This window comes from Carassius carassius, chromosome 41 (assembly GCF_963082965.1).
Source record: "Carassius carassius chromosome 41, fCarCar2.1, whole genome shotgun sequence".
Lineage (NCBI taxonomy): Eukaryota > Metazoa > Chordata > Actinopteri > Cypriniformes > Cyprinidae > Carassius > Carassius carassius.
Window position 1 is genome coordinate 2,041,017 of NC_081795.1, and position 109,159 is coordinate 2,150,175.

The 109,159-nt window shown below is 36.6% G+C and overlaps 5 protein-coding genes across 9 annotated transcripts in view; 3 read left to right on the top strand and 2 right to left on the bottom strand.

The window, feature by feature from the left end:
- Positions 1-13,844: 13,844 nt before the first annotated feature.
- LOC132123393 (alpha-actinin-4) lies at positions 13,845-53,668 on the bottom strand. 5 transcript variants are annotated; one of them, XM_059533982.1, is made up of 22 exons: positions 53,338-53,668; positions 29,245-29,359; positions 28,943-29,062; positions 28,469-28,555; positions 28,252-28,339; positions 27,800-27,878; positions 27,190-27,271; positions 25,107-25,192; positions 22,425-22,517; positions 22,058-22,288; positions 21,751-21,898; positions 21,359-21,509; positions 21,130-21,238; positions 20,907-21,047; positions 20,555-20,737; positions 20,308-20,442; positions 20,026-20,205; positions 19,739-19,885; positions 18,644-18,724; positions 18,166-18,231; positions 16,124-16,282; positions 13,845-16,034 (listed from the first exon to the last, which is right to left on the bottom strand). In XM_059533982.1, exons 1-22 carry the CDS (start codon positions 53,467-53,469, stop codon positions 15,876-15,878), a joined length of 2,772 nt encoding a protein of 923 aa, XP_059389965.1. In that variant the 5' UTR covers positions 53,470-53,668; the 3' UTR covers positions 13,845-15,875. The 5 variants fall into 5 exon arrangements, with proteins under 5 accessions (XP_059389965.1, XP_059389963.1, XP_059389964.1 ...); XM_059533980.1 differs by lacking the exons at positions 18,644-18,724; positions 25,107-25,192 and adding an exon at positions 24,690-24,775; XM_059533981.1 differs by lacking the exon at positions 18,644-18,724.
- Positions 53,669-55,134: 1,466 nt separating this feature from the next.
- zgc:85932 (uncharacterized protein LOC405875 homolog) lies at positions 55,135-69,952 on the bottom strand. The gene is made up of 20 exons (XM_059533983.1): positions 69,329-69,952; positions 67,942-68,011; positions 66,680-66,798; positions 66,476-66,609; positions 65,808-65,979; positions 64,954-65,025; positions 64,196-64,287; positions 63,462-63,536; positions 63,218-63,354; positions 62,963-63,108; positions 61,714-61,913; positions 59,710-59,752; positions 59,521-59,595; positions 59,324-59,384; positions 59,006-59,070; positions 58,449-58,517; positions 57,519-57,597; positions 57,176-57,292; positions 55,613-55,671; positions 55,135-55,293 (listed from the first exon to the last, which is right to left on the bottom strand). Exons 1-20 carry the CDS (start codon positions 69,515-69,517, stop codon positions 55,267-55,269), a joined length of 2,001 nt encoding a protein of 666 aa, XP_059389966.1. The 5' UTR covers positions 69,518-69,952; the 3' UTR covers positions 55,135-55,266.
- Positions 69,953-80,337: 10,385 nt separating this feature from the next.
- prss16 (serine protease 16) lies at positions 80,338-91,800 on the top strand. The gene is made up of 9 exons (XM_059533984.1): positions 80,338-80,570; positions 81,799-81,980; positions 82,167-82,399; positions 84,608-84,743; positions 87,873-87,987; positions 89,425-89,626; positions 90,934-91,024; positions 91,149-91,348; positions 91,419-91,800. Exons 1-9 carry the CDS (start codon positions 80,343-80,345, stop codon positions 91,526-91,528), a joined length of 1,497 nt encoding a protein of 498 aa, XP_059389967.1. The 5' UTR covers positions 80,338-80,342; the 3' UTR covers positions 91,529-91,800.
- A 4,373-nt stretch (positions 91,801-96,173) lies between these two features.
- serpine2 (serpin peptidase inhibitor, clade E (nexin, plasminogen activator inhibitor type 1), member 2) lies at positions 96,174-101,180 on the top strand. The gene is made up of 8 exons (XM_059533985.1): positions 96,174-96,454; positions 96,643-96,870; positions 97,215-97,412; positions 98,007-98,205; positions 99,194-99,291; positions 100,643-100,729; positions 100,850-100,933; positions 101,034-101,180. Exons 1-8 carry the CDS (start codon positions 96,196-96,198, stop codon positions 101,069-101,071), a joined length of 1,191 nt encoding a protein of 396 aa, XP_059389968.1. The 5' UTR covers positions 96,174-96,195; the 3' UTR covers positions 101,072-101,180.
- Positions 101,181-102,557: 1,377 nt separating this feature from the next.
- The window catches only part of wdfy1 (WD repeat and FYVE domain containing 1), a 13,359-nt gene continuing 6,757 nt past the window's right edge, over positions 102,558-109,159 (top strand). The window contains exons 1-4 of the mRNA XM_059533987.1: positions 102,558-102,751; positions 105,390-105,457; positions 107,171-107,244; positions 108,187-108,241. Of these exons, the coding sequence (XP_059389970.1) occupies positions 102,615-102,751; positions 105,390-105,457; positions 107,171-107,244; positions 108,187-108,241 (334 nt within the window). The 5' untranslated portion in view covers positions 102,558-102,614. The remainder of the gene's footprint in view (positions 102,752-105,389; positions 105,458-107,170; positions 107,245-108,186; positions 108,242-109,159) is intronic.

Consider the following 109,159-nt stretch of genomic DNA (forward strand, 5'->3'; position numbering starts at 1 on the left):
ACTAAATAATATAAAATACAGATAGTTTAAAAAAATTACATTTCCTTTCACTGCTGTTTAATGGTACTCAGTTAATAAAATAAGTGTTACCATTGATATATTTTATGGAAATTGTCTCACGTGTTTACTGTGAATTAATATATATATATATATATATATATATATATATATATATATATATATATATATATATATATAATTCTGTGTGTGTGTGTGTGTGTGTGTATTCATCAACAGAGAATGGTTGAGTACATTACATAGCTACATATACCTAGACCTACCAGATCTACAATTACAACATGCAATGTTCATGCAATTTAAGTTGTGTGTGTGTTTATGTGTGAGTTTATGAGTGAGACGGATGGAAAGAGATAGAGAGAGAGCTGTGAAAAAATAAAACATTCACCCTATGGGACAGTCATGTGACCAAGAGTATATCCTGATTAAAAAAAGAAAGAGGCAAATCCATGCCACTGGAGTTGAGTCCTGCACCCTCTGGGTTCTGGGGTGTGAAAGAAATGTGGGGGGTTGAAGTGTTACCATGGAAACTCCATGTTCTTTCAATAGTGATTCCTGTTTTTTGCACATTCAGTACTAGATCCTTTCCGTTTGATTCTCTTAGCACACATTCATATCCGTACATACAAAAAAAATCACGTTACGGAAACTGAGTGATAAATTCAGCATGAATTCAAGATCTTCACCTTGAACTTACATGTTCCTGGTCTTATTGTGGAAAAAAATCACCACAGAACGTTATTCCACAGAGGACAATTGCTTATAGTCTAAAGTTTAACTCCAGACCCCTTTCATTTTTCAAACTTCTACTCACTTGACATACTGAAACGCTTTTCAGCATCCAAACAAATCCTGACGGATAAAGTCCAATCCCAGCTTATACATTTTATTGCATATCGTGTCACTCAGGAATACATCACATTATAGAGGTAAGATGGGTTGTGAATGCTGTTTCGTGTTGATTCTTACTATACTGGCTTAGAGTAACAAGGGAAGGGAGAGAGAAAGTTAACTATTATGTAAAGGCAATTATTCAAAAATAGAGACTTCCTTTTCAATGTTGAAAAATTAATACCTTATCAAGCATAACGTTATGGATTTTTAGGTTTTCAGTTCAAATCTCTCAGGTTTTGAATACCGTAGTAAATGCTGAGTCCAGTCCATTATAAGCTCAGCACTGCGCTGCTCCTGGATTTCAGTTGTCCTATAATCAGAGGATATGCTTGAACTCATTATGCTTTAGATCTCAGATTGCTCTATTTAATGAAGAGGTTTCCAGCACCTCATCAGACATTCCCTGGAGAAACTATAAAGCACAGACAAATAACTAAACATCCTAAATCCTTCATAAAATTACAAACATCTATCTATCATGCATTTTTAATGCATGATTTATTTTTTAAACAAAATAAAACGTTATATTACACAAATAATATGATGCAAAACATTTGAAATCAGTCATAACATTACAAAAATGTACCATGTTACCCATAGCAATAAATAAGCAAATAAATTAATAAATAAGAAATCTTGAATTTTTTTTTTTTTACAGGAGAATCACTTATCTATTATGCATGTACAGTATAATGTATTATTTATATTCAAAACAATATAAATTATTAAATTACTTTAAACACCATTTGAATATTAAAGATTCTAATTCTGTCATAAAATCACAAATACTCTGTTAAGCATTGTTTTTACCGTTTAACAAAATAAAGAACTTCCATCATAAAGCATTCATTCATTCATTTTCTAAGTGCATACAGTAAACTCTACAGTATTTTGAAACTGTGCATACCCTGGTAAATGTGTGGAAGGGTCTCCAGTAAATGTCCCAATTAGGCCAAATGATCTAAAAACAAATCTTTAAATCTTCAACTGACTGTCAGTGTAGAACGCACTAGATGAAAACAGAAAACATGCATACATTATTGATGTAAAATACCTGTCTGTCTGTCATTCACAGTCTCTGTTGATATCATGATGGTCAGCTGGTGATGAAGGACAGGTGTGCGGAGTCATCAGCAGCTGTGGGCACATCTGGACCAGCGTCCTCACGAGGGCATCAAACGAGGTGACACCAGGAGGAAACAGGAAGGATGCCAGAGCACTTCCTCTAGAGTCCTTCCATCACGCAGCTGTGCATCTCATAAAGGCCATATGTTGTAGACGTCTCATCCTCCCTCTCTCTCTCTCTTTCTTTATTCTGATTGTAAATCCTCCCGCTCTGTGGACTCCATCTGATAACGAGTCTTTGGTTTTTTTCAGGCTTTATTTTATTAGTGGCAGAGGTCCTCTGAGATGCTCGTTTGATATTTCATCTTTCCTTCATGGCCTGGAAAACACTATTACATGCCCCTGGCTCCATACTGGCGTCTGCACAGCTCTGGCACAGACAGACTTTATGGATTTGAAAAAAGCTTTAATTGACTACATTGCATTAATTTATGTCTCGGTGACATCAGCGATTCCTGCGTGATTTAACTGTTCAGACAAATGGATGAATTCACATAATAGTGCCATGCTGACAATCATAAATACTGTACTACACTTCCAGTATGCTCATAAAAGCAATCAAGCCATTATTTTACCTGTTAGTCACAGGATCAGATGAACTGCACAAACTTATTGAGGATTTTGAGCTTTTTACAGGTTTATATCCTTCACTTAAATGAGTGGAAATATAAATAGAAATGATTTAGAGGGTTTTTTTTTTTTGGTTTTTGCAAGCTGGTCTATGATTATGATAATGCGGGATTCCCAAACTAGGATCATTTCTTATATATATATATATATATATATATATATATATACACTAGAAATGTATTATGATTACTTTACTTTGAAATTGTTTATTAATTGTAATTTTACATTTTTGTGATTTAATTAATTATCAGTTTTTTAGCAACTCAAAACCACTAAGTTCAGGAAAACCTTTCACACCGATAAATGTCTCATAACCATAAAAATGACTGAATTTGGTCTTTTTATGCAGCTGAACTCTTATATGGTTATTTTCAAAAGTTTGGCTATGTGAGACTTGTCCGCCAACACAATTATAAACCACACAAATGTGCATTTTATTTGAATGAACTATAACAAAAAGCGATATAGTGCAGATTGACTGATACGCACATGAATCAGAGATGATAAACAATCATTCGCAGACTGAGGAGAAGTGGACGGAAGGAAAGAGGAGTGTGTAAATGAAGAGTTAATGAACTGGGAGGCAAAGCACTGCAGACAGACGGAGAAATAAAATGGCAAATCCACACTCGAATAATCAGAGGAATCCAGTTTAAACCCTCACTGGATCTACAGGAGCAGAAAGAAAGGATGACAGAAAGACGCACATTTCTTTGACCTTTTGTGTCTTATTTGCTCCTGCGGTCCAGCTGAGGTGATGTTCTGGACCTAGCTGTGTTTCTGTCTTTAGTAATGTCAGGAGAAAACCTCTCTCATAAGTCATCTGTTCAGATCATGCGTGTGTGATTAGATTTAGAAAACAGAAAAGAGAAATCATAACGTTCATTTTTTGAATTTATCAATCTCTTCGGTGAAACAAGACAGCGCAAGTGTAGTACTTGAATGAATACATTTGAGTCAGAACGACCAATAGCTGGCAATTGTGTGTTTGGAGGTATGTACAAATGCAAGTACTTTTATGGACATTAATGCTTTGTGTCTTTATGGATGGCAGTGATTACAGTAATGATTCTCATTATATTTTCTAAATTAATGAGATGACTGGTGGTCTTCATAATCTTGTAGCAGGGTTGGATACAATAGATCAAGACCAAGAACACAACCAGAATATCAATATACACCTGTGTTGGATGAATTTTATATATATATATATATATATATATATATATATATATAAAATATAAAATATATAATTCATCCATCACAGATATATATATATACATATATAATACCGAGCCAAAGATGATCTATTATTGAACATCTCGAATAAATAAAGACTTCAAGTTCATCTGTAAAGCACATAAAGCTATCGTTTGACTTTATAAACTTCTATTCCATGCATGATTCGTATGGATCTGTTAACTGAATGCAAAGTGCGAGTTCTAGGAGAATGTTTGTGTCGTGATGAGATGTAGCTACAGCTGCTGCACGCAGTTTTTTTTTGTTGTTGTTGTTTCAACGGAGGATCAGTTGCCCTATTGGTAAAAAAAAAAAAACTGTTTACTTAAATATTAAATTAATAAATGACATCAAAACAGGGACGGATGCGTTATGATGTGGTGGGCTGCTGTGGGCCAGAAAATCCAGGGCCACTTTTTGGTCCCAGTCCGCCCCTGCCTGTCAGCCAATTCCAACTGAAAAAGAGAAAATGCAGAATTTATTGCATCATTAATTTCAGAGGTAATATAGTAAGTATGAGATCGGTTTAGGTCAGTAACCAAGGTTATAGCAGGTCTGAACTACAGTAGTGGCCTATCATTGTTTCTATGTGTTGAAGACGCTCACATTTGAGACCAATCAGCAAATTAATAAAATCATGTAGCTCGTTTTCACACTGAACCTTCTTGTCTGTGTGTGTGTGTGAGAGAGAGAGAGTGCAGTTCATTTACCTTTTATTGCCTGCTGGTCATGCTCTGGTTTGCATATCAGATGAATCATCTTTCCGAGGTGTTGGGTCACAGTTAAATTGAACATCTTGGAACCAATTTATTCCATTAGGAGCTCCGAGTCCAGGACCGGAATACTGACAGCCAATTTCAGCTCCTCTAAAGCGTTGAGCATGAAGGCTGCGACAAAAGATGATAGATTTAGCCAGACAATAGGTATGTGGGTGCGTTTCTGTATTTGAGCGGGTTTATGGAGTAAGATCTCTCAATGCTGCCACGATTTTATGTCTCTCTCGTCCATTGTACCTCGTTCTTTTCATTCATAATTGACTTTGGATTTTTAAGGACTACTAAAGTCCTCTCACAACACAGCGTGAGGTCTCATAAAGAGGCCGTAATTGAGGACGAGCACCGACACGTGTCAACACATCCATTACTGAGCGGAGAAAGTGTTACGACTCTCGTCTAATCCCTTCTATTGTCCATCACCGGCCTTTGTGTGTCCACTTCATTTCCCTTCGTTTGAACAAAAAAAAACACTTGTCTGTACTAAAGAAAAAGTCAAACGCTGTTCAAACTGCCTTTACAAGAAAATGGTTTAAAATGGAGCTGAATAAAAAGAAGTCAGAACAAAAGGCTGAGGAATTAAAAAAATGAAAAATAAATTTGGAAGTAAGTTCCAATTCATTAGCTGCTAGTGAGCTAGAAGAAGTGCAGTGTAAAATTATTCGAGCTACAAACCAGCGTGTTTATAATTATAATAATACATTGAAACATTATGATAACAAATAACAGTTTGAAATACCGAGCAACATATCGGACTGTTTTTCTACAGGTAAAATAACTGGAAGCTAATGACACCAGAAGTTTCGCACAACTTCCAATTTACAAATGGCAGCACTCGCTCTTGAGTTAAAAATATAGTTCTGACTGTACATAACACATGGTTTAACAACTTTACATAGTTATTTTTTGTTCGTTTTTTGCATACCTTACAATTGTTTTACCTGGTTTGGCAAATCATCCTGTTGAAAAGAAATGGTTTCCACTATTGAAACAACTAGAAACAAACGGATCTGCGCTCATCCAGTGTTAAAGAAACTGAAGATTCCACTAAAATACTATTACAAATCATCAACTGTTAGCCATTAAAACCAATACCTAATGGTTTAGCAATGGGTTCAATTTCGTGTGGAATTGGGCTACTTGTAAATTGTTGCCGGGGGTTGAGTTTTCCCCCTGTGGTTTGTCTCTCTTTCTTTGGTTTTTAAGCATAACAATGACTGTGAAATATGTATTTTAGGTATGGGATATTTTTTCGATTGATGTTTAGGCTGGTTTTGCTATAGACCTGGCAACCCTGTCCAGTAGTGTCTTTTGGGCCAAATTCCATTAGGATTTAATGGATTTAACATGGCACCAATTCAAGCAAACCATTTACCAGTAGAGACCAACAGGGACCATTACAATTTCCATTAAAGCCAATACATTTCCAATTATAAATGTGTTTTTTTTTTCAGCAGGGCAGTGACCAGTTCTTTCTCTAAACTGCAAACTGTTGGGGCCAAGGTCAAGCTGATTAGTTATCAGAGCACATGGGAGCAGAAACACAAAAGTTATTGGTTGCTACTGATTCTAGAAACCAACCTGACCTGGTTTTTCCAACAGGAACAGTGCTGCAAATCACTCTATCACACACTTGATTAAATTTAGTCCTTCAACATGCTTATTATCTTGATTTTAACTGGGAGGCTGAATAAGAAGTCGTTATATGATTTATTAATGTCCAATTTCTCCCCGCTGCACACCTACAGGACGAATCTGATAATGTAGAGGTGATAGAGAGATACAAAGAGATGGATTTTGCTAAATAAAGTAGATGGAAATGAGAGTATAGATGATTCTTTAGATCCGTACAAATACAGGTCCTTCTCAAAAAATTTGCATATTGTGATAAAAGTTAATTATTTTCCATAATGTAATGATAAAAATTAAACTTTCATATATTTTAGATTCATTGCACACCAACTGAAATATTTCAGGTCTTTTATTGTTTTAATACTGATGATTTTGGCATACAGCTCATGAAAATCCAAAATTCCTATCTCAAAAAATTAGCATATCATGAAAAGGTTCTCTAAACGAGCTATTAACCTAATCATCTGAATCAACTAATTAACTCTAAACACCTGCAAAAGATTCCTGAGGCTTTTAAAAACTCCCAGCCTGGTTTATTACTCAAAACCGCAATCATGGTTAAGACTGCCGACCTGACTGCTGTCCAGAAGGCCATCATTGACACCCTCAAGCGAGAGGGTAAGACACAGAAAGAAATTTCTGAACAAATAGGCTGTTCCCAGAGTGCTGTATCAAGGCACCTCAGTGGGAAGTCTGTGGGAAGGAAAAGGTGTGGCAAACGCTACACAACGAGAAGAGGTGACCGGACCCTGAGGAATATTGTGGAGAAGGACTGATTCCAGACCTTGGGGGACCTGCGGAAGCAGTGGACTGCGTCTGGAGTAGAAACATCCAGAGCCACCGTGCACAGGCGTGTGCAGGAAATGGGCTACAGGTGCCGCATTCCCCAGGTCAAACCACTTTGGGCTACAGAGAAGCAGCACTGGACTGTTGCTCAGTGGTCCAAAGTACTTTTTTCGGATGAAAGCTAATTTTGCATGTCATTCGGAAATCAAGGTGCCAGAGTCTGGTGGAAGACTGGGGAGAAGGAAATGCCAGAATGCCTGAAGTCCAGTGTCAAGTACCCACAGTCAGTGATGGTCTGGGGTGCCATGTCAGCTGCTGGTGTTGGTCCACTGTGTTTTATCAAGGGCAGGGTCAATGCAGCTAGCTATCAGCAGATTTGGAGCACTTCCATGCTTCCAAAAGCACGACCTGGCACCTGCTCACAGTGCCAAAACCACTGGTAAATGGTTTACTGACCATGGTATTACTGTGCTCAATTGGCCTGCCAACTCTCCTGACCTGAACCCCATAGAGAATCTGTGGGATATTGTGAAGAGAAAGTTGAGAGACGCAAGACCCAACACTCTGGATGAGCTTAAGGCCGCTATCGAAGCATCCTGGGCCTCCATCCAGTGCCACAGGCTGATTGCCTCCATGCCACGACGCATTGAAGCAGTCATTTCTGCAAAAGGATTCCCGACCAAGTATTGAGCGCATAACTGAACATAATTATTTGAAGGTTGACTTTTTTTGTATTAAAAACACTTTTCTTTTATTGGTCGGATGAAATATGCTAATTTTTTTAGATAGGAATTTTGGGTTTTCATGAGCTGTATGCCAAAATCATCAGTATTAAAACAATAAAAGACCTGAAATATTTCAGTTGGTGTGCAATGAATCTAAAATATATGAAAGTTTAATTTTTATCATTAGATTATGGAAAATAATGAACTTTTATCACAATATGCTAATTTTTTGAGAAGGACCTGTACAGATTATTCAACTCTGTTCACTACTTTAAACATGAACACATCCCAATTAAATTGAACTGAATCTACTGTTTTAGTCTGAGACCTAAAAACACTGATATAGGAAGAAGTAAAAACACCATCTCATGAAGATTCATAATCATGCCAACAGTGAGCTGACAGAATATTTGTACTATTCTCCTGTAACTTATTCTGGCAAAGCACTTTATTGTCAGAAAACGTGACGTTACCAAGAACACGATGTATTTAAGTGACTCGAGAACATGCTCACAACAGAGGAACTGGAAGAGTTTTTTACAGGAACTGAATATTACACAACATCTGAGTTTTGAAACTAAAACAGGGTTTGTGGCGTTTCCTAAAGTCTCTGTAAATCGAGGAGCGAAAACTCTGGAGAGTGTGGACGCCAGACGGAGCCGCAGCAGTTTTAAAGCAGAAACTATGGGGCTCAAGGCAAAATAACCAGCCCAGAAAGTCAGAATCATCTACTGAGAGCAATAATGCTGCCTAAATCTGACATATTCTTTCATGATGCTCTTCAGGCTAGCAATAACAATAATGATAATGATGATGAGATTAGATCGCGCTGCATTCATTTTTACTCTTTCTGCTCCCTTTATGACTTTGTGTTGTTGCAGTTTACAAACTGTAATGTTGACTTGCATTAAATGTTTAGCTTTGCATGTAATGTACACATAGGAACACACTGAGAGTCATTCTGGACAGCAGTGACATGAGCACAAGTTTTCTTCTAAGAGCATCTATATAGTGAATCTGGCCAATGTTCCAGCATTTGCCTTTCCAGAATACCACTGAGAGAAAATCCCATGGAGCATTCTGTGATCGCTTTCCAGATATGAGATACAGAGCAAATCTGGTGCCTGCGACATTGATGCATTGATGCGAGTGTTTAACATACAGAATCATCATGAATCATCTGCTCCTGTGTTTACGGCTCTTCAGATTATATTTCAGAAACAAACGGATCTGCGCTCATCCAGTGTTAAAGAAACTGAAGATTCTCGAAAACCAAACTGGTTTAAATGCAAACAGGAAATGAAGGTGATTGGGAATCTGTTTATAATCCAGGTGGCGGTGATATAGTTTCAATATTTGCTGCCTTTGATGTTTTAAAAGTTATCTTTCTGCTGATAGTACCAGACATTATGTAGGTCATTACAATATACAGTACGTATTCTTTGTTGGCTCTGCTTTTTAAGGATATAAATCTCTTCAGCTTTGGCTGTATGCATAACCTTTAATTTATCTTTTTTGTTGTCCATATCCTCTAGTTTGTAGAAAGTGTGTTCAGCAGTGTTTTGTAGTAATCTGTGAAATGGGTGACTTGTAATATTTCCTAAATATTTCCCATTTAGAAGCAGCATTTTTAAAGCAGAGGCACAACTGCTTTAATCACAGACACCAGAGCTAAAATCTGAAGAAAAAAATAAAATAAAAATTGGTGTTACGATCATTAAACTTCAACATCTGCAATGGTCAGACAAATCTTATAACCCATCCACTGTGGGCAGTTTGGAGAGAAAAGTGTCAGTCTAAATAAATAAAATGGTGATTTATTTACAAACCTTTCTTACATTTATTTGAAGCTTTACTGAAACAATGTTTTCAAAGAACATTCTAGAGTCTTAGTCTTTTGAGATACTATATTAAAGACGGATGGTTGCATGCTAGTCTGTTTTAGCAAGTGATAAAAAGGAAATGCATTGACGTAACCATGCCCTTAGTTGTACTTTGACATAAAACCAGTATCTCGCTTGCTTGCTACCAAGTGTCTCAAGCAAAACCACCTTCAAAACCGTATCATGCATGAAGCAAACTGATAGTCAAAACTAGTCAAAGACAGTCAGAGTCAGTCAGTCAATGCAGAATCACTCAGGTCTGGACTAGAGTTGCACTGCCACCTAGGGCGGTTATTCAGTGTTGCTGGTCAAACCATGTTTAAGATCAGGAGAAACGCATTCAGTCAAGTGTGTGTTATTTATAATAAACTGATAGTATTTATGTAGAGTATGATACAAAACTAAACAAAAGTTTGAACATGGATAGCAAACCTAACCCAACATGTATAAAATGAGTTGGACAAACACACTGGAGTAAACAGAGTGTAATCGGTCACAGCAGTATGATAAACCTTCTTTACACCATTCAGCGATGCTTGGACCACATTATTATGATTCTTCCATTCATGCTCACTCAAAATTAAGGACTTATTGTTGATTTGAGGACCATCTTGAAGGACTGTCAGGTCTGAAGAAACACTTAACTCAAGACAAACACCTTCATTTTGCTTTTATATATATATATATATATATATATATATATATATATATATATATATATATATATATATATATATATATATATATATATATATAAAACACTATGGTACTCTGACGTGTGTGTGTGACCCTGGAGCACAAAACAGTCTTAAGTCGCTGGGGTATATTAGTAGCAATAGCCAAACATTGTATTGGTCAAAATTAGGTTTTTCTTTTATGCCAAAAAGACATTAAGTAAAGATTATGTTCCATGAAGGTATTTTGTAAATTTCCTACCATACATACATCAAAAAATTTTGATAAGTAATATGCATTTCTAATAATTAATTTGAACAACTTTAAAGGTGATTTCCTTAGTATTTAGATTTTTTTGCAAATATTGTCAGATCCCAATAAACCATACATCAATGGAAAGACTAATTATTCAGCTTTCAGATGATTTATAAATCTCAATTTCGAAAAAATCAATGGGTTTTGTGCTCCAGGGTCACACACACACACACACACACACACACACACACACACACACATATATATACATATATCAGATTCAAAAATCGGAGACTTAGCATTATATCGTCAGCATTGCAAATGAAAAACAAATGACCGCTCCAGCGGTCAGAAAGGCTTAACCGTGGTTATTTTTACAGAACCAATAACAAGTCCTTTATTTGAAAGGCAAAGTGTTAGGACTTGCATAAGTGAAAAGGTCAGAGCGGCGGCGAGAGCTGAAACAGATTCAGAAACCCAGAGAGAAGTGATTGAACGCTGCAGTCTGAGACTCAAAAGAGCTGTGGATAGATGAAGGTCAAACTGAAGTCTGAAATGATTTCCAAAGATACTTCATCCTGCACAGTATTTGTGGAGTTTGGCCCTGCATTCTGGGACAAAACACTCTTCTGACCCCTGAATGGCCGCTTCATTGAGCACAGACATCCTCTTGTGTTCACAGATCTTTAAAGAGTCTGCAAGTATTAAACAGCTATATAACTTTTGTATAAAGGCGTTCTGATGTCCAAATTCAAAGCTACATCAGAGATGTAGTTTAGATTTATAATAGCAGGGGCTCCATTATATCCCAAACATATGTGGCAGTGTTTACTGAATCCATGAAAATAAAAGACCAATGATATAAAAGACCAAGAGAGAGCTTGCAAAATGACTTGCACATGTTCAGACGTTTGTGGAAACATCTCCATCTCTGATGAGTGTCTACATGCCATGTTCTAAATACAACACACAAACATTACTGAGAAACCATGAAAACCTTCAATTCTCAGAAAATTATATATATATATATATATATATATATATATATATATATATATATATATATATACATAACGCTGTAAAGCGCAAGTCATGATTTAGATTTAATCAATGTTTCGTCTCATTTTTTTCCCCATAAATCAAGTACATTAATGTCTATAATTTGCCCTATTTATTATTTTCTGTGTATGCCAGACTGCACTTCATGTTTATAAGTACTACAGCTGATGGAAATATGTATTTTTTTTTTTACATATTTATACATATTAACAACGGATCTCAGCTGTAAGAAGATAACATAAATTCTAATATTTCAATGACAGAGGCAAGGTACTAAAGTAACTTAATTTTTTGGACTCTAGGTTACACGTTTCCTTTAAGAGTTACTGATTTGCCAAAATCATCAGGATGGCAACTTTTCAGGTGGTTGAGAGATGTAGTGCCACTTTCCTCACAGGTGTGCATATTCTGAATTTGATGCCAATATTTTTTGTCTTTATAAAATCACCACATTTTTTAAATTTATGTTATATATATATATATATATATATATATATATATATATAGAGAGAGAGAGAGAGAGAGAGAGAGAGAGAGAGAGAGAGAGAGAGAGAGAGAGAGAGATTTATTTCTGTATGATTAAAAACACTTTAATCTGTTCAGATTTATATGCCTTGTGCTCAGGCATTTCACAAGTCCAGGTGGCTTTTCTTTTCTTTTTTTACAGGTTGACAGGTGCATGTTTTGACAGAAATGTATGACACAGAGCAATACTATAATACAAAGAAATTCACAAAACCATTTTTCCTTTGTTATTATGTTAAATATTCAATCTTTGTGACCTTTTAGAGTTACTAATATTTTTATAGTTACTAATAGGCCTACATTAGAGTTACTAATATACAAGTCCTTCATTACACCTTTAGGTAATTTTCTGTAGCAATTAGCATTTATCTGTTAACCTGACTTTTTCAGATTTGTCCTAATCCGCTTTAATCTGTATAAAAAAAATGTAAACTATATTTTACACATGCAAGACTAAATTTATTTTCGACTCCAGTCCTGAGTTCACCTGATTTTAGGAGTACACGATAGGTGAATGTCAATGCCAGCATAATTCCCGCCACAACAGCCCACGCTCTGACGTTCTTCCCGCCTGCGTATGAATTTAAAAACCAGGCGCGCGACTTCACCTCAATAGCTGCCAGGATTCAGAGGTTGAAGACGAGAGGAAAAAGCCCGCGCTAGGTTGTCATAGCAGCCTAACCGTTCGTCCTCTATCCAACGAGTTTTTCGACGACGACAATCAACAGAGGGCGATAAAAACGACCTATTTCGAACAAAATTCTATAATATAACCTTAAACATATTAAAAATGACCTGTCTTCTATAATCATTCTCTCACGTTGTCTGAAGAGCTAAACACAGCCCACTGTACGGACGTAACATTTTTCAACAGGAACTCCTCAGGATGGCCAGGAGGATGGTAAGTTAACTCTACTGGTTGTTGTCATTCTTCACTGGGCTAGACTGTTTTAGAGCTGCTGTTTTTGATGTTTTTAAAAGTTGATATAGCCTAAGTATAACAGCACATAGCAATTTAATAGCAGTTATAGTATCTGGCTAATTTGAGCCTTTTTAAAAAAATGTTTCAGCATTGAGCACCATCCACAGCATGTGAGGTATAGACTAATACAGGTTACCAAAAGGGGATGGAAAAAGCTCTTGAGGAAAACATTAACACTAATACACTAACCCCCGGTTTCACAGACAAGACTTAAGCCTAGTCCTAGACTAAATGTCAAGTCTGAGTTGTTTCAAATGAAAGAAACTTGTACTGATTGATCTTAAAATATATCAATGCCTTTGTTTTGTCTCAAGATGCACACCAGTAATGTTTTTTTCTAAGGCATGTTTATAAAAATTACTTAAATGTCCTAATTGAACTATGGCCTAATCCTGGTTTAGGCTAAGCCGTGTCTATGAAACCAGGCCTAAATGTGTCTGTCACAGGATGGATCATGGTCTAAAAGACAAATTGCTAATCACTATTTTGTCACCAATGTTGTTGACAGAACTTTTATTAAATACATAATGTCATTAATGCATTTATTTATAAACTTTGAATAAAGTCAAAGATTTAAGCTCCAGAGAGACCAAATCAAATGACTGGTTGAAATCCTCAGCAAGCAGGGAACACAGACAAATAATTCAAAGTGGTAATATTTTATAAGGAAACTTTATGTGTGCATGTGAAATTCACTTTTCATCTCGAGACAGAAAGCAGTTTTTGCAAATTTCCAGTACAGCAGATAATGTTTGATATTAAAGAGTACAAAAACAAAACAAAAAAAAAATCAGAATTCCAAATGCTTTTATTCTACTTTGCAGATGTAAGAGCAGGCTTTTGGTCCAAGTCTTCAAATCTTCTGAAGCCCAACCCTTTTCCCTCCCTCTACCCTTAATTTCTTCTCACTTGAATTCAACACTTCCAATTGCAAATCACCCCCGCCGTTCATTACGGAGCATATTGGTATTGGACACACGATTGCATAGATTTGTTAAACAGTAATTTAATGTTAATTAAGACATAATGGAATGTTCATTAAGACTTCAGCTCTTCCAGTCCTTCCCCTCAACCTCCAGAGCTGTACATTGGGTCCCTGCCCCTCCCTACAGAAAGAAAATAAACGAGTGTATAACAAAAGGAAAGGACAAAATGAATGGGAGAGAGAGCAACCTGCAACTACCAGGCACATTTGTACTTATTTCTTACTATATAAAATTCTCTTTTCAACTGTTGATTCAGCAGCTGTGTTGTCATAGGCTCTAGTGGAGGGTCACTACAAGGCTATGCTGCTCACATCGGCACTGAAGCTCTCACACTGACATTCAGTAATATCTGAGAAACAATTAGAGATGGATGGCAGATAGACATTAATTACAGTTAATAAATCCTTAAGGGACATGTCTACTTGAGTCAGGGAGTCAATGAGAGAACGCTGTATGGATGATTGGGGAAGGAAAACAATAAATGGACTAGGTATTTTTGTAGCTTCATTCTTCAACCCCTCAGAAAACAGACCTGTAGCTACCTAAACCTGCCTACAGTACTCCGCAGGGGTGAAACTGCTCATTTTATAATCTTTGCTTATGACCTGAAGCCCAGTGTGACCACTATAGGTAGTCAGACAGTTCTGTGTACTGGAAAATAAGTATGTACAGCGTAGAATCCTGCTAACTCAAAATTGCTGGATAGGAGAGAAATAAAAAGGAAGGAAAAAGCTGAGGTTAGATTTTCAAAGAGTTCCACCGATCCAGCAAAATGGGTTAAGAGGACATGTCACAACTTCCCTATCAAATCACTTGAGTCGTTCTTTCCCTTTTCCTATGATATACAGCCTTGCTATATGCCAAATAACATATTCCAATGCCAAACCAAACCTCCCACCCCACCAACTCTAGCAAGAAAACAATGAAAAAAAGAAAAAAAGAAAAGAAAAGAAAATAGCATGTTAACTGGAAAAGCTTGTGCTCTGCCCGCCGGGGTAGAGGGTGCAGGTTAAGTGTCTAGGCATAGACTGCAGCCAAAGTGGATTCTTTAAGTGCTCTTTAGTTCCATCCCATAACAACCTAGTAGATTTAATTGATAATTAATATTGAACTAATTTAATGAGCCCAATGGCTTAACACTAACTGTCTTTACAGGTAACTGCTGGTGAGAATTCACTAAAAAGCTGAAAAAATATTGAGTTCTTTCATAGTATGCGTGTCATTTTAAGAGGAATCAAAAGAAGATTAAAGAACTTGAGCCGTGGCTACAGTCCAAAGCCACACACCCTCTTCCCTTGACACTGAATCTGCAATATTAAACTTCTCTCTTCTCTTCCATCCTACAACTTTCCTTAAGCTCTCCAAGACTGACATGTTTAACACAGAATTAAAGGGTTATCCCTCAATGCGTGGCAAGCTTCATCAACAGTTATTTGCTCTTCCCAAAATGCCATGATAACCCCCTTCCCCCAAACATCTATCCCCCTCCCCCGCAAGTGTGCTATGAAGTCCTATTTCCAACACTCTTAAATATCTTCCTCTTCCTCAGGAGCACTGATCTCTTTAAGGACTGGATGGTTGAGAGAAAGACAGATGCGGCTCCATCCAAGGCTCTCATCTATCTAGTCTGTGAGAAGATCAGCACTGATGCAGGAGAGAGAATTGCTCTGGAGTTCTGGAGTTAGCCCTTAGAGGTCGCTCTCCCCATAGAGGGCAGTGGAGAAGGACATGTAGTCAAGAGCACCAGGCTTCGCGTCGGGGCCCGTGTATGGTGCCATTCGGGCAATGCAGTACTCTGCCTGGTCAGGAGGAAGCTCACGCCTCAACTCCTCAGCTGTGATAAAGTTCTGAAAAGGAGAATTGATGGGGATAGGTTGAAGTGCCATACAAGAACTCTGAACAATTTAGACAGACATCCTGGCATGAATATTCTTACCTTGTCTCCGGCTAGGATCTTAAATGAGGCGATGACTTGGTCTGCAGTGTCTGTGTCGGTTGTTTCCCTTGACATGTAGTCGATGAAGGCCTGGAAGGTCACTGCTCCACTGTTGTTGGGGTCAACAATGCCCATAATACGAGCAAATTCGGCATCACCCTTAAGAACAGAGGTTATCGGTTAACCCAGATAAACCATGAGGAGAGTCATGAGAATCAAAGTTAAGACACCATATTTGATGCAAATGAAAATGAGGCTGTAAGAAACTGGCATACAGATGGGTCAATGCATTGATTTTAAGACTTGAATGGTCACCTGAATGGTAAACACCAAAGTGCACAGTAGTACAACCCACTGAATGCTAACTAGGGATGGGTCACGATTTTCAAATATTCAATTAGTTGATTTAATAAGTTGTGCGATTTCACAAAAAAAATTCCCCATGTTTTTCGAACACATTCTCACATGCACACTGCAGACATGCTTAGCAAATAACGGTTACAGTAACCTGGGACGATATCAAATAAGAGTTCTGTGTGGACCACAAACAGAGAGAGGCGTGAAAAACAAATAATGCATTCAACGGAGTCACTGAAGGGACATAGTTAGCCGCTTGCTAGCGGTAGCCTGTTACATTAAAGTACATAACATTTCACTTACCACATAAACGGAGTAAAGAGAAATGACTGATAGGACGATGGCGAATTATTTTTTTGTTCCTTAACACCACTGACAAACATGTAATCTTGTAAAATGTGTGCTAAGTAATGCTGCCCTGTAGTATAAACACAGTAAGTGTGATCGCGAATCTCGAAAGTGAATTTCAAAAGCGATTTAAATGCCCCACATATTAACAGCAGCTCCCTAATACCTGTGATTTTTAGGGTGTGATTTTTTTTTTTAAATACCCAGGGGTTTTCAAATTTTATTTTTGCTTGGAATGCCCATCCCTAATGCTAACTTAACATTCTATCCTTCAGCCCCATTGTCATTTGATCCAAATTAATACTGCATCTAAGGTGCTTGACTGTGGTCTTCTACTATCAGGTGGCCAACTGTGGTTCTAGACAGCACAGTCCTGCAGAGATGTGCTTCAACCTTGATAAAAACACTTTCTCTATCCTTCCAGTAACCCTTAGACCTTGATTAGGTGTTTTCATTAGGGATGGAGTGAAACTCTGCAGGACTGTGGCTCTCCAGGACCAAAGTTGGCCACCCCTGGTATATTAAAATTAGGCCTGTCGCAATTATCAATATATGTACATGACCTCAATAATTTTTGGTGACGCAATACATTGCCCATTATATTTACGTAGAAATTAATGTCTTTATGTTTTTGCATTCCACTTTATCGTACGTAACGTGGTAAAGTTGGTGCTAGTTTAAATAAAAAAAAAGCTTCTACCAAAAAAAAAAAGTTTCATCTGCAGATATGGACTTGTTTAGGGATCTGTGCCTTTGTGCATACAAACATCTGACTGTTAAGTGGGCATTGTGTTTTTCATCAATACACTGCACCCTTAAATGTACAGAGAATATAAGGTCCAGGAAAATCTGTGGATGGAAAAATCAAGTTATTTGGATTCTTTCTTTTTTTTACTAGTTACTTTGCACTTTTTGTTAGAAAATGTTTATTTACTATTTATTCAAGTTTAAGGTATCTAATATTTTGATAATTTAAATGATCTAAATATTCTTTAGAATTAAAAGTTTGTTGTCATTTGAAAGTGTGTTGGCCTTTATTATGCAGTATTATGCTTTTATATTATGATTATATTTTCAGTGGCATAAAATGTTCTTAAATCGACAATAATAAATGTTTAAATCGCAACTATTTCTATATATCGCACAACAAAAAGTTATCTTAACAGGCCTAATTAGAATCTTTTCAGTTATAATTTTTTTTTTTTTACTTATAATATAACTAAAAAATATAAAAAGTTACCAATGATATCTGACAAAAATTATTTTTTAGCACCAAGCAAAAGCAGGAGTTCAGGAGAAACTGTGTTGCTGTAGACTAAGAAAGGAGGTAGCAGTACCAGGGTGTTCCCAGTGGAAATGAGTAGTGCTCGGAAATCGTCGCTGTCCATTATCCCCGTGCGCTTCTACAGTTCGCAAAGGGAAGGATGAGAAAAGAAACAGGAAGGATGCATGTAGAAAGCAGAGGATTTGGGGAGATGAAGAGGTTGCACGCAAACAGAAAAGTTTGATAGAGGAATCAGAATGAGTTTGTACAAAAGACAAGTAAGAGAAGGAGGGAAGTTATAGCAAGGACAAGTAAAAAAAGAAAAGAAAAAGGAAGCAGTGAGAAACATAACACATGAAAGCAAAACCTTAGCTGACCTGCAGAGGGCACCTTTTCAAGCAGCAGCACAACAGGTGAGTGAGGGAGTTAGTGAGTGAGTGAGTGATGGAATGAATGAGTGACGCAGGTGCGCACACACACACACGCGCGCGCACACACACACACACACACACACGACAGCCATCTTAACCCTTTCTTCTCTGGGGTCATACCTGCTTGTTGTTTTCTACATCGTAACCCAGACTGATCAAACAAGCCTTGAACTCCTCAGCTTGTAAGACACCACTGTGGTCCTGTGGTAAGCCAATAACGCAAGTGGATGGACCAATCAGAGCATGCAGATTAGGATTGATGATACCGATACACAATGACATAACAGCATGTGTGATATGGAGGCAGTGGCATGACAAAAAAAAAAAGATGAAGACAAAACATTATGGATGTCAGACACATGGGCTGTTGGCTAACAAGTCTAATGAAACATACTTATGACAGTTAGTGACCTGATTTCTTACAAATGTCATACATAACATTCAGCTTATGATATAAGAGAGCCATTATGCAATCACTAGATCAATATCTTTCATTTAAAGTTACTAAATTTCTCCACTTTAACATAAAACCCCCTCATTACTTCACCTCCACTAGACTATATTTACATATTGGCTATAGGTGGCACATTTCAGATCAGAGGTGTTTGAGGTACAGTATATTTAAAGACATTTTTCCTCCCATTCGTGCCAGAGTAAGTGGAGAAAATGGAGCAAATATTAGAGCAAGTCTAACCAAAATGTTAAACTGAGGTCCATATTTATCATGCATTAATCACCCTGAATTTAAACACAGCCATTCACCTTGACATAAGCAACACTGACTACATTTATTATTTATATGGACACATTAATCTTTGCAATGTTGTGTATTTTTAGTGGCTTGCAGCTCAGATCTCTTTACTAACACAGTTACAAACACACAAACCTTATGATTTTTAAAGGACCAGTTCACTCAAAAATTAGCTAAATTTTGTAATTCCAAAATGCAAGACTTTCTTTAAGTGGAAAACAAGATGAACATATTCAATTTTGAAGCACTGTATGCAAAACACCATTGGTTTTTATGGATCTTGTAATCAGTCCTGACATGTCAATGCTTTTTTTGTTAAAAAAAGTTTTTCCATGTTTGAGTGATCTATTCCTCTACAACACGAACCTTGAATGACTTTCATGGTCTTACAAATACTTATTTTTTCAGTTAAATTAAGTGAAGTCCATTTCACACACAGTCAAACATGCAAATGAGTTCCTGACCTTGTCGAAGTGATTGAAGGACGTGCGGTACTCGTGAAGCTGCTCCTGGCTGATGCCCTTGGCATCACGTGTCAGAATCTGGTTCTCAATCTCATTAATGGTGCGGGCAATAGTAGTAAGGAGTTGCTCCCAACCAACACGAAGGTGCTATAGAGGAGTAAAAGGTAATGGAAACACTGTCATGTAACAACACAGCTAAACAAACTTCACACTAGACCTAAACAATACATCTATGGTTCCTGCATAGCTTCAACATGGTTTCAATGTGTGTATTGTCATAGGCATACCTCCATAGTGTAAGCAGTGTATTTGTTGTCAAATATAAGTGCTTCTTGAATGAGCTGATGGTCTCCCTCCAGCTGGTCAATGTTGGGTTTGTATTCAATGATGCTCTGCTCATACTGACGGAGGTGGGTCAGTTGATCTTCCAGCGTTCCATTCATCTCAATTGATATCCGCCCAATTTCCTACAAATATCATGCCGTGGAGACACAGATGAATCATTCTATATTTTTCTTCTTTGGAAAAAGATGCAATCGTCAAGGTACAGACACAAGAGGCAACTATACCTCCATCTTATTTTGGATCCATGGTCCAATCATGTTGGCCTGGTTGGCAAACTGGCGTCTGAGATGGTCATTAGACTGCTGACGTGCGAGTTCTTCCTGAAGAGCCTGATCACGCTGTGGAACCAGTTGCTGCACCTTCAAAAAGACACAAGATAACATCAATACTTGCAAACTCAACTCATTTGTAAACCCACACCCACACACCTAAAGGAAGCAATGTCTCATTCACAATACAAACAGATCTCACCTTCTCCCACTTCTTGTCAATGCTCTGAGGGGTGATGGTGGTGTAAGGATTGTTTCCAGCCAGTTTGATACCATTGTACTGTGCGATTTTCTGAACTTCAGCCTGGATGGCCTGAATAGACTCCCGCTCTTTATTTGCCTCTGGAAGAGTTGATTTGAACTGGTCATGAGCCGTTAGCAGACCCTACAAAAAGAGAAAGAATTGAAAAGTCAGAGAAAGGATTTTTGCATCCAGAATTTTTGTTTTGTTCTGAAATGGAATATCCAGAGATACCAGCAATAAAACAGAGGTCAAACCATTTCAGAGGTCAAGCAAGATGGAAAGATTACGAATACAAAACATTTTGCAGTACCTGGATCTCCTCGATGTTGTGTACAATGAACATGTCCTGAAGGTCCTCCATGGCTCCCTCCATCCAGTTGTTGAACGGTGCTGCTCTCTTGGCGTATTCCAGGTACAACTCATCAATAGACTCCAGCTGTTTCTCTGTTCTCTGTAGTATAGATAAACATGCAGTCAATATGATAAAATGTACAAAAATGCCAGGAAGTGTCTTTCCGAGAAAGAATGTGTACCTCGAGAGATTCTCTCCGATTCTGTGTGAGGGAACCCAGAGCATCCCATTGCTCACAGATCTTTTGACAGCGTGCATTAACACTCGGGGAGTCGTAATAGTCCAGCTCACTATAACACAGACACAAAAGAGTTTGAAGACAGTCTCGACTTCACTTACAGCCAGAATTTTTAATTTCATCAATTAGCCCTCTGTCGTTTGTTGCCTCTATTGTTTTGTAGTTTTCTCACTTGAGCTCCTGTGCAATGGCGGCAATCTGCTCCACTCTATCCTGGTGGGCAGCAAGATCACTTTCGAACGCCTCGTGCTTCTTCAGGAGCGCTTTGATCTCAGACAGAGTTGCAGTCTCATAATCCTTCTGTTTTAGCATTGTCTCCTTACCTACACAATAGATCCAGAATTTGATCTCTGTTTGTTTAAGACTTTAGATCACATGACTATTTCTTAAGATTTCTGCATGGCTGACAAGGCTCTGCATTCGTGAGATTCAAAACACTGATGGAAGAGTCATAAAGGAGCAGTCTGTTAATGTATACCAAGAGCGATTGGTGAATTACTGCAGGTGAATGTGAATAATTGTCAAAAACATCAGTAAGATCAGGTGTAGTTCCTGTATCCATACCATCTGTCCAGCTTTCATGGATGGCTGCTTTCTGACGGAACTTTTCTGCAAGATGGTCAAGTCTCTCTAAACGACGGATCTCATTCAGTAGCCACTCTTCATAGCCTTTCTCTGCCCCTTCCAGTTTATGCCATGCACCATTAATATCCTATAAAGAAAAAAAGAAAGAACTTTTCAGCCAAATATCTTTCAAAATTGAGCCAATGGTTCAATTCAGAGGTTGAGAATGAACAAGTTTCATCATAGTGATAAAGCAAAGACTTAAGTCTTACAAAATTGAATTGTACATGTACTACACGTTTCTTACCGACACCATGCGTCCCTCAGATGGCATAAAGGCTGGTCGGTTGCTCAAACGGAGTTTGGTCTGCAGTGTGTTGAAGTTGATCTCTAGCTGACACTTCTCCTGAACTTTGGGTGGTTTGTGAACACGACGGTAATCGCGGAAATCTTCCAATTTCTGCTGCATTTCTGTCATGGTTTTCTCTGGAGCGCGGTTTTCCAACCACGGGATTGTACGACGAATCCACTCCAGCAGCTATAAAGTGTGCAATAAAGAAATTAATAGAAGATCAACAGAAAACAGTCTCCTTTCAAACATACTGAGACATTTAAACTAAAACACAAGGTAGTTTGTCTAGAAATAGGTCTATTTGAATACCACACAAACTCACATCGCTGGCCAGTTTTTCATAGTCCTCCATCAGGTGCTCATTCTCCTGATTAACTGCCAACACCTTGCAGATACGATTGGCTGCTGTCTCAGCCTATCACAGAAGAGGACAGTTACAATCGTAATATATCACGCATCTTTCTAAATATGACATTTTATCCAATCATTCTAAAAACACTGAACAGCACAATGTTTCCTACACCAATTTATAGTGTATACCATATGTTTAAAGGAACACTCAACTTGTTTTGAAAATAGGCTCATTTTCCAACTCCCCTAGAGTTAAATTTGAGTTTTACCTTTTTCGAATCCATTCAGCCTATCTCTTGGTAGGGCAGTAGCACTTTTAGCTTAGCATAGATAATTGAATCCTATTAGACCATTGGCATCTAAAAATGACCAAAGAGTTTCGATATTTTTCCTATTTAAAACTAGACTCTTCTGTAGTTACATTGTGTAATATTGCAGTGATATTAGAAACTCTTTGGTCATTTTTGAGTGAGATGCTAATCTTCTAATCCGATTCAATGATCTATGTTAAGCTAAGCTAAAAGTGCTACCACCAGACCGGAGATCAGCTGAATGGATTTGAAAATGATAAAGTTCAACTGTTTAACTCTATGGGAGTTGAAAAATGAGCCTATTTTCAAAAAAGTGGAGTGTTCTTTTAAAAGTACAATGACATTGTATACAGAATACACTTCAATTAAGTATGACGACATATCTGTGTTTAGAACTGTAAATGTCAAGATGCTGCTTTAGTTTACACTGGAAAAGAAATTGAACTATCCAGTATTTAGTGGTTTTTGGTGGGTAGAGCAAAAAGAAAAGAAAAGAAAAAAAAACTCACGCAAATGATGTACTGAGCACACAATGAAACAAAACTCCAAGTGTTGTAAGTTAATAATGTGCTATACATACACAATAACATGCGTGAAAACTAGCCAGATGAAATAAAGATTACATTAAACCTCAACATTACATACTTCACTTTTAAGCTCTTTTATACTAATTGACATTTCATGCAAACACCAATTGGTTAGTTTTGAAAACTTGTAGTCTAGCTGCAAAATCCACATGCCATTTGTAAAACCAAATCTGCATTGTCAATTTTTATACCACCATTGGAGGATCTCTTCAGGGTTTCCTACAGCATTAACTACCACTGAAACACAGAAAGTGTTCAAAACGCTTGTGTAAAATGCTAAAGCATATTTAAACAATTCCGATTATAAGCCTGTGGCTTCACTTCAAATGCATAGCACATAGCTAGCATATGCAGCACCAAAACTTCACAGAAAAGTACTGTCCAATGTAAAGCTAAGCTTAACATAAAAAACAAACATAATACATGTGCTTGTGTAGACAGATCACAGAACATCTAAGAATTAAAACAACAACACTAGGGTTTTAAATGTGAGCTATACTGTGAATTGCATTATGATTTTCATATTTACACTCAACACTGTCCTCAACTGTTACAAACTTAATCACTGAGTGCAAATATGAAACATCAAACAATCAAATTCACCTTTTCAGCATTTAAAGAAGATTGTGACAGACCACTACACCCATCGAGGATATTAAATGACTGCAGAACCATTAGAAAATAAGTGCATATATAGAAAAGGGGGAGGGCAATGGTTTGGGTGTAGTGAAGCAGTGGCCATATCTCTCAAGTCACTTTCACACCTGGTTCAGTTGGATTGGTTTTTGGTGCAGGTTACAAATTGGATTACCAAAGTCAGTATCACTTAGCTAAAAATTTTACATTCTCATAATTTTACAATTTATATTTCACCTGGATTCTTTCCTCATTTAAGACTTCGTATTTGACTCAAAGTATAATAGTATTGGAATAAAACAATGGATCATGAAAACAAGGCATCCGTTCATTTGAAATACCCAATCCAGAACAAGTCAGTGCCGTATGGAGTGGGAAAACCCAGACCGAATAAAAAATGATCTGACTTGATGTTTGTGTACGTTATTGGGAGATGAGCAACTACAAGAATTTTGAAATAGCTAACCTAATATGACTATCAATTAAATGTGCTAGAACTGTTGTCTATTATTGTTGTATTAGCATAAACATGCAAAGATTTTGAGTATAAGCTATAGTGCCATTGGGAACATTTACTGTTAGTGCTTTGCTCTTGCAGCACATCTGACTAGAGCAAAGTACAAGAAACCAAAACGAGAGACCAGGTATGAAGGCACATTTAAGAGTTTCAAGACCAACAGTCAGGGGTCAAAGGTTTCTCACCTTCTGAGCACCTGAGAAGGCGTGATAGAAACAGGAGACGTAGGTCATAATAGCCTTCTCATCCGGTCGCAGAGTACCCACGATATCTATAGCAAAGCCAGCAGAAAAAGAGAGAGAGAGAGAGACGGGTGAAGCAAAGCAACCCAAAGCCTGTGTGTGCCCACTGAGAAAGAAGAGGATGGTTATGCATTTTATGGGCTCCCCGTCAAAGGGAAATGGGGTTTGTAGTCCTGTGTTATAACCCTGGCAACCCGCAAAGTGAGAGAAAGAGCCAATCTGCGGTTGAGAAAAGAGTCGTAGGCCAGGGGAGGATGGGTTAAGACACCAGCACCCCTCTTTGGTTATCCCAGTACTGGTGGAAAAAGCCATGCTGAAGAGGAGATGACGAGGTGTCAAAGGTTAGGGGTCATGGGGTACCTTCTGGGCTCCAGAAAAGGCATGGTAGAAACTGGACACATAGGTCATAATGGCTTTCTCATCTGGACGTGCTGTGTTCACAATGTCTGCAGGGAAACAAGAGTTATACATACATGCACATACAGGGAGGCAGACGGGGCTTAAACACACACACACTTGTAACACAGCCATGTGCCAGTTACACACTCATTAACATACACACAAAGACAATGGGCAAACCTCAATTCACTGGGGATGGCCAAGAACATACTTTTCAGGACTACTATGTCACTGACTTGCATCTTGATGCAACAGATCCATTCGCTCTATGCGGTTTACTTATGTATGTGAGCATTAGCATCTACATACATTCATTACTATTAAAACTGGCCCCGTGTCTGAATATGGTCTTCTCTACTATACAGCAGGTCATATGAATAGTACTTATTCTGTACTCAAAACCAAGTACAAATCAGATCTAGAAAATCCATTGGAAACAATATACCATCCAGGCACTTTTAGCATACTATTTTTGACAGTATAATTTGGAACACGCTATTTCTAATGTTACATACTATTTAGGATGTATAGTATGCAAATTGGAATTCACTCCTCTCATTAAAAAGAATCAGTACTACATGCTAAAAGTGCATGGATGGAATACTAAGATTTGGAGCGCACTAATTGTAATGTCACATTATTTAGGTTTGGAAAAATGCAAACTAGGATTAAATTATCCTGTCATCAGAATCAGAATACCATACACTTAGTTATTTTTGATGTACTAAGATTTGGGATGCACTAATTATGACGTCACAAATTATTTAGAATGCATAGTATGCAACTCCTCCTCTCATCAGAGATAATACGGAGGAGATGGAAGGATATAAAACAGGAGCTACGACAGTGAAGGACGAGAGAGGACCAGGCCTGGGTTTTAGTTTGTGTTTGCTTTTTATTTGTGCGCGACAGTCGTCTGTGAGGGGCTGTTGCGCTGTTTTGTATTTCTTTTGTCATTATTAAATATCAGTTGATTGTCCGCCGGTTCCCGCCTCCTCCTTCCCATAGTTATTGAGTTTTTATCATTACAATGTACTATGATTTTGGATGCACCACTGATATCACAAACTACAGAGGTTGCCCATTATGCAAATTAGGGTTACAGAACAGTACACACAGCACTCCGGTGCAGCAGGTTGAACAGAGATCCTGGAGAAGTTACGCTTGAGGGAGAAATAACATAATGCCCAGGGATGTTCCCATGATGACACAATGTTTGTGCAAGACATTAAGGGTGGGTGTTTGCACGGTCTCTGTCAGAGAGCAGGAACAACTCCTGGAAATACAGGGCATGTGCTGACATGCACAAAACACACACACTTTAATAGAGCAACTTATTCACTCTCTCTCCCACACACTCACATCATCACACAGCCAAAAGCAGACAAACTTCATATGCCGACTAGTGTTGCTTTCGTCAATGATAATTATGACTAAATATCGTCGTCAACGAACCTTTATCTCGTGACGAATACGAGACGCAATGTAAATGCTAGTCATGCGATGATGACTATAATTAAATGTATAATGCAATATTGTTGGTGAATAAAAACAAGACTAAATGTGGTTTACAAAATACAAAACAATGCTAAAATGTCTAAGGTAACAATAATGTAACAAGATAACGTTAACCTTGTTAGAAATGGGTTTGGCTAAATAAACATTTTGGTTTCGTCTATACTACTAGGTACTTATACTGTATTGACTGGGTTAAATAGAATTGCATTACTAAAAAGAGACTAAAATACAATTTGCATTGACTAAAACTAGACTAAAATGTCATCAGTTTTCGTCGACTAAAACTAGTTGAAGATAGTCATGGATAATTCTAAATAAAAGGACTAAAATGATCAGATTTTTAGTCTACTAAAACTTGACTAGACTAAAAAAAAAAAGTAAAAAAAGGGACCCAAACTAATAAAAACTAAAATGACAGCTTTACACAAAGACTAGACTAAAACTAAAATGAAAACAGGCTGCCAAAAACAACACTAATGCAGACACAGATAGCGATGGATGCAGAAAACAAGAGAAGACTTCATACCCTCTGCATCCAACATCTTGGGGATGTCAAGGTATCGTTCAGCCACTTCGAAAGCATTATTCAGATTGGTCACTGGGTCGTCCTGTTAACACACAATGAAACCAACAGTCATTTCAGCATCTGAGAGCACCTGCAGAACATCCACAGATTTCCACAAGAATCAAAATATCCAAAGTTCGACAACATCCATCACCCCCTTGCATGTTTGTTTATTAAATTAGTTTGCTAATTTCACTATGCTATTTTGGATGGATAGTATGCAAATTCTTCTCATCCAGGCAGTTTTTGCATTCTATTTTTAACTGTACTAAGATTTGAGATGCACCGTCATGTCACATACAGTTTAATATAGATAGTGAGATTTGGAACTCAATTCTCCTCTCAATAGAAATAGTGCACCAAAAATAGTATGCTAAAAAGCCTGGATGGCATACTAAGATTTGGGGCGCACTTAGTGTAATGTCACATACTATATAGGTTGGATAGTATGCAAATTGGGATTACATTTTTCTTCTCATCAGAAATGGTATACCGTCCAGGCACTTTTAGCATACTATTTTTGATGTACTCGGATTTGGGACGCACCTTTTTTTTTAAATGAGAGACTAACCTTTCTCAGCTTGTCATAATCGATGAGTTCTGGCCTGTGTCTATGGATCAGAGCATTGAAGGCGAGACCATCCTTCCAGCTGTGAGAAAGAGAAGAAGAGATGCTCAGAGGAAACAGGTATTTTATATTTCTCTCCTTTGACCAGCAGAGAGTGCCACTCAAACCACAGCTTATAAATCTTCTCCTATTTCTGCATTCATGTCAGATTTGGACTTGTTAAACTGTAACAGTAAAGGAACTTTGCTTGCAAAGTGATTGTGTAATTGAGATATTTCTGATTCAAGAGCAATTTTTACATCTGTCATCTTTAGCTATCATTGATCATTTGTTTATTCAAACACATCCATAACACCGCTCTATGCAAAACACAGCTATGGGTGAATCAACAAATCAAAACCACAGAAAACACCCAGCCAAATAAAGGTCGTAGGTCAAAGATCAACATTTCAAACCTGATATGGAAGTTCTGAACGTTGACGTTCTTGTAAGGAGCCGTCTTTCTCTGACACCAGAGCAACAGTCCTTCTTTAGCGGAGGTTTCTACAGAGACACACAGCAGAAACAGACATTACTGAACAGCCATTCAGTCTCTTCGGGGTTGTTCTTTAAAGTACGTTTGATTATACTGTGCAGAGCTGTTCCTAAAACAATATGGACGTTAAATTATACCCTCCACTGAGATGTCCTGGATGGCGAAGCGGAGGATGATGGTCCAAATCATTCCCAGAGTCATCTTGGCGTTTCCATCCACGATTTCTACAAAGGCAGGCACACAACACTGTTAGATGTTGAAAGTGAAATGTTTTATCAATTAAAATATAACATAGAATTTGGAAAAATGTTTTATAAGTCAAAATATCTACATATATAAACTAAACTATAACCTATATAATATTTATTAGCATGCATCAGTGTTATTTTAGTATCACAGATATACTACTATAGTTTTTGTATTTTTTTTTTTGTTTTTAATGTAATTTTGTTTTTTTTTGTTTTTTTTACACAAAGCCGGTTTTAGTTTTAATATTTTATTTCAGGATATAAATTTTTTTTTTTGTTAATAAAACGATAATAATAATCCTCTCTCTCTCTCTCTATATATATATATATATATATAAATCAAACACAGGAAAGTGTTTGTACCTTCTGCACCGATGGACACCAGCTTGACTCCTTTGCTGGCGATGAAGTCCAGTGCTTTGTTGACGTTGTTGATCTTGTGGACTCTCATCTTGCCTCTTTCAGGTTTAGGTAACCTCTCCCCTGCACGGAAATATGATGACTTCTCACATGTTTTCCATCGTATCAGCACAAACACCAACTCCACTACATTGTCCTCGGTTGAACATTAGCTCAGCGTCTCTGCAGTGTCTCGCACAGCTTTGGGAAGTTGCAAATTAACTAGAGACTCCTGGATGAATGAATGAGGTTGAAAGCTTACTGACCTGAGATGACCTCTAGGAGCAGCATGAGTTTGAGTCCATCTCTGAAATCCTCCTCAATGTTTTCGATCTGCGTTCCCGCCTTCCGCAGGTGAGAGTTGCACCAGGCCGTGAAAGTCTAGAACAAACAGGAAATGATGTAAAAAAAAAAGTGGAAGCAAAGTCAGGAAAACAGGAAAGGCTGTGTTCTGCTGCATGCAGGAATGCTCAAGATGTTTGCTTAGGAAACACAAGGGCGTGAAAATCAACATCTGATGTGTTTAGAACATAAATTCAAGACCACTCTTGTACAAAACAGTCTGACAAACACTGAAATGTTATATACTTTGCTGATGAAACATGACAAGGTGAGCAGAAAACTAATTCTAGCTAATTTTCCAAATAAAAAAAATAATATATACACAGACACAAAGTAAAATATTAAATAAAGCAAAAAAAAGAAAACATAAAAAAAATCTAAAAATATTAAAATTATAAATTATATTCAAAATGAAAACAAAAAAAGAAATGTAAAATATTAATAAATATTTTAACAGTATATAAATTCTAATAAAATAAGTGCTCTACATTTATTTCCTTTATAACTCTATATTATGAAAAAAGTCCAAAAACAAATAAACAAGTGATTTAGTCATTAGTTAGCCTCTCTAACTGACTAGTCTCAATACCTATGTGATCCTCTGCAGCTCAACATGAACAGACAGAGACAGGCATCAGATCACACTGGGAAAGGGGTTTCTAGGCCTGCAGCCTGAAACACAAAGAGGCCTTTGAGTTTAGTGGATAATGAGCCCCTTCAGCACCCCTGCCCTCGTACGACAGGCACCTACCCGGGACAGGCCCGCCACAAAAACAATTCAGCCTTCACACACAAACAGTACACACAAACCGGACACATCCACACGCTTTAATGAGACCCGAAATACCTCCGCTCACACAGGGGCTCTGTGTGTGTGTGTGTGTGTTTAGGGAAAGCCCTGCCCTGATTAGTTGGGTGTGGGTGACATCATTCCATCCAAATCTGAAGAATTACAGAGGAAGAGCCGCTACACCACACATGCATGCATTTATGAGCCACTTTTGACCAGAGCTATAATGAAACAACACTGATGCAAGCACTTCACAAACACACCACCACATCGCACTTGCATTGCATTTACTTATATATATATTTTTTATAGATAGTAAATGATAGTATAGTAGAAAAATACAATATTAAAAATACATCAGACCTAAAAAGTACACTAGGTTGATGCAAATACTTGGCAAACACATAGCCACGTCACACTTGCATTGCATTTCGCTCATTTCTCCTCTAGTAATGTAATCCGAATAATTTGTAATGAGATTCAGAAATGTAAAAGATAAAACTCTCTCGGATGCCACTCGCTGCTCAAGAACGCATGTGAGATAGAAGCACACGGTTTCTTTCGCGGGCCGGACAGGTCAGACAATCAGCACATTGGAAACCAAGTATTTCTCAAACTAAATTTTACATATTTTCATTGAGAACCGATTCTTTATGCATGCCTTTTAACCAGATGATACAGTCACTGGTGTTTGCATGAGATCAGGATGATCTATACACACAGATGAGCTGATATACCTGTAATTAATGCTTTCTCTGCACTGAAGTGTCACGTCTGTAATACTAGAACTGCTCAAGCAGGGTTCATATCCTAGAGGAAACTTCTGCAGGGATATTGGAAATGGTAATAAGCGGTTTCCTCATTCTCTGCGAGCTCTAATGTGTTTCCGTCTGGGAGATCTCCATCAGATCAGCATCATCTCCCACTCAACGACTGCGGAGCCAACGAACCTTTACACAAACTCAACAAAACCAAACTTTAGCACAAGATCCATTACACTAAAGGAAGTGAACCATGGCTGAATTTGTGACATTTATAAACTGGAAACTGTCGGCTTTAAAACAGACCCAGTATTGTTTCCATCTGGGGTTTTTTTAGCTGTAAAACAGGCCCATCCTGTAGGTGGTGCTATGAAAAAAACGGATCATATAAAACCAAGCGTGAATGACTGAGCACAACAGAGTTATTAAAATCACAGCACACTTCAAAGTTCTCAAGATGACTTTAAATAATTCTAAAACTCATAATCAAGATGTCATCATATTTTAAAATATTTTTAAATCATGCCCTTAACATCGGTCACTTATTTAATAAACAAAACCTGCATTTATGAGGAAAGTGTATTTTCTAGACCTGGGATGGAAATTTAGCGTTAGCTAAATATAAAACTTAAACCATAAAACAAAAAAAGTCAACTTCAGCCTTTTAATCTTGTACAACAAGCACTACAAACTACACAGACATTTAAAAAAAAATGTGAAAGAAAAATTATTATAAATATTTAACAAACTCTAATAGTATAGCAAGGAAAAAAATCATCAACCAAAACTGTGCAATGAGCTTCACATTTGCTCAAAGAAACTTCCCAATCTGAGCTCTGGACCCGGGGCAGAGAGGGACGTCCAGGAGTCGCCCTGGTGGATGATGCCATGTTTATTTGTTGATTTATTTATAGCACTTCCTGTCTTTGTGAGACTCCGAGCAGCGTCTGAAGGGCTCGGGTTTCTAAGTCAGACTGCAGGAGCGTTAACCCTCGCAGCGGCCCGGGACGGATCGATTTCAAACCACAAACGCCAAACAACCAGATCTGCAAATCTGGAATGACTTGAGAAAAGCCGATTTAGTCACTAGACACCTGCACAAATCATTTTTCTATTCACATCTGACACGGATCAAATATCGTCGCACACGTGTGAATCCATTTTTCCACATCTGTTCTCTGGCCCTTCCAAATGTGGTTTTAAATCAGACACATATCCGAAATTTGGACATCAGATCCATGTCTAAACATGTATCCAATTCCCTCTGGAATTCAAAGCCACAGAGAAACATTTACCTACAAAGATAACTTTTAATGTTTTATTATAAAGTAGATAAAGTCTCACAAACTGTCTGTAATTTTTAACTGTCTGGAGTTTTCTACTGTAAAATACAATGTTTTTTTATATTCATAGTAATTTTTATTTTGTTCAAATTTATTTAGCTGTAGTGATAATAATAAAAAGTTATTATTGTTAATAATAACAATAATAGAAACAATTGTTATTCATTATAATACTGTATAACAAAGATACTCATCTTTTCTTTTCAAATATGATTAATATTTTTCGTAAATATTTTGAATAATTTGTACATTTGGTAAATGTAGTAGTAGCAGTAGTAATTAAAATATAATAATAATATTCAATGGAAAAGTGTCTGTATCTGTGAAATAGAAGCGGATTAAAGAACGCTGGAAAAGAGTGTCTGACTCGAATTGAAATCATCGTAATATGGCATGAGAGGGATTTTAAGAGAGAGAGAGAGAGACAGAGAGAGAGACAGAGAGTGAGTGAGTGAGTGAGAGAGTGAGTGAGAGAGTGAGTGTGAGAGTGAGACAGAGAGAGAGAGAGAGAGAGAGAGAGAGAGAGAGACAGAGAGAGAGAGACAGAGAGTGAGTGAGTGAGTGAGTGAGAGAGAGTGAGAGAGTGAGTGAGAGAGAGAGACAGAGACAGAGACAGAGAGAGAGAGACAGAGTGAGTGAGTGAGAGAGAGAGTGAGTGAGTGAGAGAGTGAGTGAGAGAGTGAGTGAGTGAGAGAGTGAGACAGAGAGAGAGAGAGAGAGAGAGACAGAGAGAGAGAGACAGAGAGTGAGTGAGTGAGAGAGAGAGTGAGAGAGTGAGAGAGTGAGTGAGTGTGAGAGTGAGACAGAGAGAGAGAGAGAGAGAGAGAGAGAGACAGAGAGAGAGAGAGAGAGAGAGAGACACAGAGAGAGAGAGAGAGAGACAGAGAGAGAGAGAGAGAGACAGAGAGTGAGTGAGTGAGAGAGAGAGTGAGAGAGTGAGTGAGTGAGAGAGTGAGACAGAGACAGAGAGAGAGAGAGACAGAGACAGAGACAGAGACAGAGAGAGAGAGAGAGAGTTTGTGTTTTTTGAAGGGCGAGAGTGAGAACACAGCTGAAAGTGAAGAAATGTGAGAAAATACAAAGACTTCACCTGAGCAGTGCATCAGTGGAGGATCTAGTTTAGTGTGTCAGGTGTGTGTAAAAGGTAAAACAACAAAAAGGTAAAAACATTGTTTTAATACAAGCTAAACAGACAATATTAAACAAAAATAACTACTAAAACAAAATTACTATACCTTAAATTTTAATTGAAAAACAAACAAACATTAAAACTAATAAAAAATCTTGTTACAAATATTTTTACAGTGGAATTACAATAGTTATTTCATATTTAGTTTTTAATTTTATTTAGCAGGTGAAAAAACTAAATTTTTACATATGAATAAAAAAAATAATCAAACAAAAAAGAAAATTGAATAAATTACTAAAACTAACAAATTACAATGAAACCAGAAAATATCTTAAACTTAAAAATATCAATAAACACTGACATATTACAGTAATGATACTAAATTAATACTGGCTTGAAATTTGTTTGAGGAAATAGAACAATATAAATTCACTAGTAGACTACTAGCTACATTCCATCCATAATCAAAACTAGTTAGTTAACAACTTGATGAATTCACACCTCCATACACATACACACACACACACACACACACGTGTTGCAATCAAAGATGTGCTGCGCTTTATGGTTACAGGATGTGACACAGGAAATATTTCTTCAGCCCATATATGTTCAATAAATGACTCTAAAAATCTGATTAGAACGAGATTAACAACCTTTGAACTAGAAAACGGAAAGAAACTGAACAAGACAAACAAATTCCACAAGTGATCAAAAAGTAATGCCAAAATAGTTTCAGTGATTATGTGCGAGTCATTGAGAGGTAAGCACTCCAGGTGGAATAAAAAGTCCAAACAGCTGATAAAAACATCACAATAATCCACACTACTCCAGTCCATCAGTTAACATCTGGAGAAGACAAAATATGGCTTTTTCTAAGGGTGAGGATGTTTTCTGCGAATTCTCCTTGAGATTTGGCTTATTTTTAGTGCACTACTTGTTCTGCGTGTTTCAGCTTTGGTGGCGTGACTCACATGCATGAATCGGTCTCTTTCTCAAGGCTGCTTTCACTAAGGAAAGTGAGTCGGGTCGGATTAAACGGAGGCCTCACAGGGACACTGGAAATCCAGTCTGCCAACACAGTCATCTGACGCAGAGCCAAAAACACCTGGTGCTACTAGCTAGCATCAGATCAAGATAGCAACAAGTGTCGGCGCTGATAGCCTCCTGGGCAGCACACATATGGATCGCTTTTGCTTTGGGCCTCTTAAGTTTGAGTCCCGGCTCGCAGGCCTTTCCCAATCCCACCCACCCTTTCTCTCTCGCTCTCCCACTTGCTTCCTGTCAAAATCTACACTGTCCTATAGAGAAAAGATAGAAAATAGAAAAAGATTGCAAGAGGTAATTCTGTCACAAAGTACTGAAGGCGCCTATTTCTACCAGCATTACCTCTATAATAGGCTTTCTTAGTGCCCGGAAACATGCTAAAGTAAATGAAGTGGTTTCTCATCAACTACACGCTGATCAGAAACAAAGAAAGACCAGAACCACACCAGGCCATGGCTGAGAATAAAACAGAGTTTGGTAACAGAAGCCCTTGCAGAGACCGCAGCTCTAGTCTGACAGACTTTAGCGATTTTTATAATATGCATTTAGCACAACATATACAAATGTACTGACCAATTGGCAACCTAGACCAAAATTATTTACTGTAGAGTGAAATGCACTGTAACAAACTACAGCAATGAAAAGTCCAGCATGATATGGGGGTTGGGTTCAATGGCAATTTTTAACTTTATACTGGAAGATGTAGACATGGTGTCAAGACGCACCATCACAAGAACACACATTAATGTTTAAGTTGAGATTTTCAATAATTATTTTAACTGCTACTATGTAAAGGGAATACTGCTGTAAAAAAGCACCTTATTTGTTTAAAGTGTTTGCAAATCAAATATTATTGCACTTTTGTTCATACAGCAGTACTTCTAAAATAAAAGTGCGCAATACATTCCTTTTTTTAATCAGGAGGTGAATTTTGAGCATAAGAACGTAAAAAAAAAAAACCGCAGAAAAATCATGCAATTAATTGCGATAATTTTTTTCATCATTGCCCAGCACTAATTAAAAGATGTGTAATCAAAGCTGTACAACTGTAAAATTTCAATACTAATATTAATGGATACAATTAATTAATTCTTATTTTTTGCTCATGTTAAACCATCAAAATAAAAAATAAAAAAAATAAAGTCTGGGAAGATTGTTGGCGCAAGTTGTGTTTTCAAAATTGTGTGATTATCTAATAATATATCTATATAATAATAATAATTCTACTAAAACATTTAAAAATGTCATTTTACAGGACAACTGTAAAAACTACAATACTAACATTCATGGGTAATATTTAATCTTGATTTGTAAGCATTAAACCACCAAACTTTTATTTTGGCTGAAACCGCAGGGATGGAGCACGTCTCAAGCCGGAGAAGATGGTTGTGTTTTCAAATGCATGTTATGTGTGACCTTATCTCAGAGAAGCATTTACCTTGAACCAAGCCGCTTTGAGACACTGAAAACACCAGATCATGAGCTGCTCACGTGTAAATGAAACACTCTGAAACACTCAGTGCTCATGTTTATTTAAATAAATCATAGCCTTTGCAAATTAATAACTGCTCTAAGCCACAGATATGCAGGGACGACTAGGACCTTCGTTGAGTGCAGTAATTCGCTAAAAAGCGGATATCCCAAAGCAAGCGTCCCATCACCGAGGAACATGGAACATTTGAAGCTCTGTGGATCTTCATTCCTCACATTCCCCAGCGGAGAGCGAGCGACAGAAGCCTTCTGAACACCCACTACAGAGAGAGAGAGAGAGAGAGAGAGAGCGAGAGAGACCGTCCAGCTCCTCACAGCCCACACCAGGATGGAATGTGTCTCTTCAGCACTTATATAAACACTCTCTCTCTCTCTCGCTCTCTCTGTCCCTCTCTGGACTAATATTTACTGTGGAATGCACTAAACCAGTTCTGGAGGTCAAAGCACAGAGTCAACGGGTGCAGGTCAAGGTCTGTGGGCATCTAACAACAACTCATCTCACTGGATCAATCATGATTGGATTTTGACTAAAGTTGATAGGGTGTTGTCACTGAATTATGAGTGATTATTAACCAAACTGCTATGTGGTTGCTTAATGACATACAAAAATAAAAATAAAATAATAATTAAAAAAAAAAAGTCCAAGTCTCCATGAGTATGAATAATCCAATAGCTGTGTTTGTAAATTAATAAACGGAAATTGCTTAAAAAAAAAAAAAAAAAAAACTAAACAAAAACCACTAATCAGGCTACTTATTAATTTAAGCATGACTCCTAATGTGTTGTGTCAAAGAACAGCTCAAGCTGAGAAAGTGAGAGAGAGAGAGAGAGAGAGAGAGAGAGAGAGAGAGAGAGAGAGAGAGAGAGAGAGAGAGAGAGAGAGAGAGAGAGAATGAAGTCAGACAGGTGGGTCCAGTCAGACCGGTCTTCTGGTATTGTCACTCTGAACTGCCTCTTCCTGTGCCTTCTGTAAATGTTCTCATGTCCTTATAAGGCAACACACACTCAGTTCTGTGATGCAATAGGCTGTCTGAAGCCCCGCCCCCTCCTCAACACATACACTAAAGCCACACTCACACCTGATCAAAGTCAGCACACCTTTTCCCGTTTAACTTCATAGAAAGGAAAGTGTGCTTTCTAAAGTTGATGTTCAGTCTAATTTATGTTTGTTTGTCCTTCGGCTGCAGGAATGTGAACCCCCCCCCACTCCCTCAGCAGGACGCTTACAATGGGACAGAGAAAAGCAGACGGAAAACAGGCATCAGAGAAACTGCTGTTCACAAACTTCCTGTTCCTGTGTGAGCACATCATCCTGTACAGGACAAGACAGACAAGTATGTGCTATATGGAAAGAGACGGTTGGAGCATTAAGTCATTTCAGTAGAAATGTGCACGCACACACACACACACCATTGAACCATTAACATATTTCCTGTCAGCGAAGTGTTATCGTTAAAACTTAAAAGTATGTAAAAATAATTGTTAATCAAAATAAACATTAACTGAAATATAAAAATAAAAAACTTTATTTAGATTAGTTGCTAAGATAAGACTTTTCCATTTAGTTTAAGTTGTCCTCAAGTCCTAAAATATTTAAAAAATATTACATTTTATTTAAGATTTATTGAAAAAAAAAAAAAAAAAAAAAAATCACTTAAACGGAGTAAAATCAAAGAAAGAAAAAGGAAAAGACAGTTGGACCATTCACATCTTTGCTGTCAGTGAAGTGTTGCTATCATTAATTTAAAATTAATAAAAAAGAAAATAAAATTGGAAGTAATAAAAAAGTTGAATAAAATTATTTAAACTGAAATAAAAACTGATAAAAACTAAAATGTAACCATGCATCTGAGCCATTCATTAACTCAGACACTCAGAACATGCAGGATTCAGATTTAAATCGACTTTTGCCACTTAACAGATACTAGTCAATGTCGCCATTTGATTTAAGTGTAATACTTTTGATTAATTCAAAATTCGACAAATTCCATGACATTCAACTGTGAGTTCCGTTTTTATGAATGATTCCGGGATTCCGTCCGCATTTTCCGCATCACGGAAATCATAGAGCCCTAGAATTATACCAGAACAATGTATACTCTCACACTTTAACTTCTATTCTTGAACACTTAACGATTATCTAATCAAAATAAAAGAGCAGCGCTGAGTCTAGGAGAACTCACCGCTATCACACACACTCCAGAGCAGCGGTCTAAAACGGATTATTTATTCACCAAACAGACACAAGAGTGAACAATGAGGCAAAGATAAGTTTGAAGTTCAGGGTTTAAAAAAAACCGGAGCAAACGGAAAGAGCGATCTATATTAGCTCTATAAATGAAGCATGCAGAGTTTAATAGAGCCACAGAAAGACAAACGTTCAATAGAATTGCTCAATATACAATTCATTATGTACATTAACAACGGTTCGGGGTTAATATAATGTAAAATTATGTAAATGGTGCATTGAGGTGTGCCAGGGTTTTCTGTCAGCTGCATTTAAATCCAGGTCTAAAGTTTCTCGCTCTGTTCAGCGTGCTACAAATCATGTTTCTGAACAAACAGCACATGCTATTAGTGATTTCAACTGCTAGAAGCTGCTCTCGCACTGTATAATGAAAACAGACCCCTCTCAGTCGCTCCAGCTACAGACGCAATCCGGAAAACTATCAGCATGGATTTTTGCAGATAACCGATTGTTCCAGAAATTAACAATCAGTGCCGATTAATCGGCAAAACCGATACATCGGTCGACCTCTAATGGATACATTAAAAAAATAATATACTAAACTAACTAATTGCAAAACAAGAACAGAAAATATCAAAATTCTAAATATTAATAATTGCAAAAAAAAAAAGTTAATTAAATATTTAAATAACACTGGGCAGACATAGAAAGCTAGGCAGAACTGCAGTAATTTCAATAGGAATGTGCACGCACACACACACACACACACACACACACACACACCCCAGACATTCCAGTGCAAACTGAGTCATTGTCCCACTCCTAAATCGGTTTGAAACGCACACATACTGCTGACAACTATTCACGGCCCATTCACCTACACTGACCATGTTTACCCAAAAGACACACACACACACACACACACAATCATCTTTCACAATAGGTGTACCAAGGCTTTTCTGTGCTATAAATTACTCAACAGTGTGCACTTATCTACTCATGGTCTCTCTCAGACACACACACACACACACACACACACACACAGTAAAAGAAGACATGCCTTTGTGCAGCAGTTAGCCGGAGTGAGTCCATATTTCCCGTCAGTGAAGTGGCTTTGCCCACATCTGTTTTTACACACTTCAAAAGTTGTGTAAGAGAGTGTGTGTGTGTGTGTGTGTGTGTGTGTGTGTGTGTGAGAGAGAGAGAGAGAGAGAGCGCATCACAAAAAAACTAGGGATGCCATAATACAACTGTCAACAGTCACTACAAACAGCATATAGTTTCATATGCTAATATAAATACTAATTTTCAAAAATAAATAAACAAAAAGTTTAAATAACGAGCATTAAATAAAAAAAAATGGCATGCAAGTATTTTAGGACAAGACCACATTGAAAAAACAAAAGAGATTATTTAAATTGCATTACAAAATGTGACAAATTAATTTATATTCATATATATATATATATATATATATATTCATATATATATATATATATTCATATATATATATATATATATATATATATATATATTCATATATATTCATATATATATATATTCATATATATTCATATATATATATATTCATATATATTCATATATATATATATTCATATATATTCATATATATATATATATATATTCATATATATTCATATATATATATATATTCATATATATTCATATATATATATATTCATATATATTCATATATATATATATTCATATATTCATATATATATATCAAAAGTTTGGGGATGGGACCATTATTTCATGTTTTTGAAATGCGTCTTTTCTGCTCACCAAGGCTGTATTTATTTGCAGCAAAAACAGTAATAGTGTAATATGTTTTATATGCAGAAATCTTGTCAAATGTAATGTATTCCTGTGATGCTCCGCTGTATTTTCAGCATCATTCCTCCAGTCTTCAGTGTCACATGATCTTCAGAAATAGGAATAATATGATGATTTACTGCTCAAGATACATTTCTGATTATTATCAATGTTGAAAACATTTATGCTGCGTCATATTTTTGAGGAAACTGTGATGCACTTTATTTTTCAGGATTCTTTGATGCATGGCAAGTACAAAACAACAGCATTTATTTGAAATTGGAATCCTCTGTAACATTATTAATGTCTTTCCTGTCACACTGATTAGTTTAATGCATCCTTGCTGATTTTGGGGTCAGTAAGAGCTTTATTTTAGTTTAACTTGGTACGGATTCTGAATAACAGAGGTTTCACAATTAAATGACAGGAAGTAACACATAGTTGAGCGGCTCACTCATCCCGACATCATCAACCTGAGACTGAGGTGTCATTTGTGTCATGACGATGAGAAGATCTGCTCAGATCTGGTCTCATGACATCACAGGCTCTTGTAGGCTCTTGCGGTCTGTCGAGAAACCACACACTCAAATGCCTGGGAACATCAGACCACGACCGCTCCAGAACCGCACACTTCCATGAAACCCAAATCCCAAGCAGAAGACACGAAGCTTGTGCGTCAACAATCATGAAACCCACGTCTTTTCAACCACTGAGAATCCCAGGCGACCGAACGTCCGAAGCCAGAGCACAATGTAAGGCCTTTTTTTCACACATCCAGATCACACACACTTTGGCTTCGCTAACTGTTTCTGCTGTGTTTCGCTGTAAGACAAAAATGACTCAAAACCCCCACAGAGCAGACAATGCTATCAGAAGATGGAAACTGTGCTGTGGCTTCTCACGGTCATGGTTTGTCTAGCATCTTGGTGAGCTGTACGACCTAAAAGACTGCAGAATCTAGTTAGCATTCACATCATGTTACAGAAAATATGATAAAAAAATTTATGAATAAATAAATAGATAAATATATATAAATAAAAATTTGCGAACTATAAAAATGCTATATTTTAGATAAAAAAATTTTATCTATATTTTAAGTAAGTTTTATACTTGTATCTTTTTTTTTTTTTTTTTAATGAATTATTATTATTAGTTGTGGTTTTATTTTATAGAGAATATAAATATATATATATATATATATATATATATATATATATATATATATATATCATGTTTTTCCCATTACAATTTTTCTGGTTTCAGTTTGAACTGTTCAACACATTTATAATAATTACAAAGGATGTCAAATAAATTAAATTAATAAAACATTGACATTATATAATTTATGAAGAATTTAATAATAGTGAATATGTTTTTTTGTTTGTTTGTTTTTTTACACAAATTCTTTGTTGTCTGTTTGAATTTTTCTGGATTCTGTGTTTTAAGGTTTAATACACATTTATTGTGCAAAAAATGGTGGCGATCAAATAAATGCATAATTAATCTTTTAAAAATCTAATCAAAAATAATTTTGCAAACAAAGTGCTGGATAACAAAGGTTTACTTTTGAAATTAAAATGTGGAGGAAAATTGTGTGATATAACATGCAGATATTGTATTTAATCCATATCGCAAATTCATTTAAGTGCATGACCTACTTTTATGATTTATTAATCAGAATTTAGCCAAATTCCATGACATTCTACATTTTACAGTCAATTCCATTTTTTGTGTATTCCGTGGTTCTCTTCCATTTTTCTTAGGAAACAATCATTCAAATGTAAAAGTATAACTACAAATATTCCATTATTATAATCTGTAGTATAATAAATTTTTTTTAAATCCATTACTTTTTCAGACCTAAGATTTCCTGACACTCCTCGCCTCGTTGAAACCCATTTTTGACTCATTTTAAACATGACGATTCCTCCTCTTACTGACTCTGAAGGAAAAATAACATCACGTATGTTTGTTCCTCGTGTGTTTCTCTACAAAAAGAATTGAACAACATCATAATCCGTTCTGCTTTTGAGCAAGCATGTCACGCTCGCTGATCTGAAGCAGACCATAGCGAGAACAACTGACCAGCTAAACTAGTACGTTCAGTCAAGAATGAAAGCTCTGAAGAAACCTAAAATAACTTCAGAGTTATATAAAGCTGGTGTTTTCATCTACAGAAACTCCTGCAATAACCCAGTGATGAAGAGTCATTGATTCCACATTAATAGGATTACGAACAACATTTCCCACGAGACAGTTGATCACATGTTCCCTTCACACACACACACACACACACACACACGAAGTCAGAGTTCAAAGAATTAAAGGAAACAAAGCAGAAACCACAACTTCCTCCTGCTCTCAAGAGGCTGACAGAGACACGCTCGCTGAGCCCTGAAAGCATGTGGGGCTCCGGGGTTCAGTGTATCAGGTCAGTACAGGTCCATCTGCTTCTCAAATGCATGCAAAAAATTCTTCCCTCCTATTCGGCAACTCCTGGCTCAAAGATCTCAATGGGAAAAGAATGCACATCTGCAGCAAAAACGCGAGCCATATATGTGGGTTTCACATCTGTTTTGCTCCAGCGTTGAGGAAAAAGGGAAAGTTTTCAGGTTTTCAGGTTTTTAACTGTGGGCTGCAGAGAGGATGACAACATCCTGCCTCAAACCAATCCATATGCCACGTCGCAGGAGTAGAAGGTCAAGGTTTTATAGACTTCCTGAACTAAACGGCCATATTTGTGTACAACAAAAAATCAAATATCACAATTTTCTCTAGTAACTGTATAGAAAAAATAAATCAGTGATTGCACAAAGAAAAGACAGCATTGGAATTCCCATTATATAAAAAAAATATTTATATTTTATATTTAATGATATACATAATACATTTTTATACAGAATAAATATTAAAAAATTAAAATCTATATTAACTAAAAGAAAACATTGTATTTCAGTTAGTTTCCACTGCAACATTTTAAATTTAATAAAATGGTAATGAAAATAATATATTTACTAAAACTGAAATAAAACATTAATAAAATTGTGTGTGTGTGTGTGTGTGTGTGTATATACAAAAGAATAGAAAAAAAAAAACACCACTATTTTTAAGTTTCCTACTATTATCATCACATTAGCATGAGAACGGTGTCCTGATACAGCAGTTATCTGTTCAACTGTTACAGAAGAAAAGACCATCATGGCTTTATTGCTTCTTGATCTATTCCTGAAGCATCATCCTCTTCAGTTTCACCTGCTCACATAAAAACTAAATGAATTCTGCTTGCCCGCTGTTTTACATGTCAGGTCTCTTCCTGTCGTAAGCGGACAGGCCTCAACAAGAACAATCTGCAAAGTATACCACAAACTACGCCGAAATTACAAGTCTGGTTTCACGATACTAGCAAGACACAATCACAATACATTATGAGACCCTCAGGACAACAGCCCACCCGTTAAACAGGCTTTATTGCTGGTGTATTGATCCAAGTGTGTCCTTTATGACAGGTAACTGCACTATAAAACGTACCCCTCATCCCACATCATTTAAAAGAACAGGAATGTCTGATGAAGACTTTCTAAACATCTCTTCAGGATCCACACGGCCAAACAAAGCATGGACTCAAAGAATCAAAACGCTATTTTGAGAGTGTAGTTTGGATGGGAAACCGAAGCCCGGCTCTAATCCTGTCAGAGGTCATTCTTTTGTCTGAGCCGCTGCACTTGAGAGCTTTCAGAGCTGCAGAGAGTCTCATCACAGTGTGCCAACAACAAGAAGATGAGCAGGACGGGGCAAGGAACGCAGAAGTACAGCAATTTCCTACAAAACGTGACAATTTTATATCTAAAAGTGAGCAAATCACATGAAAAAAAACATTCAGGTCATATTTCAACCTCCCCCAAAAAATGCATAAAGTAAATTAAGCCTATTCTATTCAATGGCCATTGCTATTTTTATCCTCACATGGGTATTTATGAGAAGTCACTTCAAGCATTTTGTAATAATCAAATAGCTAAGTGTAAGAATAAAAATGTATATATGAGAACTGATGAACCATCAATTCATGCATTTTTAATGATGACTGAATACTACAATGCATGTAAGAATATATATATATGCATCTTATTTGCTTTGAATTACAGTGAAGAGGATATGGGATTAAATATGCATATACAGTATAAAAACCAAGAACAACCCAAAATATATTGTACATCTCTAAAATGCATTAAAGAAAAGATGTGTTCAAGAAAAGATTCAAATGCATCTTTTTAGCATTACAATAAAGAGTGTTTGGGGTTTAAATGTCCTTTACAGTCATGAAACGATGTCTCAATGGTCTTAAAAAATAGGTTCATTTTCTTTAAGTAATTTTTAACTTCTGGAGTGAAATTTGACTTGGACATGTTTTCCACAGTGTGCACATTTGGAGAACAACAATCCAAAAGAGAATTTGGGGTTAAATGTGATCAATATGAGGGGTAATTAAAATCACTAGTGAATGATCACTTACAGTTCACGATCACGTTCACTCTGTAAAGGGAGCACGTTAGGCTTCAGTGTTTGGGTTTTTTGTTTTTTTTACAGAACGTAGTAGAGAAAAAAATAAAACCAGGAATCTCTCAACAAACCGTCAAATCAAAGGTCAGAGTTAATCATAGATTACTGGACTCCACACTGACCGAGTGCCATCTGAATGCCTGCAGCATGAGTGTGAGACTCATGACGACCCGCCCAGAGACACAGACACGGCAAGAATGCCTCTGATTTCTGGCAGGACGAGTGGCATCAGGAGATTTGGGTTGGATCATCTCCTGACACTTCCTCTTCAACACACACGAGCGGGAACACAGACTCAAGCCTGAACAACAGCCCTTTACAGATACTTTACATCACAGATGTGGAACTGCCAGTCCACTGGCAACAACAGAATGCATTTATTTGTGCGCATGTATGCGTGTATAATATTATATAGCCTATATATAAAAATAATATTATATACACACACAAACACAATTAAGATTAATAAATTACTTCATATTACTTTAATAATAATCTAAAAATGTTATATAAATGCATATATAATATATATTATACATTATAGTTCTACATTTACAATTATATATTTTGAGCTGTAATGTTTAATTATTAGAATTAAAAATGTCAAATTTCAAAATATAAATAAAATAAATGAATAATAAAAAAAATTACAGCTCACTTAAAAAAAGATCATAAATATGATAAGTCTACTATAAATTAACCTTTTTATAATATAAATAAACAAATAATTTTAATAATAATTACATATAAATTCACTTTAAAATTATTTTTTAAAGCTCACTTTAAAAAATGTTAAATAATCAATTATATATAAATATTTTTAAACCATTATAAATTCCAGGTAAGTTCAAATAACAACAACAATTATAATTAAAAATCACAATGTTAAAATTTCCTGATAATACAGAGCTTCAAGAGATGTTCTTGGAAAATGATGTTTAATATCACAACATCAATTTTACACTCAATATTAGACATAACATCAGTAGGGGTGTAACGTTACTCAAAAATCACGGTTCGGTACGTACCTCGGTTTTAAAGTCACGGTTCGGTTCATTTTCGGTACAGTAAGGGAAAGAAATGCAAACATTAAACTGCAGGTTGTTCATTACTATAAACTTTTTTTAACAATTTGTTTACATTTACGTTTACATTTGTTTACAATTTGTTTTTAAATACTTTTTAATAAAATATATATAAAATAAAAAAAGAATAAGAAATAAAATACTGCTGCAAAGTTCTCCACTAAATAAAAGACTCTCAGTCTCAAACCAATATCATATAATAAAATATAATGAAAAATATAAATAAATAACTATGACTACATTGCAGCATTACCAATCCCAGCTTGTAGGCCTGCTCATATTTAAAAATATATATAACTTTTACAAAGTGTAAAATGCAGCATCAACAGTTTCAGTTTTGAGACCTGCTCAGATTTCGTTATAGCGTTGGACTGATCTGAATTAAGAGCAAAGGTCTGTTTAAATGCCGACGGGAGCTGCGTTTGAATTACAATCGTTTTTTCCTAGTTGTAGTGATGTTCACACTCGCATGATGCCTTTTGAAAACCTTAGGCCAGTGACACACTGGCATATTGCACCTGTCAAACATAGTCTATTTTGCCGTCAATACTGTTGACGGTGTCCTTCAGTAGGCTTTATATTTATGCTCAACATGAAGTATAGATATTGTTGTCGTGAAGACAACATCCTGGTCTGTCGGCGGTCTCCCTCTATGCCACCAACAGCAGCATCAGCGCCGCGTCAGGCATGATTCTGGTGTGTAAAGACACAGAAAACTCGAAGCAGCCGTCACGCAACTGACACGCAGCAGAAACGCCACGCTCACGCTACGCAGCCAGTGTGTCACCGGCCTTAGAATCAGCTGCAGGGCGGGATTTGCGCTGAACGCAGAGACTTCCACCACTTAATATGTTCGTTTGGAAACACGAAAATGTACCCATGTTCCGCGTACAAAATATTGCATTCGGTACACACGTGCACCGTACCGAAAGCCCTGTACCGAAACGGTCCGGTACGAATACACGTCCCGTTACATCCCTAAACATCAGTGATAAAATATGAAGACAATCAACAATTCGACAGCTATAATTGATTCTGGCCTGTTTAAGGCTCCGGTATGATTTATAAAAATATATACATTTTACACTTGTATTACTGGAAGTATGCAGAGGCATTTCTCTGGTAGAGTTTCTGCGGCTGGGTGTGACTGAAGTAGGTCAGGTGATGCTACACCCTCTGTGACCTCATAATGCCTTTAAACAGTCCACTCCCACTCACTGATTTCACTGGACACACCTGACCCAGGTCCACACATCACTAGAACAATTAGTGCACCGTAACCACAGCTTCAGTTCACGCTTCGGTTTGCCCAGCATGCCATGACTCACGGTCAGCCTTTCGTTTGCTGATTTAGTGCTTTCCCATTCTGGGAAAAGATGCATTCAGGTCTGTGTTCGACCATCATCATAAGATACTTAATGCCCAATATCAATAACTGCATCTGCCATCTATTAGTTCTAACATCAAGTCCAGACCTTCTCCCATGCAATCGACTCATTTGCAAACTAACTCTTCCATGTAGCAGAAAAACAGTTTAGTGCACGGAAAACAGTGCACGGCTGTGGGATTTAGATTACGCCACTTTTTTTATTTTGAACATGCATACTCGCAAGCAGAAATTATGAAGTATTATTCGAACTAATGAGCACAAACACATGCACTCAGGCCTAATTTAACAGGAACTCTCACATGCAAACTCATTCGCACTTCTGCACAGCACATCTCGTTAGCTGAGAAACAACATGGTGTCGTGTGAAACGCTTAGAAGGACAAAAATAAGTTAACTGTCTGTTCGGGTGATGCTCGAGACTCAACCACAACAGAGAAACTGTCAAACGCAATACATACAAAATATCAGCGAAATAGTGAGTGTTAAACTGTACAGAACTGACCAGCAGAGTAACAATTGAGACAAAGTCACAATTTCTGCATTTCCCTCATTCAATTCCAGCTTCTTGCACAAATAACTGACGGCTGAAGTTTAGCTGTCAGTTCCACTGATGCAACATTTGCATATGTAGTTAAAAGTATTTTTTTCTACACAGTTGCAGAAAAACCTCAGTGACCACAAACCCACTTTAATCTACATAACTCCTTCACTAAAAACACACCTGATGTTAGTTATTTTAGCACATCCGGTTCCAGCATCCTGAAGTCAATGTGTTTTTGGTGAAATGCCTGAAACATAAGCTGTATTTGTGACCCTGGACCACTCTTAAGTGTCAATTTTTCGAAATTGAGATTTAAACATCGTCTGAAAGCTGAATAAATAATCTTTCCATTGATGTATGGTTTATTAGGATCGGACAATATTTGGCCGAGATACAACTATTTGAAAATCTGGAACCTGAGAGTGCAACAAAAAAAAAAAAAAATCTAAATACTGAGAAAATCGTCTTTAAAGACATTTTTTTGGCTATTGCTACAAATATACCCCAGAGACTTAAGACTGCTTTTGTGCTCCAGGGTCAAGTTTATCAGTGAAACTTGTGATTTTTTTTTTTTTTTAAAGCTTGTCATTTGATAAAGGTTGTTTAAATCATCTACACGTTGCTTTTACAGTTAATAATTGTTCTCTTGCAAACTATTCAAACTTTCAGATAAAATGCTTTTAAATAAGGACTGAACGAGCTGTCGCATAAAGCTGGAAGTCATGCAACCGTGGTGTAGCTTGTTTATAGCCTACATTAGGGCTGCACGTTCTTCTTCATTAGCTTCTGCACATCTTATCAGAAAAGCTGCTTCTGTAATTAGTAGTAAATCACCATCACGTGCTTTCAGATGGAGCAGCATTTACTACACAGAGTCCTAGTTCATTGACAAGCTATGCAAAATTGAGTTCATAGATGATATAATTTTTGTTGAAGTAACCAAAGGTATGCACACATAAGGGTTGGCCTACAGAAATGCATCACTGCAGCACTCAATGTTGGGTCAGGTGGTTCATTTCCAATTAGACTGATGCATTTCTGTTTTGACTGTAATTGCAATCATCATTTCTCAACCCAAATTCTATCCTTGATTCATTTTTCAATGCATACTGGGATTCCCTTCAGAGCAGGTGGACGGCTGCCCATCAGGACACATGCTGCAATCACAGAGTCCAGATGAAATCTGCACTCTCACTAATCACAATCAATGAGTCCAATCACATGGTCTCACAGTCACTGACCCGAGACGACAGCGGCACGACCCTGAGGCAAGGCTACTGCGATACCACAATATGAAGAGGTGAAACCAACCACCAATAATCACACATAAAAGATGTGGTGTCTTCCTTGGACCCTGCAGATACAGTCATATTCATCTATCTAACAAACCTACCATTAAACAGATTTATTATCTTAGAAACTTCACATGAAATGCATGATGAAAATGTGCAATATAATCACTACAAAATTAAACAACTTCAATTGTTAAACTCTCTTTCAATCTAGTTTTAAAATTAACTGTGAGGACTAGGTCCCACTAGGAAACCATAATGCACTGCAATGAGCACAGTAAAAAATATCAAAGATGGCAGGAAACAAAACATAAATGTTGATTATTATTAGTATTTCATGCAATACTGAAATATAGCAACAGTAAAAGTTGAGTCTAACTACAAATGGACTATTTTAACAAATATTTGGGCGTTTTACACATTTTTATACTTATTAGACTAAAATGATAATGACAAACACTAAATAAATTTTCAGTCAAGAAAATGTACAATAACACACTGAATTAATCAGAAAATCATTTTTTTTTTAAATACTCTCAATCTTTATTTATGATTTCAGAAAACATTTTTCACACTATTTGTATGAGACTTATATGTTTCAACATTTGTAGAGAGCTCTATAATTATTAGGTTACCTTTTTGTAGAGCACTACAGTATGAGTGACTTATGAGCTTACCTCTCAGTTCAAGTGTTGCCTGAGAAGACAACTGCCTATTTAGACAGTAGACAGCAAAACTCACTAGGTTTTGGAACGGAGCCAATGTGTTGAACTTTTGAGAATGAATCCCACTGTTTTATTGAGGAACAAGAGCTCTGGATCAGTAGCTCAAGTCTAGTTTAGTCTGAAGCCTAGTTGATGTACATTCTAGAAGCATGATTTGATTACACTTGCTGCTGCTCATTTCAGTCCTGTAACAATTTAAACCGACATGACGAAATACAAAGACAGACCTTTATACAGAGCCAAACTCGCTACCAAACACCATGACTCAGGGGGTTTTATTTGGCTTATGTTATTGGTTCTCTGAAATTCTTATTTTGTTGTCCCTAACGGTCCTATAAAGCAATAATCCACTCGAACGAAGCCATGCGTTACAGTGAATTTATTACATGTAAGGGGTCTAAATACTATACCCTTAAGTCTTCAACTATGAGAAAATCACTAAAACACACAGCCTTGAGTGGTTTATTATTTTGATGCCAATATCAGTGTAATAAAAAGACACTTTATATCTGCAGTTACATTTATTTATTTATAATAATGACAAACACTTCTTGTACAAAGTATTACAGTCCGTTACTGTATTTTGAAAACATTTTCTTTATCTTTTAATTTTTAAGTTTTTGTCATTATTGCATGCTTGTTATTTTAGTTTTTGATGTCTATAGCTTTTTTTGTCCATCTGAACCAAATAAAAATAAGACGAAAGTTGTAATTGTAATTTATTTTAGTTAACGTTTAAGTAACAAATGTTTTTTTTTTTATGGTTTTCTTTTTAGTTGACTATATTATCCCTGTCAGAATTTAGAGTCAAAGCATCGGTTTATAATACACAACTGACATCTATGCTCATCACAAACATCTGGAAGTGTTTGATGGCGATACAGGTATAGAAAAGCCTACTGGAAATTGTTTAAAACTATACAAAAGTCACGATAAATTTAAGAAAAGATCCCCGTGATATAAACTGCTATGGAAAGACACAAGAAACGACAACCGAAAACATCCTTAAAAAGTCCTCTACCGATTGCGTATGTTTGTATATGAACTCAACGTGATCTTCTGATCTAGAAAACATTCACAAAAAACCTATCGGTCCTTTAGTGCATGAGGTTGTGTTTTTGCTTTCCAGACATCTTTCTTATCAAGCGCTACTGGATCTTATCTACACAACAAGAACAAAGACGGTTAAATCACCGTGCCTTATTTCAATTCATATTCGCCCCGCTTTGCAACACCCAAACAGGCTATTCAATAGAGAATGAAACACTTCAATGACCTTACAGACATTTTGGGTGGACCGGAGAGGCAAGTCTTAGCTGGTCACAGGGCGTTTGGCATTTGTTGGGGAGTAATTTCATGTCTGTCACGGATAAGGGGATCACTTTGGTTTAATTCAACACGCCTTGTTTCAGTCAAGCAGAAATAGGCAACAGTGCTTGGAGACTGTAATGAAGCTCAGTGTGGGGTTTTAACAAGGATGCGTTGGTTTGGTAATCACAAGTGAACTTTGGTCTCTGTGTAATATTCATCCTAACAAACATGCAATAGAAATTCCAGAGCTGAAACATCACTTTACGACCAATGCTGAGTCGAGATTTGAGGGACATTCACTATAAACTTTTTTTAGACTCAGAAACATGCAGACTTGTGAAGACTCATTGTTCGTATAGGCAAAGTCTGCAACTAGTGGCAGCAAATGGAAATGCAATGGACCCTTTTACAAATGATGTACATTTATAACACTATACTTGCATATACAGAAAATAAATTAAGTCTAATACAATGGCTGAGGGAGTGACAGCAAATTTAACAGCTCTCTTCTCTCTTCTGACCAATGTCTCAATCTGTCAATATTTTTGTCCTCCTTTGCAAAGTTGAAAAAATATTATACCACTACACTACAGATTTGCCAACTGTGATGACATCCGCTACTGAAAAGCACAGAAATGAGAAAAGTCTCAATAACAGTTAATCAGAGTGTAAAACCTGTTTGATAACAGTATTTTTTTCTGCAATTCTGTTTAGTGCCACTAGTGGTGTGGAAATAACACACATCGAGACAGATTTACTAACAGCTTGCACGATCACAAACCCTTTTTTGGCGTAAAAAAATCTACTGTCAGGAACTAAAGACACAGTAATAAATACTGTGGAAACTTATTTTTCTGGCAGAGATTAATGATTATACATTTGTAGGAGTTTCACTTACTTTGGATGCAACATTTACGGGAGGAGAGAATTTAAATAAATCATGAAACATGATTACTAAGGTTTGTGGCAGTCAATTTATTGTTATTTGTGCTGTTATTTATCACAAAAACATTTTGCGCTTGACATGGTTACGATAGTTGCTACTTTGTTCTGCTCTTGGTAGATTGCATTAGTCCTGGCCCTTACTATAACTAAGCCACTTATAACAATTAAGCCTTAAACTTAACAATACCTTTTGGAATCACATATTAAAACATTATGAAATTTATGACACTGGAAATGGAAGGTCGTGTCAACATGTAAAGCGAACTGCATTGAGGGACATTTTTCCACACACATTGTGGCAATAGGAACAAGTTAACTATGCATACTCTGCATAGTATACATACTACAGTACTTGTGAAAGCAAAATGCTAGAATGCAATACGAAACAGCTAATTAGACCGATCCCAACCACAAACCTGCTCTCTAGAACCCCGCCCTCCAAAAATATGTCGGGCATTTCTGATTGGCTAAAAAACACTACTGTCTAGTCTAGTAAAGTCAAAGACACAGATGTGACAACTGTTCACTGATACCTGTCAGGTTGTAGGTGTATTTTACACATGATATATAGTATTTTATTTTTAATTCATCTTAGTTCCTGAAATAGATATTGTATGTATTGGACGGCTACCCTGCTTTCTAGATTTCTAGATATTTGACTTCACAAATGTTAACAAACAAGTATAGAAAGGGGGAGGAGTGCTCGTGAGTTCGGTTGATCTCTTTCTCCACTTGACTTTCTCAAATAAATGCCTTGTTTATGGGCCGGTCACACCTCTGAGGTCTGAAGGCCAGTGTGACTGTGACTATATATATATGTGATTCATTAGTGTGTGAGTGTGTTTGCTGAAGGGGCTCTGGTGGGTTAATAATTTATTATTTTCCCAATCAAACCTTGACGTTCTTTTCTCAAACTCTCTAAAAACCTTCTGTCACATCAAACAATGCAAATCAGTCAAGCTTGTCTTTGCCCCAAAATACACACACCCAAAAACGTCATTCAACCCCAGAGCATTCCTCAATATTCATTATTATAATTAATGTGAATGAAACCCTGAACACTCACTATCAATCAGGTTTTATATAGAAACACCACAGAGTGAATTCAAAACGAGAACGCGCCTCGCTCGTTCCTTTTTTATTCTTTTTAGCTTATCTTTCCTCTCCAGAACAGCAGATAAACACTTTGGAAACAGTATTTTCACAGCTATTTGGAGCTCTCGTGCTCTGATATCTAGCTACTGCCATTTTAAATCCGGATGTCTGGCTGTAACTAGGAGTCTAAATGTCGCTTTGAGAAAGAACAGAAGAAAAAAAGGCAGCAGTAGCGAATGAAACTCGCTCTAGTAAAACAGGTTCAGCCGTTACAATGCATCACTCACGCACACGCGCGCGAGACTGAAACATTGTAACACTGTAACATTCGAATCCCGCGAAACATGGTAACATTCGAAGCGTGCCGCCGTTCTAAGCGCGTAGAAGAGCAGACTAGCGATAATAAGACGACAAAAGCGTGTTTGTTATACTCGCAACTATATCATCTGGCAGGCCCCTGCGGAGGCCCCCGAGCTTTCAGAAGCTCTTACCTTTCGCTGCTGTTTCTCCCAGGCCGGGTCCAGCAGAAGGTCCCGGTCCCAGTCGTTTTCTTGCTCCATGTATATCTGCTGTTCGCCCGTTGAATATAAAGATTGATTATTAGAGGCGTGATAATCTACCATCTCAGGAAAACCGAGGGCACTGGACAGACTCTTCCTCAACTTAAAGCAAAGGAAAACAGCCTGCAATAATTGCTCTCGAAGTCTTTGTTGCTCGGTATGAAGTATCCGCTGTGTAGACTGACAGAACCCCTGCCGAGTGTGCGTTTCTCCACCCGTCTGACAAAAATGGAGTAGGAGACGCGCCGCTCCCACTGAGGAGGAGGTAGTAGGCCCGGGAAACTCATGAATATTTAATAGCCGGATCTACTTATTCAGAAGATATCTGATCTTGGCTCCTCCCACGAAGCGGATGGGCTTCTGCCAATGGCTAAATATGAATTTGTCAGTGGGTTTCAGTCTACTAATCACGTATTTTTTTTTTTTTTTTAATTTTGAAAATATTATAATAAAACACACACACACACACACTGACACACAATTAACTTATTTGCATATATATATATTAACAAAATTCTATCTATATATCTATCGTTCTATCTATCGTTCTATCTATCATTCTATGTCTTACATGTATAAAGTGTAATTATATTTATTCTATATGAAAATATAATCAAAAACAAAGGGAATAGAAGTGTTAAATGTAAAGACATTTCTTTTATGCTTGTTGTGTATCAGTGGAACCTGTATCTTCTAAGTTTACACACTCACACAAACAGAAAGAGTTGATGTATTATTAATACACTTTCCACGAAACACTCACCAGCCGGTTGCGTTGTTTTTCTAACCTTCACCTGAATTCAACTCTATACAGTTTTAATAACACACATTGTTGGGTGAAGTCCACATGAATGTTTATGACTTGAATTTATTGTAGTTACACTAGCCTGAATCTCCAGCAGCTATAAGCTGCTCAAACCTGACATTTATTTCATGGCGTTTGTCAAAGGGGACGTGAAGTGGGTCAACATCAGACAGAGGAGCGCATCAGCCATACGCTGCTGTTTATATTGTTCATAACACCCAAATCCAGAGAATTAAAGCACATCAAACTCAAACACACCCCAATGACTGATATTGACCTTTATCTATAATATCATATCTTCCATTAGCTAAGATTCAAATACAGATCAGTCACTTATTTGAATCATTTAATGTTTTGCAATTCAAAGCAGCAGCAGCCGCATGTTAAAAATTATAGCTGGGACATTTTACAGACCCGAGGCATATGTAAGATTCCTGAACTGATCCGGTCCACGCATTTCTCATTATCTGGCATATTTCGTCATGCATGTTCTCAAAAGTTCCCACTGTAATAAATATTAACAGAACATGCCCCCAGAGACAAGAGGAACAACACATTTGAAAATTGCAAGTATTCATATAACTCAAATGAGGAACAAGATCGAAAAAAAGATTTTTTTGCATTATTTTATAATATAATTTATAATACTAAATTGTTATAATTGTAAAGCTAAATAATAAATGATAATATTTTTATAAAATAAATATGATCAAAATACAGTTACAAAATTAATTTATTTTATTTTATTATGGTTATTAATAAAAATACTGCACAAATTTCCATTAAAATATTTTTGTTAGAATATATATTATTAATTATTTGTATCAGTATTATTATAATATTTATTTATAATTTATAATACTAAATTGTTGTAAAATAATTACCTAAAATTATAAGATTTTTATAAAATAAAAATACCAACATAAAATAATCAATTATTTCATCTTTTATTATGGTTACTAATTGAAAGGAATCATCATCCAGTCCTGGAAGGATCCATTTGCAGAGAATAATTAAAGTAGATGTAGAGTTTTTTCCATACAGCTGGTCTGGAATCAGTTGTACATGGTCATGTGCAGGAACTACAATTCAAGAGAAAAATGCATAAATATTCACAAGATTTTTCACAAGATAATAAATTCAGCTCTGACTCACATAATAACTGTCAATCATGTTGCATAAAGGTGGTTAAGAAGAACTAAAGAAGGCTGGATCAGGCAGATTGAACATCAAAGAGCTTCAGAGGAAGAAATATTGAGTGTGTGTGTGTGTGTGTGTGTGTGTGTGTGTGTGTGTGTGTGTGTGTGCGTGTGTGCGTGTGTGTGTGTGTGTGTGTGTGTGCGTTTGTGTGTGTGTGTGTGAGAACAGGACTCATTGCTCTCATGTATTTCATGTTTTTACCTGTCTGCTGTTTACTGAAATCACTCCCATCCCTGTCATATCAAATGATTGAAACTTGCCTGAACACAAAAACAACCACTTCATTATCATTTTTAATCATGTGTATCTGTGTATATATATATATATATATATATATATATATATATATATATATATATATATATATATATATATATAATTATAATAAATATATTACATATATTTTCTTTCTTATGCAATGTCATTCATAAACTAAAAAATGTTGTGAAGAAACTATTTTCAGTCAGAAATTATGAAGTAGAAAGACTGAAACCGATTTATTCCAATAATCTTTATTTATTTAAAAAATATAATTTTTTTTACAGTATGTTTTTAAATTGTACAGGTTGTGTTTGCATATCTTAGATAAATAGATTTTTTTATTCATTTTTATTACTTTCCGTATAGTGTTTTTTTTTCAAACTTTTATTAGTTTTAATTCTATTATTTTAAATGGAAATTTGAAAATGTAGAAGATGAAATAATATATATTTTAAAAAAGTTGTTTCATAGCTTTAGTTTAAATTAACTGTAATTATCCTGCACTTTATCCTCGTGATCCCCAAACCCATAAGACTTTCTTTCTTTTACATTTTAAGGAATATCCTACTGTTGTTTTTTTATTTATTTATTTTTATTTAAAGACTAGAAAAATACTAGAAAGACTGTTCAAAAATTCTCCTTTTGTGTTCCAATTTGACAATAATTTTTTAATATGCATTAAAAACAAGGCGAAATTGTAAAGTGATTTATTATTATTTATTTATTTTACATCATGTGTGGGTTTTGTGTTTACATACTATTTGTTTATAGTATTATTAATTTTAAACGAGCTGAAAAGACTACACGTAACACCTCTGTTTATCAGTTTGCACTGGCTACCAATAGCTGCTCGCATAAAATTCAAGGCATTGATGTTTGCCTACAAAACCAGCACTGGCTCTGCACCTCTCTACCTAAATGTATTACTTCAGACTTGTATGCCTCTAGAAGCTTGTGTTCTCCAAATGAACAGCACGTTATTGATCATCCCAAAGAAACACAAAATCACTCTCTCACTTTTTCACACATCTTCAAGAATCGCCTAAAAACACATCTCTTCCATCTTTACTCTAGCACTCTCTATTCTTATTCTATTCTTTAAAAAATGCCCTTTGACTTGCATGCTATGTATTTACTAACAGCTTGGTTTCTTAAAAAAAAAAAAAAAAAAAAGGAAACTAACACTAGTTTCTCTAATCTTCATATTCTGTTTTTTTTTGTTCATTTATAATACAATTAACAAAAGCAAATAGATACCTCTAACACTAGCTTGCTTTATTCTTTTCCTATTCTATCTTTTTATTTATTATATGATTTAAAAACCCTTACTATGTGTACTGAGACTTGTTACAGTACTTGCATTTCATTGCTCTTTTGCTGATTGTGATTGCTTCCATCGTCCTCATTTGTAAGTCGCTTTGGATAAAAGCTTTGGACTAAATAAATACATTTGCGCTGCTTTGCAGTAACCGGTTAATTTGACTTTGATTTGTGTGCTCTTACGCATCATGCAGTCCAGTTTCATGAGCAGGAAGAGGAATCCTGGGAAGCTGACGGTCATATCTGGCTCCGTGTAACGCAGGCCTATCAGCTGCAGTATGAATTCATCCACCTGTATGCCTAGACCAGAGCACACGAGCTCAGATCAACCGATCGTCAACATTCAGAGCAATGACAGCTTTCTCTCCTGATGGATGGGTGTGTGTGTGTGTGTGTGTGTGAGAGAGTACATTCTCAATAAGTGTTGTTTCAGTGAATGCATTGCGTGTTCAGGGAGTGTGTTCATGCTCATTCTTGCATGTGTGTGTGTGTGTGTGTGTGTGAGGAAGTGTGTGTCAGGTTTCACCTGCTGCTGTCAGAGCTGCTGGGAGTTCTTGATAATCCAGTGCCTGGTTCTTGTTTTTGTCAAATGTCATAAAAATACCCTATAAGACACAGACAGATGGGTGAATAATCATAGACTCAAGTCTTAATTTGATCCAAGATGTAGTCATGAATATTAATACACGCTTTGAACTGAAGCAATAATTACACAATATTTTTTTAACTCTACTTCTACAAACTGACAAGAAGGCGTGTTTTAGCTTTTTAGTTATTCGTTTTATAAAGGCACTGTAAATTAAATCATTATACACACATTTATATATATTTTATATATGCAGTACATATAAATATAATTTAATTATATTTACTATAAACAATAATAAATGAAAACACAAATAAATCACTTGAATGTATTATATAATTAAATCATATATTTATATTTCAATATTTTTAATTACTAATTTTTTTAATTTACTATAATAAAAATAATAATGAAAAATAAAAAAGATATATTTAATATATTCAATCACATTTGGACATACAGTCATATTTTGTACATGCATTATATATATATATATATATATATATATATATATGCATGATCAACCGATATAAAGTTTATATTTACTATATTACTAATTACAATATAAATACAAATATAAATACATTATGTGAATTTTTTTATACATTTGTAAAAATTTCATTTTCAACAAATTTACTGTCACGCACACAACTTGGAAACTTTGGGCTTAAAGAAAAGTTTTAAAATCCTTTGGTTGCATTCATGTGCATTCAGCTTGTAAATGATCTTTGTGACATCGCTTGAACACACCACATGATGCAATCAGTCATGTGACATGAAATCACACGGTCTTCACCTTCTGCAGACTCATCCTCATTGTGATCGAACACACCCTACATATTAATACTGCAAACTACTAAATGTACTCACCGTCCACTTCCGGAGTTTTTCCCACAATGCCTGGAACTCTGTCAAGTCGAGTCGTCCCATTCCTTTACTCTGATTGGAGGAGCTGTTAAGGTGACATTCCAAGCTCCACCCAATCTGATACATTCTTGTGAAATGCGCCATAAAATAGCACACCCACCCACATCCACCTGCGGCTACTGAGACATCCGCTATGAATTACTAGCATATGTACCATATTACACACAACATACAGTACTATACTTTAAAATAGAATGTGAAACGATCTGTGTTGCATGATTCACTACCAGTCAAAAGTTTGTCATTTTTTTAATGTTTCTGGAAGAAGTCTCTTCTGCTCAGTATGCAAAGTATTCTGCTGCATGCAGGAGAAACTCTAAGAGTAATATGTAAGCATGCTATTAAAGCATAGCCATGCATTCCTAATGATTTACTCATTTAAATTCAATCTTTGAACAATATTTAGGGCATTCTCTTGTTCTATTCTGTGTCCATGCACACTAACCAGCGTGTTTGTTAGGACATAGATATCAGAAGTGCACTTTAGCCATGCAGGATACATCCATGAGCACCACAAAGCTCTTGCAGTGCTCCAAACTCAGCTTCTTCTCGCTACCAGCAAAGACTGACCGGACAGAAAACAGAAAACAGGAAATAGAAACAATATCATCCAACTCACTTCCTCACTGTTTACCACATCACTTCCTGTATGGTTTTCTACTCTGCAGCAGAACTAATGAAAATAATGCATTATAACGGCACAGTGAACACGACTTCTCCTGCAAACCGCATTTTGTATTGAAATGCAAATGTAGAAGAAAAAAGAAGAAGAAGAAGTGAACAGATGAAAAACTGATTGTGAATAATCAAGTCCTCACTTCCTTTTGCAATGGCTTCAGTCAGCAGGTTATAGAGATCCAATGGACTGCAATAAGGCCCCTATAGACAACACATATACAGACACTATGAGCATACACACACATCTGACATTAGAGCTACATATTAGATATAAAAATGCATGCACAAACTCAATAGCACTGTATTGGGCAGCACAGCACACAAGTAATGTGTTTACCTTCACACAGTGTTTCACAAAGAGATCTTTTGCTTCATTTGCAGACAGCAGACCTGCGAGACGTGGAGACATCGGCTACACACACACACACACACACAGAAACAATTCAACAACAACTATTACAGTAAATGGACCCAGTGATAATAAATGATCTAAGCAGTGAAACTAGATCAACTTCTCCATTATTACCGGAGTAACTGAGCTTGAGTCTACTCCTCGTGCATCAACAGCTCTGCAAACACACAAACATATGACACATATAGTGATTTATTATGTTAAGACAAAGAAAAAAAGTATTTCGATTCATCCCAGCTACCAAAAATATGTTCTAAGAACGTTCTGCTAATGTTCCCATCATGTTATTTCTGAATATGCCCTGAACATTCAAATAGACCAGGTTTTAAAATGATTTTTAAACATTTTGCAAACGTTGGGGAAACATTCTATTTGATATATTTCTTTTTAAATGATGAGAATGTTTCTTTTGAATGTTCTCTGAACATTCCAAAACAAGTAGTTACATTTCAGTGATGTACACATGTTTTTGTGATAACATTTTAAGAGCATTATTAAACACCAATTAACTTTAAACATATGTTCTATTAAGGTTCAGGGATGCAAAACTCATGGGTGAAAAAGGTGACAAAGACGATCATATCACCTGTACCCGCAAAAAAAAAAAAAAAAAGCCCTATGTTATAATCATAATTATAATAATGTAAAGCCTTAATTATTATTTTCTAACTCTGCCAATCTTCACTTAAAATGTTCCCTTTCATTCAAGAAAGAGAGACAAGGAAAAAACTTGTCTCTTGGTGGAAAACAAAGACTTAAGATAAAAAAGACATGAAATTAGCATTATATCCAGTAGATGGAAGCAGAGGATCACGCATTAGCTCAGTTACCATTTCCACTCCCTAGGTGTTCTCACGTCTTAATTTTGGCTTTATTATAAAATGACTATGAAGTTTAGCAAGTGCAGGAATTCACAAAGTCTTATTTCTCTCATTTAAAATATATATAAATAAGCCCAAACACCGACAGCCTAGCACGGTTAATTATTTAAATACTTTACTAGTTAACTATAAATTTATTTAATTATTAATGGTATAATAATTCAATGTTTTGCTGTTTTTTTTAGATTTAATTTCAAAACTATATTTTTTAAACATTGCCTAAAAAGGTCACTTATCTTTTCCTGCAGAAGTTGCTGAGGCAACACAGACTTGTTGCTGCTGTAGTTTTGTTACTCTGATTTTACTCTGCATCACTTAAAGCACAGTTTTATTTTGATATCAGCTTGTCAGATAGTTTGTTCCATCCATTGCTACAGTTATCACAGTCAATCGCGGATCAATTTTGTGGATTTACTCGCATCACTTTTTACACTCGCGTGTGTCATCCCTGAAACAGTATACAGTAATTGGCCACTGCATTCAACAGAGATGCCTGTGATTGGCTATAATACTCAACGATGAAAGACACATTGTAAATACAAAATTTTGGCTTTGTAATTCGAAACCAGAGCATGCAAAAACCAAAGACAAAAAAGTGGGTGACTTCAAGCAGGTACAGAACCATGTTTGTACTACTGGAACTGTAAAAATATCTAAAAATAAATAAATAAATAAACTTTTTTTTTTCATCTGATCTACGCGAAACTGGTAGGTGACATTTTCTGATCTCAAAAAGGTGAATTTTCACCAAAAGGTGAGCAGTTTGCATCTTTGAAGGTTACTGGAAGAATAATTGTTCATAACTTTAAAAGAACCTTGCCAAAATGTAAAGAGAAATTTTCTCAGTTTTGTTTCATTCAAGTTGTTACTTTGTCTCACATATTTCTCCAAAATCTCATTATGGGAAATGAAAACAGACACAAAAAAGAAAGAATGTATGGTGAAACATTAATGTGCTGAAATAAAATAACAATTAAACACTAGACAAAAAATGTTTTAAAAAAAGAGAAATCCCGCATTGGAGACTAACTGAAATATAATAGGTTTAAGTTGGAAAATAAATAAAAATAAATAGTAATTTTAAGAAAAGAACTAATACAAAATACAGTAAATACATTACGCGTTTCTGGATCTGTTTCTCAGAATAAACACCCGAGATTTGCTCTATATTGAATCCCAATGCTGTCAAATGAGATTTTAAACAGATTTTGCATTCATGTGGGTGAGCATCACTTACATGGTTTTGTTTACTTTCTCAGTCAGGACTCTCAGGAGGAATTCTCCCGCCTGATTGGCCTCTGAAGTGCTGGGAATGATGATGTAATGACCGGGCGCCAGGCGACCGCGAAACACCAGCTCTCGCCGCTGGACATAACCGAGGTCTTTAGTGGTGCTGAGCACCAGACTCAACTGAGACGTGTCCCGCTCGGATCGGGTCTGATCACACACACAAACACCAGACAGAGACACACAGTCAATCTTAACACCAGGAACTCTCGATTTTCTTGTGATTCTCTTTTCTTTTCTTTTTTTATAATATGCATTACATAATAAAAAATTATATGTGTTTTATATAATACAATCAATTTAATACAATGATACATATTATATTGCTTTCTGTAAGCAGTACAAACATATAAAATATAATATATAATACAGATTTTTTTAATAGAAGTAAAATAATAACAAACAATAAATGATATATAATAAAAAGACTAGTTCTTCCTTCAAAAGGGGTACTTATATTTAACTAAAATTAAAAATATAAATTTTTTTTGTTACTTTGTTAAATGAAATAAAATAACATAAAATGTATACATTAAATATCTAAAAATATGAGTATATTATATAATACTATGTATAGTTATTTCTTTGAAGCAGGGTAAATATTATAGTTGACAAAAAATGAAACCATAAAAAATGTATTACTTTAAATAACAAAAAGAAAACATGTCAATATAAATAAAATGTAATATTGAAAAAAATATAGATTATCAGTAATATAATAAATAGCATGTATAATACAGTTGCTAGTTGTTTTGAAGCAGTAAAATTTACAATATATAATAAATAATATTTAATGACTAGTTCTTCGTTCAAAGCAAGGTAATCATAGTTCCCTAAAATTAAAACCGTAAAATATTCCTTTACTTATTTTTTTTTAACTGAAATAAAATATAATATAAAAATTAACTTTTTTTTAGCTAGTTGCCGAGGCATACTTTCTCGTTTTCATTTAATTTAACTTTATGCACTATAATAAATAAATCTGAAATTTTACAAATTTAAATAAAAATGAATTGAAAAAAATGACAAGACCACATAATGACTTTTAATAGAATTCAAATGAAAGCTGAAAATATTAAAACAAAATTAATTTAAAATATTAATAAAAAGTTGTGCACGGAAATCGTGTAAAGGCAACCAATCAGACTGCAGCTTTCATGTCCGACAATACACACTTGAAACACTTGTGTGAAAGAAACCTTGTATATGTGCAGCGCGACGGGGAACAGCATTCCTCTCTGACGAGCACATTTCTGCATGAGCGCCAGCAGGAAGGAGCAGGTCAGTTCAGGGTCACTGGGGTCGTCGTCCTCTTCCAGCAGGGTCAGACTGTACTGAGGAGGCCCTGCAAACACAAACATGTGAATACAACACCTTGAGTAGTTCTTCTTCTGAAGCAGTATAATATATGTGTGTGTGTGTGTGTGTGTGTGTGAACAGTGTTGCTCGTGTACCTTGCTGAGGAACCCATTGTCCATGATGCGATGTACATATCCAGGGCTTTATGATTCTGCTCTCACTCAGCGTGTCTTGGCTCAGATGACAAATCTCCATTGTCTCAAAGTTCTGGCAGAAATCTGCCAGAGACATCCTGATGAGAAGACGGAGAAGATGATGGAGCTGCGTCAGCCATTTAAACCAATCAGAGCAGAGCCTGAACAAGAATCAGCCAATCAGTGAAGAGAGAAACAGACTCACCAGAATTCCCCGTCTTCTTGCTGGATTCTCTGCACACGCCGCTGCTCTTCAGCACTCACCATATTCCACTCGACTCTAAACACACACATTAGACTAATAAACACACTCAGATACGCACTTGGACAAAAGAAGAAATATCACGGACTAGGGTTAGGGTTTGGGTCATGGACAGACTAGCCTAAAACCTAAAGAAGACTTTTTAATAATAACAATAATAATAATAATAATAATAATAAACACGGTTTACCTCATTTAAGTATTATTAAGAGGTTTTGTCATATTTAGCTCAATTCTAATGATAGCTCTGTCAAACTACAGATAAATAAACATATACAAATCAAATACAGTATATATATATATATATATATATATATATATATATATATATATATATATATATATATATATATATATATATATATATTTATATTTATTAAGCAAGGATGCATTAAATCAATTAAAAGTTACAGTAAAGGCATTTATAATGTAAAAAAAAGATTTATCTAAAAAAAAATCATCATGGCAGCACAACGGTTTCCAACACTGATAATAATCAGAAATGTTTCTTGAGCATCAAATCAGAATATTAGACTGATTTCTGAAGATCATGCAATGATGCTGAAAATACAGCTGCACATCACAGAAATAAATTTCACTTGATTATTTATTACAATAGAAACCATTAACTGAATATTAAATTACTCTTTTACTGTATTTTTGTAAGCGTTTCATACCCTTTTTTGTCACTCCAAGGCCCCTCCCACTCAGCTTTGCCCCACGGGTTCCTGATCCGCACCAGCTCAACTGATTCGACCTTAGTCTTGATCTGAAACACACATAAATCAAACTCAGTCTTAAGAGCAGTGATGTTTACAGGACCTGCTTGTGTTTCTCTTCCAGCTGTTTGAAGTGTAGTCTGACCTCGTGAACTCAAAAACATGTCAGCTACTGCCTGCTAACATCTATACTACATACTGCTAAATATTGTCTATATAATATATAGACCTACCTTAAAAGCATGACAAATTTTGTAATATTTAAACATTTCTGATTCAGTAAAAAAAAAGACATGCTTCTTATATTTTCTTGTAAAAAGTATGTGAAACCAAATGCAATAGTTTTCTAATTAAGTCACTTTGTTGCATGCTAAATTCAAGCAACTTCTACATGTGTGTCTATTCTGGTTCTCTCAAATCTATGTCACAAACCAGAGAACATGGGGGGGAATGGTCTTTATCTTTAAGTGTGTATTCTATGCCCATGCATACATACAGTTTTCTCTCAAAAATACTAGCAGTGTGCCATTCTGATTTTATTTGAGCTGATGGCGCCCTCTGGTGGAACCCTGAGTGTTAAAGACACTCATGAAACATAAATCAAGAGCTGGTTTGACAGACAGACTATGAGAGAGACATAGAGAGAGAGAGAGAGAGATAGAGAGAGAGAGAGAGAGAGAGAGAGAGAAACACCCAAGGTAACATTTCCCCCTCACCGTCTCCAAACCTGTCACAGAATAGGCATGTCTGAACAAAATCCCAAACTCATTGCTCTTCTCAACGGAACCCTGCAGGAAGACAAAAGAGACAAGACAAGGCAACAGATTACCTTCACAAAACAACATCTGTCAAAAGAAAATCATGCTTTCCTGGAACTCAAGAAAGATCCTCTTACCGAGAAGAACACAAACAAAGAGGGAAGAACACAAGTACACATGCAAACCCTCACATCTAATGATTTAGAACATTGTGGAACGTCATATTCTGGTGGTTCAAGATCTGGGCTGCTGAATAAAAGGTTGCAGATTCGAACCTGCAAGTTTCGATCAGTGCACTGTAACTGATGTTCTCTGGAGCAGGAAGCTGATCTTACTTAACCTGTAACTGAATTATATTATTGTTCACATATTTTGGTGCACTACTTTTCAAAAGTTTGGGGTCAGTATAATTATTATTCTTTTTTAAGAAATTAATACTTTTATCCAGCAAGGGTGCATTAAATGTATCAAAAGTGAGAGTTAAGAAATTTGTCATGTTACAAAAGTTTCCCATTTCAAATAAATGCTGTTCTTTTGAGCTTTCTATTCATCAAAGAATCCTGAAAAAAATAGATGATCACAGTTTACACAAGAAATGCATTGATAATAATCAGAAATGTTTCTTGAGCAGCAAATCATCATATTAGAATGATTTCTGAAGAGCAGCATGAACATTCCACTAAACATCTGCATTTGTGTTCCACGGACGTCATCATACACGTTTGGAATGACACGAGGGTGAATAAATGATGAGAGAATTGTAATTTTGGGGTAAGCTATCCCTTTAAATAAGCCATGTATAGAGAGTGTACCCTTGAGTTAGCACAGTTGATCAAAGCTCCCTTCTCCAGCAGCGGGCGCAGGAAAGAGCCCAGTTTTCGGTGGTCAGGCGGCACCATGAACTCCTCTGTAACCCCACCTGTCATGTCTGCCATGGCCTCATGAGGGAAACCCATGTTCAGAGCATTATAACCACCCTTCAGCCTGAGAAAGAGATGGGAAAGACAATCTGAACAACAGAAAATAAGCTAAAGCACTTTATGTGCATGCAGACCCTCAGGTCATCCAAGATGTAATGGGTTTTGAGATTTGGAGAAATGTAGCATTACATCACTTGCTCAGCAATGGATGCTCTGCAGTGAATGGGTGCCGTCAGAATGAGAGTACAAACAGCTGATAAAAACATCACAATAATCAACAAGTAATCCTCATGAATCCAGTCCATCAATTAACATTTTTTTAACATCAACATCATTAACATTAACATCATTCTGACGGCACCCATTCACTGCAGAGCATCCATTGATGAGACACTGATGCAATGCTACATTTCTCCAAATCTGATGAAGAAACAAACTCATCCTAAACTTGGATGGTATACATTTTCAGTGAATTTTCATTTTTGTGTAAACTATTCCTTTCAAATGTATCTAATGTAATAATACTGAGGCATTTTTAAGCATTCAAATATTCCACTAACTTGGCATAAGCTTTCTCCAGGAGAGCGCTCCAGAATTCATCTTTGTTTGAGGAGCGCAGATAAATCAGCTGACCGTTACGTGTCGGCAAGCGGTCATCGACTCGCACCTCAATCCACTCACCATACTGCCAAAACTACAGGCAGAGAGACACCATTAAAACCATCACAACCACTTCAATCTGTATGGTAACACACGCTACTAACCTGGAAATTGAAGCAGCCGTTGTAGCCCTGCTGAAAACCCTGGCCTGAGGGAACCACATGATTCAGAAGAGAAGGGTTGAGAGAGAGAGACGCCACCGCAGACAAGAACCAGCAGTCACCTGTGAGAGAGAGAGAGAGAGAGAGAGAGAGAGAGAGAGAGAGAGAAAGAGAAAGAGAAAGAGAGAGAGAGAGAGAGAGAGAGACAGAGAGAGAGAGAGACAGAAAGAGAGAGAGAGAGAGACAGAGAGAGAGAAGAGAGAGAGAGAGACACCCGTTAAAACATGGGTCTAATTCGGTCTAATGGTTGTAAGAGATGATCCTAATGTTATGTGGAGAAATACGTGTATTCTGCTACACTGGTTCTTATTTGGCTTTATTTCAGGGCTTTCAGCATTTCATATAAAATGGAGACCCAACAGAAAACAAAAGTAAACAAAAATATTCATGAAAATGAAATTAAATTAAATGTATTCATAAAAAATGAAAATCAAAAGTTTGGAATAATTATGATTATTATTTTTTTTATGTTTTTGTACATTAAAGTCTCTTCTGCTCACCAAGGCAGTACAAAAATATAAAAACCAGTAATATTGTGAAATATTATCAGTTTCTATTTTAATGTTTCTTTTTTTTTTTTTTTTTTACTGTCACTTTTGGTCAATTTAATGCACCCCTGCTGAATAAATGTATTTCTTTCTTTCTGTCTTTTTAAATCTTACCCCAAACTCTTGAATTGTGTTGTATCACGGTTCACACAAAAATATTAGCCACTGAACCGTGTTCAGCATTGATAATATTCAGAAAAGTATTTTGCAAAGCAAGTCAGCATATAAGAATGATTTCTGAAGATCATGTGACACTGAAGACTGGAGGAATGATGCTGAAAATACAGCTGCACATCACAGAAATAAATTACATTTTACAATATTTCCACATAGAAAAAAATCATTTTAAATTGCAATAATACTCAAACTTTTTACTGCATTTGTCTAATCTGATGAGCTAATCTGAATGACAGATTAATTTGCACCAAAATACTATAGAGTTTGATTAGTTGCATGACCTTTGACCTTAAAAATAAGGGCTATACGGGAAGTGTTCCTCAGAACAGACCTGTGACACACCAGATGAGAACCACTGTGTTGCACCCAACACCAAAGTTATTTGACGCCAGTTCATACTTCTTTATGAAGCATAAACAGTGTTATATTATTCTCAGTGTGAATTCTTATTGTGTAAATGGTTCAACATTAAATTCTCACTTAGTTCTCCCTGGCAGACGTCCATACGTGTGGCTCCATCCGCAATAAACTGAGGAAACGGACAGATCTCCTGGAAAAGAGTGGCAAAAACACAAAAGGTCATTTTAGCATTAGAGCATATGAGACTTCTTTAAAAAATATGAAAGAACTGAATTATTCCAAACCACTGTAGTGTATATGCACAAGTGTAAAGATTTTAAATATTTCAAAACCATGCTCAGAGAAGTAGCTCCAGGGCGAGTGATTGTAAAGTGTCTGCTAAATGACTGAATCCTATAAAAATCTTACAACAATAAAAAAACTCAACAAAACAAATGCTAGTGAACATTGCATTATAAAGTAGTTGGACACTTAAGTCACAGTTGCATTAGACCTGTCTTTATTTTAAACAATCAGAATATTTTCTTATTTTTTGACCACATAAATATCAGAATCTGCACCAAATTGCATATTTTGCTTGGTTTAGGTCTCTGAATTAAATTCAGATGTTTTTCCACTACTGTATATAAGCTAAGTCTCAAATATGACAGTCAACAACAAAATAAAAACATTTAAAAAATGTCTTAAGGTTCCATAAATTGTTTCATTTTAAATATATATATATATATATATATATATATATATATATATATATATATATATATATATATATATATATATATATATATATATATATTAGGACTATTGAATATATCAGTTGTTAAAATAAATGACACTATTTAACAGTTTAACTATGACATAAGTTATTATTTGAATATTATTTTGGATTTCTTAGTGCATAACTTTAAAATCAGTGCTGGGTAGATCACTTAAAAAATTTAGTCTGTTACTGATTCCAAATTAAATTAGAAATATTGTAGTTAGTTACATAAGCATTTCACATTTCAGGTATAATAATCAGACTCATTCTTGATTACTTTCGACATAACTTATATATCACATTGATTTAAATAGGATAATCTTGTACGATATTGATAAATGAACACAAAGAGAAAGAAAATATATTCTATTCATTGTTATTTCGGGTTCGTGAAGGAACTGCAGGGGTTTGTGAGTATACTGAAACTAATAATTGTGTGAATATGTAGCTAATAATCACTAAAAAAAGTAACTGTAGTCTGATTAGGAGTATGCAATATAGTCTAATGACAAGTACTTAATTTTTGGAACCTGATTACTAATCCATCAGATAAGTAACTCCCCAGAACTGTTTGTTTATAACACAAAGCACTGTATGCAAATACAGTAGATATTATAATACTGGACACAGCTGGCAACAAAGACAAGTTCCTGATGCTCTTTTTTTTAAACATACACCAGTATTATTTTTGTAGATTTTATATTATCACAAGGCTCTCTGGAGATGTGTGTTGTCTCTTTGGCTCACCTTTGGTCGTTTCCAAACCACGTCGGTCTGAATCGGCATGTTCTGCACCGGGAACCTCGCGTCCGTGTAGAGCCCATCCTGCAGAGGAAGCCCGGAGGTGGGAGACCACAGGAGCGTCGGGCTGCCCACACTCTTCCACGGGTTCGAGTCGGACGAGTCTTTGCGCGATTGTTTCTTCGTTTCGGACATACTTGTGTGCGTCAAAAACTCAGCCTCGGGGCTCGACTTTTATCCGTCTGAATCTGTCTATGTGTTAAAGAATGAGTGTTTCTGAATGCACAAAACACACCATCCAAGTGATCCCAGATGCCAAAAATGTTAACTGATTGCGGTCTGTGGTATAGTGGGCGTAAGGTAAACAGGTCTTCCTCAAAGTAGTACCTCCAACCAGCTCCTCCCTCCCTCACCTGCGCGCTCACAAACACTGGCTCCGTTTACATGCACACAAATAATCCGTTTGTATTCGGATTGACGCTCAATCAGATTGAAGAACGTTCATATAAACACCTTCATCAATCCGACTGAGCTCGATTCGAATGAAATTTCGATCGATTGAAGGGGTGGTTTATTCCTCTTCCGATACGATTGAGGGTGCATGTAAACACTCAATTATGAAACTGAAAGGAGTGTGCATGTGCAATGACGCAGAAATAACGTAATGACGCTCATCCTTTTGAATAAAGTGTTGTATGAATGTGTGTCCTGTCATTATAAAACTCTCCTTTCATTCGGCAACTGTGAAGTGAAGCAGGACAACCTTTTTTTATACTCATCCACAGGCAACCTGCGTTGGGCGCAGAGGGGGGGCTTAATTATTATTATTATTTATTTTTTGCATGGTGAATATGAGCAGCACAGCGGATTATATTTAATTTAATTCTGCTGTTAAAAACAAACAAAGAAAACGTGTAGGAGAGTGTTTTTATGTGCAAACAGTGAGAAATCGATATTATCTATATGTCACTTTCACTTTTCACTTTCACTATTTGAGCAGTGTGCGCATGTCTAAACAAATCTATTCCGATTTGAAGCATGACATATAAACGCGCACATCGTCAAAAATAAAACATCTCTTATCATAAACGACAATTTTTACTACAGTGGAGCATGTAGCATACTATATTCATCTAGCAAAAAGGACATTTGTGTCAACGTTTTAAAACAAAAGCAAACAATAGCGACTAAAGAACAAAAGCACTTCTAGAGATTTAAGAGATGCGGAAGATGCCAAACAGAGAACGTTCTGCTAATGTTCCCATTAAGTTAATAAACGTTTCCCTTTCATAGGTCACTTCGATGCTGCGGTGACGTCACCACGTATGGGAACACCTTCGGTGTGACGAATGTCTGAAGCCCTATACCATCCCGCCAATCCTATTGGCCAAATAGCGTGTGGCACCGCCCAGCATGCGTAGGCATATATATACCTGGTGCCGCGCGCCATTTACCTCAGATTTCATTCCTTCAGTACGAAGCGAATCTTCTGTGCCCTATTATCTCGCGTTCTCAGCGATCATCTACGAGCAGTATACTCCTCTCCGCGGACGCGATGAGTCAACGAAAGGTAGGAGCCGTATGATGGGTTGTCACGAGGAGGCACTTATGAGAGGTTCGTTGCAGCCTCTCTACAGGTTCTCTCCTTGATAGCCTATGGCTACAGTAAAATATGCATACACTTCCCCTGTGCACTAACGCCATTAGGAAGTATCCGCGCTCTGGAGTGTATTTCTTAAGTCGCCTCGCGTCTAACCCCCACCGTTTCGCTTCTGCGGTCGCCGAGGCCCCGCACGAGGTGTTGGTTAGGGGCGATATGTGCGGCTTGACTATGAATACAGTGATGCACTGGAGTTCCATGTGCTCGCTCTCCCCCACTCGAGCGCGTTAATCAACAGTTTTTGCTCTTCAAATGGTGGATTACGGCTCACACAGCCGCCGCGTTTTCGCTAGCGGCTTGGCCCGATGTTATCTTGTTGGATTGAATCCTGCCGTGGATACGCTTCAGGATTATATACAACGAAACGCAGCGAGTTTGACGCACACGCTTTTCTTCATGTTAATATGCCAGGGACTATGCCCTTCACTGAGAGTGCTGTTAGACTGCTAATGCACATCTACCCTCTCACTGCAGTCCCCATACTCTAACTTTGACTGTCTCGCAGCAAGGGCACCTCGAGCGTCATTGAACTGAGCTATCATTCGCGCGCCCCCTCAGACACTCTGCACAATCCAGTCTTCAGAGTTTGAGGGACGGCGCGGAGGCTGGCAAAGATGGCCAGCGTATGACGGTTCACACAGCCACCGCGTTCTTGCTAGCGGCGTGGCCCGATGTTTATCTTGTTGGATTAAATCCTGCCGTGGATACGCTTCAGGATTATACACAACGAAACGCAGCGAATGTGACGCATGCGTTTTTCCTTCATGTTTGCTTAGGACTGTGCCCGCCTCCAGAGAGCGCTGTTGGACTGCTAATGCACATCTAAGCCTCTCACTGCAGTTTCCACACTCTAACATTTGACTGTCTCGCAGCAAAGGCTTCTCGAGCGTCATTTAACTGAGCTATCATTCGCGCGCCCCCTCAGACACTCTGCACAATCCAGTCTTTAGAGTTTGAGGGACGGCGCGGAGGCTGGCAAAGATGGCCAGTGTATACGGTTCACACAGCCGCCGCGTTCTCGCTAGCGGCGTGGCCCGATGTTCATCTTGTTGGATTAAATCCTGCCGTGGATACGCTTCAGGATTATACACAACGAAACGCAGCGAGTTTGATGCATGCGTTTCCTTCATGTTCTCTAACATTGACTGTCTCGCAGCAAAGGCACCTCGAGCGTCATTGAACGGAGCTATCATTCGCGCGCCCCCTCAGACACTCTGCACAATCCAGTCTTTAGAGTTTGAGGGACGGCGCGGAGGCTGGCAAAGATGGCCAGTGTATACGGTTCACACAGCCGCCGCGTTCTCGCTAGCGGCGTGGCCCGATGTTCATCTTGTTGGATTAAATCCTGCCGTGGATACGCTTCAGGATTATACACAACGAAACGCAGCGAGTTTGATGCATGCGTTTCCTTCATGTTCTCTAACATTGACTGTCTCGCAGCAAAGGCACCTCGAGCGTCATTGAACGGAGCTATCATTCGCGCGCCCCCTCAGACACTCTGCACAATCCAGCCTTCAGAGTTTGAGGGACGGCGCGGAGGCTGGCAAAGATGGCCAGTGTATGACGGCTCGCACAGCTGCCGCGTTCTCGCTAGCAGCGTGGCCCAATGTTTATCTTGTTGGATTACATCCTGCCGTGGATACGCTTCAGGATTATACACAACGAAACGCAGCGAGTTTGATGCATGCGTTTTCCTTCATGTTCTCTAACATTGACTGTCTCGCAGCAAAGGCACCTCGAGCTTCATTGAACTGAGCTCTCATTCGCGCGCCCCCTCAGACACTCTGCACAATCCAGCCTTCAGAGTTTGAGGGACGGCGCGGAGGCTGGCAAAGATGGCCAGTGTATGACGGCTCACACAGCTGCCGCGTTCTCGCTAGCAGCGTGGCCCAATGTTTATCTTGTTGGATTAAATCCTGCCGTGGATACGCTTCAGGATTATACACAACAAAAAAAAAAAAAAAAAACCGCTAATATTGTTTCGGGCCGCGTGGGAACGCTTGCCCGGCATTTCTCAATGGGTGTTACGCACAATTTGTCACGGATACACCATTCAGTTTCGGAAAGGCCCGCCCCCTTTCCGTGGAATTCTCTCCACGGTGATGAAACCGATGGACATGGCGGTGCTGAGACAGGAAATGTTAGCTCTACTGAGCAAAGGGGCTATAGAAGAAGTACACCCCTCTCAGATGGAGTCAGGGTTTTACAGCCGTTATTTTGTGGTACCAAAAAAGGACGGCGGATTACGACCCATTCTGGATTTACGCCGTCTAAATCTTGCACTCAGGTCGAGCAAATTCAAGATGTTGACGGTAAAATCTATTTTGTCTCAGATTCAACCAAACGACTGGTTTGTCACGATCGATCTGAAGGATGCTTATTTTCATATTCAGATCATCGAGAGACACCGGAAGTTCCTCAGATTCGCTTTGGAGGGCAAAGCGTATCAGTACCGCGTTCTTCCCTTTGGCTTAGCGCTAGCTCCCCGTACATTCTCAAAATGCATGGACGCAGCTCTGGCCCCGTTGCGGCTCCGGGGCGTCCGTGTGTTAAACTATCTGGACGACTGGCTGGTGTTAGCGCAATCTCAGACTCAAGCACACTCTCATCGAGATATTGTGCTAAATCATTTACACAGCCTGGGTTTACGCACAAACTTCCAGAAAAGTGTATTAATCCCCTCTCAACGGATTACCTTTCTGGGAGTAGATTTGGACTCTCGCGCGATGACAGCAAAGCTTTCTGTCCCGCGCGCTCAGTCGATTACGTCATGCGTTCAGCACTTCAGGGCGGGTCACACAGTGACAGTGAGACTGTGCCTCAGACTACTAGGTCTAATGGCGGCGGCGCTTCCCGTGATTCATCTGGGTTTGCTTTACATGCGCCTGTTTCAGTGGTGGACGAAACGACAGAATATTTCACCCCGTTGTTCTCCGCATCGAACGATCTCGGTGACGCGGAGGTGTGTGATGTCGTTAAAACAATGGACATCAGCCGAATTTCTCCTCACCGGGGTTCGGCTGGGAATTTGCGCTTCCCGAGAGACTGTCACGACAGACGCGTCTTTGACCGGGTGGGGAGCTGTTTGTCAGGGGCGCCCAGCCCACGGAGTGTGGACAGCGGCACAACGCAGCTGGCACATAAACAAATTGGAATTACTGGCGGTTTTTCTGGCTCTCCAGTATTTTTCGAGTCTACTGACCGGCCGTCATGTGCTTCTCAGAACGGACAACACTGCGGTCGTGGCTTATCTGAACCATCAGGGAGGATTACGTTCTCGCCCTCTGTGCAGACTGGAGAGGCGGATTCTTCTTTGGTCTCACGACAAATTTCTGTCGATCCGGGCTGTTCACATCCCCGGACGACTGAACTTCGGAGCGGATTTATTATCCAGGCAGACTCTGGAACAAGGGGAATGGAGATTACACCCCCAAACGGTGAATCACCTATGGCATATTTTCGGGGAAGCGGAAGTGGATTTATTCGCGTCGAGCGCGACTACGCATTGCCCGCTATGGTTCTCCCTAAGCCCTCCATCACCCCTGGGTCTGGATGCGCTAGCTCACAGCTGGCCCAGGACCAGCTTGTATGCGTTTCCTCCGATTCGGCTGGTCCCAGCGGTATTATGCAGAATACGGCGGGACAGAGTGGGACAGCTGTTGCTGGTGGCTCCGCGATGGCACACACAGCCGTGGTTTGCGGATCTCATCAATCTGTTAGCGGGCTCTCCGGTGGAGATTCCCCTCAGATGGGATTTATTATCGCAAGCACAGGGACGGATCTGGCATCCCAGGCCAGATCTGTGGAACCTGTGGGCGTGGCCTCTGAGCGGAGTGAGTTGATATGTCCCGGTCTTTCTGCTGAAACTACCGAGACTATACTGAACTCTAGAGCAGTTTCTACGAGACGCTTATATGCTTTCAAGTGGAAACTGTTTATGACATGGTGTGAAACTCATGATGTGGATCCAGTTTACTGCCCTGTGGCTTCAGTACTGGAGTTTCTTCAAGACCGTTTTTCGGAGGGATTGACACCAGCCACCCTGAAGGTTTATGTGGCAGCTATCTCAGCTCACCATGAGCATATAGGTGGTGTTTCAGTGGGTCGTCATCCACTGGTTTCTCGCTTTATACAGGGTGCGCGACGGTTGAGGCCTTTCCGCCCTGTGCGAGTTCCTTCATGGGATTTATCCATTGTGTTACTGGGTTTGTCAGGGCATCCGTTTGAGCCCCTGGAAACTGTATCGGATAAGCTCCTGTCTCTGAAGACACTTCTTCTCATGGCTTTATCCTCCCTTAAAAGAGTTGGGGATTTACAGGCTCTCTCTGTCTCACCCTCGTGCATGGAGTTTGCACCAGGCTCTGTGAAAGTGTTGTTGCGACCTAGGCCTAATTATGTTCCTAGGGTCGCGTCTAATCCTTTTCATTTTCAGCAGGTGGTCCTGGAGGCCTTTTCTCCTGCTGCGACAGAGTCTGGAGATCTAAGTCTTTGCCCTGTGAGGGCGTTGAAGACTTATGTGGATCGCACTGCCCCATGGCGTGAGTCTGACCAGCTGTTTGTCTGTTTTGGACATAAGAATAAGGGCCATGCAGTTACGAAACAGCGCATGTCCCATTGGCTGGTGGAGGCTATTTCCTTGGCCTATGAGGCGCGCGGGCTCGCTTCGCCCTTAGGAGTAAAAGGTCATTCCACGAGAACAGTGGCTTCTTCTCAAGCCTTTCTCAGTGGATCTTCTATGGATGATATCTGTGCTGCGGCAGGCTGGTCCTCACCGAGCACTTTTATCAGGTCTTACAGTCTGGATGTGAGGATGGCTCCTGGCTCCCGGGTTCTCTCCGCTTGAGCAGATGCTTCCTTGGATCCAAGCTATCAGGTACGTCAGGCGTGATGGTATAGCGTTCCCATACGTGGTGACGTCACCGCAGCATCGAAGTGACCTATGAAAGGGAACATCTCGGTTACGTATGTAACCTTGGTTCCCTGAATAGGGAACGAGATGCTGCGGTTCTGGCCGTGCCGTACCTTGATAGCTTTCTTCTCTTCTCGTCATGAAATCTGAGGTAAATGGCGCGCGGCACCAGGTATATATATGCCTACGCATGCTGGGCGGTGCCACGCGCTATTTGGCCAATAGGATTGGCGGGATGGTATAGGGCTTCAGACATTCGTCACACCGAAGGTGTTCCCATACGTGGTGACGTCACCGCAGCATCTCGTTCCCTATTCAGGGAACCAAGGTTACATACGTAACCGAGATGTTTTTCTCCGTTTTTTTAAGGTTTAAAAATATTTATATTACTTATATGAACGTTCGCACAAAAAGTAGGGAACATTCCATTTTTTGCAATCATGGGAATGTTACATTTGAATGTTCTCTGAACGTTCTAAAATTAATAAGCATCAGACAAATGTGCATCTGAAATCAGAATAACTTTTTATGTATATAATTGGCGGCAGCCATATCACCCTGGAGCCCAAGACCGGTTTCCCACTGAAGTTAAGCAGGGCTGAGTCTGGTCAGTACCTGGATGGGAGACCTCCTGGGAAAACTAGGTTGCTGCTGGAAGAGGTGCTAGTGAGGCCAGTAGGGGGTGCTCACCCTGTTGTCTGTGTGGGTCCTAGCGCCCCAGTGTAGTGATGGGGACACGATACTGTCAACAAGCACCGTCCTTCGAATGAGACGTTAAACCGAGGTCCTGACTCTCTGTGGTCAGTAAAAATCCCAGGATGTGTTTCGAAAAGAGCAGAGGTGTGACCTCGGCATCCTGGCTAAATTCGCCCATTGGCCTCGGACCATCATGGCCTCCTAACAATCCCCATATCCACTGATTGGCTTCATCACTCTGTCTCCTCTCCACCAGTAAGCTGGTGTGTGGTGTGTGGTGGGCGTTCTGGTGCACTATGGCTGCCGTCGCATCATCCAGGTGGATGCTGCACACTGGTGGTGGATGAGGAGATACCCCCTGACTATGTAAGGCGATTTGAGTGCCTAGAAAAGCGCTATATAAATGTAATGAATTATTATTATTATTAATTTTAATGTTTTTATGCTGTTTTGTAAAATTTGACTAAATGCTGAGAAAAGTCATACCCAAAGTAAACTGCTGTTTTTGAATCATTTGGAGTATATGCATGGATTTGGTCTCTTTTGAAAGGGGAATTTGTAATCAGATGCCTGCAGCTGACTATAGCCGGGAGCTATTAGCTGGAAAGTACATGTTTTTCTATTTATCTTTTTTTTTTTTTTTTTTGTCACAAAGTAAACGCTCAAAAAGGCAGTGTAACAGGTTAAAGACCAGATATCTTTGAAGGAACGTTCTGTTAATGTTACTAGAAGAATGTTTGTTTAGTCCTATTTGTTTAAGGAACCTTGGCAGAATGTTGGCCGAAGGTCATTGACAGTCATTAAAGTTCTGAATTTCAGCTAACATTAATTCAGGTGTGGCACAAAGTTATTTTGACCCCACATACAGCCCATCCTTCAGCAAACACACACTGCTCTGCATGAAAGCTGACTGATAGTCAAAAGGTCAGAGCTGTGACTGATGCAAATAACTAGATCTGCCAGTAGAACAGAGAACAGAGCTGAAGGATCAATCCCACAAAGCTCATGACTCTTATTCTTTTCAGTCTGTCAGTGTCTTTCTTTATTTGAATGCACAAAATCATTTACCATTCAAGTTATTCCTGATGTCAAAAATGTCAATTTATCTTCATTCTGTGGTAAAGCAGGTGTGAAGTTACAGTTTTTTTTATTTGTCTGATGAATTCAGATTTAATTTTTGATGCAATAAGTATCAAAAACAAAGACTATGCTGTAGTTTAATTAAAAAAGAAAAAATGTTATTGTCAGGTAAAATTTAGGCCTACCTTTATTCATGTTTCTAGATATTTTTCTTCGAAACAACTTACAATGAGGAAGAAAAAGCAGTTCACCCTCAGGCAACAGTAACATGAGAAGAGCTGTAATACAGAAGTATGAGTCACAGTCAAACACAGAGGCAGGTTTAGTGCAGATTTAATTAGATTGCTCAGTGCAGGAAGGTTTTTTGATTGTATGGATTTATGTATTGCTGTCTTTGTTTTGTAAGACTTATATGATGTATCGTTCGTCATTCTAGTTGTTCAGTGGTGGGGATTGTTCATTTCTGAGAGATCAGACAAGATTATATTAAGTGTGATAATGGCATCTGGAATGATATAAACAAAGCATGAGTAAAATCCATACATACACAGTGGTTAGCTGACAAATTAGTTATCTAAGGTTACCAAACGAATTGATTTGAAATAAAAACATCAACATCTGTTGTCCTGTAGCCATTTTTTTCCCCCTTTTCTCTCTTTGTTGAATTCTATACAATGTATTTAATGGTCTTATAGGAATACATTTGTTTATATTTATTTACCATATTTTCTATGCTTTAATTGTGCTATGCGTGTGCATCTTTGATGTGCAACAGTTTAGAAAAGCACCTGGAAGATCAGAATGGTAAACAGGAATCTGAGGAAATATTCCAGCGTCTCCTGGACTGATATCATCACGTCAAATCTAAACAGAAGCATGTTCTCACACACACTGCTTGCTGTTTTGCAAATAAACCATTCCAGTGAATGCAGCAAACTTCCGTGAGATGAGTGAGACCTGCTGATCAGGCAATGTCATTTGTTAAATATGCAAATTGATGCAACAGGTTTATGGACAGATATATGCAATGAAGATCCAATAAGATATTTGTTGACCTTCTCTTTTGATGGCTATAGCTGTACAGCTTTATGTTTGACACACATCGGCTGTTGTCTCTGATCACTGAACAATGAGACAGCAAAAGACACTTGGGAGACTTAATGACTTTGAGGGTCTTAATAATGTCATCTTATCCTTTAGTGACTGTTGATGTGTAACTTTTAGTGCAAAATCCCATCGGTCCTGTGTAGAAGGAAATAAATGGTACATTTTCTGGAGAAAATGAGAGTGGTGCATGTAAAATGCAAGTCCCACAATGCTGGAATCAGTTGAAGTGGTACATGCAGTTAAAGGGCAACATTTTGCACGTACATGTTGACGTCTGACAAGTCAAACTTTGTCTTTAATAGATTAGAGTTACAACTCACTGAACACTGATTTAGCATTAAATATATTAAATACCCATGCAGTTCATAGTCTTTTCCATAAATATCATAGGGCCTGAGACTTTCAAAAAAATTAAAAATTTAAATTAAAAATTTAAATTACTTAGCCTTTAGATGAATTGCTTCTTATTTTATATGATAAAAATAATAAGTGGATCCTGTTGCAAAACACAAACACACACAACACATCCAGACGCTCACATAGTAAGCAAAGTAAAAAGTCTTTATTTTAAGACAGGGCTATATATTAAAAATACACCAACACCCAAGCAGGCCTTCCTCAGGGTGACTATACATTTTCAGGATTTAACCCATAGATGTCTCTTGAGAGTTCAATAACTTCTCAAGCATTAAAAAAAAAAAAAAAAAAAAAAACTTTCACATACAACCCAAGATTAATAATAAATTGAAAAATCCAATATACTCCCAAACAATGACCCAAAAATAATGCAGTAATATATATATATATATACAGAAGTACATTTTTATAAACCTATATACAGATAAATATATCACAATATCACAAATTTTACCAAAAAATGACCTTTATTTGGGACATGCAAAAGCAGTTTATGTGATTTTGTTCTGAGAATAAACATTAAAAATCAGGATTAAAAAGACTTAAATTGAAATCAATAAGGAACATGTTAGGTTAATTTGATGTTAGATAATAATAGATTATCTAACATATCAGAATCTCAAAAACAAGAAAATTAGTTTCTCTGATGCTTCATCATAATAGGTACTATATTTTTGGAAAGAGCTAATATTTAAACACATATATAATTAAAAAAAAAATTATATATATATTTTTGAAAAAAATATTAGTCCTAGTGCAAATTACAACAGAATAATTGCAAAATACAAACTTTTTTTCACATCTCAAGCTTCAGCTTCTCTAGCACTGTTGCCTGCTTGAAAAGACAATTAAATATAATATTGACTTGAAGAAACACAATTTTACAGTATTTACGGTAATTTGACATTTTAAATTAAATTAAATTAAATTCATTTGATGGGTGTTAAAATATTAAAATACATTGATGGGTGTTGGGGTACTATGACGAAGGTCTCTTTCAAACCTTCGCCTTTAAAAGGCAAGCATTTATCGTCCGCATTTTTAAAATGGATATTCATGACCAAAGCTCGGGCTACTCAATATTCATAAGCTCCGCCTTTACCGTGGTAGGGAAGAGATGAGCTATCACATGATTATAAACACATGATCACATGACAGAGAATCAGTTCCACTTCAAAATGGCTTTAGGATGTACTAGGCTTCAGATAGACTCTGCAGTACTTGTGATAGTTTTGGCGTGTGTTTTATGCGCGCCGTGCGCTGCTCGCTACAGGAGCGCGCGCAGATATGAAGCTCCGCTGGAGTCTGCGGCGGAGGAGCAGTGGTTCATCCAGAGACTCGACCACTTCAACGGGGCCGAGACTCGAGTCTGGAAACAGGTACTTCACTGCACTGAAACATACTGCTGGAGATGCAATAAGACATTTAAATGATGCATAAATAAAATAAACCTAAACTAAATCAAATGTTAATATAATGTGTTTGTTTTAGGATTGATATATTGTCAAAAACAGAGAATAAAATTGCAGTGGATTAAATTTATTGTTGGACAAGCCAGACTTGCAATTTACATCACAAGGAGAAATGTAGTGGAGAACAGATATGGTGCTGAATATAAGTATTTACCAACAATTTTATAATAATTAATATTATTATATTTACTATAATATTTTTGTTTACAATATTTTAGTATTTATAATACAAGTATTTACTAATGAATGATATGGAGTCTTTTAAATTACAGTGATGTTATAGTAATATTATCTCTACTGTAATTGAAGGAGAACAACTTTTTGATATGTTATTAATTTGAAGCTGTTTGTACATGTGATTCAGTGATTTTGTTAGGTAAAAATTTATTTCTAAAATCTCAAACCTTTCAGTCTTTAACTAAAAACTGTTGAAATAAAATAAAATGTAAAATAAAATAAAAAACGGCTAGATGCCAACGTTTCTCAGTTGTATTTAATTTTTCTTGATGTTCTAAAATAACAACAACTGAAAGTTCAAAACATACAAATATGAAAACTGTGTAGATATATTGACATAGAGAAAAATGACAAAAGCACACTACAAAGTTACTAAAACTTGATAAAATAAAAATATTTATAAATAAAAAAAACAGAAAATAAAAAATGTATTCAAAATATGAATAAAAGCTAAAAACATACAACAAAATCACTAAAACTCAAACGTGTAAAATAAAAAAACAAACAAACAGAAAATATAAAAATAATTCAAAATCTTAATAAAAATTATTATATTATCTCAATGCATGCTTTATACATAGATGTCTATTATGCTCAGTTATGCATCAATGCTGCATTTTTTTTTATTAACAATAAACTAAACAGTAATATTGGATATTTTTTTATTACAGTTTGTTTTGTTTTTTAATATGTTTTCAAATGTAATTCATGTGATGGCAAAGCTAAATTCTCTCTCTCTCTCTCTCTCTCTCTCTCTCTCTCTCTCTCTCTCACACACACACACACACACACACACACACACACACATACATAGTAGTATCACCATATAGTACAAATCCAAAACATGTGTGTATATATATGTACGTATATATTCACAGTCCATATGTTTGTTCTTCAGAGATATTTCGTGAATGACACCTTCTATAGACCCGGTGGTCCGGTCTTCCTGATGATCGGAGGGGAAGGTCCTGCGAACCCTGCCTGGATGCAGTATGGTACCTGGCTGCTTTACGCACAGAAACTGGGCGCCTTGTGCTTGTTACTGGAGCACCGATTCTACGGGAAGAGTCATCCAACAGAGTGAGTGAGTGAAAGAAAGGAGAGAATGAAAGAGTGTGCACTTAACAACGCCACTCAGGGTTATGAACACTAGATGGTGCTACAAGCCGTTAACTACACAGCTGTTCTTTTCACATGAGTCTGTCCATCCATCCATCCATCTCTCATTCTGTCACTGATTATTGATTGTTCTGCTCTGTGTTTCAGGGACCTGAGCACTGAGAGTCTGCGTTTCCTCAGCAGTCGTCAGGCTTTGGCTGATCTCGCTCACTTCCGCTCGGTTACAGCAGAGACCCGAAGCCTGACCAATAACAAGTGGGTTGCGTTTGGGGGCTCCTACCCAGGATCCCTTGCGGCCTGGTTCCGTCTGAAGTACCCACAGCTGGTGCACGCGTCTGTAGCGACCAGCGCACCTGTTCACGCCACAGTCAACTTCCCAGGTGCGTTACGAGGAATTTAAGTCAACATCAGAATTCACTTTCTGAATACCTGCTTCTGCATGATTCAGTTTTTCCTTTGCATAAATGCAAAATTAAGCTGGTTTTATATCTTTTTTTCTTACTTGACTATCAAACCAGCCGTCATCTAAAGATGCTTTTCAGCATTCAGTCAGCTCTTGGATAAAACTGAGAAAACAACTTCTAAATTCCAACTCTACAGTTTAGGTTTTTATGAAATGTTCTGATTTTGCACAGAAATACACTGAATTCTGCAATTAAGTGGATCTCACACACTTTTGTTATCTTGACTTTTCTACTGTTTTTGGATTTTAACCATGAAAAATCACTGTAACATACTGCCTTTATTTATATAATTTATATTTAAACTAGTGTTCAATAAGATTTTTTTTATGTTTCTGAAATAAGTTTCTTCTGCTCACCAAGGCTGCATTATTTGATCAAAAATACAATAAAAACAGTAATACTGAGAAATATTATTACAATTTCAAATAACTGTTTTCTGCGTGAATATATATTAAAAATGTAATTTATTTCTGTGATCAAAGCTGAATTTTCAGCATTATTCCTCCAGGCTTCAGTGTCACATGATCTTCAGAAATCATTTTAATATACTGATTTCCTGCTCCAAAAACATTTCTGATTATTATCAGTATCGAAAAAACAGTTGTGCTTCTCCATATTTTCGTGGAAACTGTGATGCATTTTATTTTTCAGAATTCTTTGATGAATAGAAAGTTCAAAAGAACAGCGTTTATTTGAAATAGAAATCTTTTGTAACATTATAATTGTCTTTACTGTCACTTTTGATCAATTTAATGCAAAAATCATCTAGTTAAAAAATAATAATTAATCTAAACCCAGTTACAACTTACTGCTTTTTACAAATGAACACAAAAGGAATGTTTAAAATCATATTTACTTAAAGGTACCAATATAAAAACATAAAATATGAATATAATCAGCATTATACAAAAAGCTGCTGTGTTGCAACAACAAAGAAACATATTAGAATTAGAAGAAGTGGCAAAAGAACAGAATAGATTTGAAATCTCAAACAGTCACTTTTAATCAATTTAGTGCATCCTTGATGAATAAAAGTATTAGTTTCTTTAGAAAATCTCACTGACCCCAGACTTTTGAATGGAACAAACATAAACTAGTATAAATGTAGTATTTTCTCGTCTCAGTCGCTCCTTATTTCTTGTTTCCAGGCTTTTTTTTCTTGTCTTGTTTGATTTTTCCCGCTGTTCCTCAACCCCCCGTCTCTTTCCTCCGTGTTTCCGAACAGCTGGATGTCACCATGACATCCGAACCACTTTAAAGCAGGACCTTTCACTGACCTACAGCCACACACACACACACACATTAATCACCAGTCATCATGACTGTGGACTGTCGAGGGTGTTCATTATGTCTGTTGGGTCATATTTAAAACAACGCCCCCGTACAGACATCAAAATTAAAAATAAATCGAGGGTTAATTATGGCGATGAGCAACTGTCTCTGCAGTGGAGACATGAGATGCATGTCAGAAGAACCCCAGAGCTCTCCGTCTGTGTGGTTAGATGTCGGCTCCATGTCTGTCCCGCTCCTCAGGATAGTGATGTCGCTCTGACCGCTTTCACAGAGCTTTTCATTGTGAGCTTCTCTTAGATCATTGCAGCACTAGAACAATAGCTTCTCGTATTGTGTCCTCTCATCTCATCGTGTTGTTTAACGTGTGCTTTATGTCCAGTCTGTTGCCTGAAACGCTGCTGGATCTTCTCAGTTAGCACTGGTCATTTCTGTGGGACATGCGCGATTATGTCCACAGCTGTTTCTGCTCTCATCCAGTCATCTGAGGCTTTGATAATAAGGCGTTTGGTTTGCAACTTTACTTTTAGACCATGTCTAACACTAAACTTCAGCTTATTCATGTGCTATGATGGATGATTCCTTAAAGGAATAGTTCAACCAAAAAATTTCAATTTGCTGAAAGTTTACTCACCCTCAGGCCATCCAAGATAAATATGAGTTTGTTTCTTCATCAGATTTGGAGGAATGTAGCATTGCATCAGTGTCTCATCAATGGATGCTCTGCAGTGAATGGGTGCCGTCAGAATGAGAGTACAAACAGCTGATAAAAACATCACAATAATCCACAGCAAAGTGTAATTTTTGTTGTGTAATTTTCTTCTGTGGTTGCAGAATATTTAGAGGTTGTGTGGCGATCGCTGGCGGCGGAACACCCAGAGTGCCCTCTAGTGGTGAAGAAAGCATCGGACACATTGTTAGAACGACTCCATGACCCGAAAACTTATGACAACATCACAAAAGACTTCAGGTAACTCATGCACTAACAGTAAAACATTTAGAATGTTACAAAAGATTTATGTTTAAAATAAACGCTGTTCTTTTGAACTTTCTATTAATCAAAGAATCCTGAAAAATAAAATGCATCACGGTTTCCACAAAGATAGTTGTTTTAAACATCAATAATAATCAGAAATGTTTCTTAAGCAGCAAATCACTGAAGACACTGAAGAATAGAGCAATGATGCTGAAAATTCAGCTTTGATCACATAAATAAATTAAATTTTACAATATATTCAGTTAGAAATCAGTTATTTTTTTTTACTATTTTTACTGTATTTTCATCAAATAAATGTAGTCTGCTCAAGAGACTTATTACAAAAACAGAAAAAAAATGTTTGTACCGAAGTGAATAGTGTGCAAACTTAATTGCATTTGTTTTTAGATTTATTTCACTTAATAAATTGAAATATTTCTAAGTTAAACAGAATATTCAGCTCTTTGTCAGGGTTTGGCTTGATCCAACTGGATTTAATGGGAAATGGTCCATGATATTACTGTGTATTATTTATTTCTCCCAAAATTTCCTTGATTACATCAGAAGGAGCAAGGTAGTCATTTTTGAGGAGGAGAAAGTTATTCTTTATTCACATGATTCACAAAGTTACATTTTATGTCATTTTTACTTTATAAGGGCAATAAATAGGATGTATTTTTTATTCATGTTGACTTAAATCACTTTTACAAGGATGTTGTATTGTATTGTATAGGTATGTAATGGCATAGGAACATGAGACGCTGTATAAGACATGAGTTTTGGAAGGACTGAAAAGGTCTTTCTGTTGCAGTTCTAACCGCTGGACTGTGACTATCCTGGTGTCAGTGTCCTTCTTAGTTCCGTTCGACTTGGGATGTGTGTGTGTGTGTGTGTGTGATTCCGAGATCCTGGAATGCCGTCTGTGCTCCGTAGCTCATGATGTGGAGCAGGGTCAGTCGTCTCAGCACGACCCACAGAAAGAAAACACTCAATCTAAAACATCCTTCATCTTTCTCTTCCTTCCGGACCACAGAGTTTCTGCTGTGATGCCTCTGGCTGTGTTAGAAATAGAGTACAAGTGAACTGCATACTATTGCATGCATTAAATATGAATTTTTATTGTGCAGATTCTGTTTTACAGGTGCATTTCAATAGATGAGAAAGTCGTGGAAAAGTTCATTTCAGTAATTCAACTCAAATTGTCAAACTCGTGTATTAAATAAATTCAAGTAGTTTAAGTCTTTGGTTCTTTTAATTGTGCTGATTTTGGCTCACGTTTAACAAAAACCCACCAATTCACTATTTCAACAAATCAAAATACTTCATAAGACCAATAAAAAAAACATCTAGTGAATTGTTGGCCTTCTGGAAAGTATGTTCATCTACTGTACATGTACTCAATACTTGGTAGTGGCTCCTTTTTGGAGGTGATCAGTTTGTGGCACTGCTGAGGTGGTTTCTTAGACAGCGGCCTTCAGCTCACTTGACGGCTTCAGCTTTGGTTTCTTGTTTCTCAATTTCCCTCTTGACAATATCCCATAGATTCTCTCTGGGGTTCAGGTCTGGTGAGTTTGCTGGCCAGTCAAGCACACCAACACCATGGTCATTTAACCAACTTTTGGCTCTTTTGGCAGTGTGTGCAGGTGTGAAATCCTGCTGGAAAATAAAATCAGCATCTTCAAAAAGCTGGTCAGCAGAAGGAAGCATGAAGTGCGCCGAAATTTCTTGGTAAACCGGTGCAGTGACTTTGGTTTCCAAAAAAACACATTGGACCAACACCAGCAGATGACATTGCACCCCAAATCATCACAGACTGTGGAAACTTAACACTGGACTTCAAGCAACTTGGGCTATGAGCTTCTCCAGCCTTCGTCCAGACTCTAGGACCTTGGTTTCCAAATGAAATACAAAACAGCAGTCCAGTTCTTCTTCTCCTTAGCCCGTGTAAGACGCCTCTGATGTTGTCTGTGGTACAGGAGTGGCTTAACAAGAGGAATACAACAACTGTAGCCAGTTGTGTGGTGGCTCTTGATGCCTTGACCCCAGTCTCAGTCCATTCCTTGTGAAGTTCACTCAAATTCTTGAATCGATTTCGCTTGACAATCCTCATAAGGCTGCGGTTCTCTCGGTTGGTTGTGCATCTTTTTGCTTCCACTCAACTTTCTGTTAACATGCTTGGATACAGCACTCTGTGAACAGCCAGCTTCTTTGGCAATGAATGTTTGTGGCTTACCCTCCTTGTGAAGGGTGTCAATGATTGTCAACTGTCAGATCAGCAGTCTTCCCCATGATTGTGTTTCCTAGTGAACCAAACTGAGAGAGCATTTTGAAGGCTCAGGAAACCTTTGCAGGTGTTTTGAGTTGATTAGCTGATTGCCATGTCACCATAATCTAATTTGTTGAGATTGTTTTTGTCAAGTGTACGAGCCCAGTGTAAAAGCCCTCTTAAACTACTTCAGTCTGTGTGCACTGCATTTCTTTAATACAAGAGTTTCACAGTTTGAGTTGAATTACTAAAATAAATGAACTTTTCCACGACATTCTCATTTATTCAGATGCACCTGTAAGAGCAAGGAGCATGTTTAATTTTAATTGTAATTAAGCAATTTTCTCCCCAAAATTTTAATTTATTGTTCTAAGATAAAAAAAAATAAAAAACAGAAAGAAACAAAATTTATTTCTCTCTCTCTCTCTCTCTCTCTCTCTCTCTCTATATATATATATATATATATATATATATATAATCCGAAATGTTATAGTGCAAATTCTTTTAGGAGCATTAACGTTTTAGACCAATATTTTATGATAGATTTTTCTGAAGTTTTTCATTATAATTAAGCATATTCTTCCCCAAAATTCACATTTTCATCACTTGAGCTGAACATGTTTTCCTGTGACTCACCCACACAATGACCTAATGCTTTCCCAAACTGTTCCTTGTTCTGCTCGCTCGCGCGGGATGCCAGGTTTGATGATGTCATCGAGAGTGTGGGCAGAGTCTTGTGGTCGAGTGTTTAAACTAGACAAGAGTTTGTGTTCCTCTGCAAATTAAATGGCGTCCAAATGACGCGTTTGTGTTTGAGTAGTCCTCATAAACTGTGAAATCACTTCTCTGTCTCTCAGGTTGTGCTCTAAGCTCCAGATCCAGTCCAAGATGGATTCTGCATATCTTTTGGAGTCCTTGGCTGGGAATTTCATGGATGTAGTGCAATACAATGAGGACAACCGGGAGTTTGAGGTGTGTGAGGTCATTGTGTGTGTGTTTAGTAAATTTTTGAGTGTGTGTGTGAGAGACAGATAAGAGGCTGGATATCTTCAGGTTACCAATAAACCACTGCGCTGCAGAGCAGCAAGATTGAGTTACAGAAAGAGAGGAACTGACAGAATGAGAGGAAGAAAGATGGGAAAACGCTTCTGGAGACAACAGACATTTATAGTGGGAAATTTTTGCAATGTTGGAACCATCTATGAAAATAAATCTTAAAGGAATAGTTCAATCAAATATGAAAATTTGCTCAAAATTGACTCCCCTTCAGATCATCCAAGATATAGATGAGTTTGTTTCTTCATCAGAACAGATTTGTAGAAATGTAGCATTACATCACTTGCTCCGCAATGGATGCTCTGCATTGAATGGGTGCCGTCAGAATGAGAGTCCAAACACCTGATAATGTAATCACAATAATCCACAATCATTCATAATCTGCAGTGAATGGGTACCGTCAGTGAATTCTAATAAGTGATGTAATGCTACATTTCTCCAAAACTGTTCTGATGAAGAACCAAACTCATCTACATCTTGGATGACCTGAGAGTGAGTACATTTTCAGAAAAATTCAATTTTTAGGTAAACTATTGCTTTAAAGCAGATGTGGTTAACACAACCAAGGAGCAAACACACACTCACACACACAGATTCCATGGTGTGATCCAAGCAGTGAATGAGTGTGTAAGTGGAATTTGCATTAAGAGGTGTGTGTTTGTAATCAGAGTCCAATCTCGGAATGTTCTTGGAATTTTGGTTCTGGTTCCGATAGATTCCGTCTCACATCCTGATTACGAGAGGCTCTGAGACTTTTGTCCTGAGATGCCTTTTCTCAATTAGTTTTTTTAATACAATCCCGAATTTTTTTTTTATAAGAATTCAGACATACTATTTCCTTCATGGACATCTTGTGAGATATAAATTATTGAACGTTTTTTTTTACGAAAATGCAACAATTTTTCTTTTTTTAAAATGGTTTATTAGAGCGTAACAATAAGAAAATAAACATCAACAGCAAAACCCAAAACAACGAAACACACGCATACAAAGCATTCCATCATTAACAAAAAAATTTACAGAATAAATACAAAACATATTTACAAAATATATTTACAATTTTCCAAAAATTAAACCGATAAATACATTTAAATTAATTAAAGATTAAATAAATAAAAATTTAGAGTAGAAGCACATTTATAATTATGCATTTAGGGTTGCAAATAAAAGTAATTAATGTAATTTTTAAATCATTATTTAGTAAATGTACTTATTTCAGTAAAAATCTATTTAAAAATAAAAAAATTCAGTTCCAGCCACTTCTTTTGAAACACTTGCTTTGAAACCAGGTTTAGGTAAGTCGTTATATATATATGTATGTATGTGTATATATGTAAATGTGTGTGTTTTTAGGGCGTTGTGGGCACTAACATCACCATAAAGGTGTTGTGCAGCGTGATGCTGGACTCTTCGTTAGGTGAGCCGTACGATCGATACGCTGCTGTGGCTCGACTGATGCAGAGCACATTCTCTCAGACCTGCATAAACACACAGTACAAGAGCTACATCCAGGACATGAGCAACACCAGCTGGAGCGGCCCTGAGGCCGGAGGAGGTGTGTGACTGTGTGTGTGTGTGTGTGTCACACTAATGAGTGTGTTGACATCATGGGCGTTTCCTCCGTGGAGGCGAGGGTGGCAGTGTCTCCTCAAAATACTGGATGAGAAAAAAATTCTTAGTACAAAAATAAAACAACTGTGATTGGTTCATGCGATAAATCGTGTGTTTGTGCTCGTTTGCGGATCAGTCTGAATGAACTATATAATGATGTTAATGAGAAGACTGGTTTAAAGAAGTAAACAACTCACACACTTAGACATGACCACTTTGCTATGTCAAAATAAGACTTAAAATGACATGAAAACATGATCTGTGGGAGCATGGGCGTAGAATATGTGGGGGACGTGCAAGTGTGTTCATGTAGAGATTTCTAAGGGCCAGTGTGAAGAAATCTACATTTAAATGCATAGAGCATGACCAGATGTTTTATTCATATCCAAAACTAGACGATGTGAACATTATAGAGTGCTAAACACTCTCATGCAGTGTATATTTCGCTTAATTTAAACAGGTGAATCTCATGAAAACAATATTAGATTTAGCAGAAGAAAATGAAGCCTAATTAATTGATTTATTTGTTTTGTATTTGGTACGATTGCAATGCAAAGCAGGGTTTTCATGTTTTATAAATGTAATCTGGCACTTTTTATTTAAAAAAATCTTGAATTCAAAATCAGTTTGGTTTCTAGTATGTTTATGGCAGTATGAATGAAGGTTTTCTTTCTTGATGTCAAAAATATTGTATGTAGCATAAACAAAGCCTAATATGATTTAATTTTTATTTAGTTAGTTGTTGTTTGATATTTTCATTTTTATTTCATTTTAAATTCAATTTAGATAATTTATTTATTATACATATTTTATTGTATTTTTTTATTTAATTTATTTTGTAATCTTATTTAATTTATTTGTTTCGTATTTATTTAGAAAATTCGGTTTTATTTACTGATTTGTATTCTATTTAGTTATTTTTCTATTTAGTTTTTTTTTTTTTTGAGATGCAATAACCCATTTCATTTGTTTCATGTTTATTTAGTATTTGCTTATTTTATTCTATTTTAATTGTATTTACAAAACAATTGTATTTATTGATTTTGTACTTAATTAGTTATTGTTTAGTTTTATTTAGTTTTTGCTTTGTACTTATTTTATTTTATTCATTTTGTTTTTTTGAATGAAATATCACCCTGGCATGAGAGACTTTGCAAGATTTATCCTACATCATCTTCATTTGATTCATCAAATATGCCATTATTCCATTATGAAGCTGAAAATGAAGCTGAATTTAGTTTGTGTGTTTAGGCCGGCAGTGGGTGTATCAGACCTGCACTGAATTCGGTTTTTATCAGAGCACAGATTCACCGAACCAGCCCTTCAGTGGATTTCCCTTACCGTAAGTGTGTGTTCTAGAGTCTTCTTGTGTCTGTCGTCCTGAGCTTTGTTTGTTTGCAGTTGCATTAAGGGTTAAGGGTTTTTTTGCATTGAACTTTCTTCTTCTCTTCCCTCTCTTTCTTCAGCTATCACTTGCAGCAGTGCGCTGAAATCTATAACCTCAGCACCTCGTTGGACGATGCTATTCAGCAGACCAATGAGGAATACGGAGGATATGACATCAGAACCACTCGCATCGTCTTCCCCAATGGTTCCACTGACCCTTGGCACGCCCTTGGAGTGACCCAGGACATCACTAGCGACCTTCCAGCTGTCTTCATCAAAGGTCTGTGCCGTCGTCTTTATTGTCATTGATCTGTTTTCTGTTTAATCTCACTGGCTCTGCTCTCGCTCAGGTACGGCTCACTGCGCTGACATGTACCCGGCCCGAGCGGGAGACCTTCCTCAGCTGAGTTTAGGACGGGACCACATCTTCATCCTGCTCCAGAAGTGGCTGGCCGAGTGATGGACAGCAGCAGCAGCCAGTCAGGCGCACAGACGTGTGTAACAGCCAATCATGATGTTTAATGCTACTATGGCGATGCAAAGAAGGAATTTTCTTGCTTTAGAAATCCATTTTGGTGGTTTTTATAACAATCTTGATTTCCAAATCACTATTGATATGCAATTTGTTCCTGAAAGTATGAATGAATGTCTTTTTTTTTCTTGATGTAAATCACTTGTGTGTATTGTGCAGCAGAGGTTTCTCAATAAAATAAAATTTCATAATGTTGAAAACTTTTATAATTGATTTCATGTTGTGTTTAGGAGTGTGTTTAAGGAGCAATTCTGAGTTTATATCTCGCAGTTCTACGTTTTTCTCGCAACTTTTGAGTTTATAACTCACAATTCTGACTTTTCTTCCCAGAATTCTTAATTTATGTCTTGCAATTCTAATTTATTTTTTTAATCAGAATTGTTTATATCTTGCAACAGAGATTTTATCACAATTCTGAATTTATATCTTGCAATTCTAACTTCTTTTTTCAGAATTGCTGAAAAAAAAAAACTCAGAATTGCGACTCAATTCTGACTTATTTTCTGGCAATTTTGAGTCTACATCTCACAATTTTATTTAAATATAGTGAATTATTTTCTTGCAATTCTGAGTTTAGATTTTGCATTTCAGTGTTTATATCTAGTTTATATCACACAGTTCTGTCTTTAACTTGTAATTCTAACTTTATTCTCAGATCTGTGATACAGTAAGTCAGAATTGTAAGACAAAAAGTTGCAATTAGGCTACTTTGTTTCCGCCATGGTATAATTCTTTTTTTTTCATAGTTATATTTCCTTTATGAGAGAAGTCAAAGTTGAATAGTCTGTATCTGTGATATGGAAGACTCGCATAACCCTGTTGAAAAAAAAAAACAAAAAAAAACATCTAAAACCGGCCTAAGCTAGTTGACTGGTTTTTTGTGGTTTAAGCTGGTTTTTCCAGCTGGTCTCCCAGCCTGACCAGCTAAATCATACTGTGAAGGTACCAGGGTATATTGAATGATTGCCATATTTTATGGTAGGCCTACTGCAATGCACTGTATTTTGTATTGTATTCGATATTACAAAGATATTATGCCAAAACTCCTCTAAAATAATATATACTCATTTACTAATGTATTCAGGTGACACCCAAGAACGCTTTCAAGTGTCACTATGGTACGTGTGCAGAAAGTAACGTTACTTTCTGTTAGTCACGTCTTCAGATTCCAGTTGCACAACACTTGTGCCAACGTTTTATTGATTTGTGAAAAACATATAATCATCTGCAGCACTAATCATCATATTCTTCCGCTTGTGCGTCATTTCTTGTTTACATACATGAGTGTTTAATCAAACTTACTCTGGAGGGTGTTTTCTGTGCTTCTTTCCTGGAATTCTACTACAGCGAATGTTTGACTTATGAATATTAATTACGTAACGGAACGCTCGGACAAGTGGTTGGACGGCAACCAAGTGACGTCAGAGACTTTTAACACGTCTTGAGCGGAGGAGTAATTCATATTCATGAGAAGGCGGAGCCCGGCGCAAAGGACCGAGAGAAATAAACGGAGGCGCAGCAGAACAAACACGAACGCTCGCGGAAGACACGCGTTCTACATCTGCGTAGCTGAAGAATCAGAGGTGCTTGTCGAGGTCAGTGGAGCATATTGCATCTTATTTTTCACCTCATAATCTGTCCAGGTTGTTTTGCACGTAATACATAAGGCATTTGTCACAGCTTTTGAAACCGCTTGGTGTTTGTTGTCTGGTGTTTTTATAGATCTAAGGATTCATGCATTAATAAAAACACGTGAGGGATTCGGAGGATGACTTGTTTAATGTTTTCGAGTCGTTGACTTTCAGTTCCAGACCCCGCCCCTTTTATGGCGTTATAAAGCCTATAATTAAACACAGTTACTGAAGCTGTTTACCACGAAAACAACGCTTTACTCATTCGGGTTACAGAAAACACTGCTTCACTGTCATAAGACTAACATTAGACCAGATCAGATAAGTCAAACTATTATAAGACCAACATCAAAATAGACCAGAGCCAGATGCATAAACTTAAGCTCAACGTTAAGACCGTCTTAAGAACTAGTCTGATCAGCATTCACCAAGAATCATATTTTTCGTGTCTAAATTAGACCAATGAAGGTTTTTATGTAACATCTTATGAAAAAAAAGATGACTAAGATGTAGTTCAAGCATTTTATGCAACTGGCTATAGATCAGGTTAACTGGAGCAAATTAGGTGTTTAATTGTTCTAGGACTTTCATTAGACATTAGCTTTAGATCTCAGTTGCCTTCCTAAGACTATTATGTAGGTATATATAAGATGTTAGATGCATAAATAGCTACTGTGTTAGGACCAGTGTTGGGGAGTTACTGCATGTAACAGAATTGCTTAATTTAATTACAAAATAAATATAACTGAAATCTGTTACTGAGAAAGAAAAGTGTAAATTAATTAGTTACTTATTGAAATGTTAACGATTACAATGGGAGTGACATCTGAATATGTTCTCACACTGTTACAGATTTGAACCAATGTTTCAAGAGTTTAGGACACAGAATTTTATATTTCCTATTTGGATTTCTGTAACTATATCTTATGATTTAAAATCTGTATTTAACCTCAGAGCAAAAAGAGGTGCTAAAGTCTGATTTTGTGGCGGCTGTGCTTTAAAATTGATATATGCTAATCTTAGTTCAAGTAAAGAAGAAAGATTCTGAAAGTCTGATGTGATCAGTGTTTGAGCACTACTGTAAAGTCAAGCCATGCCTGCTTGAAATGTTTCGAAATGATTAACAGTTGAAAACAAAATAAAGTAAATGAAATAGTTTCACTACTTATTACATTTTAAATAGGGTAACTTGCTATCTGTAACCTTCCAAAGTAACCTTCCCAACACTGGTTAAAACTGCTTCTTGAGAACTAGTTTGACCAGCTAGCAGTCTGCAAATGGTAATCAGTCTTTTTGGATTCAAATTAGACCAATTTACCGTTTTGTGTGACTTTACAAGGTTATGACCAGTCTTGAAGAAAAAAAAGATGACCATGCAGTTCATGCAACCGGCTCCTGTTTCACTGACTAATAGTGAATGTTCTCAGAACGTTCTGGCAAGCTTCTCTCATAGTTATATTAACGTTAATAGAACGATTGTTCAAAGTGTCTGGTCTTTAATTAATGTTGTCAAAATGTTAGCAGAAAAACATTTATACGTCGTTCATGGAAATTTTTTTTTTTTTTACATTTTTAGCTGGACATTCTACTAAGGTGTTTTAAATGTTACAACTTGTTTCGGAATGTTTAGAGAACATTTAAAAGTAACGTTCACAGAATGTTCGAAAATTGAATTTTTGCATAACCAAACAAATTAGCAAATCGTTCTTAAAACATACAAGTTTTAAAACAAACCTCAGACTAAATCAGTTCTGTTTTGAAGGTTTATGAAGGATTGTGTGTCTAATATGTTTTATTGTACTGTAAATGGTCATAATATTTATCAGGACTGATAATTATGCTAAACACTTATAGCTGTGAAATACACTAATGAATGATTTATCACAACAGCCTGTCAGTCGAGTGATATGATATTACGGAGTAATTTTGAACTATTTTAAGCAGACACATTTTCTGTTGGTTTCTTAAGTACATCATTAAATAATCACAAGAGATGTTTTCTGCAAGGGACTGTCCTAGCTCTCTAAATGGGGACATTGCATAGACCTTTAGTTAAAAAAAGTCAGAATTGTGGGAGAAAAAGTTGTCAGTCTCTTTTCATTTTTATTTCACAGTGGAAGCACTATATATATATAAATATATTATGATGAAAAAAATCTCATAGATCAGGCTAGTAGATTTTATCTGGTTAGACAATTGTGAGATAAAATCTATCTTTATTATTATTATCATTATTACATGTTGGAAATGGGCTCCATAATTACCTAAACCTAATTTTTTTTCTCATTTGTACAATTAAATAAAATTATCTTTATTTAACTTTTATTACATTTTTGTGAGTCATGTGAGTATCTCTCCAAAAGAAGTCTTTGGGAGATTTGCTCAGGTTTTTGTATTTCTGGGTGCAAATTTGTCCCCAAAATATGGTTAAGTAGACCACACGTACACACACACACACACACACACACTATCCTTAATCAAATAAATTCCTGAGCCGCAGGGCTGTGTGACGAGAAACAGAATAGCTCAGGAGTGTGTGAGTGTGTGTGCACAGTTCCAAGAGCCCAGAGGATTGTGGAAAAGTGTGTTTCTTGGAGCCGTTCTTTACTCAAGAAAAAAAAAAGAGTCTGTGTCCCAGAAAATCGTTGTGCTTTGTAATCAAGTAAATTATCCATCCATCCATCGTCTGTCTAGACACTTTTTTTTATTACTAAATGTAATTTCAGAGATGCAGAAAGGTATTTAATTTTCGTTTATTTGATTTTGATGAAAAACAATAAAAAAAAATGTTTTTCTTTGGAATAACATTCGCTGATGAATTGTGAACAATAAGACAGTTTTATCTTTCAAGCAGGGTTGGAACTTTTGTTTTTAATATTTAAGCATTGCAATGTATGAAGCTGAGCATCTCCTTCATCACCTCGTTTCTCTCTGTTCTTCAGGTGAGCCGTCTGTGTGTCTCTCATGATGTTTGTGGTGTTACACGTCTGCGTGTTGGTGGCGGTTTGTTCTTTGAGTGTTTGCGCCTCTCAGTCCTCGTCTTACAGAGAGCGAGGCTCTGATCTCGGTCTGCAGGTGTTTTTGCGTGTGGTCCAGGACAAACCGCAGGAGAATGTGGTCATGTCTCCTCACGGCGTGGCCTCTGTCCTGGACATGCTGCTCCCGGGGGCCCACGGAAACACTCGCCGCCAGCTACTCACAGGCCTCAAGTACAAGAAGACCGGTGAGTGTTTGCACTGGTTTCATTTGCTTCCCTTTAGCATTATAACTTAGTGTGGAATTCAGATGTGAATGATACCTCAAGCCAGAATGGAATGTTGAGGATCATTGGTGGCTAATGACAAAATCTTGGAATCTCAACCCTGTAGATGACATCTTGAAACTCATTTTGCGTGTTGATTCTGCTCTCAGGTACATATAAGTTGTTGCGGAAGTTGCATAAGGCCCTGACGACCAAATCCAATGCCGATGTTGTGACGATCGCCAATGCACTGTTCCCCAATAAGGACTTCATCATGAAAGAAGACTTCCTGACAGCCATCAGAGAGAACTTGATGTGTGAAAGTCAAGCCATTGACTACAGCGACCCAGAGAAGGCTGCAGAAACCATCAATACATGGGTGAAGAACAGCACTAAAGGTACACCTCGCTTTAACCTTTGACCCCTCCATCTGATACCCTCACCTCTAGTCTGAATTCATTAAAGTATTTTTACAATACTACTGTATATATCTTGATATTTCATATCTTGTAAAAAATTTCAATCTCATACAAAATGAACACAAAATAGAAAACATTTGATAAAATAATATTTCGTTTGATCTCTTGATGTTGTCCTTTCAATGATAATTGGTTGAAAAAGAAGAAAACAATCCCTTTTTAGGCCCTGTTTAGCACTATATTTGTGTAGTTGCAATTAATTATAATATTAATATTATATAAATATATATGACATTTATTCTGCTCTGTTTTTTCTTCATCAGGTCAAATTCCTAGTCTGGTCAAGGCAGATATGTTTGATCCGGCTTTGACTCGGTTGGTGGCTGTGAATTCCATTTACTTCAAAGGCCTCTGGAAGTCGCGCTTCCAAGCCCAGAACACCAAACCCAGAAGCTTCACTGCAGGAGACGGGAAGACATACAAGGTCCCCATGATGTCCCAGCTCTCTGTCTTTAACATAGGTGAGACGGTGCCATTTTCTCCAGGCTGCATCAGATATTGCACTCACACATTCAATATGGTTGATTAATAAAAGATTTCCCCGCCACATGATTCGCGCCATTGTCTGGCTATGTGTGGAACTGTTTTCCAGAGACGGCGATGCAATAAAAACGTGTTCAAAACGTTTTTAAATTGCTGGGAACGCTGGAGTATTTTAACTTTACAGTTCCTCGTAACGCAGCAGATGGGAATGAAATGGTGTAAAATGTGAATTAATTGAATTCTAATGCAAACGCCAAGAGTGTCTAGCCATTGTCAGAAGGATTTAATCCAGTAAAACACCAATAAACGTCTGCTGTTTTACTAGTTGTGATATAAGCACTTTACGAGCAGAATAAAGTGTTTTATAGACCGTACGAGAGGACTGTGTTTATAAGGTTCACTGGGGTGACTGGGATATGATCAGTACACACATGCTATTGGTTTTTCAGGAACATTCATATATGCACATGCTGAAATGAAGGTGCGTACAACTAATATTTAACAGTTAAGTGTGCTGTTTTAGTCTTGACTAGCAGCATGAATCTATTTAGTTGTTTTCATTCTCTCTTCAGGTCAAGCAAGCACTCCACAAGGTTTGAAGTATACAGTGATCGAGCTGCCTTATCATGGCAACAGCATGAGCATGTTTATTGCGTTGCCGTCAGAAAAGGCCAAGCCCCTGTCAGCTATTTTGCCGCACATCTCCACAGCGACCGTCCTAAGCTGGACTAAAATGCTGGGCCAGAGGAGGATGCGCCTGCTGATGCCAAAGTGAGATCTCTGTTCTCAATGTTATCCTTTAATATTCACCTGGTCTTTTTACCCTCTAAAACAGTCAGCATCTTTTGTATGATGCAGTGTTGTTTTTAAATGAATATAAAGAATACATTAATATAGAATTTATACATTTTTATAGTATATATTCATATTTAATCAATATTAATAATGACCATATTTTTAATTGAATATAAAGTCAATTGTCCAAATTTGAAAGGTGTAATAATGTTGAATTTATGAGACTCTGTCATAATAAGATAATAATAATCTAATTTTTGATCAAATAGATTTTTATCTCATAATCAGGACTATGTATGTCATGTTTGTCTTATTGTGATTTAGTACGTCATAATTATATTTTTCTATCTCATAATTATGAATTATTATTCAATCATTTTGACTATGTCAGTAAATTTTGTATCTCAGAATTATGACTCCATATTACTCGGTATGAAATAAATGTGATTTTTAAAAAATGTGATATATTTTTGATTTGGAATTTTTATGTCATAATGACTCTTGTATCTCATAATTTCAACTTTTTTATATAATTATGCGATAATCTTATAATTATGACTCAGTATCTCATAATTTGTTTTTTTTGGTCATAATTTTGAGAATCTTATAATTATGACTCAGTATCTCATAATTTGATTTTTTCTTTCATAATTTTGAGAATCTTATAATTATGACTCAGTATCACATAATTTGATTTTTTTTTTTCATAATTTTGAGAATCTTATAATTATGACTCAGTATCACATAATTTGATTTTTTTTGGTCATAATTTTGAGAATCTTATAATTATGACTCAGTATCTCATAATTTGATTTTTTTTTTTCATAATTTTGAGAATCTTATAATTATGACTCAGTATCACATAATTTCGCCCAAAATTGTTTAGGATTTGTAATAGATTTAGTTTTACTTTGAGATACTTTGTAGCCTCATGGGTTTTGCCTGTCTCCTCTTCTTCGAGTAGATTCACAGCTGAGGAGGAGGTAGATTTGGAGGGTCCTCTCACAGCGATGGGAATCAAAGACATCTTCATTCAGAACAAAGCTGATTTCAGACACCTGAGTGAGTGACAGCTGTCAGTCAGACGCAGCACTTTCTTCATGAATTCATTTGATGTGCCTATTTTTGTATTTGACCAAGTGATATCATTGGCTGTTGACTGTGAACTTCAGTTGCATGATTCATGTCTCTCAGTGGAGTGTGAAAGTGCACTGCTCACCATCCAGAGACGATCTTTGAAGAGATAATTCTCCTCAAAGCCTGCGCTGTATTACCATATTTCATGCTCAAACTTTAACCTGAATTGCCGCGAGCGGTGAATTACTGTGCCTTGTCATTTACAACTATAAAGAAATATCATAGCTCACCCAGAAATTAAATCTATCGTCACTTACTCAAGCACATGTTTGTTAGAAATTCAATGGTGACACAAAGGGTTTTGAATGAGTAAATGATGACAGAACTAGCACTTTGACAGGATTTAAAGCCCTTAACATTCTTAAACCTGGGTTTTTGTTCTTTAGGTTAAAGCACTCCATGTCCCTCTGAGCTGAATTAAATAGTGTGTGAATGCCACTTCAGATGCAACTGCTGCAAATATTAGTTTTGTTGATACTGGTTTCATTTGTTTGGTAACAGCCTAAATGTCTAATTACCCTAATTGACTAATTTAAATGTAATAATTTGACTCAAGAGAAAAAAATGCTTTATTAAAGGTAAAAATGCCTATAAAAGGTAATAATCAATTTAAACTTATACAGTATGAAAATATTAATTTCTGTTCACTGATGTGAACAGACCACACAGAATGATGAATATCAAAAACGGCAGCTGTCCATGGTAGTCAGATATCAGCACAATAACACACTCCGCAAAATATCGTCTAATTATCTAAAATATTGAGATATAATCTTTTTACAATATCGCATACCCCTAAGTTTGGCTTTATATCTCATAATTATAATTATGAGATACATATATCTCAGTCTTATAATTAGAACTTAGTATGACATCATTTTGATTGTGTCATAATTTTCGTGTGATTCACTCAAAACAATTTTTTGTTGTTGTTTTGAGTGAATCAACCTTGAAAATATCAGAAACTGCCAAAAGAATGACCATCTGTGGGGAAAAACAAAAAACGATAGAATCAAATATGAGAATGTACCAGAGCACAGAGGCAAAAACACTATAAATGAAGATTCAGATCAGCTAGAGGAAGGAAGGAAGTGGTTTTTGCAAGCAATGTATGCCGTAGTGTTTGAGATGAAGCAAGCAGAAATGCTATCTCGAACCTGACCTGCAGCTCTGGCAGTCTGAAGTGTTCTGTCGCCCCCGTGTGGCAGTCTGGTGTAATCACATGCGTCTGTGTGCTGAAGATACAAAGACTTCTGTATTTGTGTGTGTGCAACAGGTTCAGAGTCGGTCTATGTGTCCAAAGCTCTTCAGAAAGCCAAAATAGAGGTCAATGAGGAGGGAACCAGAGCCTCTGCCGCCACCAGTAAGTTACTGTGCCACACGATATCCTCTGTTTTTAAGTTATTCAACTCACTGGACGTCCAGCAAGACGTGCTTCATCTGTGCTCGTGATCCTAGCGTGTGTGTGAAACTCTCATTTCAGCTGCGATCTTGTACGCCCGATCTTCTCCTCCATTGGTGAGTGTGGACAGACCGTTCCTGTTTCTCATCAGACACAATCCTACAGGTACACACACACGTCCACGTTTTATTGGTTTATGAAACTGTAACATAAAAATGTTTCTGGTATGAAATGCATCTTAAATTAGATCTCGTTATCTTCTTAGGAACTATTTTGTTTGCTGGCCAGATCAACAAACCTTGAGCTAGAGAACCGAGGAGATTCGATCAGTGGTCAACACACACACACACACACACACAGACACAGATGAATATATTAAACTTTTGTCTTGGACTGTGTGTCCTTTACTAAATTTCTCAAGCGTCTTTTATCCTCATTTTGACTTGGTCTTTGTTATTTTTATATCCTTGAGGAACATTTTTATACATGGTTTATAATTTGTGTGCAAAACTTTCTCACAGAATGTGTGCAACTTAAATGCTGAGACATCTTTTGTTTAACTTTTTTGTCTTTAATAAAATAGCAGTTTATTTTGTCACATTAATGATATATTGTCCTATTTTATTAAATAAGGTACTCACCTTGTTTGGTTTATGTTCTAACTAAAAAGCATTTGTTGTTTATTTAATAAAAATATTCAAGGTAGTTGCTTTGATAGTGTTATTTTTTTATGCTTGATTAATATTATATTACATTAAGATGATATATTACATGTTTCTTTTAAAAAAAAACACTGATATAATACTACATACTACTTGCAAGGAAAGTTTACTTGTATAGCAGATTATCTTCACAATGCTAATTCAAAGTTAAAAATGATAAGGTTCATGAATATATAATAAATTCATAACAAATAATAATAATAAAAAAAGATATATATATATATATATGTATACACACACATTTATACCAATGTTAGTATATTTATATGTCGAATTACATAGAATTATCTAAGAATAATAAAAAATAATTGGTCATAAAATATTCATGAAATGTGATAGACGTTGATAAATATTCTGAATACTAAAGATTATAAAAGACAATTACTATAAATTCAAAAAATTTTTTATATATATATATATCTATATATATAGATATATATATATATAGATATATATATATATATATATAGATATATATATACATACACACGTGTGTGTGTGTTATAAAAGCCAATTACTATGAATTCAAAAAATATATTCAAAAGAATTTATATATATATATATAATTTATTTATTTTATTTTTTATTTTATTTTTTTTGAATATATTTTTTCCTAAAATATTTATGAACCTCTTTTGCATCCTATATAAAGAGGTTCATAAATATTTTTACTATATTTGTTTTATTCATTTATATAATATTGCATTTATACTTTGTTATATTAATAAATAAATATATTTACATATAATTTTAAAATATATTTTTAATATAAATTAACAACATCCATGTAATGCACAGTGTTTATAAAATATTTTACCTTGATCTATTAATACGAATACTTATAATAATAATAATTAATAATTATTCTAGACACATAAAATATATTAAAAATATTCATATATAATATTTTGGAATTTATTCTACACAATATAAAAAATATACAGCGTAATTTGGTCGCAGAAGTAGACCGCGGTCTTTTCGCAGTTTATTTATTTATTTATTTATTTATTTTACGTGCGCGTTCTCGCGGAGCGTCGCGGTACTCGCGCTGTTGTGTTATTGAAGCGCTCAGCTGACTCGAGAGGAGGAGTCGTCGCGTACAAGGAATCAAGGGGAAAACAGCAATGGCGGCGGAGATCCATTCCAGGCCCCAGAGCTCCAGACCCGTCCTGCTGAACAAGATCGAGGGCCACAGCGACAGCGTGAACGCGGCGGTGCTGATCCCGAGGGAGGATGGAGTCATCACGGTCAGCGAGGACAGGTACAGCCGTGCCGGACAACCGCTGGATAAAACATCATCATGTCCATAAACGCCCACTGAACACTTAAAGCAAAACTAGCTTGCTTATTTAAGCTGTTTATTTCTTAAGTAACGTGCATTATTACTCGATACACTATATACACCATAATACTAAAGGATTCCCATGTTTACATGGAGTGCACGTCCAAAACATCATGCTAGTGTTTGTTTTTAGTGATGCACTTGAATGTGACAGATGTTACTGTTCTTTTGGTTCAATACGTAAACCTGAATTAATGTGAATTACTGTATTAATCATAATGTCCAGTAGTCAAGTAGAAAACCACGTGCTCCCTGACACTAGCACACGTAATGTTACATGGCAGAGACGTCTCTATGACGTCATCAAGTCGTATTTTTTAAAGCTTTTGCTCATCTGCAATACATCAGATTTCAAATAGACGTTTAGAAGATGTCTTTAAGATGTTTATGATTTAGGATTAGGGTAAAACTGACGTCTTGGAGAAGTCTGTCAGATTTTTGAAGCTTAAAATTAACCAGGTTATTATCAGAAATACATTTCAAATGTCTGATTGTACAGTATTTGAAGGAGATTCCATTCACTGATTTTCATGTATTACAGAAACTGTAGTAACTATGGTATGTTTTGGCATAAAAGGTAGTTGTCATAGTAAACTGGATGTGTTTTCTTGTTTACAAAGATATTGTGTCTTTTTGATTTTTATCTGGAGCAGTTCTTTGTTGCTCGCATGGTTTTTTATGAGGAAACCTGCTTGGGAATGTAACTGAAACCAGCTGAATGTTTTTTTTAATGGTGTTATGTGACATTCGTCAGCTGGGAGACCAATTTAAAAGTCCTGCAAAGCACCTTAGGCTGGTTAAAGCCGTTTTTTTCAGCATTGCTGATGGTTAAGTTCAACTTCGGGTGAACAGATAAGTGTTTACGTTTTTGTTTCCGCTTGAAATCACATCCAATGTCGCAATGCATTTCTTAATGAATTCTTAATGCATTGAATGACATCCTTTTAAGACTGGATTGAAACAATCCTTTTGAACTCCGACAGCCATTAAGTGCAGTTTAAGGATTAGCAAGAGTTCAATTAGTTTGAGAAGCAGATCTTAAAGTATTTAGAGTTTATGTTGAGAGCGGTTTAAAGATCAGATCTTATTTGTACGATCAGGTTCATTCATATAGTGCATGTAAATGAACTGGCTTGGCTTCTAGGCATGGGATTTTTTTGGTATTTAAACGTTGTTTACTTTTGAAACGGTCTGGTTTTGGCAGGAGCAGAGGCGTTTTTAACGGGTCTGGACAAGACTAAACCAGTGGAAATGCATATGTGCTGATTACTTAAAGGAATAGTTCACCCAAAACTGAAAGTGTGATGTTTATCTGCTTCACTCCCAGGTAATAAAAGATGTAGGTGATTGTTTCTTAAGTAGAACACAGACCAAGATTTTTAACTCAAACCGTTGCAGTCTATCAGTCTTATAATGTAAATGGGTGGGAATCACAGCTAAAATATACAATAAAATAAAAACATACACAAACAATCCACATTAAACCCTGTGGCTCGTGATGATACACTGATGTGTAAAGACACAAAACGATCAGTCTGTGCAAGAAACTGAACAGTATTTATATAGTTTTTTTCCTCTGATTCAAGCAATATCCGAACTGTTAGAAATCTCCTGGTTACATTCAAGACCGATCGTTTTGTGTCTTTACACATCATTGTATCGTCACAAGCCACAGGGTTGAATTTTTTTAGTTTTTGTGTATATTTTAGCCATGATTCAATCCACTTACATTATAAGACTGATAGACTGCAACGCTTTGAGTTAAAAATCTCTGTTTGTGTTCTTCTGAAGAAACAAAGTCACCTACATCTTTGATGTCCTGAGGTAAAGCAGATAAACATCACATTTTCAGTTTTGGGTGAACTATTCCTTTAAATGTTTGCCACATGAGAGCAGATGCACAAACTTTGCAAAATATGATACTCTTGAGATTTTAGCAAAAACTGAAATTAAAGGAACCGACATTTCAGCTGCTCTTGGAACACGTGTGTGTTTCTGTGCATTACCTTCACACTTCAGAGGGTTACGATGTTAGTTTTTTTTATTTGTATTTATATATATATATATATATATATATATATAAAATTCTATATATTTCATATAATATTTTACATTAAATGAAAAAAAAAAACTCTGGGGACACAGGGGTTTCTGTGTATGACCATAACACTTTAGAGGGTAGTTTTTGTTAGTTTTTTATATTATTATATTAATTATATATTTTTTTAATTGTGTTCTTATATAACATTATTTTATATTGTGATATTTTATAATATTATTATTTATATTATTGTTAAATTCTATATATTACAAATAATATTTTACATTTAAATTGTATGTGTGTGTGTGTATGTGTATGTGTATGTATATGTATATATATATATATATATATATATATATATATATATATATTATATATTATATATATATATATATATATATATATATTATATATATATATATATTAGACACACACGCACACACACACACACACATATATATTGATTGATCAGATTGATTTTCATGCTGTATTTCTCCTTGTTTTTGTTTCTTTCAGGACGATTCGAGTTTGGCTGAAGCGGGACAGTGGACAGTACTGGCCCAGTATCTATCACACTGTGTCCTGTGAGTATCACCCAAACAATGAAAATCGCTAACTTTTACGTCTCCAATATTGCGAGACCAGGTTTGACGTGAATGACATAGTGAACATCATCAGTTGCAAGTAAATTAACAAATTAAAAAATAATTTGTGTTCACATCACAGTCCCTTTAAGTCATGTCACTCGGTGGCATCTTTAAAAACGCCTCTCGTGTAAATCACCAGTGAAATCTGACAATAGCTGTCTCAATGTTGATTTTGCTCAAATAGCATTGAAAACGCTTATTTTTAAGGCTATACAGGCAATGTGCATGCACAGTCTTGAGTGTTTCTATAGCAACCAGGACTTCTGACGGCAGCTGCAGTGACACAGTGACTTTACTGATTAGCGATTAGCTCTTTTACTCAGAAGGCGGGGCTTCGTTTGATAAAGCGGCTATATTGAGCATTGCATTTTTCTCCAATTCAAAACTTCTACAGTCTTTGGTTCGCCTACAGTGGTATGTTCTCTGTATGGTAACTCTGTTATATATTCCCCAGTATCATCAGTAAGTGTGTACGTTTTTAATATGCCATTTCTTTTTTTGTTTGAGCAGCAGTCATGTCAGATTCCAACTGGAGCTGTGTTTGAGAGAAATCATTTGAGAAAATTAGGAGTGTTGGGGAAAAATTGTTCGGAAACTGTTATTTATTTAATATAAAAGAATTTATTATTATTATTATTTTTATCTAATATATACAGTACAGACCAAAAGTTTGGAAACATTACTATTTTTAATGTTTTTGAAAGAAGTTTCTTCTGCTCATCAAGCCTGCATTTATTTGATCAAAAATACAGAAAAAAAAATTAATATTGTGATATATTATTACAATTTAAAATAATTGTTTTTAAATGTATTATACTTTAAATGATCATTGTATTTCTGTGATGCAAAGCTGAATTTTTAGGATCATTATCACATGATCCTTTAGAAATCATTCTAATATGATGATTCATTATCAAAGTTGGAAACAGTTCTGCTGCTTAATATTTTTTCAGAACATGTGATACTTTTTTAGGATACTTTGATGAATAAAAAGTAAAATGTTTTTAAAATATAAATATTTTGTAATAACTATAAACACTACTGGTCAGTAATTTGGGGTCAGTAATTTTTCTTTCTTTCTTTTTTTTTAATAAAATCAATACTTTTATTCAGCAAGGATGTGTTAAATTGATAAAAAGTGATAGTAAAGAAAATATATTATTAGAATATATATTATTAGGAATTTTTATTTTATTTTGAATTAATGCAGTTCTTTTTAACCTTTTATTGATCAAATATATGAGACAGCAGAACTGTTTCCAACACTCATAATAAATCAGAATATTAGGATGATTTCTAAATGATCATGTGATCGACTGGATGTTACATGTGACACTGAAGGCTGGAGGAATGATGCTGAAAATTCAGCCTTGCATCACAGGAATAAATTATTTTTTTTTAAGTATATTCAAATAGAAAACTATTATTTTAAATTGTAATAATATTTCACAATATTACTGTTTTTCTGTATTTTTGATCAAATAAATGCAGGCTTGATGAGCAGAAGAAACTTCTTTCAAAAACATTAAAAATAGTAATGTTTCCAAACTTTTGGTCTGTACTGTTTATATATTTTTATTAGCGGTATTACATTTTTTTGTTTGTTTTTTTGAGCACTATTTCAATGAAAGTCTTTGTGTTTGTGTCCAGCTCCGTGCTCCTGTATGTCATATCATCATGAGAGCAGGCGGATCTTCATAGGCCAGGACAATGGAGCTGTTGTGGTGAGTGTCACTGTATCACCCCCTGAGGGCCAAAGTCTTCCAAATCTCAAATGTTTTGTCTCTCTGTCTCTTGTCTCTTCATATGCTTCTCCGTCAGGGTCTATCTATCTATCTATCTATCTATCTATCTATCTATCTATCTATCTATCTATCTATCTATCTATCTATCTATCTATCTATCTATCTATCTATCTATCTATCTATCTATCTATCTATCTATCTATCTATCTATCTATCTATCTATCTATCTATCTATATATGTACATGTATGTGTGTGTACATTAAACTCTAAAATTAAAAGTTTTTTCTGTGGAGTACAAAATGAGATGCTTAGCAGAATGTTCATGCTGCTCTTTTTACATGCGTGTTTTAATCAAAAATACAGAAAAATTTAACGATTTAGAATTGGTGTTTTATATGTGAATATATTGTAAAATGTAATTTATTCCAGTGATGCGCAGCTGAATTTCAAGCATCATTCCTCCAGTCTTCAGTGTCACATGATCTTCAGAAATCATTCTAATATGCTGATTTGCTGCTAGAGAAACATTTCTGAAACAGATTCATTTTTTTTTTAAGATTGTTTGATGAATAGAAAGTTCTTTACCATCACTTTTGATTAATGTAATGCATCCTTGCTTAATAAAAGTATTTATTTCTTTAAAAAAAAACTCTAAACTTTTAAACAGTCTATAATCATTGTAGACAATAAGCACCACAAAAGTACTCAGGAGACTTGAAATATAGTGCATAAATGGTGATATTTTTAGTTGTTGTCCTTTTTGGGTCTAGAGTGCCAGGTCAGTGTATAGAATGGAGGACTCAGTCTGAACACAGTCTCATTTTGTGTTTCATGAAAACATGAAATTCCTCTGAGTTCGTGGCCATCAGTGGATCATCGTGTCAGTTTTCTGTAATGGTCTTTGTTTCTGTCTTTCACAGGAGTTCCTCATCTCAGAAGACTTCAACAAAATGAACCACGTCAAAACATACCCAGGTAAAACCAGAGGCTTGTGGGAAGTGATCTAGGCCTCATTTCCATTAGTGTACTAACACACACTTTAGACGGGGGGCAAGATTTCCCTTCCAGCAGAGCGCTGAAGTGTGTTTGTATGACACATGTGCACTCTCTCTCTCTCTCTCTCTCTCTCTCTCTCTCTCCTTGAGTGAGAAACACACACATGCTACTCTACTTACATTGGCCCCACCGATCATCATTTGTTCTTTCCCAGCATGCCCTGGGGCTCAGAGTCCAATGTGAGTTCTCACTGGACACACACTCACACACAAGATGATGATTATGAGTAGATGAGTCAGAGCAGATCTGGAAAATGTGTCTGGAAAAAACCGGACAATGCCAGGAAAGTGTGTTTGAGAGAGAGAGACTGAATTATGGCTTATAACTGTAAAATATTGCACGGGGTATGTTTGTTTCGTTCTGAAATAACAGAGTTATACTGTTGCCCTGTTACACACAATGACATCATCAGATACTGACATCATCCCACAAACATCTCAACGCAGAAAACTCTGCTTGAGGACAAAAGTGTGTGTTTGTGTGCTGAATCTTAATCTGCATAATGTGCCCTACAACAGAGCATGCTCGTGTCATACTGTATCCAACAATGCAGTGTGCTCAACTGGATCTTCTATTTCCAGTGTGGCGAATGAACCAGGAAAAAGACAAACAAGGGAAAAAATCCTTAATTGAAATGCTCAATACTCAATTTGTTTATAAACATGCATGCGAATAGTTTTATTTTAGTGTTAATTCTATACTATTATAGTTTTTATTAATAATTTTGAAATTTGCTTTTATTTTGTACTTTTGTCATTTTTATTAGTTTTTGCTGTTTTTAGTTACACTTTGGAATACGTTTACATTAGTTAACATGAACTATATATACTTATAAAA

Coding starts and splice junctions, on each gene's coding strand:
- prss16 (XM_059533984.1), top strand. CDS start 80,343: ATGACAGAGAATCAGTTCCACTTCAAAATGGCTTTAGGATGTACTAGG. Junction 82,400..84,607: donor CGCCACAGTCAACTTCCCAG/GTGCGTTACGAG, acceptor CTGTGGTTGCAG/AATATTTAGAGGTTGTGTGG. Junction 87,988..89,424: donor AGGACAACCGGGAGTTTGAG/GTGTGTGAGGTC, acceptor GTGTGTTTTTAG/GGCGTTGTGGGCACTAACAT.
- zgc:85932 (XM_059533983.1), bottom strand. CDS start 69,517: ATGTCCGAAACGAAGAAACAATCGCGCAAAGACTCGTCCGACTCGAAC. Junction 68,012..69,328: donor TGGTTTGGAAACGACCAAAG/GTGAGCCAAAGA, acceptor ACTCTTTTCCAG/GAGATCTGTCCGTTTCCTCA. Junction 59,596..59,709: donor ACTCAAGCTCAGTTACTCCG/GTAATAATGGAG, acceptor GTGTGTGTGTAG/CCGATGTCTCCACGTCTCGC.
- serpine2 (XM_059533985.1), top strand. CDS start 96,196: ATGATGTTTGTGGTGTTACACGTCTGCGTGTTGGTGGCGGTTTGTTCT. Junction 96,455..96,642: donor CCTCAAGTACAAGAAGACCG/GTGAGTGTTTGC, acceptor TTCTGCTCTCAG/GTACATATAAGTTGTTGCGG. Junction 100,730..100,849: donor CAGAGCCTCTGCCGCCACCA/GTAAGTTACTGT, acceptor CTCTCATTTCAG/CTGCGATCTTGTACGCCCGA.
- LOC132123393 (XM_059533982.1), bottom strand. CDS start 53,469: ATGGTAGATTATCACGCCTCTAATAATCAATCTTTATATTCAACGGGC. Junction 21,239..21,358: donor GCCATTGCACAGGAGCTCAA/GTGAGAAAACTA, acceptor TCTGTGTTATAG/TGAGCTGGACTATTACGACT. Junction 20,443..20,554: donor TTGACAAGAAGTGGGAGAAG/GTGAGATCTGTT, acceptor GTCTTTTTGAAG/GTGCAGCAACTGGTTCCACA.